The sequence below is a fragment of the Anopheles ziemanni genome, chromosome 3 (assembly GCF_943734765.1).
Source record: "Anopheles ziemanni chromosome 3, idAnoZiCoDA_A2_x.2, whole genome shotgun sequence".
Classification (NCBI taxonomy): Eukaryota; Metazoa; Arthropoda; class Insecta; order Diptera; family Culicidae; genus Anopheles; species Anopheles ziemanni.
Genome location: NC_080706.1, coordinates 22,543,320 through 22,656,423, shown reverse-complemented (window position 1 = coordinate 22,656,423; position 113,104 = coordinate 22,543,320). Strand labels below are relative to the sequence as shown.

At 46.7% G+C, this 113,104-nt stretch overlaps 1 protein-coding gene and 1 pseudogene across 1 annotated transcript; one reads left to right on the top strand and one right to left on the bottom strand.

Annotated features, from left to right (window-relative positions):
- Positions 1-21,207: 21,207 nt before the first annotated feature.
- LOC131284350 (putative nuclease HARBI1) lies at positions 21,208-21,828 on the bottom strand (annotated as a pseudogene).
- Positions 21,829-23,856: 2,028 nt separating this feature from the next.
- On the top strand, positions 23,857-112,666 carry LOC131284349 (uncharacterized). Its single transcript, XM_058313205.1, has 18 exons — positions 23,857-23,953; positions 61,170-61,302; positions 68,192-68,330; positions 68,517-68,586; positions 70,511-70,621; positions 81,502-81,708; positions 81,780-81,925; positions 82,309-82,459; positions 82,827-82,957; positions 87,002-87,161; positions 92,606-92,839; positions 93,074-93,196; positions 93,701-94,391; positions 94,524-94,981; positions 96,642-96,767; positions 111,586-111,744; positions 111,813-112,409; positions 112,485-112,666. The coding sequence occupies exons 1-18, from the start codon at positions 23,857-23,859 to the stop codon at positions 112,664-112,666; spliced, it is 3,915 nt and encodes a 1,304-aa protein (XP_058169188.1).
- The last annotated feature ends 438 nt before the right edge of the window (positions 112,667-113,104 follow it).

Sequence of the window (113,104 nt, the reverse complement as noted above, 5' to 3'; positions counted from 1 at the left end):
ACGGAAAAATATCACAACTGTCAGCTCAATATAATCATTTTTCCTTTTTGCTACATACACTCCAATGACACAATAGAGTAATTCCATACTTTCACGCATAATTCAGAAAGCAGCCGCCTGTCACGCTATCGGTACGCTTGAAATCTCTTTTCAATTTTATAACAAATATTCTTCCCATCATCCCGAACGAACAGCGGTTTTAAAAGCACCTAGCAACCTCCACCATCTTCTTATGTCTTTGACACACCAAAACACCCAACCAGAAGCGTGGCCATGCGTCAAAATGAAAGCAAAGAATGGCAAGCAACTGCGCCACACAAATGACTGCCTTCTTTTGACAGGCGGCGGGAAGGGAGAAGGTGACGGCATTAGGCGAAGTGTGAAAGTGAAAAATTGTCCTACGTCCGCGCAAAACTCGCAAGATCATTATTCCCCCTCCCCTTCCCACCGCGAACCCGGGCGCAGTGGTAGCAAATTTTAGATTTTCCTAATTGAAAAGCTTCCGAGCGAAAAGGCGACGCTGTTGATACCCGGACGAACCGCGAATCCATCTTTTAAACGGGTCGCACGGGGCGTCGGCAGACAGTGAGTAAGATGTAATTAATTTCCTGGTCGCACCGCCCTGTATGTGAGATTTGTGTGTAGGACTGCGACTGAGGACAATAAAATGTGCGCGCTCCAGCGTTCCGCTAGCGTACTGACTGACGGTGGGGAACCCACGCCGACAAATGACCCCTTTCACTTTCGCCCACGTTCGCCGGGTGGAATTTATTGGTGAGAAATTAATGTGGAAAATCTAAAATTAATTTTTAATTATGCTTCTTTAATTGCGCGTACGGGCCGGGGGCCCCGATCCGTCAGTGCGGGATCAACTTCGCATCGGTTTATTCATTCTCTGCCGCGCTGGAAAGTCGAGCGAAGGAAAGGTTCGAAGCGGAGAAAAAAACCTAACATTCCACGCTAAACTCCCCCAGCGTATGATGTTCGCAAAGAGGAAGCGCTTTTTGTTCCGCTCGCATATGCGCGACATCTCGGTGACAATGGGGTTAATGTAAAGGAAAAACAATCAGTCTGAGTGGGAGCATCTTGTCGGCCGTGCGCACCATCCGGATGATTATTTCCACCGCCATGGCACCGATGTTCGCGTTCCCGGGCGCGTTCATGCGAAGCACACTGCACATCTTTCATTTAATGTGTCCCCCTCGAGCGCACACGTGGTGCGTCCCGTTGTGCAGCTGGAAATGCATCAGAGTGAACGGCCGTATGCAGCAACGGACTTCCGGTCGGCGTAAGAGCGTGTGCACGAAATTTCTGCAATAAAAGAGCGTCTCCGGTAGGCTGTTTTCCCGCGCGGTTCACTGCTTCCTATTGCGCCGATTCCGTTTCCTTTCCCCCGTTTTGCGCACGTTCGATGCCACCTGCACCGCATCGCAATCGCACCAACCGCCGCACCTGCCGGCTGGAGCTCGGATTCATAATTCAAATTTTTCCCATCCTAAACCCCTTACCCAGTCCACCCCCGCCTGATGGTCGACCCACGGTGTTTCGATTCTAATGGATTTTTAATGCATCTGAACTTATCCCTTCCTTCCAGCGAAGTGACTTGTTTCGCAGCGATCGATGGTGACGCAACGGCTTGATGCTGGGACGGGACGGAATGCTCTGCTGAAAAGGGTGGGAAAACCATGAACCTTATGCACGTTCGAACACCGATTCCCCTATTGGATCGGTGTGGCATCGTAATAGATTCTTCGATGGAACCATTAGGGAGAAACCATATTGATCACTTCCCTGAATGGGGTTTGAAAAATATGTCTTTCATTTCTTAAACGATTGCACTTTGCTGTTCTTGGAAGAAGTGATGTAATTTTCTATTAGTTGAACCACCAAGTCATTAAAATAATTATTCTGCTTACGTAACCCGTGATGGCATCAAGCCGTGATGTCATCAAGTAATAACCAACAAATTTAATCGACTACAAAGTAACTATTTAAATTTTGTTTTAAAGTTTTTTGATAACTTTCATCCTTTGTTTAATATGGTTTTGTAGACCATATATTGTAGATGAAGAAAAAAAAGCCCCACATCTAAAATGAATTCAATGAACGGTTCAACCATTTCATCCTCGGTGACCCATTGGAAAACGCTACGACAGCCTTTAAAATGGCTATGTAAACGATCAGTTTCGAGTGCCCGGAAGGCCAAGAGACCAAACATAAACCCCCCTCCCAAGCGTCAACACAACGAGCGCATATATGCTTTGAAAAATGCGTTCGAAAAGTAAACTACCCTCCTCATGCGTAAGTCCAAACAAATCGCTCTCAACAAATTCAGTCAACCTAGCATCGAAACAAGGCAAAGATAGGAGAAACAGAGGAGCGAGAAGGGGTGAACCGAAGCTCACATTCCTTCGAATTCGCACTCATCAGATTAGGAACGTGCAGGCCGTTCGGCCCCCCTTCCTTCCGGCAGCTCATAAAAGCCGACACATTTATGTCACTGCCGAGGAAGATTTAACGGTTCGCATCCGCTCGTCGTCTCCCGTTGAAGTACTCGCTTCAAAAACTGGGAAACCCAAAATCGGAGGAAGGCTTTAGTGGCCTGGCGCGCTAAGCCCATTTGAAGGCGCGGGACCAGCCCGGAAGCTCGGCGTCAACCGACGCTGCAAGACGTGGCTTCCCGTGGCCCGAAGACTACCAGATAATCAAAATAAATTCGTTTCCGTTCTAGTCCTCGCTTGAGGCGGATTTGGTTTCGTTTGCGCTTTACTTTCCACGAAGGGTCCTTGAAATATCCCTTGCACACACACACACCCACGTTCGAATGTTGACGATGCCAAAAAGGAGAGACCGGGTGCGGGTGGGTCATCAAGAAACCGAACCGGGTCGAGCTGGAAACCGAAACAACAAACCGGCCTAATGTTGTACGACGTGAAAGGAAAGACATTCCCCGCTTCCGTGAACCTGCTTCTTCCTCCTTCAAAATGGTAGTGGTAGGACATTAAGGGATATAAAATAATCAGGAAAAATTACACCACTACCTCCGTAACGCAGGACGGGTCCACCCGCTAGACCCGTTTTGTATTGTTTTGCACTTTCCTAGATTGCAGGGTGCGTGTGGTAAACGTGAGGGATAAAGCATGTTTTTTTGTTGTTGTTGTTGTTGTTTTGTTTTCAAAGCTTAGGAAACATCTTCCGCAGGAAAAGATTTTTCTCACCGTGCTGGTTGGTTGGGTACTTCTCAAACAAAAAGAAGGTTTATCTGGAGCCATTTGTTATCCCGATTCCAGGCCGACAAGGACCGTGTCACAGCTACTGACACAGTTTGCGCTACCTCGGGCTGGACGGTGGAGGTAAAGTGGGAAGGAATACACCCTGCCAAAGAAGAAACATTTATTCCTTCATCTTCATCCCATCGGAACGTGATTACAGCGGCGGAGGCATGCAACACGGTCAGATCAGCGGGCGGATAAACGTAACAAAGAAGGCGCCAAAGGAGAAAAGAAAAACGCCTCCCACCGACTTCCGACCGTTTCGGGCGAAATATTTACGACAACCATGGCCGGGTGCGCGTGATTTCGAGTGGCGCTTTCGAGAGGGGTTCCGGGTTTTTCTTGTAAGGAATTAATTTCCGGCTGAATTATTATGCCGACTCGAGTTACAATTGCCTTTTTGCGGTCACCCCGCCGTCATGCTGGCCGCGTGAAGTGGCTTTTCTTTGGACATGCCCGACCTCTAAAGGATGCTACCGGCACCGAAAGGGGTGGCACGAAGACTTATGCCCTAACAAGTAACGAAGAGAAGGTACAGAGAGGCTAAAAGAAACTAGACCCGAGTGGAAGTAAAATCTATCGCTTAATCTTAAACTGTTGAAACGTTTGCAATTTAGATTCGTTTCTACGTGACCGCACGTGTTAAAGAGAGATGACGTTGGTTTCACGGGAACTCGTTTCGAATTCAATCGTGGTCAAGACAGTTGGCATATTTTATTCCGCTGTACGAGGAAATGTGAACATCTCAGGTTAGACTAACGTTTGAAATTTAAATATAACAAAAGTGGAAAAACTTACCATCGAATAAAATAATGTATGTGATAATTTCGATTGCTTGCCTATATTACTATGAGCTATAGCTTTAGTTTTAACGTTTTAACGATGTGTTTAAAAAACACTTTACAATAAATGCGTGACAAATCTGTTAACGCTCTCGTAAGTTTCATTTTTAAACCCCATTAAACATTAAAAGCTAAACTGAGCAATCAAAGGCCAGTAAAAAACGCCATCACCTCAAGCAGTTCTCATACAATGGTGACACTCATGCGGTGTGTCATCCTCACACATCATCAAACACTGTGGCTCAACGGTCCGAATGCTCACGCTTCTTCTGCTACCGAAGGCGGAACCCCGTGGGCTGTCGCTGCCGGTGCCGGAGGTTAAATTTATTCCCGGCCTTATTTATATAGTAATTAGATAAGACGACGTCTTAAATATATCTTGTAAATTATCACTCACTTCATTTCGTTCGCAGCGCTGGCGAAACGGGTCCCGGCACGTACGGTCCGTAAGCTTTTCCGTCGCCCGGATTCGACGGCCAGAGGTGGGACACTTCATGTGCACATATGTTTAAGCTCGGCGCTCGGCCGAAACCCGTACTGCTGCTTGCCCCGGTTGTGCGTGGGTGGGTTGGTGTGTGTGTGTGTATGTGGCCGAGTGAGGTTGAGTGTGAGAAATACGGCAGAAGACGTCCAGCACATCGCTCCATGTGTGACACCCGAGAGGACTGTCGACCTTTGAAAGGTGCTTGAAGCTGTCTTTGGCTGTGATCCGTGAACCGTGTAAGTAGATATATGGGTTGCTCGGTGTAGCCGACAGGAAACACCATCTCGCCGATCATGGCCAGCAGGTCTTGGAATGGCTTTCTTCGTCCCTCCCGCATCCCTCCCGGGGCGTCACTCCTGCAGCATCCAAAGCCGCGGACGTCCCCGTTTCGTGTTGTGTTGTACATTACACCGCGATGGCGAGGAATTTTTGCTGGAAGCACCCTCCCCTTCGCACATCCGGCCCAGCTGCTGCCCATCTCGCCGGAGCGGGTTAGTTCCGGCCCCGGAACGTTGGAACGTTTTATTTTCTTTTTGTTTCCCCCGTTGTCCTTCCAGATGCCGTACGCGAACGTACGAGCTCGCGGGCTCGCAGCATCGGAAGTCGGTTTCTTCTGCTGAATATTAATACACGCTTCATAAATAAACTCCCCCGGTATCATGTATTTATGCGCAGCAGTACTCCCGCAGGATAGTGCGAAGTGTTTCGGTTCCGGAACGGTGCCTAGCTGGTGCCGAAATCAAGTTGCGCCAACGAGATGAGTCTCATCGTTTGCAGGAACATTTTTTTTTTAACTTTTTCGCTTCTCCCACATATCTTTATCCACGTCCAACTGTGGATCGAGGTCATGAGCTTCCAAATCATTATAACTCCGTTGATAGCTCCATCCAGAGACGATATCGTTTTTGTGTCAATCAAACGATCGGTTGCCAGTGCACTTGTTGTAACCGATTGAACACACACACACACTCCAGAGCCGGCACTGGCATACACAAACCCCGACCCCCGGGTAACATCGAGCAAGGGTTTATTGGATTTTTCCAATTTCGCCCGTAAAAACTGAGCCTTAGTTCCCCATGGTCAATCCGGCTCGTGTGGCTTCCGCTTTACAGCTCTTTGATGTTCGATGTCCTGTCGGGAGGGTAAAAAATATCGAAACCACGGTTGCCACCGACTACCGTTGCGACTCCACACGCAACTGTTTCATTCGTACCGAGCTTGATTCGCCGGAGTGCAACGACCCGAGCTTGGTTTACCATGCAGTTGTGGGTGAGATGCAGTAGCCACCCCTTTTGTGTGGGGATGACATTTTAATTATCCGTGGAAACTTTTCTCATGGTCAGGCTCAGTTTGTTTTGGACCAGCCTTGGCATCCTTTGAAGATCAATAAAATGGGGTTCCATAAGCCAAGCTTCTCGGAATGAAACTTTCATTCGCTTTCATTTAGGATAGCGATATTGATGCTGGAAAAATTCCCATTGAAAATGGATCCTTTCATTCGGACCTTAACTAAACGAAACAACCGCACAGTGTCACGCAACAAATGCTTGGTGGTAGTTTTTCAGCCTACCAGCAAGGACTCTACTCGATACACAGTATCGTTCGCAAACGGAGAGAAAAAGAGCTGTGACAGGTGTTGCATCGTCCTCTCTAATGGCTCATTATCTTTTACATTATCGAAAGGATTCTTCTCAACACTTGGCAAAACGGCTCTCCTACGTTTGATCCTTCGATCCTTCCTCTCTACTTCGACGAATTCATGTCTCTTCTGAATGACCGGAACTCCCAATCGTTCTCTCACCGTTCGCTCATGGTGGAAAATTCACGCTCTCTCTCTCGCCCTTTTCCTTTCTCTCTCACAACTTCGTCAGCGCGTCGTCGTCCTTGTTCGGGTTGGAAAAATTTCCGGTTTTCCCCCGAGCGCTCGTGTGGCGGGTGAGGCCGAAATTTGACAGGTCGCTGCGGCGTTCCGCTCGGAATGTCGACTCCCAAATGGGGAAGGACGGTGCGCTTCGTATGTCGACATTGGTCCAGCTTCGGGAGCACCAAGCGTGGCCTCGGGTGCCGTTCGTAGCACCGTACTTGCGTGCGGCGAACGGCGCTCCAGTTTTGTCCAAACCGTTCACCGCAGCGGAACCGTTTCCGTTCGAGGGACGGCCAAAATTTTCACTGCGTTGGTTACGCGTGGAAAAAGTCGGGCAGCAATAACCGCTCAGCGGGTGGTCGATTTCCGCACCCGATATAGGACGACGTTCCGTGTGGGTGATAGTTTCCTTTCTTTTCCTTAAACCTAACCAATCGAACAGAAAAGCTTTCTGTGCGACTAGGATTTGTTAGTTTTTGGTGGCGACTGTGTTTGTCTGTGTATGTGCGTGTCCTAAGTGGTGGGAGCGAGAAAAAAAGCCAACGTATTTAGGTTTAGAGTCCGTGTACTGACCAACCTTTCAGTGAAATGGATTTTCCACCGTCACGGGTATTTCCTTCGGTAGAAGTGGCTACAAAAACAACAACAACACAACCTCGCGTTATACTCAAAGCCTTCTCGCCAATGAAGCGTGACGACGGGTGGCAATGTGCGTGTGCGGGTTGCGGTCACCCATCCATCGGTGCGAAAAAGGTGTTGCTAGTCGATGAAAGTAGCCGAGCTGCAGATATTGAGGTGCGCAATGGTGGAGCAGCTGGTGGTGGAAGGAAGTGCGTAGGGAAATTAGTCATCCCCCTTCCGCCAGCGTTTCGGAGCGGCTAAACACCACCAAACAAAGCTCAATTAGCGCAGTCACGGATTAAAGGGCAAGGCAATTTCGGCGTGCGTAAACGAACGGTGTACGATTGCATGTGGGATGTGTGTATGCTTGTGTGTGTGTAGGTGGGTGTGGATGAGCGGTACGTGTGCCCCGATGCCTATACGCTTCGTGATTGGAATGCCCGATCAGCAGAGCGGAGCAGAGGTCCGCTTTATTTCCCGTGATTTCCTGTAGCTTCCGGTGAAACCGTCGACAAGGTGATACGATGCGGAAGGTGTGTTGCTGCTAAAACGATAATTTTTCAAACCAAGAAGCCGAAAGCGCGACGTCTTCCTTATGCGCCGCACGATTTGCCTCATGTCTTGAGTGTCTGGATTGGTTAAATACCTTGAAACACACACACACACCAATGCGAAAAACCCCCATATCCAAGAAAAGACCACTTGTCGGGATGGAAAGGAAATGGCACGGGAAACGTGCGCGTGTGGGTGTGCGTTTCGTGAACGATCGTGACACGGAAGGATTAAGAAGGTGCCTGCGAAGCTTTGGACAACTTTTCCACCCGCAACCATAACCGGACGAGGGGGTGGGACGCAGTCAGCGACGCAGCCGGTGACGAATAAAAGCGGATGAAATATTGCAAAAGCGGCAGCTTCACGCAAAGGCAACGTCGATCGCGTCGAGGTCGCGCCCGTCCACGTCAAGCCGTTTATGTGAGTGAAACCTTTTAGCATTACCGTTGCTTCGTTCCGTTCCGTTCGGTTGGGTCTTCTTCTTTTTTACATTTTCTTTCTTTCAACCATCATCAACGCTGTCTGCTGTAATGCACTAGAAATGCGAAGAAAATTTAAGCTATACAAAAAAAATGAATGTACGTACTGACAGCATGGACGGAAAAACGGTGTAAATAAAAACCATGTAACCAAAGCAGGAAAAGCTACGGTGTTGCAGTCGGATGGTTTGTCGGGTTTCTCGTTAGCCCGTCATGGGTACGCGGAAAAATGGAAAACGCTGACTGAAGAACCTTAAACCTAAACCAAACGAGGTGGAAGACAGAATCGATCACAGGGACCTCGTTGGGGCATTGCGTTTCCCTAAGAATGTTTCGAGCATGGCACTGTTGGATTCAATTGTTCTTTTAACTACGTTTGAATATACCGGTGAGCCGTGCAACACATGTTACAGGTCATGGAGATCTAGCCGGCCACCATATACAATGAGGGAAAAGTGTGTTCTTTGCCTAACGCTTGATAATCGAAGTATGATTCATCATCATTTGTTAAGCATAGAATTATTTACGTAGAGGATTTTATCGGAGACCAAATTTATCTATGTTCCAAATATATTTAAATCATGTCAAAAACAGTTTCGAATATGTACTCGAAATTAACTATAACTTTCCACACTGCTCATACAATGAAATAATTTAAATTTTCAAATAATTCTGGATTATCTATGTTCCATTTCAAATGCAAGATCGACAAAATAGGAAAGTTGATAGAACTGTCATATTCGACTTTTGCATTCAATATTTAAACCGATGAAGAGCATTATTTTTAAGCCCAACATAGCATCATGTAAAATAGATCGTTGAATAGGCTTCGAGATGAATATTTAACTAGTACGGCCAAGACATGGTTTATGTTGATAATAGATTAGAGAAAAACTATTTATTTTATGGTTAATTAGTTAATTTGCTTGATGTTCCATTTGATCTGTTTACCGACAACGCTCTGGTATTTCAGATTTTTTTTAATACTATCCACAGAAATGTATTTGGTCCAATTAGATTTATAGGAATTAAATATACCATAAAGAAGACTTCATTTGTTATAAAATATAAATTATTCAATTGGATGGTTTTTCTCTATTTAACGGTTTTGTAAGCAAGAAAAACCTAGAAGAAGAATAGCCTTGGAAAAACCCTACCTGCCATCGTATCAGATGACTCTGAACTACATCAAACTGTGCCATCTGTAGATTTTGATCATAATTTTAGCCACCAAAAGTTACAGTCTATTTGAAGGAAAGGATCGCCACTCGATAGGAGTTCGTGTCCGTGGGTGGGAAAAAAATGAAAATCGACTGGGCTAAATTATTCGCTTGTTCAGTGACCTCCACTGACCATTCTCAACTGGCACGAACGCACATTAAAATGGCGGCATTTTGTTTGTAATTTTCCTCGCCATTCATTTTCCACTGGAAAGCCCGGAACCGGTGGTCGGCGGCTTTTGGTTATGTCTCTCGGCGCGTTGTGAGCTTAGGTTTTCCTTTTACCTTCCAGCATTTTTTTTCCTTTGCTGTGGAAAATCAATTTTTGCTTGCTTCCACCCGGAAAATATGTACACAGCTGCCAACTGAAAGCAAACTGACCTCAAACGGAAAAAAGGCTCAACCGGGCCGGGTGACGATCGGTGATTGGGAAGAGCGGAAGAGAAAAACACCGAAAATCGAGAAACAAAAAAAATTGCGGGTCGGTGGTGTCGAACGAGTGCGACCAGTTTGGTTTCTGTTTTTTTTTTTTGGGTTCATGTTTGGCTTGATTTTGATCAGCCGGTTTGGTAAAAACCATAACAAAAACGAAAAACCGGCCCTAAACGTGGCGGAAAAGGAGAACAGAACGCTGGAAAACTAAAGAAGCAGAAAAGGTACAAACGCGACCAGGGAGTTGTGAAATGGGAGTGCTCGGAGAGTAAACGAAACGGAAAGAACAACACCCGCGCAAACGAGTAAGAAGAAGCCAAACAAAACGAGTCGAGACAAAAAACCGTTGACTATACAACCACTCATTGAAACCATGGTACGCTTTGATGTTGTTTTTAATTAACGCGCTTTTCCGGTCCTTTCAACGGTTTTCCCCCCGGCCGACATGGGTTTTCCCGTCCGCCAAGCGGCAAGCAGCGCTGCTGGGAGTGCGTTGAAAAGCGCCACATAACACTCCGGCGACCTCACAGTCCATTCTCATTATGAAGCGGGTGCCACGTTTTATTTTTTATTTTTTAGTTTTCCTTTTCTTCGATTTGCGTTTCTCCGCGTCCCACGTCAAGCGTTCCACAACCAATTGGACGTCGTGTCGTGCGATTAGTGTACGCTAACGGTACAGAATCGTGCAGATACGCCAAATTACCGTTAGTTTCATAAACGTGTGCTTTTTTTCCCTACAGCTGTCGATATGGCGGTCGTCAACAACTGTGGTTTTGATACGAGAACCTACGTCTCTGTCGCAAACTGCGGCTTTATTCCGCCGGCGCCGGGTGGGGAAAACGGATTGGACGTATGCGGAGCGGGAGTAATTATGGATCAAGGACGGTTCATTAGTGGGCCGTACTTCATTACTGACTGCCGCCGGGTGAAGAAAGATAGACAAGCCTTGCAGCTTGCATTTGAGGCCAGTTGCAGTTGCGTGTGTGGGTAGGCAGATATAGGTGACGAAGCCTATAATTCTGTTGGCCCATTAGATTCGTTTTTCTTTTCGTTTGCCTAGCAATTGAGATATTAAGGATTGGCCTTGATTGGCAAAACACGTGCCGTTATCGTACTGCCACTATCGATCCCACACGGATTACAGTTGGTTTTTGGTCGTAAATAAAGGCTATTATGCTATTGTCGCATCGTTATCGACATGAGCATATATTGGTTGGACACTCGAAAAAAAAAATCATTCAGCCAATTACCTGAAAGGTGATATTTGCACAGTGAGATAATTGAGATAATTGAAGCTGCGACACAGTTTTTCCGCGTTCGCTAGTCGTGGTAGAAGTGGTTACAGTATCGTTTAACAATAGAAATTAAATAAACGACTCCCATCATATCTGTTTGAATGCTCCATTCGGAAGTTCATCTGTTCGCGCTTCTCGTTCTTATCGTTTCGTCTACCGATGTCCATTTTCTCCGTGCCAATTATAATTCCAATGTCCATTCCTTCGCGACAGTTGTCCAGCGCGAAAGACTTCAGTTCGGTAGTGTAAAGTCAGTCCATTGTTCGAGAGTATCATTAAGATCGTTTTCTGCGATTATTGTGCGGTAAAAACGAGACATCGTGCCAGATACCGATACCGAGGTCGATGAGGTGGTGAAACAAGCTTTAGTCGTTTGGAAAAGTTGTGCTACAAATGTTGACTTTCCGACGAAAGAACTTCGTGGTGGAAAATATTGTGATGTGCCTGGTTGTTGGTGGTTGAGGGCCGTTGGTTTTGCTGGTGGTATGGGCCCGAGAACTTGCTTTCTATGTTTCTCCTACTGACACTGACCGTGAAACCCAGTTCGAGTGGGATAATACAAAGGAAACGGCTGAATGTAACGGAAGAAGAACAATCACTGTCGTAATGTGATCCTCGCTTGCGCGGTTGACACTTTAGCGAGCGTTCTTACCTGCTACGCTGGTGACAGCAAAATTCCTGAGTTAATTTACTGTACAAAAAGGGTCAAAAGGTGTATAAATTGTGCCCAAGTCAAAAGCGGCTGAACCACTACCATATGTTTACGCTTTTCCCCCGCTGTTTGGGTTCTTTCTGCCACCAGTCGGTAAGCTTCACAATGGGCTCGACAATCCTCGACCGACCCCGACTTTGGGCTAGGGCTGACTCACCCGTTCACTTAATCACCCGAGCGCAATCCCTTGTACACATCACGTCGTGGTTTTCCGGAGAAATTTCCCACCCACGAGTTTCTCCTACCAAAACAAACTATTCCGAATGCGTTATCGCTTACCGAACAATACCAGCGCCAATACAGGACACAGATGTGCGTATTTAATCCCTGTTTTCACCGATGGAGGCGCCTGGTGGTTTAAAGGTTTACCCGAACCTCGAAGGCAGCGATTTTCCACACCCGTGCATTCGCTTGCCATGGTCACGAACGCTAGTGGACGCCTCGTGAAGTATGGCACGAATATATGGAAAGGGTTTGAATAAATAATTTCCCACCCCCGATGAGAGGTTCGACCACAGGAATGCGATACTCGAGGAGAGGGATTTCCCGAGTTACCGAGCTTTGTAATCACCGGAAGGTTAATGAGAAAAGGGTAATCATTTTGTGACAGTGCGACTCGTTCCACAAAGGATTACGCGACATAATGAGGGATGACTTTTACCGGCACTTTCGATCCGTCAAGCCAATTAGGAAAGCAAGTGTTGGAATGTACATAAAAAAGTGCTCCACTACCCTCTACTCGAGAATGTAACCAAACTTCTTCCGCAGATTTCTTGAAAACTATTTTTGGCAGCAAACTTTCAATTGCTAAGAATGATTAACAAGACTTATGGTGTTAAAGAAAATAAGCTTTTCATTTAAAATGTTTTGAAGGTTTTACTGTGTTGTGAACTATTGTTTTTGTTGAAAGGTTTTTGAGAAACTTTGTGCTATAAAAGCTCTTTCTTTTCTAATGCGTTATGAACTATGTTTCAATTGCAGTACGTTAAATTAAAATTGGCTTCAAACACGAAATATGAATTTTGTACATCAAAATATGTAACCTAAAAGTTTACATTCAATCGGGTGTAAAGTGAATTTTATGATTGCACTTCCACGACTTCCTGTGACCTGCACATTTCAAAATTAAATACCCAATAGCAGCAAACGGAAAATTCCATGGAAAGAATAAATGGGGAAACAATTTGTCTGAAATCGAGTGAGCGTTAACAGTAGGCTGTTTCTACGCTTTGATCCAATTATGATCATTTTGGCTTCAGTGGCAATGTGTAATGCACCGAAATGATTAACGGTTTGGAGAAATAGTTGATTTCATCATTGGGTTGTAAAATCAGTGAGAGGTGATGATGTTTTACCAGTGTAAAATGAAGAACTTTGAACACGCGTACTCAACGAGTCGCACCGAAGCATTAGTGAACGAATCAAATAAATTCCAATGTACTGATGCATACGACTATTCATTACTATTTCGATATTATTTATTTTGAACCATCATGTTTAATAACGCACCGCCTGACTGCATTCCGACTGGCGCATAATGAAGAGGAAAATAAAATCTGTTTTCCATAGATTTAAATTTATGATTCCACCTTTACCTCGGCGTAGCCAGAAACACTTTGCACTTAACGAAAAATACGTGACGTTAAATTTTATTTTATCAATCTCGTTGAAACCAGCCAAAAAATCTCCCTCCGGCCGCGACGGTGGGTGGCAAAAAAATGGGGCAAAATACCACCGAAAAACCTTCGCAAAGTGTGGGCGCTGTTTTTACCGCCGGGACCGGCCGGGTTTCCACTCGACGGCAAAGGCCACCGCCGCCGATCGAGTATTCTCTCAGATATGTATATTTGCTGCCGGTGCTTCGCAGCGTGCAAACTTCCGGTGCTCATGTTATTTTCATTTTCCCATCCGGTGGGCCGGGTTTTCTTTACACACCCCACCTCCCCTTCTCGCTCACCGTTCGCTTTCCGCCTAACGATTTCGGCAATCACCCAACCGTGCCCAACTTCCCCGCGGAGCGCGGCTTCGGAGCGGACGGGAATCTGATTCGAATGCGAAATTTACACCAAATTCAAGTGTCTCATTTATGCAAACTTACACACTTGTTACTGATACGATTTTTCACTTTTCACCTCACCGCCGCGCCGGAGCCGCGATCGCTTTTCGCTCCCACGCTGCGGAGTGCGCTGGGGCTCGGGTGAGCTGAATGGCGTGTTGGCGCCTGCTTAACACATTGTTGTCACCATTCCCTCAAGAGGGCCTCGAGAGCCGTGGGGATACTGGTCAGATTGTGCGACGTAGGTCGCTCACCGTTCGTTTCTCCGGCAGGCGCCATGTGAGGGTGGGGGGAGAAAAATCGATGGGAAAATCGCGCCCCTAGCAATGGCGCGTCTGGAGCGAGTACCCGCACCGACATCTGCTTCACTTGCGAGCCTGCAGCAACGAGGAAGTAGCAGAACAAGAGCTTTTCAGCTCCTCCTCCAGTAAAGCGTTCCACGCTGCGGCCATCGAGAGAACCAGGTGAAAGCATGCGAGTGAGGTTGATTGTAAATTCTGGCCGCGTTTCTAGTCGATAGGCTGGGAAGGCGAGGAGGGAGGCGGAGGTATGTTGTCCGGACGGACGAAGCGCTGCCAGGACGCTTCTGCCACGAGCGTGACGTAAGCTTCATCCCAGCCCGGAGACATCGGTGGGTCTTCGTGGGCTCCTTATCGTATCGAAGCCGCCTTTCCGGACGTGTGCGAAGGTGGCCCCGGCTTCCTCTCGGCTCGATATTATTGAATCAACTCGGCACGGGCGCCCGTGGCTTACCGAGGACTGCACCGCACGTCGGCCGGACGGTCGCCCGAGAAACACACATCTTTCTGTGCGCCAGGGTTCGGCAGCTCGTCGAAGGAAGACGCGGAAGTGACGGTATTGGCAACGGCGGGAAAATGCGGCAGGAAAATACTTCTCACCGTGCACATTTCAATTTCAACTACTCCGTTCTACGGGTCAGGATTTTTTTGTTTTCCCTTTTTTGCCTTTCGCTCCTGCGCTTCTCTGCACTGTCGATGGATTTTCTTTGCTCCACGTTTTTCTTTGTGTGCCGGATGGGTCGCTTCCGCCTCAATCTGCAGCCCGCGTTCGGTTGAGGAAGAACTTTCTTGGCCAAACGTTCGACTCCACGCTTCGAGGGTGTACGGAAACATGACCGGGTCTACGATGACGTTCAGTGTTTCCTAAAGTGCTCTATTTGAGCAGTTGAATGTTGCTCATTTCAAAACATCAAATATTGAAATGGCTTCACTTTGAACAGATTATCTTATGACCTGCAGATTATATCTTGCTGGAGAAAGTGGGAAAAACTTTAAACAAAGTGAAAAAGAATGTAAAAAATGTGAAAAGTCGTGACAACTACATAATATACGATTTGAAAACAAAAAGAAAGGAAAAAGAGATTTTCAAAAATCCAAATATCAGTTCCTGAGAATCGATCTAATGAACTAGAGGATTACGTCTCTTTTTGTTACTTCTAACATATTTATTAGCATCGTAGTAAAGGAGCCGACCCCGAACGGGTAACTTACCATTCCATCCGTCGGGAAATGACTATAATTTTCCCCACAGTTTTGCTGCCGCCTTCGATAATGACGTTGCGAGCGAAGCCGAGCCGAGCCTGGCACTTTCGTATATCGATTCCCCCGAGTCTCCCCCCCGGCCAACCGTCGCCATCGGCTGATCCCGGCGTCCCGGTGCGGAGCCGTTCGGGTTTCGAACTTTCTCAAAAGTGCAACCCGCACGGGGAGTGCGGCAAAACTATGAAGGAAAACATAATCGACCGCTTCCGAGTCTTGTTTTAAAGCGCTCATCTGGCAGTTTGAACTTCTGTTTTCACCGACGCAGGCCTTGGTTCGTTGCGGCCCGAAAGTGGAAAGAAACGTCCAGGATAATCGAAGGATTATTGACTTAAATGGAAAATAATGGAAAAGTTTCAACCGATCGCTCACCGATCGAGCCCGTGTATCAGGCGTTCCTTGGGAGCCTAGTTTTACGTTTCCCGACCAACCATTCCTTTGGCCAGTGTTTCTCTAATTGGACTGTAATTCTACGGCAGCGCTGGCATGTCGTGCTTCGTTCATCAGTAAGTTTTGTCCACCGTAAATGGTATCCAGCGTTCGGAGAGGCGGTTTGTGGATTGTTTAATTTGTTGATAGGCTTCTTTTTGTCTAGGTTCCGTTGAAGCATGCCAAAATTTAATACCAGAACAAAGGAGCAACGAAGCTTGAACGACACAACCGAAAAGCACGCAAAAAGCCCACTTTTTCGCTCGGAAAAGAAAACTCGGAGCTGTCACAGGCAGAATCGGGCTGGGCTAAATTAAATCGGTACTTTCACGAAAAGCTTTGCGTCACCCAGGAGGTATTGTTTTTTTTTTTTGTTCGTACGACCTTTCAAACACCACCACATCAGAATACCCGAAACGCTTACTACAGCCCTAGAACTGTTACAGGAAAATCCGGTCTCACGCCTCCCACCGGACTTCGGGGAGGACGATTGAACCGAACGAGCATAAGTAAACGATCGGGACCATTATCAAGGGTATTCGTAATGGGTTAATGAACAGGTCGACGGTGGAATGGCAAGGGAACACCCCATGGGTCCCAGCAGCATGTTCCACACACAAAAAGGATAATGGAAACAATCTTAAGAGGCTTTTCAAACCTCATTCTCTCTCTCTGGCAATGGATGAATCGAGACTATTGGACCTATTTTACGTGCTACTGATTGTTTTGTGAGGGAATTGGGACGCGCTGAGACGAGACGCCACCGGAAACGTACTCCCGATGGAAAGGGGAAAACGGAAAGGGACGTCCTAGCGCCGAACGCTAGAGTGGACCGCTTTTTCGAGGGCGTTCGATAAGTTTTTCTTTTTCCCACTTCACTTGCTAATGGGTTTAACAATGAACGAGCGGGGAGGAGGGGGGGGGGGTGAGGGATTCTAAATTAAAGCGTAAACTGGCCAGAAATCACTCCGCACCAGACGCGCAGGCGGAAGGCAATAAATGAGCAGAGGGACAGCCAGCAAAGGAAGGAAGAAGGGGCAATTGGGCGACGAACGGGGAAAAGGAAGGAGCATTGGAAAATTATTAATGAGCAAAAAAGGATTACTCGGCAATGCTCAATTAATTTCTGGAAAATTTAAATGCTCGAGTGCTTTTAAAACTCGATACTTCGCTCCGTGCACCCGAGGAAGCAGAAATGCGGAGTTTCAGTTCGAGTCCACCTCGATTACACGGTTTGCCGGAGCTTTTTGCTCTTTTCTCGCTGACTTTGTCCGGGCAACTCCTATCAATTAAGTTCGCAGCGTTGAGTTTCGTGTGGGACGCGCGTTGCGAGCTGGAGGTGGGTTTTTTCTGTGCGTTTCTCTTCGGGTAAACTTTGGCATCGTTACCGTTGCGAGTTTGTTTGACTACGCGCATTGCTCTTACCTTCGGTCCAACCAGAATAAGGTACGATCAAAGCAGTCCTGGTCCAAGAAATAGGACACTTTGTCAACCTCTCGGAAGGTTCGCTGCGGATCGGATTGGGGAAATAATTAAATGTGCGTATTTTTGATAACGATATTGAAGCAACCTTGGGCTCGTAATGAGCGATTGTCTGAGTTTTGACAAGGTGAGTTGAAGATTTCCTGCCGCTCTGCCGGTTCTAACAAACTGGAGCATGAAATATGATACCAAAGTGCTTTATCGAGCAAGTATACCTTATCTAATTGCGTTCAAGATTTCCTCAAACGATCAGGAAAAGCAAAGCAGCCACTACCAACACCGGCTCGAATATCTGATGATTTAAAAATTCAGGTAAATAATTCTTCAGCTCCGCCGGCAAGTAAACTGATAGCCAATTATGGCTTTATGAGCTAAAGTTTTCATAAATCTGGAGAAAACTCCACCCCCTTTATCTTTGTTTCTGTGCACCGAATGCTTCGGCACTCCAAAACTTCCTCTTCCGACAGGTTGGTGAGTGATTGAACTCATAAATCCACCCGGAAGTGGTTCGGGTATGGTTTACACAGCTTGCGAACTGCTTCACGAGTTCGATTGAGACGGTGTTCGTTAAAAAAACGCTTTCCGTGTTTTATCAATCAATAAACAAACTTTTATTTTTTCACCCTCTTTTTACTAAACCAAACTACTAAAATATATAAGTAAAATAAACGAAAACCGTTGCGGTACTTTTTTTTTGGCGCTCTTCACATCTTCTGAGCTATAATTACACTTCAAACACCGTCGGTATTCGTCCACTTTCGTTAAGCACTCGGTGGGGAGACGGTTTCCATTCCGGTCGTGCCCATACGAGCATATCCTTTTTCTCGAGGGCAAATGCTTATGATTCCTGTTGTTTATTAATATTACGGCTACATGTCGCGTACGCAGTCGTTCCGTTTAATGGCTTCACGCAATTCACCCACCATTCGTGACGCTCTCCCTTTGGTCGGGGAGGATAAGACGGTTTTAGCAGAGTCTCTGATTCACACCACGACCAAACTATGCGCATGTGTGTGTGTGTATGTTTGTGTGAGGGTGGAATGTCGACCCGGCGCCCCGTTGCAGATAAACATTTCACCTGCTGCTTCGTTCTTTTGGTGCATTCCAAGATGTTGTCTGTAGTTACTGTGGAGAGGCGGGACGGCACGGCACAGAGCGGTGGGCAGGGCGGCAATGGCAAGAAAATAGAGCCACATGGAACGTGGGATGAGCGAGCGAGATGGAACGCTGGAGAAAATAGTGCAGCATGGCACGTTTAATGGGAAAACTTGTAGATAGCGCAAAACAGAGCAAACCTTTCATCCCGGACAAGTCACACTAAAGACCAGATCCGGAACGAGCATCGTTGGTCGGTCCGGGGGGGCCGGTGAGGCCCGGGACGAAGTGCTGGCGTGGGCAAGCGATAAAGAAAAGTGGAAATAGCTTCAACCTCATTCACTTGCCGACGATGATGGCCGGCTCCGGGTTGGTGCTCTATTTGAACTTTGCTTTGGCCCGAGCCCGGTCAGTCGATTTTGCTGAGTTGGTTTGCTTTCCGCTGCTCAGCCGAGCGTCCGAGTTCACAAACTGCGGGCAAACTGCCCGGAAAACTTGTGGCCCACAGAGCTCATGCTTTGCTGGGCTAGGAAAACGACGATACAGGATCGGGATGGTAAAAACCGACGGGAAATCTTTCAATATGTAACATCATCATGCCATAAAACTATCATGAAGATAAGCGCTATTTTAACATCCGCTTGCCGTTAATGCCGGACCCAAGACCCACGGGTTGGTAGGAGAAGCTGTGTACTAATTACTTTTGAAAGCATGTTTTTCTACACCGGTAATCTGTTATGGTACCATATGGGAAGATAATTAATGTGCGAAAAGGTTCGCCTAATAAAGATCTCTCTATTTCAACAAACTTTATGAAAAACTACATTCCATATTGACATTATCTGGTTTCTATTTCTCATAACCCGAAACAGGTTCAAGCTCTTATTTTAGAACATTTTTGAAGAAAAACAAACACTGTCATCTTCATGATATTGCCATCTAGTGAAGAAAGTTTCCTGACACCCAAACGAATCGTATGAAATTGCTCTCCCGAGAGTTCGCGAATCGAATTCCATTTTGTTTTGCCGTTATTTTTCCCATTTAATACGTCTTTGGAGCTTTTCATTTTTCTAGATGTTTTTTGTAGAACGAGATGTTCGCGATTTGTTTTGATTCAATTTGAAGCAGCGCAGTTCGTGTTGATTTCGTTATTGCTTAATTTATCGCACTCTTTTGAAGAACATTCTTCCACCGGAAAGTTTCCCCGTCGGAATGCTTCCTTTTTTTTTTGTTTCGCCCAAAAGCCTGGAACCGATAGCCTAGTTAAGAACCAAAGTTATCGTTCTTTCTCGAATACTTGGTTTTTGTTGTGCTAAATGAACCCTTTTAAAACACCTCGTGGATCCAGTTTTGCGATCCTGAAATATTTCCTAACGGCTTGGAAACATTTAGCACCATAAGCAAGATATTTGTGACGGCTTTAATGACATTCCGATGACCATAGGAGCACGGGTTGCTAAATTTGTTAGTGAACTATGGTACCTATCGCGAACCAAGTTAACAACCGGTCGATAAACATATCGACCGATATAATGACAGTAATGGCGGAATGGTATCGCAACGCATCAAATTTATCAACCCGTAAAAACGCGTGTACAATTGCCATGGCTACCGTACAAATCGTGGGGAAAAAATCGAGCAGTTGTTAAAAAAGTCTTTAATTTGCATCGCGAACGAAACATTTTTTTTATATCGACCGATATATTTAACTACTGCCTCAACCCATCCGATATACTGAAAAGAGCTGTTGACCGTGGAAAGATTTATTTTAAAAAATGTAAAAATGTTATTCTGTGTTAATTTTTTGCTCTCTTATTATTTTTTAACCACTTTAGCCCATCAAAAAATTTATTTTTCTGGTGAAATTTTTTTTTGTTTTAAAATTTGTTTTTTTATTTAACCGCCTACACGGGTAGTTATTGTAGTTTTATATTCAAAAAACAATTGATTGGATTGTCGTATCGGCGTGAAACTTTTAGAATGCCTAGAAATAGTAATTTTCTATCGTTTTGCTAAAAAAAACGTTTTTAAACAAATTTAAGTAATTTTTATTTGCCGTTGTCGGTCGATACCCCTCAAACGTTCCGTATTTCTCGTACTTCGGACCAATTTTAATTTTATAGAGATGTCGGATCGATTTTATAATTTCAAAAATTCATTAAGTATATTAATTTGAGGTTCCAAAAAATTTCAACGGTATAAAAAAATGAGTATTTTTCTTTTGTACAGTTATGCATTGTGTTCTCTGTTCTTATAGATTCACGTATTTTGTTTTTTGGTTCCTGCATTAGCGCCCGTATCGTGGAAGGAGACACCGTTTTCGCAATTTCCGTTCACTTCCTGCTTGCCAAGAACATCTCTAACTGTTACACCACTTCGCCTAAGACAAAGTTTTGTGATTGCCCAGTATTTTTCATTGGGGCGAAGCTGTGGCAAATTTGGTTTTGGTACAAAATGAATCTTATTGACCCTGTACCACTCTAAGACAACCTTAGAATTATGGCAGGTCAAAAACTTGATAGAAAAAAGTACGTGAATGTATAAGAAAGAAATAGAAAAATAGAAATATTCGTTGCTTAATCATCCATGGTTTTAAAGGATAAGCAGAGTTCCCTAAACAACAATAAAAAAATCATAAATATTGGGTACAAGAATATCATATGTAAATAGACAAACCCAACAGCTTCATCGTTCGGTCACCACTGTTTCATTTTTCTTCTAAGTATAAAGATATTGGGCTTGTATTGTATTATCTACAAATAGGATCATTTGCCTGTGGTCACATATCTAGAAGATCATTATCAACAAGCATTTTATAAAGAAGTGTTAAATTTAATATTTACCATTAAAGCGTTTAAACTGTAAAACCCTTTTCTATTCAAATATTGAATTGGGTTGTCGTAAAGTGCGACAATTCTGATGTGAGTTCCATCGGTGCACATAACTACACAAGGACAGGTAATTTTTTACAAAAAAATCTCCTGGCGTCTGCTTTTTCGTCGGCAGTCATATCCATGATTATGAAATCCGCTAGTTCACGTTCCAACGCGGCTAGAGTTTGATCTAGCGTTTCAGAAAAAGTAGATTGGGCAATTGCCATAGTAAAATCGATACCAACACTTAGTTGGTACGACCCTTGAGCAAAAAATCTTTGTTCCACAATTTTTCTTCCGCCGATAACCCACGCTTATGCTTATGCTAGTTCCACTTTGGCAAGGATTTCTTCAAACACCCTCTTCGGAACTCGGTAATTGTTAATGAAGCTGAAAAAGGAACATGTTAAAACAGTGGCAACGATTGTTGAGCCAATACGCTTACGTTTTATCCGATAATTCAAGCGGATCAAAATGCTTCTTCAATCGCCTACGGTATGCTGCTAGATTTATCTCCTCTTCATTCTCCGCATCATTTAAAAAGAATAATGAATTTATCATTCAAATCTTTTGGATGCTTCACGAACTAAAATGCTTCTCGATACGATAGAAGTCGCACTAATTGTAGCGTTGTTAAAAGTAAACAAACTCTAGGTTTCCATGGTAATTTGACAGACGGCGAAACTACTCGATAGGTATTTTTATGGGTTGTTATAATTTTACCGACTGCTCAGTTGAATACATTCGCGATACCAATTCGAGTAGATAAATTTATCGGTCGATATAATCAAACGGGTTGGTAAATTTTACCGACTGCTTTCGCGATAGGTACCTATGTTTTGATTCTTTCATGGCTGTTCAGACATTGTTATGCTTGCTTTTGTTAGGTGAACAGAACGGAATAACAAAGCAACTGCATGTTTCATGCTTTTCAAAATCACTTTTCCAAATGTAGGCAAACAAATTTTGGACTATTGTTTCATTCTTGTGCAAGGTCTTACACGAAAATGTTCCTCGTCTCTATTTTCAGACTGATCCTTCGCTGACCGGACACAGCCGGCGGTGCCGCATCCGCCTGAAAGGGTTTATCGAGAAGGATGAACTAAAAAGCACTCCCCGGAAGGAAAGAACCCATGGAGCTCGTAAGCTCCACACTAATCGGAGCACAAACACAATGCACACGGGAGCGCCTTGCCTTTCGCACCGGAAACACTCGCATATGTGCGCTGGCGAAACAATAACATCGACCAACTCCGCCGGTCGTGCCTCGGGCAGGGATTTACAGCACAGCCCCGACAGCTTCGCACTTCCGGTCGAAGGAGCTGGAAAGGCTTTCAACACGAGGCGCCCTTGTCCGTCGACACCGGCAGTCTTTACGGAAGGCTGACCAGCACCGGAGTACTCCGAACACCGGCAGCGAACCGAACGTCCGAGCCAATGCGAACCCAGACGGCCTTCCGGTGCGGAGTGCTACCCGACGAAGTCACATGACGTGATTAGGAGCTGCTTAATCCACTCTGTTTCGTCCAGTCGTCAAACTGCAACTCGGTGTCAATGCCACCCTTTGCCACCGAGGTTCAGCGTGAGGAAAGGCTTACTGGACTTTCGCCAGTGCGTGGTATTTATTCATCGCCGGGAAACAAAGCTCGCCCGGACTGCTGACAGATTACGTGAGCCAACAACGTGCGCTTCCTTTTGCACTGGTCCACTTGCGTAAGACTGTCGATATCGATCCTTTGAGGCTCAGTAACTTGTTAACAAATCCATGCAAATAGCATCCATCCATTGATAAATGGAATCTTGTAACGGAAGAAAAGGTTGTGCTGAATCGATCGATGGTTAGAAACGTTAACATTATGTAGAGATGTATATTTAGTGTAACTTACTTTCATTAAGGCAATTTTCCAGAAACTGCCATATATAATAATCCTGTAGAGCAACAAATACTGTACTTTGTTAACCTTGTTTTGTACACATCTCAACCTTTTAAGTCAATTCCGAGCAACGCGATCTAAAAGCTAACCAAAAGACTTGTCCTTATTATTAATATTTTAACTTAATCCCTTATTCATTTTTATTAAAAGGACGTACAGGCAAGCATGTGCTACGACGTGAAGTGACATCAGAAACAACATAATCCTTTTTGTCTCGCCGTGCCGTAACGCGCAAAGAACAGTCGCTGTCAGTTCAAAGGTGACATAAAGGATCGTTTCGCGGCAAAGAAGAAAACAAAGTTCAACTCGTGCGTGGTGCGGAGAAAAAGTGTAAAAATCGGTGAATCTGTGCCACCACCAACCACCGGCGTTGTGCGTTCGTGTGTTTGTGTATTTGTGCTTGTGTGTGTGTGTGTGTGTGCCAGTGTGTTCTACGCGTTCACCGGGCGCGGCTTACGATAGGGAAATGATGTTCAAACGTGATTATCTCGGTTGATTCGGTGTGAGTTTTAAATACCATCAGCGGGCGTGACGGGAGCTAACCGAATAAAAAAAGATATAGGGCCAAGCGCGAGCCAAGAGTGAAAACATCGGCGTGTGAAAATCTTCGGAAAAGGTGAACCCCCGGCTGCCTCGGCTACGCACGCCACACGCCATGAAGCCGGCGACAGTGGGCGGCGTGTTGCTAGCCCTGTTGCTGGTTAACCTTGCCCGGGCCCAAATTGACTGGGCGGAGGATGACGACGATCCAGGTGAGTAGTAGCGGCGAGTGTGTGGAGGGAGAGTGGGTTGAATTGTAGGGCGGGATTAACGAGTTTTCCCCAAACTTTTTGGCATCACGCGGTGGGTGGTGGGAAGCGCCAGCGGAAGGATTAAACGAGGCGCTTTGTTGTCTTCGGGTGGCAATGGGAAGATTAAGGTTTCACCATCCGAAGCAAATTAGGCAGCGCCGGGACAGCGATGAAACGCGGATAATTAGTCGGTGGGAAAAACCCTCGCCCCGCGCACAAAAGGGTTACCGTGGCGAGGAGATATTGTGCCGAAATTCATAGTTACAGAAAAACGCTTCAACAATGCAGGCAAAGGGTGAGCGTGGGCTTATGACTTTGTTCGCATCGCTTCGGGTATTTGCAAATCAGTATTTAAATTGTTTGTAAAGCTTAATGACTTCAGTCGCCGAATTTTTCAACAATGCCAGAATGTTATGTTTCCATTGTTCAATGTTCATTGTTCAAATTGGGTATTGATACTGCTCTTTGTGTTAAATTCAAGAACGGGTTACCAAATATTTTTTCGAACGCCTGAACAACTAACAAGGATTAAATTCTAAGAATTCTATTTTTCATTTTATTTCTATCATATTTTATAACTTCTACTTGGAAAAAGTATATAAAACAGCACAAGAAATGCACGAGTGTTTTTCTACAATGTATTAGTGGTGAGGGAAAAATAAATAAAATTAAAATTTATGAGTTCCCAGTGAAGTGCAAAAGGATCCCGGGCTCAATCAGTATTTTGTCGATTTCCACAGGAAAAACCAACGAAACTTCTCTGTTTTGTGATGCATGCCGATTCTCTACCCTCCACCGACGTGCATGCGAAAAACTGCACACTGCACTGCACTGCACTAATTGAGTTATCGGCATGGAAATGGCCGGTACGGTGCCGATTCAAATCACGTCCGAGATTTGCCGGAGCACCCGGTTCGGGATCAGCCAGACGGCACCGCTCCAGGACTCTGTGGGTGCTTGCCGCTGACATGTTTGATTAATTCGCGTGTGAAAATCAACGAGCAGTGGACCGGCCGGGATCGACGCCGGTCAGCTGCACTTTGCCTTGCTCGGGTCCCGGAGTTCCGCCGCCACTTTAAAGCAATCTCTCAATCAGCAACCTCGAACTCTCGAGTTCGGACGTATTTTCTGCACCCGGAAAACATTTCGGCATACATATTTATATTTGCGTCCTTTTTTGTCTGTTTTCTTTTTTGTGCAAAATCTAAGCCGATGCGGGAAAGCGGGGGAATTCTGGCACCGGTTCGATGTTTCTAATAAATCGCTCCCGTGTCTCCGTGCCGTCCCTTTGGGGCGAGTGGGGGAAGTGGTCGGTTCCCTTTCGACAAATACAGCCACTCGGGCTTTCGGGCGACGCGGTGAAGCGTTCCAAGCCAACAAATCATGAACAAATAGCCATATATCTTACCTGATCCGATGCACTGCAGTATATCAAGGGCCCGGGGCAAACATCTGTTTCTGCGCGCGTTTGACGTCACCACGAGGTCAACCCGCTGTCTTCCACCAAAGTCCTCGGTGCTCGGAAAATCAGGACTTTTCACCCTGCCACTCGCACAGGCTCTCGAGGCCCGAAAATTCTGCTTCATCGGAGCGTACAATTTGATTTAATATTTGCCGTTCGTTTTAACCTTCCGACTCGGATGGGACGGGATTGTTCCCCCAGACCCCCTCCCCCCATCCCTCCCCCGTCAGGCATCCCCTGGCCTCCGTCACTGCTGCAGCAATACGACAACATCAGCCATCAGCAAATTTTCCAGACTGCATTTTATGGCCGTGATATTTGTCCAGAGTCGGAGTGTTTGCTCAGCGGCTGACGAAGGAAAGTGGCGGTGAAGTTTGCTTGTTTTTTTTTCACCTACAACGAGAGCATCGGCACAACCGGCCGGTCTCCCGATCTTCCGGCTGTCAAGTTGTGGGTCACCGTTTTTTGTTTTTTGCCTTAGCCGTCCGGCTCGAAGTGATGACTGGGGAAAAATCCTTGTCCGATCCCGATTAACAACAGGGGCGAAAGGTTATGGAGGCCAGGGGGGGTTGGCCGGCTGCAGCTTTTATATCCTACGTTATTTGCTTCACTTTATCGTGCCGGGGCGCAATTTATCTCTCCGGCATTTTTAATGCCGGACAGGCCAGCATCACTCGGCCAGCATACATAAACCGATGACGAGGTGGATAAAGACGGCCACCGTAAGGTGTGCAAACAAGTAGGATGGCGCCACATGCCACTGACGGAAGTGCGAAGAGGCACACACAGACATGTGCACGAGTGTCCACCAAATCAGTCAAAGTGACGGTCTCGTATGGGAGCTAACCTAAGCGTGTTCCGGAAAAAGAACGCACTCAAAATATTGCTGACGAAAAATATTCCGTATGGCTGACGGTGGGGGTGGTGGAGGTAATGGAGCGATGTCGCTTTTCCCGGACACTCTAGAACCGTGATACGTGGGAACCAAGGTAGGTTTCCACCCACTCTCGTTAGCGGCCGTGTGAACTTCATCAGACAACTCGGATGCCGAAGGAAAAGAATTCCCCAAAAACCGGTATCGGATCCTGACGGTAGGGTCGTTTGGATTGGATCGGAATTTTCCCTCATTTTTCCACCGCCGGGAACACCCCGAAGGTGGATTGTATTTCAGTTGATTTCATCCAACAACCGGCATCGTCATCGTCGTCGTCGCCGTCGTAGTCGTTGGGCACGTAAAACCTTTTAGTTGAGCCATTATTCATTCGATTGTTTGCATAATTAATACACGGACGGGTGTTTATCCACCGGATCAGAACATATATCGAACCACAGCGCATAGCAGAGCTCCCCCGAGGGTAGACGAAGATGATGGGTCTTGTGTGTGTGAGACTCTATGTTTATGCATGCATTCGACTGTGTGGGAGCGCCGGTGCGTACGTGTGCTATCAGACAAACGTGCCACACTTCAGCAGCCTTCCGGCAGCTCGGCTTGGTTGAAACCGGATCGGATTGCGAACCAACCCCCGCCCCCATTGTGTAGGAAAGGACTCTGTAGGCGGGTTTCGGAATTAGCGGAATCAAACTAATAGAACGCCTGCTTCACGCAACTCATTAGGGTGTGTTCAATGAATCGAAACAACCTTTTTGGTAGCACCAGGGGAATTCCAAGAGTGCCTGGTGTGGTGATAATCGGTCGCATAAGAATCGCTTATGACGTGTCCCCTTCCCGAACGCACCGGGGAAATTGCAAATCATACCATCCTAAAGCACCCTGTACGTGGCACCTGTTTGAGCAGATTTGTTCAAATTTGCTGTTATTAAAACTCTAACGTTGGCAACACTTATTTCCTTGTTACTTTTTACAACCTCTCCATGCACGTGCTCGGCCAGCTCACCAATCACTTTTCGCACGGCTCTGGCAGATAACACATTTTAGGATGGGAAGGAAAAAGAAACCCCCACCCTCGGCCTTGTGCAGTGCCCGCGAAGTACCCAAGCGGGGTGACATTGATTGATTCGTTCGTTAGTGTGATTCAATTGGAGCTCTTCGAGGGATGCTCGAGACGAGTGTTTGCCGGAGTGTTCCGCGATAAACGCACGAACTTTCATCGCCTTCAAATTCATCTTCGCCGAGTTTACATTCCATTTGTCATCATAGTGTGTGTATGTGTGTCGCGACCACGATGGTGCTGAACATGAAAAGAAATGGTGTATTTTTCCCTTCCCATGTTCACTTGCGCCACGTTCAAGTGTTTGATCGCTGTTGGAAGGGAACTTCTGGCGAAGATGGGTTAGTTTTCGAGCACACGGTGTTTTTCTTTCTTCCTTTTTTCACACGCCACTGTTTCGTTTTTCACTCGCCCCCGGTACTCGAAGTGAAGCCACGTGAAAACAGTAACGAATGAGGGAAATTTCATTTCCACTTGGGCTCCTCTGCATTACAATTTCCTGTGTCACTTAGCGGTTGTGGCATAACGAGAGGGGAAGGGGGAGGGAGATCTTCAAGAGTCTGTGGCCTTGTGCGAAGGTTCTTTCGTGGCAAGTGGAATCTCGTCCTCGAACGAAGCCGCTGTCGCTCGACGATGGAGGCTGAAAAGTCAAGAGCGTAACACAGTTTGATTGGATACAACGCGCACTCGCGAGAATTGCACAGGTGCGATGGTAAAGCCGGCAAAAGACGAGAGTGGAGCACGCTTTTCCTTGGCATCGAGAAGAGGCCCATCTTCACAGACCGCATTAATTTTCTGCCCGGAAACTATCCCTGGGAAAGCTGCAAATGGGAAACTTCCTACCAATTAGGAGAGGCCAACCAGGGAGGCTAGAAACTTTTCCAAGAAAAATGTCAGCCGGAAAATGGGAACAGCTGGCACTAAGGGGCCTGAAAGATTTTTCCAAATAGCAACCACTCTTCCGTGGCGTTCAATGTTCCTTCCTGTTCTGTTGAAGATATTCGCTTTCCGTTCGCCCCATTGTAGGTTGCGTTACGCTTTGCCCCACTTATGGGAAGGTATCAACATTCAATTCACCTTAAAAAGACTGCTGCCACTTATTGAAATACCAATCAAACTTGCTAAAGCTCCAAGCACCGCCAGTTCAATCCCGTTTGATGCAAGAACCCTTCGGAAGGGATTTTCGAGCCCGATGGCGCATTTGGTGAGCCGTCGGTGTTTTTATCGAGCACGGTCCCGGTTGAGCAGGATCAAGCGCAGGATTCTTCGTGCGACTGTGCCTTGACCAATATTTACACTAAACTACACAACCACACACGTGCACACAAGGAACGTTGTTCTTTTTGCCACCACCAGGTGTAGATTGTGCCAACAAACCCATACGGCACCGGGAAGGCAAGCAATGGCAGCTCGAGCAAATGGTTCTAGGCCAGGCTGCCAGAAACACTCTCACTACGGAGCTCACCGGTTGCTGCCTATTGATCCAGCGCCATCACTTGAAGCTTCGAAATCAATTTCCGTTCGGCACGATGCGACGACCCTCCAGGATGTGGGCGCCAATCACGTAGCTTCGGTCGCCTTTTCCTCACACATTGCCACACAATCGATACGAGGCAGCACAAGGGTGGCGAGCGAATGAGGGGAAGGGCTTCCAAATGTTGCCCAGAATGCCACTGTCACACGTCACACAGAGTTTGGGAGACTTTTGCTGAAGTCGATCATTATCTGCACCCCCGGTCGAGTTCGGGATCAGTTGAGTTCACGTATTGATTTGCGTGCGCTGAAGAAATGTGTGCCATATTGCTTGGAACTGCCGGGATATTCATGACCTGAGGCAGAACAAGTTCATCAGCGCGATGGAAAATGAAAAAGAATACCGTCGTTAAGTGATATCAACATGCCTTTCGTGACGAGTTCACTATCGATTTAATACTGAACCAATATTTGTCACCTGATATCCTTCCGCAGGCTGCAAGTTAAAATCCTTACAGAGCTTGAGTTAATATTCATCATCGAAATATAAATGAAAACCGCCAAGCCAGAATGAAACTGTACCCAAATCTACAGCTATTTTTCATCGCTCACAGTGTTGCGTTTAAAAGCGAGAGACTGTCCTTAATTGAAACCATTCGTCACAACTGCGAACCGTAAAAGACAAATGGTGAGATTCGTGTTAGCGACATTTAGAAATGGACGTTTTTACTTGTACTGTCTGTTCATTTAATTGCTTTTGGAAGTTTCAGAACCATAAATACTTATGATAGCAATGTCATATTTTTATAGATTTTAAGTTGAATGCTACTATTAAAACTTCAAATATATTGACTTCAATTAACACGTTGACTGCCAAGCGTTTTTAGCACACTCTTTTAGTACAATATTTTTTAATAATTTTTTTGTATAAAATTTATTAAACCAACGATTTTTGAAGGCTAAGCGAAAACTTAGCTTCTCAAAGAATTGATATTAAATAATACTATAATTTTTATGTTGCATTTTCATGTATTTATGGGTCAAAAACTTTTTAGAACTGATTTCAGCTGTCACCTACTTTTGGATGACATGGCAGTCATCGTGTTAAAAATGTACTTTGGTTTCAAATTCCGAGCTAACCAACGAGTTAACGAACGGAACCAGAGTATGAGTAGATTAAACAAAAAAAAATGCTTAGATCGGGAAGTAATACTAGAACCACTAGAAAGAAGAGTGGAGGAGGTGGAACCTGATGCTGACAACACAAGCTACCATCAAAGAAACAACCATTCGTTCCGCGCGCTGGAAAGCTTATTTGTCGAATGACACCATTTTCGGGCCGACATGAGGCACAAAAAAAAACACAAAACAAACGCAAGCAGTCACCGTGAATTATTAAAATCCTCATGATCACCGTCCAAAAAAGTGACAGCATTCATTAGCGAACGATGCTTCGAGGATCGGTGAGACGGTGAGAATAGGAGGAAGACGGGAGACTCCTTTCGCTGAGTGGCCGGAATTTAATCTTCAAAAGCACAAAGCTCGTCTGTCCCAACGCCATATTTTGACACTGAGATGCTTAGTTTGGCCTTCCGGCCCGGAGTTGCGCGGGAAGACGACCGGGCATGCCATGGATATTACCGTAAAATTTTATAAAGCAACGGCGCACCATCTGCCAAAACAATTCACTTTCGTTCAACAGCAACGCCTCGGGGTGACCGTTGCAACACATAACTTCACGACGATCCCCTTGCGGGGGGCGGAAAGGTCGTTGGAAAAGTGCAGCATCGCAACAATATCCGCAATGTACCCGTTCGCAGGGGGCTACATCCTCGGGGCATTGCCGAAGTGCCAGAAACACAGGGTCGGTGTTGGTGGAGAGCTTTCGAGCTGCGGAATGGAATGCGGACGTGAAGCTGTTGCCGACGCGTTTGTCCCTTTCCCGCAGGCTCCCACAGTTGGCCGTGGCAAAATACTTCAAGCCGAGTGGGTATTGTTTGAGCAGGAATTTAGTTTTCAAACTCCGTCGACCGTTGTCCGGGGGGATGCAGCATGCTTTGCAACAATCCGTCGTGAGATGCTTCGGACGGTTACTTGACTGTTCGGTGGCTAGCTCAGATGCTCGGGGCCCGGTTCCAGCTGCTTGCTTAAAGCACTGTTTGCGCAAAGCCGTGTGCGGGTTTGCTAGCGGATGTGTGCCGTAAATTTGTCCTTCGGCTAGAGCACGACGCAATAGGTAGAGTATTCCGGTGCATTCGATAGAGCGTCTTCATCGTCCCGTTTTCCCAAAACGTTCTCTTGGTATTTGCACTTGGCCTGGCTACTTTGCCAAAGGATGCCGTAAAATTTGCACCGATTGCCTTAAATCTTCAACCTTGTCGCCAACCTTCCGGGTCAGCACTTTCTCACCCGGGTTTCTCGAGATGCTTGCACACTGTGGCCGGCAAAAGACAAACAGAGATACTGTACTATTGCTCAGCCTGGGAAAGCCCGGAGGCCACCGGTTCTGGACACAATGCCACGGTACGGTGGAAGAAAGAAACACACGAACGGTAAACAAAAAACTTCAATCCGAGTGGACCAACCCCGGGCCGACCGAGCGCAAAGCGTCGAGCTCCGGACAAGATGAGCATTTATTTGAGTTTTACTTTGCCGATTTCCTGCGCGCCTCCTCTGTAGCCGGTGTCGTTTTCCTCACCGCTGGACACGCGCCTGGCTTTACAGGCGACGGGGAAAGTTACGGGAGAGCAAAGTTCTGCGCCCCCGTCCCTGACCTCCGCTTAACCGTTCCGGTGGCCGCTGGGAGGCTGCTTCTTCATGGCGCCCTCGGGTGTTACTACCGAAAGGTGAGGCTGAAGGTGGAAGTGATTTTCCTTACCTTGCCGTACGCTTCACTTTTACGACACAAACGGCATGAAGCGTGTCTTGCCGGGAGCACGAATGTAAGCGGGAAAGCAGCAAAAAAAAACAAATGCCCCTCTCGCCGTCTACCGATTGTGCAATGGCGAAAAGGACGAGAGCGGCAAGAAAAAGAACTCTATACCCCGAAGAGCTGCCCTTCGCAGCGGGACAGTCGAGTGATAAATGAAGAGCTTAAATGGTTTGTTTTATGAAGATATTTTATGAGTGAAAGTTTTTCTGGTGCACCATTCTGTGTTTTTTTGTTTTTCCTTTGCCACCATTTTTCCACCAAGCACTCGTCCCCGTCCACTCGAGTACTTGAATACCTGCGGAGAGGCTCCAAGAAAAGAATGTTTGTTTGTTTGTAAGATTTTGTTTTTTTTTTGCAACTCCAACCTTTCCGCCTCTTGACAGTTTGGGACCCAACTGTCTTACTCGTACCTTTTTTTTTCTTCCTATTGTTTTGTGTGTGCACGGGAAATTTTCGTTCCAAGTGGATTACACAGCTTCGAGTGGAAATGTGTCATTTTGCGTGAAAACTTACTGCCTGGTGTAAAAGTTATTATTAAACGGCTGGGATCCGGTTTACTGAACCAACGTTTGTAGGGGTTATATGGAGATCCGTTCTGTTGGATGAAACTTTTCCCCTTCGCCCTTTTTCCCACACAGTGTAGGCAAACAAAAACACACACACGTGTATATATATTCCTGCCCATCCGTGCACACGCAGAAACCCGGTGCCCGGTGCCCTTTCCTCCGCACGATCGATACTAATTGAATTTGCCCAAATAGGCGAGCATGATTTGAATGCATAATCCGTCCGAAAATTCAATTCAAACAAAGGCTACTTAATAAGCAAGGCCACATGTGTGATTTTCAAAGCGAACCAAGCTCCCATACTGCTCGTGCATTTTCCATCACGCCGGCGGCTGGCAAACGTAGGTGCGATGTATTTAAAGATATTGTGAACATCTTCCCGGTGCGCAATTTCCACCGGGGGCTTAGCCCGGGGGATAGAGGTTTTTAAGCGGAGGGACCTGTGTCTTTTCCTTGGAAAACGTCCGAAGGCGACTTTCGGTCGTCCCAGTTCTAATCAGATTTCGTTTCGTTTGGGCATGCAAATTAGCTTACCGTCCACTTACAATCTCTCCGCACTCCACCCGGGGCGATACTCTTTCCCGGTGGGTTAGGGTATGATCCTTCCCGGGGACTTTTGTGGATAGGATGGTTCGATCCGGGGAACGACCACGTGGTGGATCTCCTCTCGGAAGGCTCGTATCCCTAAATTCCGCCTTTAATTGCATCGGCCTGGAGGCTGGTGGCTTAATTCGTCGTCGGTGCCACGTTCAGGGATTTCTCTCGGCCACACCAACGTTCCCTAAATCCAACGCCTGACTGTGCCCGTGCATGCGTAGATGGTGCTGTGTGTTGTGCAGCACTATCCCCCACCCAGCCGACCGAAATGCGTATCGAATACGTGCAATTTTACAAATGAAACGCAAAAGCAAACGAGACGAAAGAGATCATAGATAAAGACGATACATTTTCTCGGCAAACCAACACTCTGTCCGCCGAACCGGCTATGCCGGCATAGTTTAGGGCGGCTGGCCGATACATGAATTTGCATCCACTGCGTACGTCGAAGCTCAACAGCTGATTCTCTCTGGTAGGTTCTCCGGTCCAGACACGGACGACACTCGTTCGGTACGGCACGGAAGCAAAAGAATTGGTTTCAAGTTTATTTACATAAATTATGCTTGCCGTCGGTATCCAGACGGTCCGATCTAGGGTACGGCATCTCGCTTACAGTCTTGCAGCCAGGCCAGATATCTGCTTCTTTCAATTTGGAAACATCTATGAGAGAGAATAAAAATGAAGGTCTTTGCAGTCTTTGCGAAACGTGGCGTAGTGTCCTATGTGGTGCAGAACTGAGGCCACAAGGATATGCCTTGAAAACTACACTAAACGTTTATTAAACCTTCTTGCCCAGTGATGGCAGAAGACGGGTCACTAGTGCGTGTATAAATTCGTCTACTCATGAACCATTCCAACGTCCTTCATGTGAAGGAAAAACTTACAACTTGGACGGTTTATACATTGAGGTAATCAAGCATTGCTACACCGATGTAGATCCATCCATGCATATGCTTCACAGCAGAGCTCAACGAAGAAGCCGAAAAAACACTTTGCCATCTGAAATATGAATAGATTTGAATTATTTGACGTAATGGATGAGGCAGAGCAGGCACGAATCCATTTTACCAACCCCATTATGTTGTCAAACATCTGCTTTCGAGCTAAGTCGCCTTTTTGCGTCGTATTCGTCCTTTGCTCCCCTCCCCCGAAACCAAACGTACCAGGTATTCCCATCGTGCAGGATGCACTCACTATCTTGACCGGTATGCCAGAGTGCTGGATTTGGTAGATTCTGCGTTTCCACCGGGCGCTACCGGGGAAGCAATGGACCGGATTGGAAGGTAACCATATCCCTGGTACGTGATGATCCGCGCGACACGATGAATCTGCCATGGAGTGCAGCCGGATGCACTCGGGAGAACGACCGGAACGGCCGGAGCTCGATCCAGAGGGGATTTAGAGTGTTGCAAATTTAACTCCCGGTGACCATTGGCCAACGGGTGCGCAAACGATCGGTGACTCGCTAGGGCAAGGTGCACTCTACCTCACGGGAACAGTGGACGCAAGTACATTTGTATGTTTCCACCACTGTCGGAACGGAACCATCCGGGAACGAGATAGTAAGTGAACGGGGCTGTGAGGCACTAAAAAATGGACTAAATCATCCGGAACGTGCGCCATCGTCCGGCGTTCTTCCTTGCCCGCTACTTTTCCACAACGGAGCGACGTTTCACGTACACACACACACTTATAGACTCAAACGAGCGAGCCGACTTCCGGTTGCAGCACGATGGTGATTTTTCAAATATTCTCCGAATTCTACAACCTTCCGAAGGTGCTGCACCGGGTGTCCACTTTGCGGTGAACGGAACGGGATGGTGGGCGGGCAGGCGCAGCGAACCGGAAAAACGGAAGGGCAAACGGGTACGGTCAAGCGAGAAAAAGCGATTTTCCTTTCGAACGGCAGTGGCACCGAGCTGCATAAAAGTGCATCAATATGCAGACTGGAGCGATTACCGCTTTCAGATACGTGAAATGGAATAATAAATAAGCATAAATCCAATGATGTACGATGTGTGCAACGCCCACGAGCACTTTCCCGCGCACCGCTCAGCGACTGGTAGAAGAGGGGAAGGCTGGGGGGAATTGTTTCCACCTCGGTTAAGGTGGACAACTATCGGATTTGTTCGCATCGGTGGCACCGTTGGGAAGTGGAAAATAAAACAACACTTAACGGGGGAAACCCTTTGCAGTGGCATGCTCAGAAGCAAGCGTCAAATCTCCCGGGTGTAGCTAGTTTATATCGCAATGTTGCGCATGTTTTCTTAGTTTCCTTTTTCTTTTGAGAAATTTTTCAGATTTTCTGAAAGCATTTGATAATTAACAAAAACTATCAGAATGCAGTTGTTTAAATCGGCATCAGAAAAAGTTTTTTCATCAAAGGCTTAAGAAAAGAAAACGTTTAATAAATAAATAAAAAAATGGAGAATGGTTTAAGAGTTTCCTCTGTTCTCTAATATTGGAACCGTTAATAAACCGTAAAATAGTTTTAAAAAAGGGTATACTTTTGTTCATTGTGTTGCAGAACATTTCAATTTACTGAAATTACGTACGATTATCATAAACACTAACAATTATATTTTATCACTCCGACAAAGAAACTCGACGATACTGGCTTGAAATATTTGTCAATTAATCTTAGCTTGCTAATAATTATCCATCCAATTGCCTCCCCGACGGCTTGGGCCAACAATCGCCGGCAGCAATCGACAGCCTGCAAATAAATATTCAAATCGAAAACCGAATGTTCAACATTTCCAAACACGCCTCCGCACGCTAAATAGATGTGCTTATCGCCAGCAAACACAATGAGCATTCGAAAAGTGGCCACTCAGCCATTGTTATCGATGTTGAAAATGGAATACCATCATCTTTTTTTCTTCTTCTTCTTCTTGTCCGCTGTCGCCTACTCTGCTCTCGCGTGTCGTTACCATGCGAGTCGCGGCGCGTGTCTCCCAAATGTTGCCTCTCCGAGAGCCCTTCCCAGCAGGAAAGGTAAAAGGAAAGGAAAAACGCAACGCAATCAGCTTTAACGGGGGATCATTTTCTTCATGGACGCGCTCGCCGTTCGACGACGACGAGTGGTGTGTGTGTGTGCCTTGTGCGTAGGGAAAACAATCAGTAAAGCTCACAGCCGTTCCGTGCCATCTCAACGTCAACACAACGGCAAAGGCAGACGACAATGACGATGGTGGCGTCGAAGGCAGCGGTCGGCGAGCGACCGAGTTTCCCATCGTTCGGGAGCGGGAGAAAAGTGGGAAAAATAAATAAATATATAAATAAATAAATAAAATATGAATTTCCAAATAAAGTGAATTGTGGAGCCGACGGTCTGCGTCGTCGTCGTGGTGAATCGTCGCCATTCGTCGACGAACAGCGGCTCACCCTGGCTGAGGTCTGCGGCACGAACCGGGCACGAACGACTGGTGAACAAATGAAAATATAAATAAATGAATAAATATTTATCCGATAATAGCACCAGCTCGCTCAGCACAAAAGTACGCGTTCGGAACAGAAAGGAGCCCAACAACAGGATCCAACAGGGAATGCGCTTATTCTTTCCTTTCGACCACCTGCTCCTCTTCTTACCCGCGAAAAAAAAAAGCTGGAAGCGGAGCTTTTCCGCACGAGAAGAAAGCGCCCCCGTGATGCGCGAGTGGCGTACTCTCAGAAAATGGGAATGATGAAAAGAACACGAACGAACGTTCCCAAATGAGCATGAATTATAAACAGGCGGCAAAAGCGACGGGCCGCCGAGCCGAGCGATGCGGTGATAAAGCGGGACGGGATGCGATGATACGGGAGCGGATTTCATCAAGCATAGATTACCGTTTAATAACACAGATTCATGATCAACAATCACAACAAAGTGCTGTCGGGCAGACGTGCTGTTGCTTGGGGTTTGGAACTGGTGGCAGGTTAATGCGGAGCATTTTATAACACCGCTCCTTGCGCCCCAACGGTCTCCCTTTCCCCCTCACCCTGGGCGTGCAATTTGTGAGGTGATCAGGTAGAAAATTAACCTGAAATCTATCGTTTTGAGCACAGAGGCGCAAAGTTGTGTAGTCGAAGTTTCAACGGTCGAGCAAGTTGACCTTAAACGTGTGCTAAAATGTATGCAATTGAAACGGCAACGGCTCAGGTGCCTGTGCACGTACCCCGTTCGGAGTAGGTAAAATGCACCATCGACAAATGAAATTCGTTGCATACTGCCGTATGAATCCCCAAACGATTGCCAAACTACGGATATTGTATGTAGCAGCCGGACCTTGTTAGTTCTCACCGCAGCATTACCGGTGGGGTGGTTTCTCAATCCCTTGCCCCCTGCTTCCTGCTTCGGTTTGTGTCCGGTTTGTACGGTGCAAGCAAAACGTATCGATCTGAATAAACATCCCGCACACCGGGAGAGCGAAGCTGTTGCCATGGCTAATCACTTAACCGGTGGAATCCCCGGGACAGTTTGAAATTGAAATGTCGCCCATTAATAACGCTGATGCATGTCGTTTGTTCCGGCCACGGCGGACGGTTCTCGCTCGGTTCCGTCGGCGGGGGTTTGGCCGGTCGGGGTGATGTCTGATGCATACATGACATGTTCTGCACTGCGGCTGCACCGAAGGCCGATCCCACCCCAAGTGCGCCTTCTTCGTGTGTGTTCCTGAGTGTGTGTGTATATGTGTATCGTCCGAAGAAGAACGGTGCTAGAGGTGGAGGTTCTTTCAGCCTGGCTGGGAGACTCGTCCGTTACACAACCTCGACACATAAACCATAAGCAAATGGTCGTGTACCATTGCGGTGCGGCCCGCGGGGTGGGCGAACCCGGCGGGGCAAATCCAATTTTCTTGTGTCACATTCATTCTCTGCCGCACGTGGTTGCCCGGTTGGTGTGAGCACAGTCGATAAGGGTTTCCTGCACGGTGACCCCGGCGATTTCCAGTGGTTTGTAAACTCGTTTTAAAACCTCAGCCCCGTTCCCGGTACGGCTTTGCCAGAACGCAGACGGAGACACTGTCGACGGCCACGTCTGGCCCGGTGTCCAACGTGTTTTGTTTCGCAGTTCAATGGACTTATCAGGCACTTACATGCCACTTTTACCATCGCTGCAGTAGGTAGGTTCTACAAAGGTTCGTTAGTTTCAGCAAGAACTTGTGATTCTTCAGAGTGTTGCATAATATTGTGTTAGAAAATTGACTCAATGGAAACTAATAATAAACACATATAAATAGCAACTTGAACACCCTGGATAACCTGGAAAAACAAACAATCTAGCTGATCGTGAATTTCCCACTCACAACCCATTGCTTTGATCCATGATGCAACTAAACGCCAAAAAACAATTATCGGACCCCTTCCGTCGCTCATTTTTAAGTTTAGAAAAATTATTTCAAATATTTACTGCCTCAGTTATGAAAGTTTACGGCCACATAATTTATCGCAACAATGGTTTGCTGTCAAAGCGTGCTCCGAATGGTACTTATTTTACAGAATTTCACCCGTGGTTACGAAAACGCTTAAACCACACCGGCCATTTGATTGTAATGTTTCCACTCTCACCACATCAAATGGAGCCACCAATTGGGAGTGTTTTACAGAGTATGCACACAACAAAACCGTATCCGCACCACAACTGGAACCATATAAACCTGTTCATGCATAGCAACGTGCAGCAAAGTGTAACATGTAACATGATTTACAGATTGTTCTAAATTCCTGCAACAACCAAATAACGACACTGCGCACTTAGTTCGCCGAAAACGCCGTGCACACAAATTAAGTTCTGAAGCCAATTTTTGCACGAGCATAACAAAACCCTTTTGAAAAATTCAGCCCTTTTGGTCCTGGGCCGGGATGTCACCGGGGCAACAGCAAAATCCAAGTGAGCATGGGCATGAACACAAAACCCAACTGGTACCGCCGTTCGTGGAACTCGTTCTCTTCATGACTCAATAAATAAAGTTGGGTAAAAAATGTATATAGGTTACTTCTTGGAGCCGCCCCATCGTGCGCTTCCGGGCGCGTTGAATCGCATTTGCCTTTACCCGGAAACCCGAATCCCAGGTGAACGAGATGAGATGGTGGAATCTTTGTAATGAAAAACGTATGAGTGTTGGAGCCGCCTGGAGGTGGTGGTGGAAATGGCAGCAGCAAAATTTATAGAGAAGACACCGTTGAGCTTTTGTTTTATGCATTCAAAATGCACGCGGCAATGTTTGTAATATTACTCACCACGGGTGTTTGACAATCCGTCTCGATATATTACTCTTTTAGGGGTTTCCAACTGGGTTTTTCGTATATTGCCATAAAAGCTATCGTACCCCATCGATCACATCGGGAAAGCCTTAGCTCTGTCCATCATGAGTGCACCGAATGGTGATGGACAAGATGGCACTGACCAAAAACCAAAAAACTGCTGATGCCGATTGCCGCTAGTGCTACCGAAAACCACATTATTCCACGGAACCCCCCCGGAGGATGTAAATTAATTAAAACTCGTGCTGACCTGCGGAGCGGAGATTGGAAAATATTATCGACACCGCATGGCGAAACGGGTGCGAAACTGACGGGCGAGTGGGGTTTACAATTTCACGCCGTCCGGCCGGTCGTACTGATTTGTAATGGCGGGTAGCCAAGTTTTTCCCTTTATGTGTTTCGGCCGCCCCCCAGGGGGAGGGAGGGATGGAAAAGCTTGCGTGCAGTTTCAACCGTAAACGTACCCGATTGTGCCCGGGGTCGCGATGTGTATTCGGAGGGGTGCAAAAGTGTGCGCCCGCTTCAACGTACCGGTGAGATATGCAGATTAAAAATGTGCCATAAAAAGGAAGCATAACTTATAGAAGTTTTAAATTAAATTTCCCGTTTTTCATGCGCGTGTCACGGGTCCCCTGTGTACCTGCGGGAATTTTACGTCAGTAGTGGCAAATAGGGGTGTTTGGAAAATTGATTCATAAAATCGAAACATTATTCTCCAAACAATTATGAAAACAACATGACTTAGTCTTCATACTTGAGTAATAATTTAATATAAGAACTATATAATAATATAATAAGAACTATTCGATTGATTACGATTCAAAGATTGAATTCATGTAAAACTTTTATAAATCATGTTTCTATTTAAGCTATAATGCGAAAAATGTCATCAAACATATAATCTTATATTCAAGATTTACTCCAACTCTGATGCAGTTTTCTTCAAACATCTACCCTTTCAAGGACACAATTGTTAATGCACCCGTGATGGTTTTGCGCTTCCTGGCTATTTTTGTTCGTCCAACTCGGTCGGTTAAAGGTTTTGTTTTGCATACCTGGAATTCTTATGTTCAAAAAATCCCCTCGCTGATTTTCTATTGATATTCATGAGCTCAAATCTTTGTCGGTAGAAGTCTACTTCGCGTCGTTCAACAAGAACCACCCGGACCCGACTGGGAGGCGCAGTGCCTTTTCCAGCTCAGTGCCCTAATCCAGGTGCTGCTAGTCTTTCGAAGAATATTTCAGTTGGCATGAACACCAGCGGCGCTGGAGCTGTGGATGTGTGTGAGCTGCCATTTGTGTGTGGTACGGCTACTCCAAAGCCGAACAATGCACCAAAAGGAATGAGCGCCCGCATCCGAGAGGGTGGCTCTTTTGTTTCAACATCTTTCCAAATTGAAACATTCTACACGTGATCTTGAGCACACACCAAGACTTCCGGTGTACTGCAGCATCCCGTTGCAAAGACGTGCACCCTACTCTCGGGCAATCAGCAAGTTGCACGGAATCGGTACGTGCCACTGGCTGCCATCTACCATTTCGAAGGAGGTGACGAGCAGCTGGAAAACTCGAACAGCTCAAGGATGACATTTTCGACGGATGTTCTGCCATATGTCAGTGGGGCAGACACGGTACAAATATGTGCAATTGACGGCAGCTTCATACAAGTTAGTGGAAAGATTTTCTAATATTCTACTTTGCGATGCTCGTGGAAAATTGCGTTTTCATGTTCCATGTTTTAGTTGAGGCCGTTTTCAAAATAATATTAAAACTGTAAAATACCTTACACTGACACATACAAATTATATCCAATGTAAGAGTAGTAAGCATATTTAATGTTTTATTGTACACATGGACGAGATTCTTAATTGAAAATAGCATAAAATGCTATACATATCTTAAGTATGTAATGTGATAAATATATAATCCCGTCTATTTACCCTTACTAAAGGATTAATTTTTCATCGCTGTTTATAAAGCACCATCAGATGTAAAGGTCGTTTAACACAACACCTTGAGCGCCATTAAGTCAAAGTGCAGCAAACAAAACAATTGCAATTCTATGGCAAACTAGAGTGGAAAAAGGATACACCGCACATTAAGCACATTAGCACGAAGTGAAAGAAACATAATATAAAGATCCCCATCGTTTGTATGGGGGAATTCAACGTAACTCTCGCACTGCTTAGCCATCACACAGCTCAACCGGGTCAACCTGGATGCTGGAAACCGGATGCCAGGGGCATCAACCACAGTACAATGGCTCGACCGGCACAACGGCGCCAACACGGAAGCCCATCCATCTCCCGTACTATCCATCACACTCGGGGGAAATTTATCCGTTTCTTGCGAGCGTGAAAGGACGGCCTTGTTCGCTTGCTCGTGCGGGATGCAAGCCTTTCCGACACGATGGTTCTGGGCTCTCCTGATAACGACGCCGGCCCGGTCGGAGGGTGGAAATGTGTTATCATTATTATCGTCATTATTATCTCGCTATCGACAGGCGATGAAGTGTTCCACACTTCTGTTCTTGCTCTCAGTCCCTTATGCCCTCGACACCCCTCACGCCACCTAATGTACTGACCTTTGCCTGTTTTTATTGGCCGTTATTTTTTGCCCTACTTCAACAAGACGAGCACAGGAAAAAATACTGACCCTTCTTCAACACAGCTTGCGTACTCACCCGCTCTACCTGAATCGTGGCATTTTCGAAAGCTTGTGTGCTACCTTTGTGCTAGCGACGAAGCCCTACCCCAAAAACGCTCGGGTGGGATGGCACAAGGGGGGGGGGACCTCGACAGTTTCGGCTGCATCGCAAACACCAACCCGTACCACACACGGTGAAACCTGTTCTCTACGATGGCATTGTGCTCTTGAAACGGTAAACTACGTTGGAGCCATAGATGCGTGGCATCCAATAACCACCACACACGCCATCGTTAAAGATCACGGCTAGCACGCCAATGCCACAGTATGTAGACTTCTCAAAACACCTGGGGCGTTTGGTTACCGGGTTCAAACTATTTAGGTTTCATAGTGTTCTAGTTTTGTAGACTCTTTATGAAAGATACCATATTTCTGATGAAGGCAAGATGTAGACTTTATTTTAAAACAGCCGGTTGCTCTTTTCAAAACAGGAACATGCACTTCGGTGAGGTAGCAGTAAATAATACTTTCGTCTCATATTTTAAACACTTCACTACTTTCTAAAAGTTGTTAATTACAATAGCAGAAGAGCAGTCCTAGAGAGTTATACATTTATGTGAGCCACTGTAGTTTTGTGTGGCAAACACCAAACATTTACCTTGAATGAACTAATAAACCGAATGACGAACATTTAATAATTTAGTCCAAACAAAATATTATTGGATTGAAAGAAACAACCAGAATTTAAAGGTGTCGAAACGTTTTTTTTATCAGCTGTTATAAATGAGAAAATGTATATGTTTCCCCATTAAGTGATTTTATTTGACCCTGACCATTGTTACAACAGTGCCGGATTCTATCACCATCGCTACCATCTTCCAGTTATAGCTCTCCTTAATGTGAGCTCCGGCAAAACAGCCAAAGTCATGTTCATTAGTGACGGCGCAATAATAATAGCAAACTCATGGTATCATCAGAACTCCACCTGTCTCGAGCCTTCTCCCCACGTGGGGAAATTTCGCATAGGAACAACACATTCCGGTTCGTATGTAACGGTGCTATACTGTTGCGAGTAGTATCTGCTAATGTTCCGTGGACGAGTGGTGGAACGCTCAACAGTAGAGCAATTTTATTGCCCGAGTTCGTAGTATCCTGGCGAGAAAGTAAATCACGCTGTTATGGCCGGTGGTGTGGTGGGAAGGAAGTCGCCAGCATCATCCCACTCGTTGTCGATGTCTTTGCCATATACGGTCTCCCAGAGCATCCAGTAGATTCCGTAAATGGTAGACAATGTCTAGTCTCAGACTCGCTCACTCGCGGTCGGTCATAATCATCTTGTTGACTACTATTGCCACCACGCGTTCGTGAAGTAAACTGCTTCACACTCGCACTTGAGCACGGACGTGCGAGCCACGTCAAGCTTTTGTAGTGCCCTTCAGAACGACCCGAACTCGTCGTAAAACTCTGTGGTATGGCCCCGGTGTCTACTCGAAAATTTCCCCACCACAACGAGAGCCGAATACTCCATTTCGGGTCATATTTTAAACGCTTGGCTACCGATGAACTAAATCCGATAAAAATCTTTTAAAGAATAAAATAAATTGAAACATACCGGGAAGTCTCAAGCATTTATGGTTCGATGAATTTACTTTACAAGGTCAATTTCAATCAAATTTAATTGAACCTGCTGATTGATTAATAGCCACACATAAGAGAAAAACACGATAATATTGGCTCCAAAAACAACCGGTAACAAAATATAATGGAGGCGCCCAGTCTTTTTTGAATCAGCTTCTCATAATGGTCGCAATGGAGACGCCTGGTGTTTTCTGGCAACTCTGAAAATGTTAAGTATGATTTGTGACGCGTTGATTTAATATTTCTTGATGTTAAAGTAATAATCACACATAATATGTTCGATGAAAAAAATACACAACATAAATTGGTGAAGTAGTCAAATGTTTGAAAACCTTTCCTTATTTAAGGACAGGCAAATTTCATTTGAAGCCCAAATACTCTTAGACGCAACCAACTGTTGAAATCCCAATGAGAACAAAAGCATAACAAGATAACAAGATACCACCCCGTACTCACGCTGGTCGAACCGATTAGGAAAGGGACATAAAAAATGATTTAACGAAAACGAATTACTCATTGTTTTCCGCCAGACTAAGCTGTCCGGATCGTTCACGGTACGGAAAACCAAGCAAAAGAGAGAACCCTAGTTGAACCATTACTCCAAACCTGCTTGAAAATGCGATTCGACAGACGCGATAAGTATGTATCAACATTTTGACACCTAAATCTATCGAAATCAATCACGAAAGCGGCCCGCGACCCCAACCGGCATCCGTTGGAAGTTAGCGCACGATGCTTTTCTGCCCGTATCCTGCTGCAAATCTCGTGATTTCGCTCGTGTTTCAACGCTCTACAAACCATCGTGGCACCTTGAACGACGAGCTACTGACGACTACAATGGCGATAGCGAGCACGATAACGACAGCGGGAACGCTTCCGCTGACGAGGACTACGGTTACGGCCATGGTTTGCCCATGCCAAGCCAACGACGATCGATGGCTATTCGTTATGCAGATCACGTTTGAAAATCCAGCGTAACGGTCGAAGAAGAAAAACCGAGCGAGAAACAAGACAAGTTTTGCATGCCGCTCCATTTTGTTATGTCCTTCATTGCTCCAAGTTATTTTTTCTCCAGTAACAGTACCAAAGAAGAAGTTAAAGTCTTTGTAAAAAACCATGTTTCTTGCAAATGCGATGGTATAAGAAACTGATGCCGCGCCTCTAAGTGTGAACTCGTGCCAGAGCATGGCTACAAGCTTACAATCATTGACAATTGTTAATTTTTTAAATTGATTGGAAAATTGGAATGTCTTTTTCTCGTAGCATCAATTATTTACACTGTTTCCTTCGCATTGTTTTATTTCCCTTTGGTAGATTATTTCCAACAAATCTGTGGCCTATGGCAATCAAGTTGAAAAGGAGTAGGTTTCAAATAAATAAATATATTCCGATAATTGAATATGATACTGTAAACTTTTATACAAGTACTACTATGCTTCGATTTAGAGGTGCCATTTCCATGAAAGAATTACCTATGGGACGTTTAAGTAACAAGCCAACATGAACAAACACGGCACGGCTTGGATTCATCACGACGCCTGGCACAGTAGGAGACATTTGATACCCTATCCGAACATTCCCACGGATTGCATTGTCATAACAACCATCGAAAAACTGCAGCTTAATCCCTTGCCAACTCCATTCAGCTTGCTGTCTCGTACAACGGTTTGTTTCACCCAAACTCCAAGAAAACTATTGCAGCTTGTGTCTGCGGTTAGCTAATTTTTACCACACCACTTCCGCTGTTTTGTTCAGCGTGTTGTTTCGAGGTTTCACCTGCTCCGGACGAAAAACATACATCACGTTCAGCGTTACCAGAGCCACATGCGGCACATTTTCCAAGCTGACCAAAAATTCGATGAAGTCGGACCGGCCGCAGCACAGCAGCAGGAACCAATGAACTAGCCCAACCGTAGCCCCCATGAATATGTATGTGTATTTTCTCAATTCTGCATAAAGCTCACGAGCTTTTTTGCATCGTCCACCACCACGTCGACGTCGATGGTCCCCCACCACTACGTCGGCCATAGGATGCTTACTGTATTTTATCCCGATCCTATTTGGCCATTTATTTTTTTATTTATTTTTTCACTCCCTTGCAAAGTTTTGTACGTTTTTTTAGGGTGCTGCATATTTTTTCTGTCCTTCTGGCAAAGTCTTGCATTCATGGACGCCGAAACTTCAACATGCATTTCTGCTCATCTGCATCCATTAAAATTATTTTTTGTGTGCTGTTTGCATTTTTCGACTATTTATTTTTTCCTTTTCGGATTGGTTAGTTTTTTGTTTTTGTATCATTCTACTTTTATTTTTCTCGCTTGCAATTTATTCCGCATACCTTCTTTAGTTTCACTGCATTTAAGCTGCAGCGTTCGGTTCGGACGCAGTGGACTCAATTGGATTTTTCTTTGTGCTAGCGCCCGCTCGCGCCGTTCGACAAACGGTGCTGGCCCGTCTGGTGGGCACCATGCTGGTGAGCAAAAGATCACCGGGGTAGCTCGTTAGTTAGGATATTCTGGTGTTTTTTTTCTTCATTTTTATCGCCCCACAAACAATTTTATGTATGCTTATTCATTCGCTGTTTGCATATCCTTATCGGACTTAAGTGGCTTTTTCACTTAATTGTGCTATAAAACGATATGTTTTTTTATCCTTCAAGTGAGGTTTCAATGTACCAACGAATGCTGTTATTGAGAGCATAAATGGCACGGTTGAGGTAAAAGATAAGTTAAGAATTCAAATATCGGCAGACCTGCAGTATAAAATGCAGCGAGTACGTAAAGAGAATACAGAACGAACGACTGAGGTTGACAGGTACACACGAACATTTTAAGCTTTTATCGACAAAATTATAACAAAAAAAATATAGAGAAAATTTGCTCCAGTCAATAACTAACGCTGCCAGGCAGAATTTTTAAACACTCCCTTCGTTTCATGCTCTTAACTTACGACACCACGATTATAGGCGTTTCTATCATGCGAATGCCGCTGTTTGGAAATCTAATTAAGGATTAAGGCATTAGGTGCCGGTGAACGTAAGTTTAATATAATATCGTCTTAACACCACACCATCGTGCTTTTCCAGTTGTTACCAGAAGAAACCACGCAAGATACTTCTTTCACCGGGCATCACCACATATGCGCCTCGCTGCGGAAATGCTGACGCACAACGTCGGCCTGTTTATTGTTGCTAGGTAAAGCCTGTACACCGCTGCCAAGCCACGAAGCAGGGGAGGAAAATGACAATGAAGCAGGTGCAATATTAAATTGTGTTGGAAATATGGTGCGCCTCTGGCACCACTAAGGTTCTTTCAAGTGCTCATGCTCTCGCTCCAACCCTGTCGAGATGTTTCTTTGCTGTGAGAAAATATTTATATAATACCAACTTATAGACATTTAAAAAAACTAACTAAAAGCTTTCTCCAATAATGTGGAATATGTCCACCGTGGTATAATAGCAAAGCTACATAGAATTCCTAATAACTGAAAGTGCTGGGAATCTATGTACACAGAAGAACAACCTCTGTACTTCCAATAGGAAGAGTGGCATCCAGAACATAAAAATAAACATTTCTGGACCGTATCTACTGATTTCCTTTTTCCTGGAAAGACACACTCGGATCTGTCCAAGAAAAGAGGAAGGCTTTAAGGATTCAGTGCTTCAACGAATAGACAACTTTGTCCGAAGACTACACCTACATAAGGTATAAATGTCCCATTCCATTCGCGTCCAGTAAACGCCCGATCTGGCAGCAGAGAAGCAGTAGGTGAGTGTGCCGGATTCGGAATGGTATTGAAAATTTAATAGATATCTATGCCAACGGCGTCCACGCGTCTGAGTGTACGACATCGTCAACGGCTAAGTGAATCGGGGGTTGATAGAACTTAATTATTGCATTAAAGTTTAATCAGCAGCGTACTCTCGGCGACTTGGGTGGATCGCACTTTCCTCGCAGGAACGTTTACACTAATTGGACCAGCTGAATGAAGTAGAAGTGTTTCCAAAACGATCGCATGCTCCGGTTAAGTATTGGGCCAGGTGGTGAAGCGTTGCCGTGCCGTCCCGAAAACTTCATTACGAGCTAGAGCTGACCAAAGTGAAGCAACGGAAGGGGGGATGGCAATGCTGGACGGTTTACGAGGAAAATAACACACTTCAGATTAGGATTAGAAAAGCGATTGTTTCAACACCATTTCGATTTTCTACCGCTTTAATACCAAGGATTCAATCCCAAGTGAAGCTTATTTATGACAAAGGTTCTAGCAACGTGTACAAAGTGCTCTAGCTAAAATGCAAGGAAAATCTGAAGGTGTTTGACTACTTTAATTTTACGTTATAAAATCTCTATGTATAAATATAAGAACTCTCTTCCTCGAAATGAGCTAACGATAATTTTGAATAAAAAAACTCAGTATCTTATAAATGAGACATATTAATGGAAAATCAAACACTCATTTATGTCCAAGTTTTTAAAGATCTTAAATTTCCGGATTTATAAATTATAAACCAATGTGTAGTGTGATTTCCGAAAACCTAGCTACGAAATCTATCACAATTGATTTCTATTTTCCGATCAACGAGATGGAGAATCGTTCATGTGTCTTACATTTGTAGCAATTTATTTCGCACATTGCTGAATACAAGGTTTGGCCCCCTCATGTGAACCACCCACGCTAAGTCATCATTTCTGTTTCTCAGATTTTCCCTCCGTGAAAAAAAACGAGGAGAAAACGGTGAGCTGTCAAAATACACAATGCCCAAAACGGAGCGTGCCCATTGCCATGCTTCCAAGGGTTCGGCTCGTTGCTACAATTGGTTCGATGTGGATGGGTGGATGAAGGACGAAAAGAGAGCGAGCAAGCTGATGGTCGAAAGTGTGTGAGAGAGAAAGAGAGAAAGGAAAGCACCCTACTGAAACTACAAAAACGTGTTTTCGTTAAACGAGTCTTCGTGATAAAATTCAATAAAACTAAATCCTTCAAAAGCCAACCCCGGGGAGCGCTCGGTGCGGGTGGAGGCCCATTTGGTGGGGCAGAGCGGCTCCTGTAAGCATATTCCGTGGTTTTGGCACGATTCGATTGGTAAGGGGTGGTATTTTCAATGGGTATCAGACGAGGTTAGCCATAAGACAAACCGATTCGGGCGCTCATTGTATCATTTTTCTTAAATACATTTTCGTTCAATTTTTCGGTTTGCTTTTTCGTCATGTTGTACGAAAGTCTATGTGTGGGTTTGTTCTTTGTGGTCTTTACTCTGCTATTTGTTGAGTTCTCTTTTATGTGCACGAAAAAGCAGAATGAGAGCAGCAAGGACCAGCCAAAAGTTGGTTGGAATCGTTTGTCGTAGACCATACGCCTAGCCACAGGAAGCAGCAGCAGCAGAAACATAGGAAAAACAACGGGAAAACCAAAGAGCATAACCTCAATGGTGGTGAAGAAAAATAACTGTTATTAGTGGGACTCCCTTGGCAATACCCGTGTCTTGCTGCTTCTGCCATTTTAGATGTTTTGGAAGGATTTATTTTCCAACCACCTCGTAACCTCCGTTTCACGGGGAAATCCTCCCCGGTGGTGGAAAACACTTGCCCACCCGCTGACCCGTGGCTCGATGCAGGATATATCCCGCCGGCAACTGGACTCCTTCGGTGTGCAGCGTTGTGCAGGCAGACGAGGCGAACGGAAATGTTTTTCATTCTGCCGGCAATTTCCCACCTCCGCAAGTGGCTGTTTTCATTACCCCTTCCCCGGGTAACGGGCGTCTCCGTCGGGTGCCCGTCGACACCGGTGGCGTGCGAAATGCGAACGATAATTCATAATCCACAATCACCTGCACAATTGGAACGGAAAAACGACAGTTTTCCGGCCGGTGAGCAGGCATCATTATGACCCTTTATTTATGCCCTCACGTTTTACGAAAGCCAACCGCTACGGCACGGTGTCGTTCTAATCGCTTCAAAAAGTTTCCGTATGCTATTCGAAACTTTCAAACATCCCCTGGTACCTCGGCAGAAGGGCCTCTTGTCAGTGCGCATGGCGTTTGTTTTATGCTTCCGATTTTCCAAAGGTCCCCCCACCCCGGCAACCTTGAGGCACAGTTCAAGGCACGTTATTATTTTCCATATTTACCGGTGCGAGCGCACTATCCTAAGGGGCTGCAGAAAGGCACCTAAACCACCCACCTACGGGGACACTCCGATCCACACAGCTTTCATCCAACATCCCCCCTCCCTCCCTGCGCGACGCTAGGGATCGGAGAATTATGAACAGTACGAAAGGCCCATAATTTATGGTAAATGGTGTCATTTATCATGGAATTTATCGTGAGACTTCGGTTCTACTCGCTCATTAATACTTTATGGCAGCCGGATTTCCCCAAAAACGAACGGCGCCTGGTGACGGAAGGATTTGCGGCATGCGTTACGATCGCTCCGGCGACGCCCATATCGTTGGCCAGGGGACAAATTTGTGAGAGTTCAAATCAATTTTCGTTACCTACTTAAATCTTTACCTACCCGGACGTTGGATGCCGGGTGGTAGTTTGGTGATTCGATTCAATCGTGGAGAAGGTGTTGGGCGCGACACCATGCTCGGCGGTGAAGGGTGAAGGGCTTCCTCAGGGAGGATTAGGTAAATGACGAAAGGCAAACGTGAAGCAATCGTACCTTCGAAACCGGGGACTACCACTTCCATCCGGGCGTGAGGTACGTTTTAATAAATCGATACCTTCGCAGCGAGTTCTCCCACGGTGAGCGCTTCGTCAAAAACTCTCCACAAATACCGTCGGACGAACACGGCGAAATTGACGGCGAACACACGGCTGGCGTATGTGTTGGTTGTTGGCATGCCGTCCTCCATAAATGGTTGGCTTCCGGCTGGCAAATATTGACGTTCGCGCGCAAACCCGATAACAAATAAACAAAACTTCCTGACGGGCTGTCGAGCTCCGATTTCCGACTGCACCACGGCATCGCTGGTGGCATCCGGGGTCCGGGCTGGGTGCGGGAGTCGGGTACTCGTTCGGCCACACGAGCCGGAGTGGAGGTTGGGAAACAATTTACGAGTACACTGTTGGCTTCAGGTAGCGTTGCATCGCGGCCCTTGACGTGGGCCAATTTTATGGATGAATTTTGCAGAGACCATCCCCGTTTCGGAGGAGGACATTTGGCGGTGGAATTCACATTTCGTTCGGTGTTTCCGGTTCCCGGAGTTTGTTGTGTTTTTTTCCCTCTTACTCTAGTTCTCTTGTTCGCCCACCCCCCCCCCCCCCCCCCCCTTCTGAAAACGTCTCACGAGTGCTACTCAAAAGGAGCTAGTGTTGATCGAGTTTGTTAGTCGTTCGGTGTACTGCCGCGTAACACGTTTGTTGGTCGCGATTTGTTTGCATGTTAACTGACGATTGTGAGGGCTGGATGAGGGGGGGGGGCGGGAACTGAAGCGTCCTCGCCCGGGGCGTCCGGAGTTAATAGATTGTTAGTGGGAATGTAAAATTCAGCAGACACGTCAGGCCGGAAATGTGTTTGGCAGCGAAAAGCAGTTAGCGGAAAGCGGTCGAATGGCAGCGTTGACAGGCACCAGCGACGTGGCGTTACCACGGGGTGGGTTTCGTGTTTTGCAGGCACCTCGTTGACCTTTTTAATTCATACCCCCCCCCTACCCCAACCCATGTTTCGGGCGTTGGAGTGTGAATGGCTGGGGGTCGACAAGGATTTGTAGCCGGAAAGCTTACTGGAAACGAACATAAAAAAAAGAAACCATTCAGTTCACAATGACTAAACCTGTAACGAATATGCCCGGAAAACCGTTTGAAGTTCGTAACTGCACTCTGAAATGTAGTGGAAAAATCATGAGAGCTTTTCCTACTACTTGAGTTTCATGTGAAACAACCATAACACTCAGCGGAGATTAATTATGTTCGTCTTGTAACTCAAACTGCACTGAATGAGTGAAAAAGCTTTTCTAATGCTTCATTTCAGAGTGAACTATCAAGTACTTCGGTTAGGTGCAAAAAAAAACAAACGGCGAAAATTAAAATAGTTCCCATAGATACACCCATAGCTTGGAGTGTCTCAATCCACTAGCTGGATAAATGTTATATATATTTCTTTAAACTCTACCCTGACAGGTAGAGACAACGTCATCCAATCAACCAACGTTCGTCCAATTTAATCCCGAGCCAAACTACAACTGTGATGCCTTACCGTGGCGCGTAAAGTTTTCCCAAGCGCAAACACATTGTGCAATATTTGCCGACGGAACTCATTTTCCTCCTCAGCACATGCTACGCGCTAGGGAGCGAAGAATAAATTCGCTTCAAATTGTATTAACGTTCCGCGAGATAAAAATGACAATTTAATGATGGAAAAGTTTAAATACATTCTCACCTATGCTCGAGTGGTGACGGCAAACAGCTTGCGCTGGAGTGCGTGTTGGTAGCAGCAGCGACCGTGTTGCGGTAGAAATAACATAAAACTTTCGCGCCACCCGCGATCGAACGTACGTAAGCGCCCGTACCGCCCGTCTCCGCCATGTTGCTCGAAGCCCAACACCTTTTGCCAGCGTTGATGCTTTTGAAAACGTTGTTATCTTTACCTGGCGCGCCACCTGCCATCCCTTCTGGACGATCAACGTGTACTTGCCAAGCCCGTTCGCTCGATATTGGTAGCAGTTCTACCTCTAGAAATACGCGGGCCAACCATTTCTTGGCTTCGGCTAAGAAGACTAAACTTTCGGGAAAACCGCGCGCGCTCGTCTCCGCAAATTGCTTTTACCGACACGTGATCGAAAAGTGCCATCCGGACGGCGGCAGACAAGTGCGGCGAGGAATTCGCGTACGCCCGGGTGCGCCATCTTAATGCTTTCCATCGCATTCGATACCGTTGCGGTTTTCCATGGGTCTCGCTCTACCCAACCTCCCCCTGGTGCGGTTTGGTACGGCTGCACGAAGCGGCGAAGGAACAATAATTGTAAACTTAATTAAATTAAATAATATTATTTCAACGAAAGTTTGCACCGCGAGTTACGGGACCCGAACCCGCTGAAGGAACGCGTGGCTGGTGGCAAAGTAACCGATGAGTGTAAAGTAACTGGCGCTAAGTGGAGTTCATCTTACGAGCCCTGAATTGAAACAAGGGGTGCGGACGGGCCAAATTGTTTATTTATTTTAAAACTTATTCAATTACACCAATTACTCCACGGTGATCTAGCAATTTGTGCGCGTCGCGTCGGCGGTCGACGAACGGTCGAAAGTTTCTTGGCCAAATATTTGCCGAAGTGATTGAGAAACTTGCCGGGCGAATGATGGGTGTGCTCGTGGTGGTAGGCGCCCGGCGGACACAAATTGATCACTGTCAGCGTTGCTGGCTTCTTCACGCTCGCGACGACCCGGTGGCCGAGCGTGTGTCCATTCGGAGGCTTCTCGCACGAGATTGAGATATTGCTGTTTTACACGCGTTCCATTAAAACGCGTACATGGCGTGAGCCATCAAATCCGATCCACTCCCGCTCCGCCCGATGTGACCAATTTTCGTTTGCCGCTCGCAAACGGACGCGAGCTGAATATTAATCATTGTCACCGTTGGAACGTTATCGCTACACACATGCCTTGGTTTGCCGAGGAGGAGATTGAGAAATTCGAGTAACAGCATGACAAACTCCCCCTGAGACAAGCCCTAGTGCTTTGGCGCGTAGCCTAGAGGGCATGTTGGTTGCACACGGAATGAATCACAATGGATCGGTCGTTGGACAACTGACGTACCGAAAATGATGTTTCATTTGTTTGATTATTTATCACAGAAACATTTACTATCGTAAACTTCATGGCATGCAGCATTCGGAATAAGTAAAACTGGTCCAACAACACTGAAGCAAGTTTGTGAAATTAGTCTCCCAAGTTTGACTCGGTTATAAAAAAAGCATGTGCAAATATAACAAATCCAATACAAATTACAAATGAAAGAATTTAATATGATAAAACGAGATTCAACATTCAATAATGTGATAGAAGAGTACAGATACAAAGTTAAATCAAACACTTTCCGGTCATCCAAGCAACCGGACGTACATCCCACTATGCGGGTAAGGTTTTCGTCATCCACCATTCATCTCGACTGGAATCTTCTTAACATTCCCGAAGCGAAACCAAATGCCCGGCAACCTTTCTGCGATGGTATTGGCTCGCCGGATCAAATGCGACCTTAAAGCCAGTCCCGGACCAGATCGATCTCAAGCAAGCGCTCCACTTTAACCGGTGTCCTTTTTATTCGTTTCGTTTCTGTTTGCTCGGATCCATCGCGCTCCGAGCCGGGCACATCACATAAAGGCAATAAAAAATTTTGTTGATCATAATAAGGGGAATAAAAATAATCCATAAAGCGCAAACGAGGGGATATTGTTGCCCGGGAGCCGGGGCGGAAGATTATGTGACCGTAGCCGACCCGCGGCTAGACACGATCGTGGCCGCAAGCAGCTGCCTCTTGGTCGTCTTGATTAAGATCCGGCAGCGTGCGGCACGGGATGAAACACACGTTTTTCCACCCCCGAAAATGGACCCCGGCTTCGGTCAGCCATTCCATCGGGAATCGACAGAGCGGTCCACCACGACACAAGCGTTAACCGGTCGGCTAGGAGTGGGAAAACAAAATTGGAAAGCATTCGATTCGCATTCGGCAAATCGAAATTCCCCGACCGAAATCGGCCAGCGCCTGTTCCGGCAGCCCGTTTCGGGTGGCTTGGGAAAACGGTACCGCAAAGCGGAACATAATCGACAAGGGGATGGAAGCGATTGGTTTGTTTTTCCAGAGGTCGTGTTTGTGGGCAGACGTGATGTGGGTTACATTTTTCCAATTGAAATTCAAACTGTGTCAATCCGTTCGCTCTATTCATAGCCATTTTCCCGGTATGCGCCTACTGCGCTGGCCAGCAGCACTGCCGTTGAAACATGGTTTTTCTTTTGGAGACATTCAGTGTGGCTCAGCTCCGAGATGGCCACCAGTTTGAAATGCTCTCCGCAGAGAGGAGTGGTTGTGAATTCTTTATAATGAACTTAAAAATGCCTCAACGGCTCGCCATCGCGTTCCAGCTGTACAGTCGCCACTTCAGTCTATTAGCAACATTATGTCTGATTTTTCCATCAGCATCCAAACGGGATGCTTAATTTAGCTCGTCGCGTGTATTTCATTATCTTTCTTTTTCCAACGTTTTTTGAACGACTTTTTTTCTAGGTAGAAAAATTAGCAGTAGGAGGAGGACATGCTTTTCTTTTTTATCCCGTCGGAAGCTCGCATTAGCTCGAGTTAATTAACGTAACTATTCGTTCATCCTTGGTTCATTTTTCCCAGCACAAAGACAACGCTTTGTCATAATTCAATCGCTCTTGGTTCTCAAGTGCGTTTCGCCTGAACAAAGTTTATAGAGGTAAATATTTTAAAATATGTAGATTTACAAATAGAATGTGAAGTCTGTTGTTGTCCCCCATACACGCATATATTGTGTATTCCATTAAAACATTCCAGCTAGTAGTTGACTTACCGAAAGATTCGGTATTCGTCCTCATTTTGCTAGTTTCATCGTTCGGCCACTTAGCCTCCCCAAAGGAACCAGCGTAACAAATGAGCCCAAAATGAAGAAATATGTTAAACATCGTCTTCCTGTCGACCGCACGGGTTACATTCGCGTTCCTAGCTTTCTTTCGCCCATTCCTTTGGCTTCATTAAAAGGATGGCTTTCCGCTACACGGCTCTGCGGTTGATTGTGACTGGTGCGCCGTCTTGCGGACGGTGTGTTCGTTAGATGGTTTGCGTTGTGCGCAACGGTGTGCCTATACGTGGCCTGGAAAATTTAAAAAATATCCCCACGAACGATGTGTGTTTGTGGGAGTTCGGGGGGCCACAGCGCAAAGGGGGTGGGGGTTGAAAATGATGCTAGCGGTTTAGGCTTGTAAAGCACAATAAACGTGTCCTGGCAGCACCTGCCATGTGGGGCGTTTGTTGCGGTTTTTCAGTCATTTAAGCGCGGCCGACGAGCGGGCGAAGTTGAGATTTATGTAAAACATAGAACGGGCGAACGGGTGGCCGTTTCCGTGGGAAAACGGGCAGAAAGCAACCGGCACAAGAAAACGCCATACCGTGACGGCACGGAACGCTGGGATACACCGCCCAGCGACTAGTTCACAGGTATTTCTTTCCTGTGTGTGTGTGGATGTGTTTTTTTTTCCTTCATCCGTCCTCCAAGTGCAACCCTCCGAAGGTAGCCGGTCAAGGGCTGCGGCAGGAAACGCCCACCGGGGGGAAGGAAATTTAAATAAAATGAAAATAAATATGAATAGGATGAAAGGCTGCAGTCTTTTGAAGAACGGTCTTTTCTTGTTATTCTCTTTGGTTTGGCGTGGAACCAACGGCGCTTTTTCTTTTCCGAATGGCTAGGAAAACACCCAGGCCCCGGCCAAGACGAGAAAAATACGCCGGAAATTAGCCACCGCTAGGCGAAGGCGAAACCGGGTTTCCCAGAAGCTTGTAATACAAGTTTCCTGCGGTGCGGACGAGAAAAATCGATAGTGTTCCTACACAAAGAGTGCAGCACAACGGTTCGCTTCCGCGGGCTCGAGGCGAAATGATGTTCTAGCTTTTTCCATTCCTCGAACGCGATGGAAAACTTGTCCGCAGTTAGGTAGTATTTTTTTAAAAGAGAAATCTTACCACAATCGATCCGCCATCGATATTTTTTAAATGAAAGAAAATGACTGCTATCACGTTATGTTGCGATCAGCCCTGTTTTCCTCGCACGCTTCAAACATCGATTCTACTGGCGGCTCGCGCCACACCGAGCGGAATCTATTTCGATTAATCATATCGTAAATTGATTTTTTGTGTGCCTGGTTAATTGAAGCTTTTTCCTCTAATTACTCGCTGACATGCGACGCTGACGAAAATAACTAACGTGGCCCGCTGGGAGGTGTGGAGGTCTACACTTAACTACCAGCGGAAACGGAAAATTTATGATATGTTACTATTTTTATAACACCTTCCCAGTTTGGATTATATTGCTCAAATGCATTGATGTATCTAAGTTACGAACCAAAACGTGTAAATTTTCATTTCCCGAAGCATGCAGAAAAAAGGCTTTCATAAAATGTACGCATGTTGAAAATTGGCGTTTTTGCGAGAAGCGAAATATTATAGTTCAAAATAGACGAAGCACGTTTTTAAACTCTTTTCCTCCAGTTTTCGCGATGCACGTACACGATTTCTTCACCGTATGTAAAATGTAAATCCAATATTGACTCTAATACCTATCAGCTAATGGTATCCATGGAGGCTCGTTAGGGACAAACACATCCCAAAAATGTACTCACCCGCCCGAGGGTACCCAAAAGGGAAAAACAAGAGCAAGCATTCCCTCGCTCAAACACCATCCAGGTTGGAAAAACCCTCCACCAGCCACGACTAACGAACGGTGAACAGATATTGGATTTTGCGAATCTAAGTTCGTTAATACCAAAAATCTGCACAATAAATCTAGGGATGACCTGGAAATCGTAAACCGCCTCGATGATGGCCACCACTGCTGGCGCGTCCTGTGTGTGTGTGTGTGTCGTGGCGCGCGAGGAAAAGCGCAGCGAAGGGTGTGCAGGGTACGATCACGGCAGGGCAGGACTTGTTAACATTTTGCCGTTTGCTGGCTTGTGCTTCACCGGACCATCGCTAGAACGGGCGAGCGTGGCGAACGATTCCGGTACGATGGTCGCTTATCGGCCAACCAGGACTACCGCTGGCCACAAGCCCCTCCGCTGGAAGCTCCTCCCCCCACCCCCTAGCTGGTCGAGTGTGTTCACTGTTTTGTTGTGTGAGTGATGGTTGTTATGTGTTCAATCTACTGCGAAAATCCAATTTCCACACATGAATCAATTTCTGATAGAACGATCACGGTCATCAATTTGATCGAAACGAACGAGCGCGGGGAGGGTGGACGTGAGCATTCCCCTTCTTCTCATCCACACCGGAGCGGGCGAGAAATGGCCACGACGAAACGGGAAGGTGGGTGGGGGGCACGGGAAAACTTCCTGCAGCAGCCTCAAATCAACCGGATGAAGTGGAAAGTTCGGGAGAAAATCCGCCGGCGGGACGCTGCGATGCAAACCTTTTTTGATGAACTATCAATTTTAGAATGATGAGTTTGACGTTCAATCATAAACCAACACTCGCCGGACAGGGCAGACGAACGAGTGTACGACCACGCCAGTGCCCACACGGACCCGCAATGTTGTACCAGTTAGTTGGATTTAAGCGAAACCGTGTAACTTATTGCTCAATTTGGCCTACAATCGAATCAAAACGAAGTTGTCTTGTATGGTTTGCTGCCCTTATACTTCTTCTGGTTATTCTGTCAGTGTCTTTCTTGGTAATAGTGTAACAACTTACAATTTAACCTAAATACCAATTTTTATGTTTAGTTTACTATCATTTCATTCCAAGTACAAGTATATAATGTGCATCATACATCTTCATAAGGCATATAATGTTTTACAAAAATACCAAAATATTTCCCGTAAACACTAGTCAATAAAACATACCCAGTCGATAAAACTTTTATAAAGAAACTTTACATACATTGAAAAATCTAAAGCTACCAGTTTTCAACGATCTGCTGATGAAAATTGTCAAAGCTCCCGTTAATAATGAACAAACTCAACGACAGCAGCACATTGCTCGTACTCACTACGAAACAGATCGATCCATTGTTTGATTGATCAGCACAATGAGCAGCTAACTAAGCTGACAACTTATTTCCAAGCAATACTGTTGCATAACGGTACTGACTTTCCTTTTTTCCAAGCCCATTGGCGGGCAAATGCGTGCAGCGGCTGATGTGCGGAAGCGAACACATCCCTCGATTGAGCACATTAAAAAGCACGCAACAAATTGGCGGCGGACGGGAGGGAAACCGATTGTTGACTTCCCACCCCCTTCAGCGTAGGGAAAACGTTGGCAGATTATTTATGTGGTGTTTTACGACGGGAGCATTTCACGCAATCTCTCCTCCACCTCCTTCCGGATAGGTCCCGTCCATAGCGCATGGAACCCGGATAGGGAAGCGGTCCAACCACTCCGGCGTCGAAATGTGAATGATTTATTTTCCGGTGATCGTAAAATCGGATACACCCCAAGCTCTCACCGTTGATTCCCTCGACGGAGTTTGCTTCCCATCTGGGTCCTCCCCCCAGTGCCCAAGCAAAACAAGAAAAAACAATCGTTCACAATATAGGTCGTTTTGGGTCATTCCAACCTGGCTTGATGAAGTAGAGGCCTACCTCCATTTCTAGTCCTTCGGGGAGAGGGGTTTTAGATGCTAAGCGGTTTTAATTAATTAGAAACTATTTGTTCTCGCTGTAACCCGGCGGTGGGAGAGTTAACGATGGCGATGTAGGTTGCCGTACGAAGGGGTCTGGTGGCAACACATCCAAAAACCATGCACAAACACACACACACACACACACACACACAAACCTCTGATTTGGGGGAAGGAATGTCTTCCGGTCGTTGTTTGATTGGACGTGAAATGGATTGTGTGCCGGTTTGAGGGTTCGTTGAAAGTGAAATGTTAATTTGTATTATCCTTGCGTGGTTTGTCCGTCGGTTTTATTTCAATATTTCATCCACTCACCCGCCCAATGGTTTGGGACATACGGCAAAAGCGTACACAACATCGAGCGATATCAGTCCAAATTGACTGGCATCAATTCGGTTCATCCCCCATTAGCCAATGGGCTGATGAAGGAAACATTGAGAGGAGTAGATAAAATATCGCAAATAGAGTAATGTAAGTAACAAAATGTGAAATAAAGAACAGTATTTACCTATTAACATCAAGTAAAATGGCACGAAAATCAATTTTAAAACCCTCAAAGAATTAAAACCTAGCTCTGCATAACACAGTAAAAATAAGAAACAGGATACTGGACAGTTTCAATTTTCGTCAGTCATATATTATCTCTACATATACCAGGTGTATAAGAATAGATTTTTATATATTAAATATAAATTCCACTATCCAAAAACCTAAATTGGATCGAAAACCTGACGATTATATTAATTTTAAGGTAACGATTTTCTAGCGGCATTAGTTTAAAAAGACTGTCAATTTTCAAATCGTTTTATGTAAAACATATGATTTTTCAAATGTACAATTAATTATAGTTTTTCGCTTGTTATAGAATTGTAAAAATAATGTGAATAAGTTTTACAACTAAAACTCAGCCCGGAAACAATGTGCTTTATTGGCGAAAAAAAGGGGTTTTCTATCGTATTGTAACTATTGATCCTGACACGTTCCGGTTCAAATGATTTCTCCCAGTTTCCTAGGGGACGCTATCCTCGGAATGCCTGTGATGTGCAAGCTAGAAACCCTTCCAATCTAACCAGGCCATCCCCCGCACATCGGCCCTTCGCTCGATAACCCAGCGCCATTCCATTCCAAGAGATGCCAAGTCATCGGAAAAACCCGGACGACATTCGACCGCAGATCGGCATTTTTACCCTCAAACAGTGAGCGCATTGAACGGCCCGGTCAACGTGTTCGATTTTAGACCCTTTTCGAACGAATCCTTTTTTTGTTTTGGTATGTCTGTGTGTTTGTGTGATATCCGCCTTTTTCCGTGACAAAACCCGAAGAACCGAACCGACAAAACCCGAAGAACCGAAGAACGTGCGGATGGCGCCCCGCAATAGCTCTCCGGTTGCCACTGCTGAGTCACTATTACTTTTACGACTATTATTATTGTTATTATTATCATTATTGGATGGAGCGCAATAAAAAAAAAAGAACGGAGAAAATGTTGAAGATCATAATCCATTTTCGCCATTTAGATTCACGAATCTCGTACGACCAAGGTGGAGGAGGGAAGGACGAGCAAGGATAGGAAAGGCATGCTGGAGCAGAACTCGAAGGTTGTCACCTCGAGCAACGGAACGATACGGCTGTTTGCCAGAAAATCAGACCACCGACGTTTATCTCTCCGGGATCGTGGGTTGTGGGTAGGAATCGCGTTTTTCTACGGCCGAAAAAACAACCACATAAGACACGCGCGCTTGGTGGGAGGGATGGAACTGGCTAGGGCCCTGGGGTGTTCGTAGCTATTTCGGTTTAGCTAACATTTCCATGGCCCAAAAAACGAATGCAATAAAAGAAACAAAAAAAGGATCACGGTTCAGTCAATCGCAAGCACCATTGATCCACCGACCGTCCGCATTTTCCTTTCCGAGCCGTGGTTTCGTCCTTCCGGGAAAACACGGTCGGCAAATGGTCGTGAATGTTGGCCACAATGAAAATAAAACTACCGGTCGGAGTAGGTTCCTGGTACGGAAAACAAGCATTAGGAAAAACTTGGACACAAATTCACGGATTTACGGACTGCAAGGATTTATAAAGGATCGGCAAAGGAAGACCCGACGGTGGCCGACGGAATGCTCATTGCGGTGGACAAGATGTTTTCTCTAATCCAATCGTAGTTCCTGGGCCGACCCGTCGGGGGCCGGTCAGGGATCAACTATTTATTGATTTCAAATACTGACACAAAGCACAGAGAGGGACATTTCTGTTTTTGAACTGTATTAAAAATTAATCTCATTCAATGTCACCAATAGTACATTGCATCTTTGTTTCTGTTTTGCAGTATCCACCGTTACGGTCGAAGCCGTTCTCGGAAAGACGGCCACCTTGCCGTGCGACATCGAACCGGAGGAGCTGAACGATCGAGTCTACATGGTGCTGTGGTTTCGGGAAAGTGCTGGAAAACCTCTCTACAGGTAAGATAAGGCAGAGAATAATACATAATAAATGAACAAAACGTGCGGCAGGGAATTTATCACGTTCCATCATCTGATAACGTATTCCATATTCACAACGCACTCCGGGTTCTAATCTGTTAGAATCGGGTTTTGGAATTTATTTCAATCTCATACCAAAAGTAATCTGACAAAAGAACTGAAGCTTTCCATACGCAACAAATCCTGCACGTAAGCTTCACCGTTGCCGGTACATCAGAAAAGTGTTTTGACGGATCACTTCAAGCATGACAACCTGTCCACGGTCGAACCAGCGCAATCCGGCCCGAAATAATTATTTGCACAGTCCAATCCGCACAGCTGGTGCAAATCCGCAATCTGCCTATTGCTTCGGGAAAACCCTTTCACGTCGATCTCTCCCGGCCAGCTTCTGGGGACAGGGGGTGGAGAGGCGAGGGGGGGGGGGGGTAGAGTGCACCAATCCGGCCATGCTAATCCTTCCGTCTATCAAACTAGCCGACTAGGTCGCCTCGGTCTCGGGTTTATGAGTTTGGCCACCATGGTCCATGGCAAACTTCACATCCGTGATCCCATCACGGAATGAGATTTACTTCACTCGGGCGCTAACACCAGCCACCAACCCGTTCACCGGCTGTCGCGTTTTTGCAACGAACCGGACCAATCCATTGGCCGCCGGAGCCGGCGTGGCCACTAATTCCCGACCGAACCGCAGCTGAAATCACGCACTGACCAATTAATCCAAAGCTTGATGACGACAGGACGGGGGAGGACGGGGGGCGTGTGTCAAACTTGCCTGTTGATTATTTTCCAGCGCGCGGTAATTCTGGTAATGCAGCGTTCGTCCGAGATTCAAATATACACGAGAGACGAAATGAGGGAAGTGAACATCTGTAGCATTAAATTGTTTCATGTGGCGACACCGATGCGGCTTGCGTACAATTTTAACATTTTCGTGTTATTTGGGTCTTAATTTTGCTGTTCTTTACAATTCAAAACATAAATACAAAAACTTTAGTATATGCTTGATTTAAAAGCGTTAAAATATATGTTGTTTTGATGTCTTTTGCTAAAGAATCTGAAAGATACAAAAATCTTTGTTGAAAATTGCTCAGATTTGCTCAGAAATTTCATGAAAAATTAAAGTTTTATGTTTTAACAAGCCTTGTCGCCGTTTTTCTATAAAATAGCCTCTAGCAGTAGCCAAAACGCTCACTTTAAATCAAATCTAACAATTTAAGATTTCCTTTGCCGGCAAACACATAAAGCTTCTTAAAGCTGACTATGATATATTGAAATTTAAGCAGACAAAAACACGAACTCTGCGAAACGGATGCCAAACGGAAAGATTGAATGATTTGCAAAAAGTGATTTTTTCTCGGAGGTGTCGAAACCCCTCCCCAGCATAAGGACTCCGGCGCAAAGCGCTTGACATTCACGCGAATACGGCACAGAAGATGGAATGGGTTAAAATCGATAACTCTCTGCGCACCACCTCCGGCTAGGGGACCGGTTTGCCCGAGAAAAAGGAAAATGTGCCAGCGGGGACATTTTCCACACCCACCCACACCGCCTAGCGCCTGCTCGGCGATAGTGCTGGCTGGTGTGAAAGGATGTGTGTGAGTGGCACCAAGCCCGAAGCTCAACCGTCAGCATCACCGGAGCCACCGGTGAGCCCGATGTTAAGAATTTCCGGAAATTTATGTCTATTGACAAACTTCCCCCGCCACACCCCGTGCCTCTCCGAAGAGAAACGCCGCAAGCTGCTCAACGAATCTACGGTGGGTTTCAGTTTTTTCCCTCCGCCGGCTTACGTGGAACGTTTTGCAGTAGCGATTTCTTGTTGCTCGGTCACCCCGTTTTTCACTCGCCGTTACCCGAATGATCACGTAACCGGTAACGGGAGCGAAGGGGGAGGCTCCGACGTTCGGCTATCACCCCGATGACACTTGAACCCGGCCCCCGGCGGCCGTGAAGTGAAGCATTTCCGTTGGTTTCCGTCTCGATGATACGTATCACCGGTCGGGAGTCGGAGAAAAGGAAATCGAAAATGCTGGCTGGGATCCGAATCACGCCGCTGCTGCTGACGAAGAATTACGTCGTCTGCCGATGGTTTATTTCCTTCACCTTTTTCGCCTTCCTGTTTGGCTCCCTCCCAAGGGTTTTGCTTGTGTGTGTGTTTGTGCGAGAAAAAGGATCGATGGATGTGTATTATGAAATGAAATGGTTAACATGTTTCCAAAATTATGCTGCTCTCCTGCCGCTTGCTACTTCAGACTTTTCAGCAGTTGATCGTATTTCATTCGCAAAGTGGACTCCGGGGTCAGGGAAAACTTTATCATTGCCTGGGATGAACTTTTGCGGTCCGAACAAATCTGGAAGGGTGTTTGATGAAAGTGTTCGCCTCTTTTCGGGTTCGATGCTGCACATCTTTTCCCCTATAAGAAGTTTCTGAACTTTTACGTAACGAATCGCGCTGAACCCGATCGATGCGATGGATTAGTTAACTACGTAGGAAACTAATTTTACATTTTTCGTCAAAAGTAAACCATCTCACCATCAGACAAAATCGGTTATATAAAAAACCCAGCCACAATCACTTTCCTTCCAGAAAACACAAAAGGTAAATCCCGTTGCCAAGCGAGTGATTTTTACCACCGCCGTAACACTTTGTGGGCCTAACTAGTGCCAATTCAAAACTCTCGCCCCCTTTTTCCGTGCATTCTCGGTAGGTGGACCGAAAGGATTATTGATATTATATTGTCAATTTGGAATATAAATAGGAACATTTATCCCTAATCCCATGTTTGCTACCCGATTGAGGAGATCAAATTGCCAGTCAATGTTGGACGAAGAAAAAACCCAAAAGCAACAAACCGCTTCGTTGGGTGGAGCTGAAGAGCGGGAGCGAACGACGGCGCAGGCAAAAGGAAAAGCGAAGGGATTGCAAAAGGCTAAGCGGGAAACGGGCCGGTCCGTGCGCAGGGAACATTTTCACCCCGAAGCCAGAAAAGCGAGAGGGGACGGAAATTGAACTTTCGAAGGGATGTAAAGTTGTTTTTCTTTCGATTTCTTGCTCATCCCTCCTGTCAGTTCCCGCTTAAATACCCCCGGCGGCTAATGGTGCCGGAAGAGGATGGGAACGACGGCGAAGAAAAGGTTTCATGTGGATGAAAAGATGCGCACCTTTACGTGCAAAATCTGGCGACTCGTGCACGTCTCCCCTCTGGGGGTCGGGACAACAACTCTCAAGTGCGATAAATTTGCTTCAACCCCCTGATAACAGCCCTATCATGTATGGTTTCGAGGGAACCCCTGCCATCCCCATCGGGAAATGGGCGAAAGTTGGATTCCGCCGGGCACGCATTCACGCACGACGAGGCCCACCCTTCGGGGTGGAGGTGCAAAATAAGCGGAAAAAAGGTGCCGAAGTCCGAAAATTCCTTGCTGGAAAATCATCCTCCCTGCTCGGGCGTCCTTCAAATTTAGTTGATTTTTACTCAATCATCGCATAAAGCCAATCCGTTGCCGGTAGTTTCTCCATTCTTCCCCATGGCGGTAAGGGCATTATCGGATTTCCTCCGAGCCGGTGTATTCCTTACCGGTTCGTCCTTTTAATTTCCTTAATTCGTGATAACAATGACCCAAAATCAGCCAACTGGGTGGAAAACGTACCCGAAGAAAAAAACAACCTACGTGGCCGAAAGTTAGCAGCGCTATGTTTCAGGTGTGTTCCCGGGCTTTTCATTAAAGTTTCATTCAATTTCTTCCTTTCAATTTGCTGTCCTCTCTCCGACGCTCTTTCTGTGCGCTCGAGCTGAAGGACCAGCACAGAAACCGTTCGCTCGTTTTCATCATTCGAACGGACTGCCTTAAAGAAGGTTCACCAATCCAAGAAGTACCGGCGCGCGGTTCGGGCTACCGAGGGGAAAATGTAACACAAACGCTCCCAAATGGGACGGTGCTTTTTCATAGACATGCCCATATCCGAGCCCCGTCCGCCAACGCGCCCGGCCCGGTGAGATGTTTCCTCACATCATCAGTACCAGTCCGCACTGTTTGGACCATGCCTTAACTGTACCTTTTCTCAAGGATGTTTTGGATTTCTTTCACTTGCTCCTGTATATATTTTTTATTTTTATGTGTTTCTTCTGCCCGTTTGTTCGTTCGTTCCCGTCCGTCCGAGTCAAATGCAGGCAGACGGCAATTTTCGGCAGGAGGATTTTATGTGCGCTAGAAGCTGGCCCGGGCTTGGGAAAAGTGTTTGATGGGAATTGGAACGGGCGGAAATTAGATGGTTCTTTCTTTTTTCTTTCGGGAAACGTTTTGCGCCTGCCGATTTGCTGCGTTTCCCTGTTTTGCTCTCCCTGGAAACCGCTCACTCTCTTTTTCTTCGAAAGTTTCTGCTTTCCGAATGCTTTTTTGTTTGTCCTCGCCCGTTTTCACTTCACAGCCCGGTTTTCGTTGGTAAAGAAGATGCTTCTTTTGACCCGGCGGCCAACAACAATAACAACAACGGCCCTTTAGAAGCAGGCAGTTAATAATGAACAGACTTGAATCGAGCCCTTATTAAGATAGGCGTTACGAAATGCAGTGTATTGGTATCGAGGAAACGAACCACTTCGGAACCCAGGTAACACAGGTGCGTCCCTTTGGAATGATGAGTAGAAAAAGAACCCCTTAAAGAGGTGAGTTTCCAGTAGTGCTAACGATTATTGATCGGAGCTATAATCGATTGCTTGTATAACGGACATCGATTAAACAATCACTGCTAGTGAGGGCGGTGGTGTGTTAATTTCGATTTAAATAGTATTACAAAGCTACTCTAAAGAACTTGGATGAATGTCATACCTATGAACAAATATACGCACATGTTTCCACAACATTGTTATTTGGAAGATAGTTTTCATAGTGTCTGATAAAATTTTTTGTATTAGGTATATTTATGAACATTTAGATTTTATTGTAGCAGGTTTATTTTAAAATCGTGTATTTTTAAAAGGTATTATTTTTCGTCATAATTATTTTGCCACTAAAAAAGCAAAGCAAAATTACTAAGTAAAAGACACTTTATTTGCTTAAAGTTTAGACTTTTAATTATTGTAATGATGACAAACTTTTATAGCGATAACGATGAAAGTAGGATATTTATAGTGTAACTAAAATTTGTGACATTCAGACACTTTTTTGAACTGGGCATTTATTTATTTTTCAAATGTAGAAATGTGTTCGGTAACAAACAATGCCCAAGAAACTCCCGGTAAAAGGCAAACATATGTGGAGGAAATTTCTAAACCCATCCTGATATTCGTATCGATATTTCAACGCCCCAAAATCGAAACACGAAACGGGCTTCCATTCCGTACAACAAATGTTTAACGATATTCTTACCGTCGTTCAGCTTCCTACCGCGATCCGTGCCAACATCGACACCGTCCGACAGATTTATGCAATCGGTAAGGGTCGGTCGTGTGTTAAAATGTAGGAGAAAACCTTCCCCTTACTTCGGAGGGCACCTCCTAGCCAGATGGACACAAAGCAGTGGTGTAACGTGTTTACCTTCGGCCGGACCATCACTCACATTCTTTCGCGTCGCTGGCGTGCCCACGGATACCGAAAAACGGGAGCGAATCCAAAAAGCACGGCAGAAAGAAAGGCACCGCACAAACCGCGCTCTGATTGCAAAATTCACCGACGAAAAGACAAATGAGGGAAAAAGGTGTCGTGAAATTTATTTTAATATCCTTGTCATCCATTCGCCTTCCGTTTCCCGAGCCGGGCGGGAAAAGGTGCACCGACGAAAGATGTACCGAATTATAGCGAAACGGCGAACGTGAAAAGGGCCGACTGAATGCCGGGTGCCGGGTTTGTTTGGCTTTTCTGGACCGAATTTTCCTTCCTAGGGGTTACAACGGTATTTCACCCCGTCGGCACGGAATCGGATGGGTCAGCAAAATAGAAGCGCCCTCCCTCCGCAGACAGTCTCCAACCACGTCCAAGGGGACAATCTGGGCCAACGAACGAACGAACGAACGAACGAACGGAAGCGTCCGTGCGACCTGGCACGAGACGAGCGCCGAGTGTTTGGGAAAATCACCGGTAATCCGCTTCAAAGCATAAACAATCTGGCGACAAATGGCAAAAGGTGTTTGTCTTCCATTGCCTGCCTGCACGTAAACAGGTTTGGGCGACCCCGCGCAGATCATCCGTGGTCCTCCAGGTTGGCCCCTACGCAGGAGGTGACATTAATGCGGTTTCACTTCGTCCCCCGCAACCCACGGTGCGACCGAGGGTTTTAGCTTTCCACAGCAAAAACCGCTGTTTGTCTTGCTATATGTTGTTGCCCGGTGATGTTCTTTGGGTGTGGGAAAGAAAACGCTCAAAGAAGGGACACGGAAAACTCGAGCGCGAAGCGCACCGTGAGCTAATTATGAAGCCGGCGCATGGCGGTGGGCAAACAGGAAAAAGCCGAACTTCGAGCCGATGATAATTAAAACTTTTTCAACATTATCTTTTCCCCCGGGGGCTCGTCTTGCCCGTCCCCCTTCCCGAGCCCGCACCTGCTTTCCATAACTGATGTCAGTTGCGTTGTTTGCGTGTGTTTGCTTATTGGTTGTCGCCTTGTCGAGTAGGTTCAGAAGGGCCTTGTAAGGAAACTTTAAGGCTTAAGTAAAGCTCTCCGTGTAGCCGGCGGAGTTTTCCCGGATCCTGGAAACAGGCCGAAGGCGGGCAAACGGAGGCACACCGGCAGGACCGGCGGAGGTTTACCATTCTGCCTTCAAGGACAAAATAAGATTTCATGAAAAATTTAATTAACAACTTTTTTCCCTCGCTTCCCTCCGCTCTCTCTCTCTCTCTCTCTCTTCCGTCACATCCGGGCCGGACCCTGCAGCTACGACGTTCGGGGGAGACAATTCTCCAAAGCGCTCTACTGGTCGGAAACGAGCGCCTTCGGACCGCGGGCATACTTTGTGACGATTTCCAAACCGGCCGCCCTCAGCGTGGACAACATTCAGCTCGACGACGAAGGGGTAAGGCTTTGCTTGTTTTTGTTTTATGACCTCCTAGGCCCTCCACTGTAATCCCAATCAAACAAAGCGCCCTTAATCCTCCCGGGAGATTGGGAGGACGGTTGGAAGGCTACTCTGTTAATTTTTCATCTACGTACTCCTAACGGTCTTTGTTTTTCTCTTTTCTCGTGTTGTGCCTCGTTCCAGGTGTACCGCTGCCGGGTGGACTTCCAGAACTCGCCCACAAGAAATCATCGCATCAACCTAACCGTAACCGGTAAGTTTGCGCAACGGTCGGTCGGCAGAGAATTTGCACCGCGTAGTAAAAACAAATCCCTACAAAGTGGCAGTCGTCGAAAAACGTCGCCATTTTGCGCCGGCCTGGAAAACTGCTGACGGTTAGCAAATGGTCATCGTTGGCAATTAGGGTTCAAACTTCTAAACTGTTAAAAAGCTATAAAGATGTAAATTCTACGGCCACTGCTCATGCCGTGTTTTCTAGTGTAAGGTTGTTTTTTTTTTGGTTTTGTCAGCAAACCTGTAGACCGGAAAATTTACGACTCTTTGGCACATCTGAAGTAGGTAGTGTTTTTCCACCGTAACCAAAAAACACTCTGTCCCGAAGAACAAAACACGACCCTGCTAACCATGTACAGCCACAAAATAGCACTGTTCTAAGTCACTTGTAGTGACTTTTTGTTTCCTTCTCTTTTCCACTTCTCACCCACGTTTGAAACGTAGATACCAGCACTAGACACTCGCCCTTGGTCAAAAGATTGGGTGAAAACTTTTCCAATTGAGAAAATTGTTCCAACTGGCCCTGGGAGAGCCCGGGCAGGTGGAGGTGGAACGGAGAAGAAGGGCGGCGATCACTTTTAAGTGTTGCACAATTTGTCAAATGCTTTTATTAGCTATGCAGGTGAAGCAAAACACATCGCAACGACAACTTTTCGAGTGTGTCCTCGGTCGAGGTACACAATTTTGGATATTTTCGCCAAAGTTTTATAATTTATAAACAAACCAGGGTGGCTTCCTCAGCTACAGTTACCCGGTTGGAATGGGGACAAAAGTCAACAATGGAAACTTTGTTTGGCGTGTCTTGCTTCGGTTGGTCCGAGGAATACTTTTCTGAGTTACGTCAAATGTACTTGCACTTGCATAATTATCTTTGTAGTTAAATAATAAATTTGAATAGGGTCGCTTGGTAAATGTATGTGGTTTGATTTTATTTAACATGTAACACAAATAAGTCTAAAGTCTCCCGCTTAAAAGGCAAGACTACGCTCGTGAAAAACACCAAAAAAAGCCGTAATACTGATCCGGAATCGATTAACTCGGCGGCGTAAAACCTTTGCCCTCCTTCTTTTTTCCGCGGAAAAACCGTCGTCCCCAAAACAAACCAAGTGGCGAGAGAAACAACCCTCGGTACACTCACTCAAAACTTTCCTTTTCCCATCCCGTAATGGAACACAAACAATTTCCTACACGACACTCTAGCGTTCCATTTCCCGTCACGCCCACCACCGGGTCGCCGTGGTGGCGTTTCCGGCGGGGTGGCGAGTTTGCACCACTTTTCGCCAGACAATAATGCAGTGTAAACAGGAAATGAATATTTACATTCGATCTCGATAAGTGCGGGCGGGAGGGCCGGCGACGGCTGCGGAAGCGGTCGGTTTGCTTTAGGAAGGGTTCAAGTTTTCCATTTAATGTTGAGCAGGCAGGAATTTTGTTTCGTTAATTGGAGCATGATTGTGTTGTTTGTTGAATTCGTGGGTCAAATAGTGGTAAAAAGGTTTGATTTGTAAAATTGGTAAACAAGTTTAAAGATGATGGTTTGTTCGTTTTGGAGATGAACGCACAACAAAAAAGGCTTCATTTGTTTCGCAAAGGTTTGAAGTTAGAATATTTTTCTCATAGTTACCCACTGTGCCACTTTCTGTTCAAATTCCTTCCAAACCCGAACCGCCTGGTCATGGCCCACTTTCGGCAAGCGCAATCAATTTCTATTAGATCCCGCTTTCCGGCGACTCATTACTGATGCAATTTAAAAATAGTTAGAATACGCTCCGGATGATTGATTGGCAAGCATAACCGTACGTCCACACTGTGCGTGTCCCCATCGAAGACGTCCTTTAATTTCGTTCGGTTGCTACCTCCACTCACACCACTCACTCTGTATCTCTTTTTGCCTTCCTTTGCAGTGCCCCCACATCAAATCCTGGTATACGACGCTTCCGGATTGGACGTGACCGGTGCCATCGGTCCACTGCAGGAGGATGACAATCTGGTGCTCACCTGCGAAGTTCGTGGAGGTAAGTTTTAGCACAACGCTCACTGAAGGACGTAAAGCCACTATACCGCATCAACGGTATTGGGATCGGGCGAACATTAGGGTTCCGGTTTGCATGGCCATACGAACGAGCAGCCTCTAACGGACCCGAACGATATCGGGGGCCATTCTGTGAAAATTCGGGCTCCGTAATTGATTGATTTCCGATGAAAGCTTGCTAAAACCGCAACGATTGAGCAGGGACTGCCTTTTCCGCAAAGGTGACTGCCATTGCTGCCGGTAGCACTGCCTTCCGGGAGGGGCCAGTCCCGGTGGAAGTTCTGCCACGCAAGGCAACTAAACTTTCAATTTTAATCACCGAAGGAAATGTGTGTATGTTCGTTTCGGAGCGTCCATTATTCATCCACTGGTGAAAATTCGACAGTTCTCTCATTCGTCCGGCGCGAATACTGTCGAAACCTGAGCTCGTGGCCATGGTAACACCACACCGTAGCATAGTGCGATATAGACAGTGCTACATAAGAGGGGACATTGAGCTAATAATTATTTTTACCATACACTGGTGCTTTAATCTTCACCAGTACAGTTTTGAACGCGGTATCTTGGTTTTTAACGGAACAAAATTTGAATTAAACAACAATATTTTAGTCAATGTAGACTCCTACGCAACATATTTCATGATGTGACTTCGTCAAAAATGAACTGGTACTGGTTTAAACTGCGAATAGTTTTGAATACTTGAAAATATGATCCCAAATCGATATTCTACCACCTACTCCGAAACTGGCGCACTGTGCACAATGCCTACCTTGTGGGAAACCCACCGAATACCAAAAGCATAAGGACGCTAACCCCTGGTCCGGTGGTCATTACCGCAATGATAGCACTAACAGAGCCCGGATTCGGCCGGGGTTCCGAGATTGTCCGTCCAATATTACGAGCCATATACGACTCGCCGAAGATGGCTAAATGAATATTCGATATCTGCTCACTCGGGGGACGGGAAAGTTGTGATGGCCGGATAATGGGTTCTCCGTAGCCGAGCACCAACTATCTGCGGCTCGTTCACTTTTCGACGCAGTTGTGCGATTTCGCAGACTCAGACGCCAGTAACGGTGTCGGGGGTCACAGTGGTCCTTTCGCAGTGGTAGTTAGCACAGAGGCTGAGGCTTCCTTTGAACAAAAAACAACCCCTCGGAAAAGTGTGACCATCGGCGAGAGACACAGCGTGGGTTGCGTCACAATCGGCCTATTGCTTTACGGCCGCCAAGACTAACGGGACTTGGCAACCAACTTTACGGGTTGCACTTAGGGCGACAACGACTCTAGAGGACTCTCCAGGCCCGTAATGTAGCAGCATCGGAACAGGAGGAGGTCATAAATTGAGGTTGCATTCTTTCCACCCCACACGTACATCTGTGCGCAAAAAGGCAACCTCTCCTGCCGCATCATGCAACTAAGTACCACGTTAGTAACGCATGCTCCCAAGCCCGAACTTTTCGGCCAAACCGGGTATGCAATTAATTGGGAAAGAGGTTTCCCTGAAATTGAGTTCGCAATGATTTACCGCTCACGCTGTCCAGCCGGTATGCTGTGCGTGTTTTGTGTACCCCTACGCCGAGGCAGCCGTAAGAGTCGAGCATAGTATACTGAAAGTTTGGCGTTAGAGCCGAGTAGGTTGCTGCCGATGTGAAAATGTGTTCGAGTCGGATGTTTTCCGAAATCCCTACCGTTCAATTGACGCTGCTTAATTGAGCTTCTCATAAAGGGGTATCTTTGAATTATAATGGTGTACCCGCGAGGAATACCTTTTTGATGGGTTTCATGCTCTTCTGTACGTGTGTTACACCCGCTGTAACCCAATTGCGCTGCCAGGGGGGTAATTAGTATTGCCAGGGTTTGCTGGAAACTGTCGAATCTGAACCAAAAACTAGCATCAAAAGCGCTCAGAAATAATTGCTAACCATCTTTCGTGCCATATCACTAAATCATCGTGAGTTCAACGAAATGATCCATTAGCACCGATGCACCACTGTTTGTTGCAATTATTTATGCGAGTCTGCAATTAACTCCAAGTTCGATTGCACTGCAATCAGTGTATGAAGCATAGTAATTAAATGACGCTGCCAATATCGACCACTATGTTGCCTTTGCCCAGGTAACTTGTGCAAATTCGCTAACTGCAACAGTCGTGCCCGAAATAAACGAAGATGGGCTCCGTGCCTCCAGTGTACCTATTTTTGCCTATTTCAACAACATCACCAATGCAAAGACTGCCTAATTTTCCTTTGGAAAAGATAACTCAAAAATGCCTTCGCTTAGGGAGGCTTGCATACTAGGCAGCGAACGAAGATCAGATCAACGCATTCAACCAACCGGAACCGATGAAAGCGGATCGGACAGTGCAATGCTACATGTGATGCATGTTCCGATGTGGTTAATGTATACCACGCCATCTCGAGGCAGTACAACTCGCTGTCTATCAAAGCGTTAGCCATGTGTCATCACCGCATTGGTGAAGAAGTTCCACGCGAAAAGGCTTACTCTATTCTCATAGGTGTTGGAAAGGACGAGTTTCCCAAGTGAGTTTTTGCCAAATTCACACGGAAATGATAACCTTTTTGGATACTAAAACTGTTGTCTCTTAGTTTTTTCAGCACTACTTCTTATTTTAAAAAGCTGTTGTATTTGCTAATGAATCGGAACAGCATTTGCGCATAAAAAGCCTCATATTAAACTTAAACTGCTGCTGTAAAGTTTATGATAAATAATAATTACGAAATGATATTTAACAAAGGATTTTGTTGTGCTTTTTTTCTTCCATCAGCACTACTATATATAGAATTTTTTTTAAACAATTTTTAAAATTTCTAGTTTCCAGAATATTGCATTATGAAGATTAATACGTGGAGTATGTTGATTTAAAACCCTATTTCCTCGTATGCTATAATTGCACCACTTACTCAACCTCTCCATGCTACGGTACGTTGAGGCTCATCAGAATTCTCTTAAACAATTATTTCCTTCCCGCTACCTACGCCAACACACGCGTGCAGCCGTTTTTATTTTCCTCCTTCCTGGAAGTCATACATAAACTCAAAACTGCATTTCTCTCGAGCAAACACACATGCATATGCACACTCAGACCATTTAATCCAGTTGCATACGCAAGTCTCGTATGCTTCTCTGTAGTACGATTGCGAAAGCATAATGGAGGTCGCTCGGGACGAAATGGGCCTCCATTAATTTAAATACACCATGCCGGCGAAACAACTCGAAAGTTCATTCGTACGAGTAAAGCGGAAATAATGCTACGTCCTTTGTTAGCTACGGCCGGTTCCGGAGGAGTTCAAAGGGATCTTAATTCGCGTTGTTGCAGAAAACAAAACTGTGCTATTTTTTCGCACTGTGTTGTTAGCTGCGTGCGTGGCTCAATATTTTAATTTGATGTTTTTTTTATTATTTAAACAATTCTTTTGCAGTTCTTAGTAGTCTTTATTCCATGTTTGTGCGTCAGCAAATAAGACCTTTAAAGTTGTTTTAAGTCGTTGCTATTTTTACACCGACTTGTAACATCATGTCTGTGAAGGACCTCGACGTTGCTTTCGTCTGGCAGAAACTCGGACACGTTTCCATTACCGGGGGTTAATTGTTGAAGAGCGATTCAGAACGATGCAACGCCATTATCGTTACAACTCGTGCGCTTTTAAGCGACCTAACGTATAGAAGTATGAGCTGTAGCACAGCTTACCTTTGGTTCCATTTTCAATTTACCACTTTTCAAACTGTACTTTTGGTTTGCGTCTTTCTTGCAAACAGTTTCCACCGATTTTCAACCCAATCTATGACGCTGACAGCATTTCACTCCCATGGCTAGCACGCGTTGCAAAACGGTACCGAGCTCTGACCGGCCGGGACCGGGCCGGGTGTAAAGTTTGTCCTTCCCCATTGCCCGACAGCCGCAGGGGTGGTTCGCTGGGCTGATGAACCTCGCCTCGCTGTTGCCGTTTCGATAAATTGAAAGGCAACGAGCTAAAGCTTGCCGAAGAAGGTCGACTGTGTTGGGCCACGCAAGGAGGCACATTAGCGTCGACACGCGAACTCAAAACTGCACCGCCAGCTGGGGCGCAGAATATTGAGCTATGCACCTTGAGTTTCTATTTGATTTTTACACACTCCGGGTTGGGCCTAGGCGTTTGGTTCGAGCGTGATGGACTGTTGGCTTCGCTGAGTTTCTTTGTCTCTAGCCGTACCGGGGAAGCGTTCTGCGTGTCTAAACCAAACATAACACGAAAGGAGTTCCACATACACCGGTGGCTCCGGCTATTGATTCTGAAAATAGACAACATTGCGTTTTTGTGCACACATTCATCACAAATGAGGGAACACGGCCCGACACGCCATTTTCCCCGCCAGATACGATGGCGTCTAGAGCAGGCGGGTATCGGTTGAAAAGAGAATCAGTTTATTTGGATATCATTAAAACATTAGAACCTAAACAACTTGCGGTCTAGTGCAACGGCATTATCGATCAGCAAAGGCAGTCCCGGTGGTTACGAAGATTCACAGCATAACGGTGAAGAGTAAAATCAACAGCAGCAGCAGCTTATACAGCACTTAACAATGGCACTCTCAGACGAGATAGTAATACTGTAAAAATAGTTTCGCAAAAATAACACAAACTCGTCAACCTGTGAGTACTTCAGAAGGTGAACGTTCTCGTAAGCGGACGAAAGATACTCACCACCGGATCGGACTTTTTCCAACACTTGTGGAACCAGAATGCTCGCTCGCACTGATCCTTGCCCTTCGGCTTCATGCACCGGGCACCCATCTTAATCATAATGTCCTCGTACTCGAGCGGGATCGTATCTAGCAGCTTGCCCAGATGCAGCTCCCCTTTGTCGTCGGTAACGTTGGTCAATCGGAAGAGGCAGCTCATATAGCACTTCAGCTTGTAGTCGTCCTCGAAGATGTCCTCGTCGCTGAACCGCTTGATCGCACTCGGGCTAACGCCCGTTTCCGCAATACACTCCACACCCAACCGGGTGAGTAAGGCTACGCTTTTCGGAGGCGGATATTCCGCGTCACGTCTTGGCACCGGTCGCGGCGTGGTTGTATCCGGCATACACATTCCGTTCCACCAGTGGCCGGCTACCAGCAGCAAAGCCAAGTACAGTCCTAATCTCAAGTGCCAGCTCACCCTCGAAGGCGACATGATGCACGAGATGTTCCAGCGTTTTTAATTGTTCTCTAACACAACTGAGAGTGTACTGCCATAAGAGCCAATCGGCCAAACCATTTATATCCGGAACCTACAATTGCAGTCATTGTAAAGTTGGCTATCACTTCCTGCTCTAAACTTGCTCATCGAACGCTAATGATCGACTAGCGATCGTATCCAACTGTGGAATTAAAGCGTTTGTCACGTACCTATTAAATCTCTGATTATAACAGAGCTCAATCAATCCATATCTCGTGATTCATTCGATTCATAAGTACAGCATAGTTTTTTAATAACTGGACGTAGTACGATTTCATAACCACTATATCATAATTAAATTAAAAATTCGGTTCTACTTTGATTAAAATAAGAGCAAACATCACTCAACACACAGCGATTCAAGGTTGAAGGTGTTCACCTCGCGGACCTGATTGCGCCTGCACTTCCTTCCCACATGATACAGTCAGTTTTCGATTCCATCTTCATCTCCGGTACGAGCATAAGATTCTAATAATTGGCTCACTAGTTAAGACGCTCCGCATGCAGAAGGTGCAAATCTGCAGCAAGATCCGCACTATGCGGAGCGCCTACCGAGGGATGCAAAGATAAACAGCGATCAGCGAAATTTTGTGGCTCCCGATCCGTTCCTACCGCATACCCGTCCCGCTTCATAAGCTTCCCGGTTCGGCGATGTTGCAAATTTGGCGCATAATAAAGTCCTGCAGAGAGCCATCGGGAAGAACGAGCAAAAGAACCCCCCAAAGAACTGTCGACGAACAAATTCAACAAATCAAGAAAGCTTACCGTGCACCGCTCAAATCGTCTTGACGTCAAGTTGGTTCATTTTCGAGCCGGTTTCCTCGCGCGAACGCAACCGCAGCGTCTTACCTTCCGCTGTTCCGGCCATGTTCCGCGGGCCAGGATAGCGCTGATATGCGTCGCTGTACGGGTGTGTGTGTGTGTTCTCGGCTTGCTTTGCCGGAAATGGGCCCAGAATTTGAACGGCAAAGCGGATGATAAAGTAAACAACAGCTCGATTTTCATAACGAACTTTATGAAGTCAAGTTTTGCCAGAAACGACCTCTTTCATCTTCGTCATCATCGTTATTTGCCAACCTCTCGGGCGCATGGGGTAGGTGTACCGGCGCCAGTGGAGCGGCTGTGTGTGCTGCATCTTGGTAAGCCCGATATTGAAAGACCTAAGGGATCGCACTGGGGGAGGGGGGTGAATGATGAGGAGGAGCGCCTGCCTACCGAAAGCCTGCGGAACTGGCGTCAAAGAGGCATGCTTTATCTTTATGAGACCGACGGCAAAGCGGCAGAAATTTAATGTTAATTTTTGCTCCCGGCTCAGCAACGATCCCTGCAACCCCCGCGCCAACGATCGCGCTTACGACCGAGCAGCAGAATTTTCCGCGAAAGACAATGACAGAGATTTCACTTGTGGCTTTTGTTACCCTGGATCTAGCCGTGAGTTGCAAAAATGAGCTTCTACGCGATGAGCATAAATTTTAAACACTGCCAAGCGAGTAAAGACTGTGCTATGACATTGGATTTTTGTTAGCACAAAATATACATCCGTTGCGATGTTTTTACGTAGAAAAAGAGATCAAATTCGATTAGAGCCTTTCGATTTGAGCCAATCAATTTTCTCACTTAACAGATCGTTCGCTTTTTAACGCAATAACAATATTTATAAAATTAAAACCTTCGCACTTGTGTGTTATTTATGTGCATTCAGAGAATACATTAAACATTAAACATTGACGTCCAGTGTCAGATCTGTATTCTACAATTGTGCACTAGAAAGATCTTAAAATAAGATATCGAGTTAATAATGTAAACTGTTTCTTTTATGAATAAAAAGATGAAAGGAATCGTGAGCTACGATAATTGCTGAAAAAACCAACTCTAATCTGATTTACATGACGGATTTCCATCCTTTAGTTGAGGTGTAATTATATGTAACGTTTCATAAAACATTTGACACATCTGACTGACCATTTTCGGTTGTTTTTTGTTTGCATGTTCCAACTTTGCAAATTAGTTTTAATATCTATTCAACACGATTAAATATATTATTGCACTTATCATTCTAAATGTTATGGTATTATCTGTTCGGACAATTTTGTGCGAATCCACCATACAATAATAAACAACAGCAATCAACTATTAGACATAAACTTACACAAAATTTTTACTCACGCTGATGCGAGTAATTTAAACGTACCCGTGTGCAATAAAAACACAACTCACATACAATTAATAACAAGCTGATTCTCGTCAAAGCGTTTGATCTCAGGCGTAACATTCGTTATGAAAAAAAAGGTTGCCCCGGCATCGAATCTAATTTCACATTTCAAATATACATGCCCTGGAGCGGTGTATCCCGGTGGCCCTACCGCAACGTTTCGCTGGTAAAAACCTTTTTCCCAGTTTCCCGGTTTCCATCACGACCGTATGACACATTAGCGCTGGCGACGATAGCGTTCACATTCATTAGGGTGAAAATTTAATTATGTTGTCCTTTAATTGTATAATTTGTATTAATGTATGTAAATACAGTCGCACGTCTTTGCGCCGGTTGCCAGTTGGTTGGCTTTCTAATTTTTGCTTCACCTTCCGCTAAACGAGGTGACCGTTCGTTTCAGCGCAGCCGGCAACCGTTTTTCCGGTGGGGTCCGTCCGCGTCCAAGCGTCCGCGTGGCCAACGCCAATTTTCAAGCCCCATTTTCCCAGCCTCCATTCCCACCGTGGCGTCGGTTGACATGGCCACCAGCGACGGTTCCCCGGGGGCTTTAACGTGTGCCGCAGGACCCGGAACCCGGGTAGGGATAGGGTTTAATTGCCTGCCGCCATATTCGTGTTTCGTAATAAAATCTGATTTATTTTCACTGCCTTCGCTGCGTTCCGGCCCATTTGCGCGTGGTTACTTGCTGACCGGGGCGATCCACCCTCCCCTTCCCGGGAAGGTCCCCCGGAACTCCCCCGTTCTCGATGGTTATTTCTGAAAAATAAAACCGCCTGCCCCTGGAGAAAGAGCATCAAACGCGACGTGAGTGCAGCATTAAAAATAACGCCAAGAAAAAAGGGGAAACGCGAAGCGTGGAAGTGTGGAGCATGTATATGTACCTTATCGTGCGGTACACAGACCGCGTTACTACCTGCCATGGTGACAAGAAAAAAAAAGAGAGCGAAAAAAGCAAAGAAAACCGCTACCCGTGACATGCTACATGGGGTAGAATTTTCCAACCACCGCACACTCCCACTCGTGGGTGCTTTGTTCGCAGCGCGCTCGGTCTGCACGGGCGTATAATGCTGTGCAGCGGCAACAGTCATGTAAATTTAAAACACGTATCTGATTTTCGTCCTTTCTGGTACACGTGGCTGCACTTGGCAGTCCCGGGGTGGACGCACTGCCCGGTGGCTCGAAAATGGGCTGTCAGGTCATGGCACCAGCCCGGGCTTGCGTAACGGTGTGTGGTTTTCTTGTGTGGGCGAGTTTGGTGGGGTTTCTTGTGTGTACTTGTGTGTGTGCATGTATGTTTTCTGTTGAGGCTGCATCGTAGTACGTATGTATATATATATAAAAGTGCTGCACCGACATGCACTTTTTGGCTCCCCTGTAGCAAAAAAGAACATTTTTCGTGTCTCACCAACCGACTAAAATTCTAGTCAATCCTTTTCACATACGAACTGTCCTTCTGTGTTTAGAGATTATTCTCATACGAACAGGGAGGATTATCCAAATTATACAATGCTACGGACTTGAACATGAATATTTTAACAGACTCCATGGTAGAGCATTGATTCAGAGCGTGATTCAAATATCACACAATCACAATATTCTATTTTCGCAATACTTAGAACTACTCGGTCCGCCATTCGCCACTCCACTCGTGTCGTCCTTGACACGCGATGTTACGTACGCCACTTTCGATCGTGCGTAAGTCCGCGAACCTTGAGTGTGCCAGAGCCCACCACAACACATCGTAGCGTCATAATTTTAATGAAATTTTATGGTCCCTCCAATTACCCATCGTCCAATTCCGCGCGTCGCGGAAGACGCTCCGAGAGCATCCTCACCCGCGCCGAAAAGGGCCGAAAATATAAATGGTGCATACGTCGTGGCGCAAAACGTACGACCTACGGACGGTACCATGCCCTGCTGTTCCTCCTTGGTGCTTCGGGACGGGGTAACCGCGTGGGCCTGTGTGAAAGTGGGCCAGAAAGACTGAAATAAATTATCGTAATTACCGGTACTAATACGTCGTAATGCTTTGATACAGCACTTCTTTCTTTTGTTTTCCGCCCGTTCGACGCTTCATCCAGTGTGCTGTCTCAGCCGGTCCGCTTCGGAAACCGGCCGCCCCGGACGGTTCCTCCTGCCAGCGCATAATCTCGTCCGTAAAACCCGCCATAGATCATCCGGGCGCGCTCGTGGGGTCTATGTAAATTTACACGGCTCGCTCCTGGCCGTGGCCCGGCGGCCACCGAGGAAATGGTCAGCAAATTAATTCTAATGACAGGCATTATGTGTCCGGCGAAACTTTCCACATTTGCCAGGCTACATATTGGCACGAGTGTTGCGAGCTATTTGCTACAAATTTTTATTGCTCCCATTCCCTTTTTTCACCTCTCTGCCACAGGCCGATCGCTTCAACCGACGATGGATAAAGTTTTTCCATTTTCGGTGCCATTTTCCTGGGGTGGCCATCGAGTGACACTGGCTGTAATTTATTTCTGCTCTTCGTTGTAAAAATGGCATCGTAAAAGCATTGTGTAAACTTCGACGAAATGGGTGTCACTTTGGAAAATCTAACCGCAACATCATAAAGGAACGGAAGGCAGATTCATTGCCATCTAAAATCCATAACTAGGTAATATTCGGGCATTCTAGTCTTGTCCTATGCTTGGTATAATGAGTTATAATAATGTAAGGGTTCATATTATTCTAAAATTTTCAAACATGAACGCTTAAAGTAATTTTTATTCTGAAACTTAATTTCTGCGAATCGTTCATATCGGCAAAGCTCTTATTTTGCAGTACCAAAACGTATTAGTTTCTGCCTTTTCAGTAATTCTGCGAATGAAACACTAGGTTTTAAGCTATACATTCAAATCTAACTCTACGGCTCCATTACCATTACAATAGCAATATAAAACGTTTCCCTTGCATCCCAGCAGTCCCCAAAGTGCCCAGCAAACCGATGAAAAATTCGCCGAAATTGAGCATCGCGTGCAATAATGTGGCACTATAAATTAGCCACCCTGGCTCATAAATAATGTAACGTGCACAACCTGACGCTCTGGGTACTCCGCAAGCCAAGCGCAAGTGCACCGTTGCAATCATCAATCGTCATGGCGGGGGGCCTCGATGGCAAGCGGTGATGAATATATATACCTGTCGCATGATTTTGATTACTTTGGTGATTCTATTTTGGGAGATTATCGTATTTTATGTGGGTTGACATGTAAACCAGCTCAAAGTTCTAGGAAAACCCGGCACGGTTTATTTTCAAACAAGCTCGGAACAATGTGTTAGGTAATCCAATGCGAAATTATCTATAATTATTTAGGTCTTAGTACTGAGTAATTGTCCATTTATAACCACCACCCCCATACAACTAGGACTAATGGTATATTTACAACGATTTTCTTTAATTTGTTTGTTCCAGGACGACCGGAACCGACGGTCACCTGGCTGAACGGCAACGAAATAATGCAAACGGGTGGTGGCGTTTCGATGGGTCGGCACGTCACCGTTAATCGGCTGGAGATACCGAAGATGACGCGCACGGCGCTCAACAATACGTACAAGTGTCAGGCGTCCAACACCAAGTTGGTTCCGCCGGCCGAGCGTAGCATACGGGTTGACATGTTGTGTGAGTGTCGCACGACCACGGTACTTCGAGTTTAGGTTTAACTTGAGAATTTAACATTGTTTTTTTTTCAGTGAAACCGCTTTCCACGGCCCTTTCGTCGAAGCCGAAACAGTTGATCGCCGACCAGGAGTACGTGCTGGCGTGTAACGTGGTTGGATCCGTGCCGGAGACGGACATCAAGTGGATGCAAAACAATCGACCATATATGAAGGGAAAGGTACGTGGAAAAATAGAGAGAGTTTACGTTACACCCTTTTAAGTATGCATGCTTTAAGATACCTAGTTAAGTAGGGTATTAGTGAACAGGCATATGCTTCAATTTTGCATCAAACAAGTGTTAAATCATGTCATTGCTCTTTTGTGACCTTTTTTTAGAGATATTTGGTAGTTCATCTCATAAATATACATAAGTTAAGTAATTCATTATTCGTCTCGATTATTCCTCATTCGATTCGATAAATCTGAGTAGAATTTATCGAGACCATTTATAAAATAGAATCATTCAACCAATACAACAAAACTAGCCTTCTCGTGTTTTGTAATGTAACATAAACATCATGATTGCCGACTACATCACCTGTAATTTATTGTACTCTTCAGATAAAAACCATCAACAACAGCTCGATGGTGTCGTCCGTGCTGAGCTTTCGCCCGCATCCGGACGACGACGGTACCATCCTCAAGTGTGAAGGCTCCAATCCCCGGCTGCAAAACTCCGCCCTCGAGGACTCGGTCATCATGAATGTCCTGTGTAAGTAGCACCGAAACAATCCACGCCACACATCGTACTCAACCACCGACTCCGACAAGGCGCGCCACGGAAAACCTTAACGCTGGTGATCTGATTTTATCCGATCCCACGGTCAAAGGTCACACGCTTGCTGCGAGGAATGAATCAAATCATCCATGCAGAAGCGGGAGACCAGCGCCACGTCACACGAAAGCATCCCACGTAGGGGGAAAAAAAAGATCTCAAAATCTCTTTCAGTAGCTTCCGACCAAGCTTCCAGATGACGCCACCGTAACCGTCCGGCGGCTGTGGCACAGTGGGACTAATTCAACGTTTCGCTCTCGTCTTTTGCTTTCTCCCTGTACGCGTGCTTTCACCCACCGAGCAGATCCACCGCAAGTGACGCTGTCGCTGGGATCAACGCTTAATCCCGCCGACATCAAGGAGGGTGACGACGTCTACTTCGAGTGTCACATTAAGGCAAATCCGAGGGAGCATCGCATTACATGGTCACACGATGTAAGTATCGGACGCTGACGGGCGCCAGCACGGTTGACACACAGATTAACTGGGTCGGGTCTAAGCCGTCGGTCGGTAGGAAGGTAGGAGCGCGCGGTACGAAGATTTATCGGAAAGTGCGAGAGCCTGAAAGCGCGCGTCCGTCGGTTGGCGGGATGGATAGATAATTCATTTAATTTTATCCCCCCTCACAGCCCCAACTTTCCCCTGCACGGAAGGGATTGGACGGTGGCCCACTTTCGCCCGGTTTGTCGTTTGTCAGCCGCTGCGTCGCTTAGCGGAAAATGGTTAAGAATTTCCATTTATATAACTCAGTTAAGATTAGGAAGAAAGGAAATGCCTTCCCGCTTGCTGCGAAGCGTACATCAGAAAGAAAGTAAAAAAAAAAGGCAGGGAATGAAAAAACCCCTTCATTGTCCCCCGCCGACGCTTCCCTCGAAAGCAACCACCCCGCCAGTCGATCCCTTTTCGGTCGTTTGACGTTCACGGTGCGTCACGTTATTTTTTTCGCGAACGGTTTTCGCCTGCCAAAGTCAGGCCGAGCACGCCAAAGCCCGTCAGACGCGCCCGCTTTCTTCGGCTTGCCGCAAAACCCGTGGCCCGTGATTCTCCCAGGGTGGGTCTCGCTTCCGCCGACGTCGTCGTGCGTTGAGGATCAAATTGAAATTGAATGAAATCAGCTTAAGAGAGATAAATTGCTCCGCGAAACATAATGGCATCATATTTTCTCGATGTGAATTTAATGGGATTTTAATATGTTTCCTCTTCCGACCCGGTCCGACCGGCAGCAACCGGAAGCGGTGCCGTAAGGTGCGGCTGCTTTCTTCTCCTCCTTTTGCCACTCGACGAAAGTAGCAAACAAGCGCGGAACAAGCGCGGAACTCCATCAGCCGGGCTTCGGTGGAGATTTTCGCTTCCGCCGTCTGCCACCGCATGGAGTCATGAATCCGGTGGTTTCCTTCCTTCAAACGACGACACTGCCGAGAATAATCAAAAGGCCTGGCAGCGGGAGCCTGCACGAGGGTAAGGGCGGAAGTCGTGCCTCGCCGTGAGATGAAAATCTCTTAAAGATTTATTCCGCTGATAAAGATTGCTTTGTTTGCGCGCCTGGCACGGGAGCTGGAAATGACCAGGTGTATAATGGGTCCAGCACTCGACGCAAAGTGGAGAAAACTCAATGAAATTTCCTCGCTGAAGCGCGTCCCGACAAGCGAAAAGCTGGAACTGATTACGATTTTCTCCGTCTCCGATCGTTTGCGAGCGGCGGACGATAAAGAGTTGTATTGCTTATGGATATGAAGTTGCCAATTTCTCCGAAGTTTGAAATGGGCTATTTCTTCGGCTTGATATTTTTGCGTTGTTCGATAAGAAAAGGAACAAACCGAGCACCAAGAAATTTAGACCGTAAAATCCTCATTCCGATAACCGAAAACAGCATCGCGTTCCGCCACCGATGGAAAGGATTTCCAATTAAAAATCCAATAAATACGAGTTCGTTCTTTTCCCAACGAAAATGTGCCAAAACCGCACCACACCCCTCACCCGCCGCCGCATGGCAAGACAATGTAGAAACATGATCGCAAAAGCCCGCTGTTTCGCACCCTTTGTAACCGAATGCTCCATTTTCACCACGTACCACGAGGCAAGAGAAGAAAGAAGTTGCTCCAAAACGAAACGCCAGCCAGCATCGCCGGATAATTATATTGAAAATCTAATTAAAGTTATTCCTTAACCGAGCGCACTTCCGAGGCCGGTAAACTTTCGCTCCACTCCGCACTTGCGAGGCCGGCACTTGGGTTTTAATTTGCATCCTAAACACCGACGGCCCAACTGCAAAACCAATTTTGTTAAGGAGGATTCCAGTTCCGACATTAAGAACCAATATCGACGGGCTTATCGCTTTCGCAGCAAACCCGCCTCGGAGGGTGCCAGGGTTTTGCAGAACACGGGTTGTCCTTGCGGCAAATGGCCAGATGGTTCCGACCGCACCGTGGAGTTCCGATCGTAATAACTATGGTCCGGTGCGTGGCGGGAGGTCGAGTCGAGATGCAAGGGCTTCCGAGCAAGCAAACCGTAAATAAAATATCTCAAACAATTGCCGTAATCTGGTCTTTCCCCTGAAGGAACCCCTACTTACCCGAGCCCGCCTGGAGTGGCTACGAGTTGTGCCGGGCACTTTATCCCACAAATGACTTTACTGCCCAGCCATCCGCTCCTCCGAAACACCCGTCCCTTTGGCGTCCTTCCGCTGCCGCTGTAGACGCTTCGGTAGTCTGATCAAATCTGAAACCACAAATCCTATCGCTCCCACCCGCGCTGCCGGAGACCAGGGTACCATTTTGGCCCTTTGCTCCACCGTCCAACTAGCTTTCCCGCCCCGCCCCGGGACACTAATATCCGTCTAATCCCCGCACACTTTCGTTTGATGTTGCTGGCTCGTGTAAAGCCGACCAAAAGCACAATTTCACAAATTAAAATCATCATTCATTCATTAAAATATGCAAATAAATGTGCCCTCCTCCCCTTTTCTCGAGAACCCCGCGCACGGAGCCGGAGCGCTGGCACGTAAATTTTCTCGACCCCGGGACCTGCGTCCAACGCTTCGGCCCACGTCGAGCCCCGGAAGCGCGTGATTATTATTGCCCGGCTGCTGCTGTTTCTGTTGCTGTTGCCCGGACGGACTTCCGGATCCGGTTTTGGTATGGTCGGGGGATTGGGATTGGTTCATTCACTTTGCCCTGTTTGCTCCCAAGCTAACGATTCACCCGGCAATGATTATGATGATTGCGGCGCTGATCAAACGTTTATCGGAAAAGGGTGAAATGTGCGTTTCCTGTCCGGGTTCCGCAACAGCACGAGCGAAAGGAGCACAATTAAGCTTGTCTTGACAAGGTGTTTAAGAAAGTTGCTTGTGTTCTGGTGGCTCAGATTATTTTTCGAATTGAAAGTGCACTTCAATTTTGAAGTAAATGTAGTTCATGTTGAATGAATTTACATGACGATTGAATTGAAAATCAACGATATATGTGTGTATTTTCCCCTTGAAATGTGTCTTGCTATATACGGATTCTGGAAACAAACTGAGTGCAGATTCTTCCGACGTAACAACTCAGGTTGGAGCTAATTTATTGGTTTTTATTTGATCAATATTGCAGAAAGGGAATATGTTCCTCTTAGCTAAATTAATTGGCCCTTTTTGCTTCATTTGATAAAACTTGCCTTTGGTTTACAATAACCAGGACTAAAAGTTGTTCATGTGTGCAAGTTGAAGTCTTCGGAAATGAAACTCTAGACGGTTACAGGCTCAACAGATTGAACATGGTCTAATTGAGATGCAGCCAAACGTCAAAGTGCATAATGTGAGGTGAAGTAGGAGGGTTTTGATAACATGTTTTCATTTCGTCCGAAAATGTTTATTGAAAGAGCATACCATAGACTAATTGATCAGGAAAACATTCGCCTCGGGAGTTCCTAAGCCCCTATGCTCCCAGCATGCATCGGAGCATCTTTGGCAAACAAACTTTTACTTTCAAATTATGTGCAAATAGTTTTAACTTCTAGCATTCATTCCCTTGTAGGAGTAGACATTTTTAATAGCCGAAAAAGGGAAACTTATAGGAAATACAAAAGCTTTAAAATAGTTGATCAATTAACGGAGCTACCTAAAGGGTATCGAAATTGATGACGATAAAAAATTAAACACTGTTGTTCGTAAGTCAGATCATTTTCCACAATTGCACCTATCGTAAGATCCGCCAATTTTCACATTTACTAACGAAACATTTCTTCCCTATTCTTTCTCTCTCAATCGTACTGGAATAATTAAATTCGTGCACGCCTCATCAAATCCGGGCGTGAATTCATCCTTCCTTCGCTACATCGACTCCACATCGTGTCAAACTTCAAAAACCATCGATATGGAACGTGACGACCCCGTTGGTACATACTCATCACCTCAATACACTGCTGTAATCATGAACCCAACTGCCGGTGCTTACCTGAAAATCGCACTCTCGGCCGCTTCCCTATCGCGCCCAATCTCAGGGCCAACCGGTGACGCAGAACGTTACTTCGGGAGTCATCATCTCAACCCGCTCGCTGGTGCTGCAGCACGTCGGCCGGTTCGATTCCGGCAGCTATGCCTGCGCCGCCGCTAACGACCGCGGGGAAACCCAGAGCGAACCGGTCGCCCTCAAGATCCACTGTAAGTACCGCTGAGGCGAAGAAAATAAAGCTTAATCCACCCATCGTGTATCGCACGTTTGACGTCGAGTTTTCCAGGGCAAGAAAAGCGGCAGCACTCTCGTTTTCTCTCCCTCTCTCTCCCTGGGCGGGCATAAAAACCGCCGCAAGTTCGTCCGGAGGAAAATGTAAAGCCTTTCGGGCGCTGCACATCAACAGTCGTGCGCGTGCCGTATCAGTCGGTGTGGCAATTGCCATAATCATTACACGCCTGTAATGAGGCACACTTTGTTGCACGCTTCGTTTCGAAAGGAAAAGCGTTCGGTATCAACACACACACACACACACACAAACGCACAGAATGAGCTCGGCTGATGGCGAGGAATGATAAAGAGGGAAAAGTGACAGCTTCCCATTGAGTCGGTTTGTTCTGGCGCTGATGAGCCGTACGCTGAAGGCAACCGGGATGGGATAGTTCACAATGCCGGGTGGTGTTCACCCATTTTCCCATTCAGCAGATTGCTATCTCCGGATCGTCTTCTCGGAAAAACGGGAACTTTCAGCTGTAGCTTTTCTTCCTAGACCGAACGTAAAAAAAAATTAAAAAACAACGAACAACAAACCCAACGAAATCCTTCAGCGCGCAGCGACACACACACACACACGTTTGCCCTGTCACTTCGGAAACCCCGTCATTACTGTGAAAGGATTCGTGCCGGCCACGAGGGTCTACGGTTTCCAAAGAAAGCCAAAACAGCGCCCATAGGAGAACAGGCAGCATCACGCCGATCGTTGGCATGGATATGTTTTCCAGTTTTGATCCGATCGGAAGGGGAGAGGGAGATGGTGGGACGGGGAGGGGAAGGGTGAACTTTTGCAAATTTTCCACTGTACCCGAGAAAATGGGGAGCCATTCAAGAGGCATCTAATAAGCTCCCAAAACGGGACATGAGACAGACGCATCCGCCTTGGGCGCGCCGGTACGATACAAAGTTTTACCCTCCACCCTTGTTTGGAGGGGCTATTGATTGCAGCCGGGTGGCCGGAGGGGGGCCGGGTTTAATATACTAATTAAAACAGCCGGCACTGTCTCCGGGCCGGCACATCAAACGGCAGATCAAAGTCATTCGGACCAGGGTCCCCGTCCCTGTGGAAGCCAGTTTTGCGAGCCGGTTTACTACTTGCCTTCCGTGCGGCGCTTGCGGAAAAGTTTGCCCATAGTCGTAAATTGATGTGAAAAACTGTCACAATACGGGGAAATGGGAATGAAAGCGTCTCAATTGGGCAGAGCGTCAGCGCCAGACATCAAAGGTGGCCACGTCTGGCGCAACGTTCCTGAAAGAACCAAATTAAAATGGGCTACCATATACCTCGTGAATGTGATACGTACCATTCGCCACCTATTCATCGTATCCATTTTGTTTTTAACTCTTTCCGGTCTTCCTTTGCATGCCGAGAGCTTCCCGTTGCCCGAATGTCCTTTTTAACAGGCGGTGTTTTTGAAGGCGACCATCCAAAAGTGGCATAAAACTACTCTAATCAACCCATAGTAACGTCTAACGTCTCCAGATAAAGACGGGCGACAAATTCACAAAACCACCTCCGCCCGACGCCGAGCGCACTTTGATTTCGCCACGGCGACAAGTTGCCATAAAGATAAATGCTGTCGATGGTTCGTGCACACTACCAAGCGGTATCGTTCTGCGAGCGCGCTGATGTTCGAGTGCGCCGGCCGGGAAAACATTCCTACTAATGAGCTGACAATGCTCACGACCCACATCCGAGGCGTGTCGTGTTTGCCGCGCGGGACAAGAAGAACTCGCCCCCGGGGCCACCGGGGCCATGCTATAAAACTTAATAACGAAATAATAATTAATGCCACCCACACACACACACCCGTTCGCATTTCATTCGGCAACTTCACCGACAAACCGCCCAGCGCTCGGCGAACGAAATAACATCAGACATGGCTGGCTTTTGGGAAGCCACAAAGGAGCTTTAGTTTCCCTTGGATGCCGACGCAGGGGTGCGGGTTTTATTTCGAAACTGTTTCGACGTGCCCGGTGTTGGATGGTTTAATGTGTGTTTTATTTTCTTTTGTTTTTCCTGATTACTTTGTTCGCCCATGATAATCAAATGTATTGTCGTATACGTTTGGAACAATATTATCCAACCAAATCAAAACTTCCAATTGCGGCATCTATTTAACATAAGAAATGTATATGTTTTTGATAAAGTTATTTGGCTTTGTTGAAAGTACGGTTCGAAATCAAAGTTAAATTTGAATAACGTCACTGTCTTGGTTGTGTATGTACAGTTTTAGATCCTAGATCCTAATGCTAACCAAGTTTGAAAATGTGTAAAGGAAACTTTAAATTATAAAGCTTCGTTAGTCCATACATTTCATGGATAAACTTCTGAGTTCCCTCACACCTTAACAGTCAAGTGCGGCGTAACGTAGCACAAAATGTAACGTTTATAAATTGTTGCCAGTCACTACGGTTGCCGTCGGAACTCGGTCACCCTCAACCGTACGTGGAGTCGGTGACAATCCGGCACTGTAACTTCTTACATGTTACTAGAAAAGCATAACCGTTTCCAACCTCTCATTGCTCGTAAACAACTTCTAATCGCACCGGGTTACGGATAACGACGGAAAACACACTCCCCAGCGTACGACCAATCATAACTAAATTAAAAAAAACAAGAAAGGGAAACGCTTTGTTGCCCTTTGAACCCCACCGACCGAGTTTCAGCTGATGGGGGCATCTCACGTCGTTGCCAAAGTTGCCAGCTGTTGCCGTGATGATGACACCCGGGGTCGCTGGTCCCGGGGAAACTTCCATCGCAGTGTAAAAACCTCGGCTTCGGGTTTTGCCAGAACCCCGTGCAGAGAGGTCTGAGAGGTCGCACTAACTCGCTCTCTGCAGGTTGCACATGTCCTGGGAGTGCGGTCCTCGAGTGGCTCTAGCGCGTAGGGAAGCGTAGGAAAGTTTGTACATTTGTTAGAGTCCTGCTAAACCCCACTGGGCCCCGGGACTTCTTCAACTTCAAGCCCTCGCTCGCCCTGGTGAGTGTGTTGTTGCGGCAGTTGTTCAAGAATTGAAGTAAACCGTAAGTTCATGCCACTTCGGGAAACCACAAAAATACACACACACACATTTAGACATACTCACGGTCCACTCTTGAGCTACACAAAGTTAGGCTGCATCCGCAACTCCGGTGAGAGTAATTAGCTAGACCATGGGTTACGCCTTACGACGAGGAGTATCCTGCGCTGGACCAACTTTAGCTACCGATCCCGAAATTGGGCATGATATATACTCCGCACGGGCCAATCGAGTGTTGTTTAGCTTGGAAACTTGGAGCTTCCTTGGCCAAAGTTATCTCGGCCATAATGAAGTAAACATGGCTGCCCGTGTCCCGTGGGACGTCTCCGTTTTAAGTACTCCATCTTTTCCAACTCGAGCCAAGACTCCGAAGCGAAAAATTTGACGCCAAGCTGATTGTCGCGTGACGACGTTTACAGTCGTTTGTCACCGGGACACAAACCTCATCCCGTGCACGAGTTGCAGTCACATAAAACGACGAGGAATAAATCCATTACAAGGCTAACCGGGGGCACCCTTAATTCCTCTAATTTGCTTATCAAATTATTAAGACAATTCACACCCGTCTCCTTGATAAGTTTTAACGTCATTACTTTGATTCACATAATGCTCAGTACGGTGTCGCATGCAACGACCGAACAGAAGAGTGGCCAACCCAGCGCAAAACAGCGCGTACTCACGAACGCGCAAACGGAACAGAAACTGCCATTTTAACGTTGCACCACATCCGGTAGAGTCGAGCTCGGGTGTGTGTGTGTGTGTATGTGTGTGTAGTATTTCCCACTTGTCCGGGCAAGCTGCAACCTCGGACGGCTCCCTGCACCGACACGGTCGGTGCCAGTTCCTTTTGAGAAAATTAAACCAAACCGACAAAAACCACACCATCCCGCCCGGAGGTTTGGGCCTTCGGAGAACATTCCCACCCTCCCCGCCTGGCAAAACCCCCCACCCGACGGCAGCCCATTAGCAGCTGGAGCAGCACTACCAACGGCAAGTCGGCCATTCCGTCGGCACAAAACACAAACCCCGGGTACACGAACACCATAAATATCAACCACGACGCGAATTTCACTTTTAATTGTAAAACATTCTGTTTCGGAGCGTACTTCCGCGTTCGCGGTCCCTGTACTTTTGGGGTTTCGCTCAGCTTCTTCCTCGGAATGCCGGCTCCCCGACCGGATGTTACCTTGAAGTGTGGCGAGAGCAGGGGAGGGAGAGGAGCAGGGTGAACTGGTGCAAAATTTTAATTTTGAGCCCTTTTACCCAAAACAACATCATTGCCCATTGTCATTGTCCCCCAGGAGGAGGTCGGGGTGGTGGTGGTGGAAGAGAGGGGGGGGGGGGGGAGAGAACGCAACCAGAAGGCGCGACTGTCAGTGGAGTTTGCCCTGTTCTGGTGAAGTGTTTTGCTGCAGCTGGGCGTTTGGGCTTGCTTGGATTTTATTTTTTTCTTACCTCCCAGCTGGTTTAAGGAAAGTTTTCCATCCGAGCCTTTACCGCAACATTACATGACTCTGTTCTTTTAAGGATATTTAACTTCTTCTTTTTTTAATGTATCGCTCTCTCGCTCCGAGTCGTTTTTTTTTACTTTCGCCTGTTATCTCAGTGACAACGCATTCGGGCACTAAAAAAGAAAACGGGTTCCGAGAACCTTTTACAGCAAATGAAACTAAAATCGGTGGAGGTATGACTTCGTCTTCGTCTTGCAAGCAACAGCCCTTCATCCCCCCGCTATGGGGTAGCTTTGGTGGTAGAAAGGGTGACGTTGGGGGTTTTACGCAAATCCAAAACGCCCAAGAGAACCTCCGGGAAGAAACATCCATTTTCCCCCTAAGGACAGCTTACTGCGCAGCCTTCCCGCCTATCCGCCGGAGTGTTATTCATAATCGTAAAATTCACTTTAACACACTGCGTCGAGTTGCGTTTTCAACCCCACCGTTCCACCCACGCCCGGCATGCCCTACATTTACTCTGCATCGTAGTCTTGGGTGTGTTTGAGGGAGAGAGAAAAAAAAAGAAAGACTTGTACAAACATTACTAGTCCGTTGTTATCCTTCCGCAAGCCCTCTAAATCCTTTCGTAAGTTTGTCGTCCGTTCGGTCTTACGAATTTCCCCCTCTCCCTTGGCCTTCACGTTCATCCCCATTTCATTCGGGGTCCCAAGCCGCAAAGCATGAGAGTATGAATAAAAATGAATAAATTAAACCGCTGGTTTTTCGGCACTGGTGCCGTGTCGGAGTGCAACACACACACACACTGTTCACTGCGGTTTGGCACCGCACTTGTTGGTTGCTCGGAGTCGCAGTCAGTTCAGTTTCATTGTAGTTTTCCCACACCGTTCTCTCCCTTCCCCCAGTTGCGCCGGTTTGCATATCAAGCAGCATCATGATCGTCGGTGCATCGCTGGACGAAACGGTTCCGGTGCCGTGTCACGTAGCGGCCGATCCGCTGGACGTGTCCTTTGATTGGAACTTTTCCAACAGCGGCGAGCGGTTCGAGGTGGCCAGCGGCCAGTTCAACCTGCTGCAGGAGTTCCACTCGACGGAGGGTATCACCCAGTCGCGCTACGATGCCGACGAGGATAATTCGGGTAAGTCACGTCAAAGATTCGGCTCACACACACACACACATACATACCGGCGGGACCGGACCGGGTCGTCGAGAGATCAAGACAACGGCCCCAATGTGGATTATTTTCCCTATCCGCACCAGAAAACACACACACAGTGGAAACGGTCACCGATCGTTGATTGAATGTTGCTCCGATTCGGGTCCCGGGATTTATGTGGTTTCGTGTTTTGTTTTCGTTTGTCGTTCCGTGCAGAAACCATCTACGAGCTGCTGTACACGCCGAAAAGTGAACGGGAGTACGGTACGCTGGCCTGCTGGGCGAAGAACTCGATCGGGAAGCAGAAGGAACCGTGCCTGTTCCAAGTCGTGCCGGCAGGTAAGCAGAAACATGACCATTTTTATTTACCGCACTGCATTTCTCGAGTCCGTTGGCAGAAAACAATTCGTTACTTCAACGCTGGAAATCCCAAATCGAATTAAGTCTTAAAATAAGACCCGTAGACTCGGTCTGCTCAGAAATGTTTCTGCAAATTAACTGTTGTAACAAATCAAAAACGCTGGCTGCAGTGGCAAACAAAGAACGGCCGTCGAAGATCTCCGGAAATGTCCCTCGTCACGTTTCTTCATTAGTATAACAAGATCCTGTTGATTGACAGCGCAGATTTCGCCCCGAAAGAAGAATGTTCCGCCTTGATCCAAGAGCGAGGGCGAGCAAAAAAAACCCACGAATCGACTCACTCGTCGTCCTAATGAGATTGGGTGGAGATCCATTTGCGCCGGGACGGAAAAGAATTCGTACCGGCGTCGAATGTCAATGCGCACCAAAACAAAAAAATGGCGTCTCACATTTCGTTCCGTTTTCTTCAATTTTTCACCCCAGCCAAACCGTCCCCGCTGCGCAACTGCACGCTGCGCCCGTACTCGACCCTGCTGCCGCCGGGAAATCACGGCCCGCACGGCACGCCAAACACGACTTCTGCAGCGTCAGCCGGTTCCGCCTACTCGTACTACGCGGGCGAACCGACCGGCAGCCGGGCCGGTCAGCACTATCGGGACACTAATTACGTTGGGCCACAATTCGTTAAAGATCGGAACGTGCCCAGCACCGCCACCAACACCGCCGCCACCGCCACCGGCCGGCGGAATGTAACAAAATTTAATCAGAAAAATCCATCGTCCACGCCGGGCCGGCGGACATTCAACCGAACCGCAGCCGGTGGTGGTTTTCCGCCCGGCCGCGACTCCGACCTGGCCCGGCTGACCGCGGACGAGGGGCTCGACCCGGTGGAGGGGCTCGCGAGCGGATCAAAGGCGATTCCACCGCTCGTGCCGGAGCAGCAACGTCGACGAGCGAGTGGGAAAATTCCTCCCGCCAGCAGAAACTCGCCCAGCAGCAGCAGCAACAGTGAGGAGCGAAACAGTCGGATGAATCTGCTTAACACGGCCACGGCCGTGCTGCTCGGGGAAGGCGGTTCGGCGGCCGTGCTAGCGTCGTCCGCCACCGGGGACGATCCGGCCGGCCAGCAGCGCGGCAATCGACTCCGACGGTACGCTGCCAGCGATGACGCACGGTAAGTAGAACATCACCCGGCCGGAGAGCCTTCGCTCGGTCGAAGGACGGGAGAAAAAGAAAAACCACGGTTTAATGAAAACCTAGCAAATGAAATAAATAGAACCCCATTTGATGATGATGAAACTTTCAGCAACGATAGCCTCCCGGGCGGCGTCGGCAGCAATCAACGTGACCGCCCGATCGACGAGGGTCGGCGTGGCCGAGGGGGAAATAATTATCGCACCACCACGGCATCCACTGCACCGTCGCCAATTGCATCGCAATTAAGATCGAAAGCGATACGGTACCAATCGGGGCCTTCGCCCTACTCCTCGGGGTCCTACTCCACCGGTGGCACCGGGCAGCATCATCATCATCATCAGCAACAGCAGCACCTCTTCGTCGATGGTTCCGCGCCCGGTTCGGGGAGTGGAGCCGCCGACAACGGTGGCGGTCCCATCATGATGGAGCTGGAGTGTGTCGCCGGGTACGACGGCGGGCTGCCGCAGCACTTTTTTCTCGAAGCCTACGACTCCCGGACGCGCAAACTGCGCCTCAATATCACAAGTGCCCTTAACGACGTGCCGCTCTTCCGCATCGACCTGACCGGTGAGTGCGCCAACAGCTAATTGTTTAATGTTTTAATGCTTGACGCAATGGCCGTATTAGGTCCACGATTAGAGCTGCAGGGCCGGTACGGTTAATACATATAAAGCTGGAGTTTTGGGCGGGAAAATGGAAATGAAATCAGGTGCCACGAGTAAAACAACAATGTAACAGAAATCATTTGAAAATTCCATTGACAGTGTTAGTTCTCTGGAGGGAATTCAACCATTAAAAATTGTTTTATATTGCAAAATACATAAAAGTACAAAGTCTGATTAACAAAAACGTTCAACCAAACTTTTTTCACTTATTTAATCATATACTTCGGTAGAAAAATAATTAAATTCCTTCTTTTATTTATTGATCTACGAGCAATATTCAATGCAAGATACTTTTTTATCAACTTATCTCATCTTATTTAAAACTTTGGAGTTTTGGAGTAACTTTCATAATTTTTGAAAACATCAGACATTGCACAAACAAATACGGTAAAGATGAGAATAGCTTACACAAAATTAGTCCAAAATATTATTTGTGTTGGAATCCGAATATAAAATACAAAACATTAGAAATCATAATAGTCACATACACTTTTATCCAGGTATGCAAGTTACCACGGTGTAAAACTATTTTGAAACCAATCGTAAACATAGAACATTAAAACAACTCGTATTTGAGAGTGTATGCACCGACTCTAATGTGACTAAATAAAGTAGTAAAATCACTCCAAAGCGAAAATAATAATCCACATAGTAACAAGTTTTCATTCCAGCCACCGTCAGGCTAAATAGACTGTACTGACAATACCATGAACTAGGGGTTTCCCTTAATTTTAACGTATTTTCTGCAGTCCCCCTGATGAACGTATTTTCTATTTAAAATGTTAACACCCTGTCGCCCGAAGTCTCCACAGTGGAGACGTTATCTACTGATTGATAGACAATCACACTATACTGGAGAAATGACAGTTCTATGTAAACAAATACAGTTTGTTGTTATTACAAAGTATTTTATTTTTTTTAATAAGTATAAAAGTTTCCTTTGTACGCTAGTTAGCAAATGGGGAAAGAAAAAGAGCACGAGAAAAGATGAGACAGGAGAATGATAAAATTTTAAAATCGCCCGGACAACGAGGTGTTAAAAGATCAAACGGTAACAATTACCATTTCTAGATGCATTCCAGTTAAAGAAAATGGATACTAAAACCTTTTTCCAAGTATGGTAAATTGTTAAACGAATCCACCGTGCTCTGATTACCGTAGTTCGTAGAATATTATTGCTTGGTATAATTTGTAACTCACCGCATGTAGATGATACCCCAAAGCAAAACAAGGCAAAAAAAACCCCCCTATTCTCCGTAAGGCCTAAACTCCACCGGGTATCACCATCAATCTATTTCCCGGCCAATGCCACTTGCTCGTAGTGCTTCATCTTTTAATGAGCAACCTGCTTTTGCTGGCATAATTTTGCGGAGTGCTCCGACATGCTCCAAGATGTCTCAAGTGATACTGTGAAATTTGTAAGGCTTTTCACCTGAATCCCCTCTGGTGGGGCGCTTCGAGTTCTTTTATCTCCACTAGGCTCTTCATCTTTCACTCCTCTATTTGTGTATCGCTCTGTTGTGTGTTTCTTACGTTTTTTTGTTGTCTCTCTCTCTCCACAGAACTAATCCCCAGCGAATCCTACACACCCACTCTGCACCTGATAGCGTACAGCGTGAATCAGAAAGGTCGTTCCGAGCCGACGATCCTGGAGGATATAGCAATTAATGAAGCTGAAAAAAGGACCGGTAAGTTGTCCGCAATTTTCAGTATCTTGATTGTGTTTTCCCGTCTTTCCACCGGCCGTTCGGGAAAACGGTTGTGCTGGCCGGTGCGAGTCCGAACGGGTAACGGTGCCAATCGGAAAAAGGAGTTGGTTGTTTTATTTTTTTTTTCCCGTCCGTTTTGGTGACCAGAGACACCACTCCAGCGAAGCGTACGGGCAAATGCGCAAAGTTTTCCCAACAACAGCCCTTTCGGGTCCAGTGGGCCGTCCAAGTGGTGCTTGCCGGCGGTCCGGGGGAGTCAAATCAAACATAAAAATAAACGAACACCGCTACCTTCGTAACCTGTGAACTGTTATAAATTTCTTTCCTATCCAACCCGCCAAGCCCCCCCCCGACTGGGCAGCGTTTTTCTCCCGGCTATTTTTTGCTGTCGATTTGCTGCTCCACTGGAAGTTATTGGATTACTTGGCGGCATCAAGACAAAGCTATTTTCCTTATCAAACTGCTTTCTGCGACCATCTTTCTAGCACTTTTTGTTATTTTGGTTTCTTTCCACTTCCACTATCTTCGCCATCCGGGAAGATCGGTCGGGGAGAAAGAAAGAAATTCTAAACTGAACTCCATTCTAGCTCAAGCGCATCGGGGCCCGAGAGCGAGGGCACGGGGCGAGCAACACTGTCCGGCAGCGTAAAGGGGCCGCCAACTAGCCGCCCCGTGAAAGGTTCACAGTAAAGGAAAACAGACACCAGATTCCGGGCCGGGCCGAGGGTAATCTTTTCACATTAAAACTAATTTTCCGTAAATTTAATAAACAGTCGCAAAGATAAACCAGAGCCACGGGAGGTCAACCGAGGGTGCGTGGGTGCGGAAGGTGCCCGTGGGGCAGGGGGTGTGTTTTTTGTTTCCTTTACACCACCCTTCCGAGCCGAGCGGGCGGCTTCCATTAGCATCATTTTCCACCAGAGACTTTCCAGAGCCGCGTTTTTTGTTGCTGCATTCTTCCGATTATTACCACGTTACCTCCCGGATACGGGACTCTATCTCCCGTCACCACGCCGTCCTTCCCACGCACGTCCCCGTACAGCCTTGGGTGGGCGCCGTTCCCGTGGGAAAAGCTCCCACACACTCGTAGCCGCAGGGTGGAAAACCAGTTAACGTTACTTTTGCGCCAGGGTTGGTAGAAAAAATCAACTCTCCGATGGACACATCAATGGAACGGCACCCATACACGGATGCACATGTGGAAAGATGTGGACGGTGTGAAAGTTCAAAAATTACCATCATTTATTTTTATTTCAATGTCGGTCGTTCATTGTTCCCACGGCCCGACGAAGGTGAAACGGTACCGCGTGTGTTCGAGCGTGTTTTCCTCTTGTTCGGCAAAGCGCTCGCCATTTTTCAGTGGTGAAATTCCCAGTTTCCTGTCCCATTGTGTCTGCAGTTGAAACTTGTGATGTGAAACTTTCCATCAGTCTACGAGCATTGACGCCACCCCCGGACAAATGACAATTAGTGGCCGAGAATTACATAACGACGGTTTTTCGAAGTCCAAATCATCGAAACAAACACCGAGTCGAGTGAAATTTACAACACCATCTCATTAAGACACACTTCGGGCTAGAATCTACCGTTCGTAGGAAAGTTTGCGTTCTGCTCACACAATTCATTTATCGTCGCAATTTGGTTGTTCGCAAAATAAACTTGTTTGCATTACTTTTTCTCACCGATTTTTTTGTTTTTTTTTTGTCTATTTTCTCTCCCCTACGTTTGCGTTGTTTTCCTCTGCGTAGGAGTTGAGTTTTTGCAACAGCAAAAAGCAACAAGCTAGCAGACAGGAAGGTAGAAAAGTTTCTGGGTTTTTTTTCTGTTTCGTTTTTTGCTTTTCTGTCTCCGGGACTGCTTGTTTTCTTTTCTGTCCCCCCCACCCCCTAACATTCTCATCTGTTGTCCTCCGCCCGGCCGTGCTAGGAAAACTTCTTCACTCTCTCTCTCTCTCTCCCCACCGGCAGCGTTCTTTTCTACTCGTCGAGCAGAACATCAAATAGAATGTTTTCGTAATTTTGCGCCCCAACTTTGGCCATTGCAACGTGTTTTATTTCTCCGATCCCCATGTCGCTGGCTCGTGCGACTGGTCGTCGGCGTTGTCACGTGTGACCCTTCGCGTGCCCACCGTCCATCGCAAAGCGGGAGATCGAGATGATGGTGAGAAAAGTTATCACTCACTTTCCCTAACGATGTAAACAAATTTTCCGATGATGTGCCCAGCACACCCTCGCACCAGCGCTCCACTCCAAGTGGGTGTAAGTGGGTGGGGCGAAACGTGATGGAGGCGCCCAGTCGCTCATGGCAACCTCATCACCGAGGGGTTCGCTCTTTCCGACGGGTGTTTATTATGGTGCAGGCCGCACATCAAATCGATCGAGGGGAAAATAAGGTTGGAAGCAGGGGAGCAGGAATGGTGCCCTCGACCCATGGCATGGACGGGGACAAACTTTCTACGATGCGCACATTTTGTCAGCAGCCAGTCGCCTAAATTCGGCCGGAATAAACAGACCGTTCAATTTTTCCCTAATGGTCCCGGACACTCCAGCACTCCAGAAATGGGGGAGGATTGGAGAACTGGGGGAGAGAGGGCAAAGCAAAGAGTGCCCGGATGTGGCAGGACCCTCCGGCGATGGTCAAAGATGAAAAGTTTCTCGTAGACTCAGGCGGATACCAGATCATCCGGAGTTTTTCTATGTTTGGGCAGCATTTGGATTTTTCTCCCTCCCTTCGCCTTCGATCTTTCCACTTGTTTGGAATATAGAGAACGTTTTCCGGCAACCATCGTCGTCGTGCGCATCGGCGGAATTGTGGAGAATTAAGCGAACCACCGATAACGAGCGCCTGGGAACCGATTCATGCCACGCAGGCCGATGTCAAGTTGGTTTTAGCAGGAAAGCCATTGAATGGAGCGCTTGTTTTTCTCCAGTTTTTCCGTCTCGCGAGCCTTGTGCTGGTATCTTTTTCATTGAGACTTTTTTTTCTCTATCTTTTGTTGTTGTTATCGTCATCCCATCATCCGCCGTTCCGAGCGTTTCGGCAGACTGCTCATAGCGCAAAGCCCACTCAACAACATCTGGTTAGTTCGTTCATCACCTATTCATGAATAATCAATCAATCGCTCCGTTAGCTCGCACCGAAGATCGTTCAATCGTGAACGGAAGACACCGACTGCTCTAGCTTCGACAGATACACATACATACACAAACCCACTGGTTGGTGGTGGATCCTTTAAACCGGATCACTTTAAACGCGGTCTGCCCGTGGCTTCACCAAGCTTTAAATCACCCACCGGCTAAAACCAAACCGAAAACGAAAACGGTTTGGCTTGAAGCCCGGCATGCTGACCCCGCGAATCGGTACCACTAACCCCCCCGCTTGGAGTGGAAAAACCAGGCCACACGATGGAAGCAGGGAACCGGGATCGGCGTGGGCCGATTTTTAGGTTGTTCTTTTCGAGCTGCGGGCGCTAAAGTGTGAACTCGGAAGCGACGGATTCACCACAAACAGCTGCACACCAGCTCGATGCGGCTCTGCTCGGATGCTTTATGCTTTTGGTGCAGATATGCAACGGAAATGCGGGAACTACTTGCCGGGTCGTAGCTTCTTGCAGCGCTGGGTGGGTAGCATTTTTCATGAAGTAGTTTTCAATAAGATAAATGGAAGCGGGGAAAAATATTGAATAGCGCATTTGTTGGAGAACGGAAAAAAATCGTTGCTTTTGCTCGATGTATGAGTGGGCTGTTTTTATTGGACACCCTCATCCACTCACACACACACACAAACACCATTCATTCTGTTCCACATTTCCTTGTTCAATCCACCACTGATCCTTGTGTGGCTTTCGGTTAGCTTTTCCAGCGAACGATTCAGAGGAAGCTTTCCGTTGTCATTGCGATGGAATATTATAGCAGGCTTTGAGAACCTTTCACGATGATCGGAAAAGTAACGAACGCCCCGCTCGGCAAACCGCTACACACTACTATAACGAGGTGATTTATTTAATCGTTAGAAATGAATCTTCAAATGCTCTCCCGGGGAACGCGAAATGAGCAAGTGAATCGATCGCTAGAAAATGCGATTTCTCTTCCAGCGCTGTAACGGTGGTTGGGAAGAACCGGCAGTTGCTGGGAGTTTAGTTTACCGGCCCGGTAATGGTTAGTTATTTATATCCCGATGCCACTCGGGTCGGATCAACCAGCGCACGGGCTAGTGGGGGCTCGCGGTGTCTATCCGTCTTGGGAGGTATTGAAAAATAGCGAGCCCCCAGCGTCTTGGGGCTCAAATCAAACTGCTAACAAATTGACCCACCGCCAAGCGCTGGCAGAGGATGTTTCTCACGTTTACAGCCTCGTGCTGCGAAAATGTTATCACTGGAAAGGCAATTTCGAAGATGCACCCTCTCTAGCAGAGGGCTTTGCCCAGACCGCTATCAAATGCTTGGTACTATCGTCTTTTGCTTCGATTCCAATCGTATTGCTGAAGACAGTCGATTTTCTCAGCATCCCGGTATCGGTTGTAAGAACTTGTGTCAGAGTTTTGCTTTTTTTTATTCAAAGAAAACACTTTAGACACAGATTTCATAGGAACATCTTTTTGGAATCATATTTTTTTAACCATAATTTTCTATTAAATACGCTAAAAATATATCAATTTATCATCTCTTGAAATTGATCCTTTGTAGGGTCTTAGAAAAGCGTAGCCGGTACCTTCATTAGCTCATAATTGTTTTTCAAATGGTCGCCTCGACATCTTTGCCTCCGATTTAAACAATAAAAATATGTTTGTAATTAGTTACCAGTAAACGACTTTCCTTCTTCATAGCTTCAAAATAACAATGAGATTTTGAACATGTACAATTTTAAAGCTTCTTATTACATGGTACATAGCCGCAATTTTGATAAAACAAAAGCAGTGCCTCTTTTCAGGTTTATTTTTGTTTCAAAAAATTTAAACTCTGCGTTCTTTAAGATGAGTACCATAATTCACTGACCTTTACGTTACACAAACGTACGTTGATGTAAAAACTTTCCGACGCTTCATGGCTCAACCTCTGACCATGTTCCAAAACAAACTGTTTGTACTACAGATCCTTAAAAACAAGAAAAAGGATGTTTACTTTTTTCCCCCGCACGTCAGTTACATACTTCGCCAACTCCCCTGCCAACGCAAACCCGGCCAACATGTACGAAAAACTCCAACTGACACGAATTTATCTTTCATCTTGAGTGAAGTTTTTCACGAGCGAAAAACCTCGCTAATCTCCCGACCCGACCCGATCCAAGCCGTCCGCAACGCAGCCTGCCGGCCAATCGATAAGAGTACAACGTGCCCGGGTGCCGGTTGTCGTGTCCGTGTGTCAATCGATGTGCATTGTGAGCACACCCACATACACATACAAACACCCACCCCCGGGAGAGGCGTTTCAGAAAATTGGGCCTCGAAACAAACTTGTCACCCATCGGTGCGTTAATTTTTATGCACGTGCGGATCAACGGTCCCCTAATTCCCAACCGGAACCACTGCACCACCTAATCTTTCCCTCCTCCCTCGCTCCAGCATCCGAGTTCCGAGTTGCCATCCACGGGAGAATCTTCATCCAGCCCGAACGCGACGAGCGCAACCAGAGGGTAGCGGAAGCGAGCTGAACCATGGGAGGCAAAGTTTTATTGCAATTGGAATTGGTTTCCGCCAATCTCGCAATGGGTCCCCATATTGCAATTAAAAAGTTTTACATTTTATAGACCACCACCCACAAGCGCGCGCCCCTGCCTCCGCCACACAGACGAATCCTCGCGGAGTGTCCCCGCAAATGACAACCAAAGGAACGGCATGACGGTGTCAATGGAGCGAGACGAGGATAAAAGGGATCGACCGAGTGGCACCACCCCCCAACGAGGGGGGGGGGGGGGGGTTCCCCCGATGATCTTTCGGCCGAGTGGGATAAAAACTTTATCCATTCTCAATTCCCGCGCGGTTCATTACTTATTCATGTGGCTGTGGGTTTTCGGCGGCTGGAAAGCGTCAATGAGCTGGAAGCGGTGGTGGGGTGAAGGGTCGTAATTGCGTGATTGCACGGAACACGGGCGAAATAGCGAGAGAGAGAGAGCCTGGGAGTGATTGAAGCCGGGCGGTGCGTGCTTGCTTAGCGCAAGGATCGAAAAACTCGTGAAGCTCCGTAAAAAAGAGGGAGACGGGGGCAAAAAAGAGTAAGCAAGCAACATCTCTAACGTATCGCTTCGGTAATTGAATGCGGCAAAACGGAAATAAATTTACTGCTCCCCATTGGACCACCACCACCACCGTTCCCTGAAGGTTTGCTTTCCGTACAACTTTCTTATCCGTCGCTTTTCGGCCCCAGACGCATCCGATCGTTCTGATCCGAGCGAGGCTGTACCAAAGCGCGACTCCTCGAGGAGTCTGTCATTTTGAACACTTAACAACACTTCGTAACACTTCGCTTTTACCTTTTTTTTTTTTTTTGGTTGGATTTGTTCTACCACTCTTCCCAAGAAATACTACATAAACACTTTCCAACTCGAACTCACGACAAATTCAACCGCGTTCGCGTGCCTCGATCGCATGGCGCTTTCCCGCGGCGAAAAGGACAGAGGGAACGTGCGAACGACCCCGGAGTACAAACGCAGTAAATCCGCCGGCGCGTAACGAAACCAACGCAAACGGAACGGAACCACGGTTCATTCGCCGCGGCGGCTGTTTATTTTCACTTCCAATCGTAAACAAGACCGGAAGCCCATCATCGACGGGCCGGATGTTGTGATGGAATGGGAGGGGGCCGGGGGGGGAGGTGCCGTGAGTGATGAAAACCGAGGCCCCGGGGCTAAGGATGTTCACGCACTTGGCGCGCACTTCACTTCATTCGAGCGTTCGAGCGGCTTTGTTCTCGCTTTATCGCCTGGGACAAACGGTTTGGTTCCCGGGGCGCGGACCTGCATCGAGTACGAGCGCACCCCCCCATTTTCCAGCATCCATCCGCCTCCCACGCCGAGACAAAACGGCCACCCCAATCCGAAACGTGGCGCGGGTGCCGGCCGTTTTGCGGTCATGGGCGAGAAAATCCGTGGCAAAATTGTGATAAATGACGGAACGTTTTTCTTCTCCTCGTTCGCCGCAACAGGCTCGTTCGCTTCAACGTCACCCACTTTTCCACCACCACCACCACCACTGTGCACGACATGCACAGAGATCGCATCTCGGAGGCGAGCGTCCTTCCCGGGGAAGGGTGGCAGCGAGGTGCAGGCTTTTCCTTATTTTCCGTATCATTATAATAAATGGATTTTCTTCATACACGATAAATAATCATCATCAATTTTAATGGCGATCGATTTACTGCCCACACACAGACACATACACACAAGCACTTCCGCAGACGGACAACAATGAACTGGCCTTTGGCAGTATGTGTATGTGTGTGTGTGTGTGTGTGTGTGAAAAATCGAAACCAAAGTCTCGCCCCCTTTTACCCGAATTATGTGAGGATGTTAATGGGTGAGAGACTACGTAAGGTGACCATGCCCTGAGAATGAGGAAAAAAGATAGAAAAGTTTCTATGCTCACACACACACACACCGTCTTCAGCACAATGCAACATCCGGCCCATCAAACTTTGATGGATGGAGGGGAAGGGTGCGTGAGAATTTTTTACGATAATTTAGTGTCTAGCTTTTCCTCGTCTTCGTCTGCATGATGGCCGGGTTTTCCACCAGCAAAGCGGGCCACTTCCAGCCACTCATCTTTCGTAAGGCCACTAAAGCCGATTCCGAGAGCCGCGCCTCAAATGTAGTTCTTCCCGCACGGAACATTCCCTTCCGAGAAAAATGCTGCCTTTCTTCCAACATACTCACCCCCTCCCTTTGGAACTATATTCCTCCCAGGCTGGCGGGACCACTTTCAGCGCACTCGTTAGCGTCGGCCGTACGATGTGGTTTTTCCGGCAATTGATGAAGTCCTTGCTATCAATCATGGACTCCATTCGCTCCATCTGCCGCACGCTGCCGATGTCCCCGGGGGTGTTGCTCCTTTGTTCCGGCTCGGGACTCTCCCTCGAGTGGGGAGGTTCGTGGCCGGATGGCGAAAGTTTTCCCAGCAAACCGGGAGAAGGTGTTCGTCAGACGGTTATTGCGCCGGGCTGTGGGGAGTGTGATGCCGTAAAATGTCTCACCGTGACTAGGTCAGGGACATTTCTCTCCCAGCCCTAGAACGATGCTTCATCCTTGAGGTCAATTGATTGTCTGCTGCTCGTAGGAAAGGTTTCGTTGGGATAAAGGTTTGAGGTAAGCACGGTCCAAGCTTGGGTTTGTCGATATTTATTTTAATAAACCTTGAAACAGCCCTCGTCAAACCACAATTCCAAACATCCGCTTTTTCAACCACCATTCCGGGGTTATTTTTAACCCTTGACTGTACCCTTACGCTCAAGTGTATTTTGTTAGCCTTCAGTTTGAGGCTTAGTTAAGGATTCTTCGTCCACCCCCCCCCCCCTCAAAAGGCGACCATCCAAAATGCGAGTTTTCTTCAGTGAATCGATTCTGGATCTTGCGAGTGGGGGGGATGAAAATTTCTCAGCTCCCCTTAACCACTCCACCCTCACCGCTTCACTCACCACGGAAACCGTTTATCGTTTATTTAGCGAAACCAAGCGATCGGAAAAATGGTCCAATTCCCACCGATCGATTGAACCAACTTTTCGGTGTTTACCCTCGCTCGAAGCGAACCCGGTTTTTCACCCCCCCGTCCCTCCGATCCCCACTGAAAAGTACAACCCCAGATAGCAAGAAACGGGCGTACACCCGCGCCATTTGATAAGAGAATGGCAAAAGGGAATAAAATAGAGAAGAATGTATAAAAAAAAGCATAGGGAAACATATATAAACACACACATACTCGACGCAAGAAGCGCCCGAGCGGTATCCTTTCGCTGGTATACCTTTGAAACGCTCTCGAAAGGGCAGTCTTCTTCCGGCAACCGTTCCCACACATTTCCCGAAGGCAAAAGGATGGTTCCCTGAAGGCTCCCCCCCACGAAGGCGGGGGGTTGCTGCAAGGACGCAGCAACACGACGAGAAACGGGAAAGATCGCACAATATACGACGAATAAAAACGGGTCAACGGGCGCGTGCAGATAAAGCGGGCGGCAAAGCGGCAAAAGGAAAAACGAAAACTCTTAACACATGTACTGCAAAACGACACTTTGCATATATGCAAATGTGCTTCGGTCAGCACAATCGAAATACGCAAGCCGATAGTAGATCGCGTTCCCTTTGCCGGAGGGAACGGAGACCGGCGAAACCCGCTGGGAAACTGGTCCGATACGGAAAACCGGGCGGCGGATATCAACCCGGGCACCCCGGACCGGTTTGCTGACGGGTTGTCGTAAAAAGTGGGATCAATAATTTGAAGGAGGAAAACACACGAAACCCACTGCACCCGTACCACAAAACCAACCAAGTCGAAAGGGTGCGGGGTGGGCGGTGTGCCGGACGGTTCGGCGCGCCGCTGTTGGTCGCATTTTCTTGAGTACAATTTTTCGTTTTTATTTTCGGTATTTCTACTCCTCGTCCACCCAAAGTAGCGTTCGCTGTTGATGCTGCAAACAATGCTGGGTTCGGGGGACCTTGCCGAGCGTGTTGTTGTTTGTTGCGAAAGAACGCATCCCTGCACGCCGATCGCACCCCACCCTCGGTGGGTGGGGGATGGAGTCTTTTTCCTTTTTTTTTTTTTTGTACCACGTTCACGGGGATGGCGGAGGCTGGCCGGGCGTCAAGTGGCGAACGAACCAAACCGGTTTTGCGAAAGGTTCTTGCTGACACACAAAACATCGTGCGAATGTCCCGCCCGGTGCGTACCCTTTTCCCTCCCCCTGCTTTCCTCGGGTCGGTCCATGAATATCCTTGAACGCATGTGTCCACGGGAGCATAAAAGCAGCATATCCAACGTCATTATCCATTCTGCTGAATGTGGTGTATTTTTTGCCCCTCCGGTTCACTGTTTTCGTTTTTTTTTCGCTCGTTTTTACGACGAACAAAATAGAATGTGCTCGTATGCAAAGAATGTTTTAGTGATTTTCTTTCTTTAGCTTTGTTTTCTTTTTATCCTATTTTACTGATTTTTCCCAACCTGCTGCTCGGGGAACTTACCACTTCACAGTTTCCTGTTGATCTTTTTCCATTTTTAACGAAACAGCCAGACTATTCATGGGACCGATTTCTTTCACCCGCTCATTGAAAGTTTCAACCCCCGGCGAATGATTTCAAGTGTGCTTTTTCTATCTCGAAACTGCCCTTTATGTTTATTGTATGCTGAAATCGTACAGGTTCTGCGCGGTAAATGTGTATGGGAAATAAAATTCAACGGCCGGTGAGATATAAATCGGAAGCCGAGCTGATGTGTTTCATTCCGGTGTTGATTATGGAAGGGAAGGGTATTGTATCGGGGGTGGAAAACTCCTTTAAAAACTGGTTAGATTTCCCATTTTACGAACAATAAAAGCGATCTCGTATACATTGTAGATTGAGTGGAACTGAGGCCACTAACGGCGCTTCACGGTTCGTGTTGCAAAGAAGTATATTATTGTATAGTTCACACAAAAGGCATCGTTCCATTCGGCTGCACAAATAATGAATCGCAAAAGAGGTTTTAGCTGAAAGATTTTGTTCTCCTAAAGAGTGTGGAATAGTTTGCTCATAATTTGATCATTAGGGCATAAGTTCGCTTTCGAGCTTCTTACATTGGACGCTTTTTGATAACAGAATATAAATATCAAACATTACATGTATATTGAACAATTTATACTATTGCAAATGAAGTATTGAAAGTTTTGTTGCTGTTTGTAGATAATTGATTGCTATTCTTTGGTTCATTTACCGATATTATTCATTTACCGATTATTGAAATGTTCTTGTCCTCTCCAAGCAAAAACAATGACCTGTACAAAATATTACTTACTAAAACTAATTATGTTAATAATATTAATATTAATTTGCAAATGTAACAGACATGGAATCAGCCAATCCATTCAAAAGCTGGATTGATTATCGTTTTCAATGGAACGTTATTAACAAAGCATGTTCGAACAAGATTTTGTTTACCGAAAGACAACTCTTGCCTAAAGTGTGTGAAACCAAAACAGAGTTAATGCATTTCTAGAAGAACATATTTTATATATTATTGCTCTCGAAAGGCCTGATCCATTTCATCGAAATGACACCTCCTTGTATTATTTTATAGCGCTAACATTCATCGACTCGAAGATAAGGCTCGTTTTGGAAATAATCCCCACTTGGAACTAAAGATTGGCCGATCTGAAATTCGGCTCATTCGGCTCAAAAATGCACAACCAGACGACCCATAGTGAAGTGCATTAAGTAGGTAGGAGCTAAAACCTCGGTTTCAGTATCTTTTAACCGATCGAGATGCCCATTTCGATGCTGCCATAAAAAGTACACTCATCTACACAGACACACAAAAGGGGGTTCTTGAAAGAAAAACACTGACCAAAGAAAAAAAACAACCCAGCTTCAAGCGTACGAACTGCAACCGCAAACCCAGGACAAAAAGAGAACGAGCAAAGCGGATAAAACCGTTGACAAATACAATGCGGGTTTATCCTTTCCGTCGGCGGCCAAAGGAGACCGAAAGAAAAACTCAACGAAGAACGTGAGAAGGGAGGGAGGGAGGGGGGGAGATTTGTCAGCAGAAAAAGCGAAGCGGAAAAACCGTCGATGCACCGTCGAAGTTTATGTCGGAATGCACCGACCTCAAGCACTCGGCCCGGCGAATGCGGGACCGTATTACACTTTGGAAATAGTTTACTAAGCGGGAGCTAAGCATCATCGAAACGGCGGAGGGAGGCGGAGGTGGGGTGGAAGAGAGAAAGATGGAAAGCGTTCCCTGCAGCCATCGTTTGCAGGATAAACTCATCAAGCTTAAATCTGGCTACCGCAGCGGGTTCTGCGCCCTTCTGCGCCGACGGTGTCCATCTTTCCAAACTGTGTCCATCTTTTTCTCCTCCGGGCGCCATATTCTCCAAAATTCCGTCCGATCGTTGTAACTTGTCCTTTTTTTCCAACGGGTTTTCTTTAGTCTACCATCTGCTTCTTCCCTCCGTTACCTTACCCTTGCCCCGGGCCGAACAATTCTTTTCAGCTTTCTACTCGTAAAAATAAACCACAAAACGGAGGATCACCAGGGGGGAGCAGGAAAATGTATAGCTGGACGTGGAAGATGGGTGCGCTAGTGGGCAATAAAATTCAAACCATTTCCGTTCAACCAGTATGGTACGGAGGGAGTGGGGGGCCCGGAAGAGACCCCGAGGACCGGAGAGAAAGCTGTCTCAGACAAATGACACCATCGAGCTGGAAGCTTTCCACTTTCATTCGGAGCTTTTACCTTTCACCGGATCACCCGCATGTACACAAACACATACACACACACACACACGAGCACAAACATCCATGGAAAGGAAAACCTTCGTCCTTCTTTAGCCGCGAATGCAAAGAAAAACAAAAACCCACCACAGGACCATCACCACCGAGCTCGCCGCTCTGGAGGTATGCACTTGATGGTGGTGGAAGATGTTTTTGTTTCATTTTCCAAAGTGCTTTCACTACGACCGATCCCTGGCCGGGTTTTCGAGTGGCTGCATTTTGCACCAGTTTCCCCCTGCGTTCGCCATCCACTATGCTATGACACCGAAACCGTTAACCGATGTTCATGCATTTCCCTTTCACCTCCTTGTGTGGATTATGTGAGCCGCTACTGATTCTGCTTTAGCGGAAAGTGGTTGGTAAGAAGGGTTTCGCTCGAAGAACCCGCATCCCGAAGAGAACACACCGAAGGTGCACACACTCAACGAACGAATTTCCAGTCGTCATTTGCAGCAAATTCAACCGGAATCAAACCGAAGCTCGCACAAAAACCGGATTTGCAAACGAACGTTCTTCTCTTCGCATCCGTCTTTTTGTTACCGTCCTTTTGAGGACCGGGAAATTTCCCAGCCAACTCGGACGCCCGGTTTTTGGGAAGGGAAATTGGGTATTGGGAAAACAAACGCCAAAAACAAAAGCAAACAAAACCGTCGTTCGTTAGCTGTGCGGTAAGTTGAAGCGCACACACGAACAAAAAACGCACCCGAGGAAGAAAAAAACATGCATCCCAAGGGTTGAAGGTGCTAAGTTATTAGTTTGTTTGTGCTCTTTGTACCCCGGAACCGATTTACACTGGCGTGGGCCAAAACCGTGTCGGCACCCGGGTTGTTCCGGCCATCAAACGAGAAAGGAAATCTGGTAAAACTTCTTACCCCAGGCGACTCTCCAAACACCCCATGCCACTTTTTGCCGCTCGATGAAGAATTTATCATACGCTTCGACGCTCCGCAACCTCGGCTCGGGATTGCGGATGAAGACGAGGAAAGACAGACCGACTGGTTTTGGTGAACGAGTGTACTTCACCACGCTTTTCACACACCTCACACACCCACGTATGTATACTAAAACCACTGGCAACGGTGGCAAAGGAGAAGAGAAAACGAGCCGAGGATTTAACGGCTGCTTTGCGACAAACGATTGTTTTCTTCGGTTGCCAATGGAGGCGCCTGGTGGGCGGTGAGGACGGGAGTGGGCGAAAAACGGTACCGAGCTTCAACCCAGGCGGTCTGAAGTGCATAATGGAAATGTGCTCACCATACCCGCCATGTGCACAATAATAATAAATAGATGAAGTGATGCCGCCCGTGCCCCGAGAGCGGATGCAACCGGGTGACATGTTTTATTCATTTCAATTCATTCCTTCCTTCCTTAGTTTTGGTTTACCGTCTCCCCGTCTTGACGGGGGGAGCGTATGCTAGGTAAGCTGCAAGGTATGCCACTTGCCGGTGCTGTGATTTGTGTAGAATGTTTCTCCCACTGATTCGGGAATTGCCGGTGTTTGGATGAATGATTTTAAACAATCAGTTATCACTGAACGCGCCAGCTCTTCTCAACTTTCTTCGCTAGGGAAACAATGTCCTCTGAAGTTGTTACTTCGAACAAATTAGTCCATGTTCTAAATATTTTCCAAAGCTGCCATTTAATAGCATTTTAATAACAATGTTGTAAAGTTTAACTTTCATTCAAGCGATCTACAGCTGCTTTTCGATCACTCGAATCAGCGTTGAGCTTAATCTTTAAGTAAAGTTACTGTAGATAAGTTGTAGATGTTTATCAATTAGCTCTTGTCTATTCTCGATTTCAAGGATCTGTTTTTGAATAATTTGACAACCAAACTTGACGAACAAACATCGATCCATCCAAATTCTACAATTGAGTTGATCGTGACATGGTTACTGAAATGCTATTAGTTGTGTTTACTTTTACGACTCCTTTTAGTTTGCTTTTATGACATTCCTTTTCTCATACGGTTTTCATGGTGTCGTCAATAAACCAGTTCCGTTCTAAACATCTATCAACGCAAATACCTTTACTTCATTTTTTCATAAAATATTAATCAAAATTGATCAAAACCGAACTTGGTTCATTAATAGCAACTGTTTATAAAGTGTTCCAAATTTGTTTAATTAAAAAAGAACAAAATTGATCTGATGCATTATATGATTCAAGTTTGTTGTTATTTTTCCTAGCGTTGGGAAGAAGCGTGTATGGATAAAAGAAAATTATACTCCCTGCTAAATAAACAACATTGTAGTTTCAAATGTTCGTGAAACCATTTTCAATGCGTTTTGGAAATTGTCTATCTTAACCTTTTGAGGTATTCTAATTTGTCTATATTTACTTTTTTCCAGATGACACCGACGGCTTTGCAATACTCCCAATTGCGGCGTTACTGACGGGAGCCCTTTTCACCATCGGCATCGCGGTCCTGCTCGTCGTCGTGCTGGCAATCCGCCGAAAGCGGGACGGCCACGGGACGGGCCTATGCGATGGCAAAGAGAAACACATCGGTATGATCGATGACGATTCCAACGAGTTCGTCTCCCTCGATTAACCTCACTGATTGTGTCGATTGCAGGCATGGACATCACCGTCACGACACCGCTGGAGATGGGTATGGGCCAGCAGAAGTACGTCGTCGCCTACACGCTCAAGCAGGGCGTCGAGAAGCAACCGGACATCCTGAGCGCCCAGAAGACGGGCTCGGCCAGCGTGCAGTCGATCAAGGACATGGGAGGCGGCAAACCGGGCGGCGCCGTCTACGCCACCCAAGGCTACGATCCACCGCAGCAGAAATCAACCCCTTCCAGCCGGCAGAGCACCCTCAAGCGTACCGCGGACACGGCCAACAGCTACAGTCTGCTGCAGCAGCAGCAGCAGCAACAACAACCCACCGGCACCGCCAGCAAGTACTCGGCGGAGCTGCTCGAATACGAGAAGCCCTACCCGAATTACCAACCGGCGCTCCAGTACAACCACAATCCGCCACCCCTGGTCGATCCGTACGCCTACAAAAGCTCCCCGCTGGGCGATGGGACGGCGGGCTACGGCCGATTACCGAGCGGGATGGGTGGCAGCGAGTACCAGCAGCCGGGTGTCGAGCTGTCGAGCAGCAATCCACTCGATTATCGCAACGCGAGCCACAGCAGCAGTAGCAGCAACCTGAAGCAATCCTGTCTCAACAGCGCCAGCAGCAGCGGCACACCGAGTACGGGTACGGCCACCAGCGGCACGGTGGGCCGGATGGGAGGCACCACCGGTAACCCCGAGTACCGGTACTCGGGCTCGGAGTTCGTGACGGATCTGCTCGACTTTGGCAGTGCGCCCTCACCGTCGTCCGGTTCGTCCAACGTGGGTGCGACGCTGACGAAGAACCGGAACCGGCAGCACATCATCACCGATACGCTGCCCGGGCCGGAGAGTTGTGTGTAGAAAGAGCGCTAGTGTGCATTCCGGTTCCTCCGTTTGTTATCGTCCACTTCATCCTGCTTCCGAGTTTCTTCCTGCAGCAGCGGTCCACTCCTGCTCGGTGCTTGTCGAGAGAGCCTCAGCAAGCTACGACTGAACCTCGCCTACTACGTATCACCTTGAGCAACTAGTCTCAGCATATCGTCCTCCTACCCGGAACCATATCTTCCCACGCGGGGGTTCATACGAAATTGGTTACAGCTCTCTTCAGCATTCGCATCCCCTTTTTTCACAACAACCACATGCATATCCCTCCAGCATATCCGTATCGCAACAGTCGTTCTGGTTTTGTTTCAACCCTTGTAGTGTGAGGTAAAGACGGAATCGTACTTCCGCTCCCGATTAGTTCCGTTACGTACCTAACCGACCGCGTAGAGGTGAACGGCGATCTGATCTGGTAAC

Coding starts and splice junctions, on each gene's coding strand:
- LOC131284349 (XM_058313205.1), top strand. CDS start 23,857: ATGAAGCCGGCGACAGTGGGCGGCGTGTTGCTAGCCCTGTTGCTGGTT. Junction 82,958..87,001: donor GCATTACATGGTCACACGAT/GTAAGTATCGGA, acceptor GCCCAATCTCAG/GGCCAACCGGTGACGCAGAA. Junction 93,197..93,700: donor GTTCCAAGTCGTGCCGGCAG/GTAAGCAGAAAC, acceptor TTTTCACCCCAG/CCAAACCGTCCCCGCTGCGC.